The sequence below is a fragment of the Gymnogyps californianus genome, chromosome 8 (assembly GCF_018139145.2).
Source record: "Gymnogyps californianus isolate 813 chromosome 8, ASM1813914v2, whole genome shotgun sequence".
Taxonomy (NCBI): domain Eukaryota; kingdom Metazoa; phylum Chordata; class Aves; order Accipitriformes; family Cathartidae; genus Gymnogyps; species Gymnogyps californianus.
The window spans coordinates 14,418,278-14,562,456 of NC_059478.1; the positions used below are offsets into that span (position 1 = coordinate 14,418,278).

At 37.0% G+C, this 144,179-nt stretch overlaps 1 protein-coding gene across 5 annotated transcripts; it reads left to right on the top strand.

Moving 5' to 3' along the window:
- Positions 1–38,972: 38,972 nt before the first annotated feature.
- On the top strand, positions 38,973–105,432 carry OLFM3 (olfactomedin 3). Of its 5 annotated transcripts, XM_050900660.1 has the most exons (7): positions 81,004–81,142; positions 82,836–82,854; positions 85,853–85,988; positions 88,501–88,656; positions 92,570–92,789; positions 102,262–102,368; positions 104,094–105,432. In XM_050900660.1, the coding sequence occupies exons 1-7, from the start codon at positions 81,004–81,006 to the stop codon at positions 104,769–104,771; spliced, it is 1,455 nt and encodes a 484-aa protein (XP_050756617.1). In that variant the 3' UTR covers positions 104,772–105,432. The 5 variants fall into 5 exon arrangements, with proteins under 5 accessions (XP_050756618.1, XP_050756617.1, XP_050756613.1 ...); XM_050900661.1 differs by lacking the exons at positions 81,004–81,142; positions 82,836–82,854 and adding an exon at positions 38,973–39,071 and having other exon boundaries at positions 85,842–85,988; XM_050900656.1 differs by lacking the exon at positions 82,836–82,854 and having other exon boundaries at positions 81,004–81,173.
- The last annotated feature ends 38,747 nt before the right edge of the window (positions 105,433–144,179 follow it).

Here is a 144,179-nt window from a genome sequence, read left to right on the forward strand (position 1 = left end):
TTAAAAATGCTGATGTCTGCAAAAGTAATTTCTACATTTAGTTCTTCCATCAGTGCTGCAGATATTTTATTAACTTGGGGAAATATCTTCAGAAAATCTCCACAACTAACCACATAAATGGTATATACATGAAATCATGAACCTCACCTATGGCTACACGCTACTTTTCCAAACAGGAGACTCCTGAATGATGGACAATGTGAGAAAGAGCGATCGATAAGAATTGTGTGTGTCACTGAAGGAAGAAAAAAAAAACCAAACAACCAAAAAAACCCAAATTAGGATAGGTGAAAGGTCATTAGCTTAGTATGGACCTAATCAAGAACTGAGGTGGGGGCAGGGGATTTGCTAAACAGAATTTTCTTTCATGAATTTTTAATTGAGAGTTCTCCACAGTAGCCTTTCCTGTCAGTTACACAGGGAGTGAAGAGGTCCAAGATAAATTCCTAGCAAGCAGGCTCGCTGGCTCTCTCATGCACCAGAATCACCCAGGAGGTGGTGAAGACATCACCTTTGCAGTCTAACATCAATTTCTGAGGACAGCACTGATCATAATGTACCAGATACCATTATTATGCCACACAACCATCTGACTCCAAAGAGTAATACCCCATTCCCTAGAATTTTCATTCAACTCTGTGCTGGTTTTGGCTGGGATAGAGTTAATTTTCTTCACAGTAGCTAGTACAGGGTTATGTTTTGGATTTATGCTGGAAACAGTGTTGATAATACAGGGATGTTTTCGCTATTGCTGAGCAGCACTTACACAGAGTCAAGGCCTTTTCTGCTTCTCACCCCACCCCACCAGCGAGGAGGCTGGGGATGCACAAGAAGCTGGGAGGGGACACAGCCAGGACAGCTGACCAAAGGGATATTCCATACCATAGGACGTCCTCCTCAGCATATAAAGCTGGGGGAAGAAGAAGGAAGGGGGGGGGATGTTCAGAGCGATGGCGTTTGTCTTCCCAAGTCACCGTTACGCGTGATGGAGCCCTGCTTTCCTGGAGATGGCTGAACACCTGCCTGCCGCTGGGAAGTGGTGAATGAATTCCTTGTTTTGCTTTGCTTGCACACGCCGCTTTTGCTTTACCTATTCAACTGTCTGTATCTCAACCCAGAAGTTTTCTCACTTTTACCCTTCCAGTTCTCTTCCCCATCCCACCGGAGGGGAGCAAGCAAGTGGCTGTGTGGTGCTTAGTTGCCAGCTGGGGTTAAATCACGACAAACTCTCAGGCAAATTTCTAGTGAGAATAACAAAATCAGCTTTGCTTTTCTAGGATTCCAACTTCAGTCCAACTAGAAGTCTAAATAAGCACTTCACTGACATAAAATAAAATGCTTCGTAAAACATAACAAAATCCAGCACAGTTTACTATGATTGGCCCTCTCCGATTCATATAACTTGAATATTTGCAATTAAAGAGGCTCATTTACAAAAATGATTTTAAAATGCATCACTGACTCCAGTGACGGTGTCACAATATTCTAAAATAAACAAAAAACAATACACACATATATGAACACATGACTAGATATAACACAACATAATACAGTAGGAAATATACTAGTCAGAAATACTGTATCATAAGCTGATACATTTAGCCTTGTCACTCTGTTATCACCATAAATTACTTGCTACTTCAAGGCATTTAACAATCCATATTCCTTATTGACACCATCATTCCTCTAAAAGGAATAAAGCTGTGATTGTAAAAGGTGCTTCAAGTGAGATCACTGACTCCAGTAACATGAGTGAACCCTCAGGAAGCAGGAAAAATAAGGTACATATCTTTCATATTTTGACATATTTCACCTTTTGCTAAAATGCTCTTTCTCCTGGAGACCACACAAATTTGGGGAAATTTATAATCAGACTAAAATATAGAAATTCACAATCAGAACGTAACGACAATGCTTGTTTGTGTTTGCAACAAAATGAGTTAGTTCCATACCTTGACATATTGGCCCCAGGAAAGAAAGAATACTATTCAGCCTGATTGTCAGACTTGCCTGCAATAAAGCTCACTGTCAGGTAAGCAATGAGCTCACAGGGACATGTGTTCCCTCCCTGTCTTCCAGCAGGATTATCTGAGGTCATGTTAATTGGACAAGCAGAAAGTTCTAAATATCTACATGCATCTCCATGACTGTAACCAGGGGTGACTGAAAACTAACTGATTTTAACTGGCAAGTGGCTACCAAGTGTTCTGGTTTTTTTTTCTAAAAAAAGAAACTGAGAGCACATGAAGGAAAATTTTCCTTTGTGATTTCAGGGTATTTGTAGGATTCAAGAATTTGTGGGCTAGGTAAAGTAATAGGGAATTTGTTGCCTCTCTATAGTTTTGTCTTTTTTAGCTTTTGGTTGGTAATATTGAGGTATTCATTCCCTTTTTTTAGGCTAAAATAAGCATTATTTTAAAAAACAACAACACACAACAACAACAAAAAAGAACCAAGACATTTGCGAAAGCTGCTATTCAAAGGACAGTGATATAAACCACAGCATGAGATAGCCCAGCTGAGAAACACAAAATGACCAATAATTATGGGGGCAGATAAGAAAACTAAAAACTAGGAGGAAAAAATAATGCTACAAGGATTAGTCGTAGGAAGTACTGAGATGAAGAACTAAAAATGTATTTGTTGTGCTTAGACACAAAATTTGTGTCTGAAGGTGGTATCAAAACTGTGTTTGCTCTAGATCTCATTTAGCAATTGTCAAGCAAAAGGAATATAAAATGATCTCATTTTAAAATGTGACAGAGTTGAGGACACTCCAGGGTTTAAAGAAGCTTTCAGCTGGATACAGATGAACAAGTCTAAGCAGATAAAAAATACTCCTACTCCTTTGCAGAACAGCCCCTTCCCCATGTCTTTACCATACCTTTCTATGTAAATATCTTTACAATGTGCTTTAGGAGAGGTTGTAATTAAAACAAACCAAGCAGAATCAAAACAGTTACAATCTTGCCAGCGTACAACACAATTAAGTAAGTGATGAGCATAAGGCTAGTAATTTGTATTTATTAAATAAGAGCACTGCATGGGAGATACACTGAAACAAGCAGTAAGAGAAATAACAATATTGTTTCAGAGTATTAAAATATTCAGTTAGAGGTGATGTTCTGAGACGTCCGCATTAGAAATATACAGAGGTCAAACAAGCACCTGGAGCTGAATTTTATCTCTGTATCCATAAATATGTACTTGTTTATGGACAGAAACGTATGTTTCATGGGAAGCCCTTTTTGTATGCCTCCAGGCAGGGCTTTTGCTAGCTATGGTACATATACTAGAGCAGTTTCTATTATTATTCATCTAGGGTGTAAAGTAGCTGTTTGTTCTGTAAAGAAATAGGAGGCTGATTCAGATGCCAACAGACCAGCCCATGGTGAAATCATAGTGCCTTAGATGCTCAGAAAGCCATACACCAGCAAGTTAAAGCCCCCATATAGTCCAAAACTTCAGTAGTGTAAGGCACAAAGTAGTACAAGCCCACAGAAAGTAAAAATGAAACACTTCATACTTTAATGAGATCATGAAAGGTAGGAAATATGCAGGAAGAGAAGACGAAATGGCTATTCTTGTCTTATGACCTAATGAACAAGAAGGTCCAGAATTCAAATTACAATGAGAAGTCAGCAGCACCCAGTGATTCTCAAGGCCTGAGTTTTCTCTTTTGCCCCCCCCAGTCAGCTCATCTGAACAGCCTCTGCTTGACAGGGGGTAGAAAGGAGGGGAAATATTTTTTTCCTTCAGGAGTGAAGCTCTTTCTGTGCTTGAACCCAGGGAATCCATGTAGGCCTCCCATGAGGTGTCCCCCTAATTATTACAGAAAATTCTTTGGCAATCTCTGCTCTTCCCAGACACTGACACGAACTCAGTATGTATCATTTTTGAAAGAACAAGTACCTAAAAATTTTACATTAGAAAAGCTTAGATTGTGGGAAAATAAAAATTTTCTCACGGACTACATTTGCTAGCTATGAAAACAAATGAAGAAAAAGATGCTACAATGCTGTAGCAAGAGCAGAGGCCTGTTGCACCCATAAAGTAGAAATATATTAAGCAGGGTACAATTAATATTTGCCTTTCTTGAATTCAGGCATAGGTATTCTAAATTAATATAAACATACAAAATGCTTATACACGATGACAGTGTAACACAGCTACGTGTGATACATAACAACAAAAGGGGCAAGGAATACAGAAACACCAACAGCGTGAGAGGAAAAATAGGGAAGAATGGCTTTACCCACAATGGTTCCATCTTCCCTCGGCAAAGAGCTCTATAGCCTGATCATCTCATCCTCAGTGACTAAGACCAAGGACCATATCCATCAGCACTAACTGCACAGCTCTGTGGTACTACCACTAATTCAGGATAAGCTTGTTAATAAGAATTCACTGCTTTGAAGTGGTGATAATGATTAATAATGTTGAAGAACTAACCACTGGCAATATGTATTGTTACTAAACGTCAGTCTTGTATAGTTCTGTTTTGAAGCTTCAAACAGGCCTGATTTATCAGATTCTAAATACTCTCATTGCTGCAATCTCTCACTCTTATTCTCTAACTTGCATATACTTATCTGCTCAGCTGCAAGTGAATGTAAGAAAAACATTGCTGCAAAATAAACTGTGAAAATATTGAAGTTGCAGGCTTGGAAACAAATTTTTATCTCATCAAAGTTTACAAGTCTGCATTTCTAGAATTTAGAAGGAAAATACTGATGTTTTTTTACCAACAGTTCTGTCAAGTCTCAAGCTGTCAGTAAGAGACCTTTACAGAGTTCTGATCTTCTACCTACAATATTGGCATCAACTGAATCTATAATAGAGTGCAGCAGTGTCTCTTCTGTTTTGGGACTCCACGCAACAGCCCAGAGCCACAGTACCTTGCATCCCACTAGGGTCTGTGCTCAGAGGGGCTTTGCCGGAAAGCACACCCCTTTCCCATCAAACCACCTTATCTCCTTCCTCGGGCATTTCTCTATCACACTCTAGGGCACCTCCATCTCCCTTCACACCTCCCCAAAAAATGCAGAGTCTAAAGCACTGGATTCACAATATTCAAGCATCTGTGCTGTTATTCCCCACAGGTATTGCCTTACGGCTTGGCATAAAGTGGAAATTTTACATAATAGTCCATCTTATTTCAGGAAAGTATCAATAACATTGTGGGAACAGATTTTTTTTTTTTACCAGACAGGTCCAAGGAATTTTAAAAGAGGAAAAAGATCATTAAGGATGTAAGTGTGTTAATTTAATCTCTAAAGGTCAGGTTAAGCCTGCAGGATATAGGATATCTACTGTCCTACACCAGCTTACTTTGCTGCTGAACTTCTAATAGAGCATTTACCATGACGGAAAAGGAGAATGTATGTGCAACTGTGGCAACATAGAGGATTTTCCTTGGAGAATGAAGTTAGACCCCAGACTTGTTCTGTGCTACACCATCAGTACACACTTGCTGTAAAACTCTGGAAACAATTAGCAACTATTGCCCCTCCTCACTGTGACCCTCACCTCTCCAGTTCACGAGCACATTCCTTCAATGTACAGCAGGCATAATCCTTTCTACAGCAATCACTCAATTTACTACAGTGGTAGCAAAAAAAAGAAAGGGCAAGCTGACTTATTACTCCTGTCTTGGGCTACATGGTATGGCTATTTGTGGCTCAGACACAGTGTTCTGACAAGTGTGGCCTCTTGATACCTCCAGTATAGTGAAGGAAGAACATATGAAGTAGTCAAGAGTTCAAGGACATATAGCTTTAAAAAGTTTGCATATTGTTTATGCCATTTCCTGTGCAGCTTGTATTTGATTGTGATACTACTTACCCTTCTGTGCAAATGATATTTTAATGACGTTATGAATAGTAAGAGTCATTAGAAGCAGAGAGAATAAATTAATAAAACAGATGAATGAAAAAGCAAAGGCAAGCGAGAATTTCAGTGGAGAAAATCAGATGCTTACTGATGCTTTTCGCTTCTAGGTGCAGGGAGTTGCTACATCACTTGATTCATTTTTAAATGGCCCTCAAAACACTGAAGAAAAAAATGCAGAAAAGCTTTACACTGGAAGTGTAGTGGACTAGTTGAACAGATGACATTTATTTCTTGCACCTGCTCTTCCCTAAAATGTCTCTTGCATGTAATGTACCCAATCAATGCTGTTTACAGAATGCTATTGTTTTATTTTTGATAAATCTGCAAAGAAATTCTGTTTAATCCTAATGCCAATATGGAGTTCAGCAGTTTCTGCATTCCATATTCCTTTAGAATTAGGTTTTCCATTTGAAGCAGAGGAAAAACTGCTAAAGAGAATGCATGTTTCCTGCTTTTAGAGGTAGTCCTCCCCATGCAAGGCAGCAGCAATAAAAGAACAAAACCCAAAATCAAACAGGTATAATGAACTGTGGTTCCAATTAGAATTGTATCAGAGTGGCATTGAGAGAGAGTGAGATAGCACTGAGAGCCCAAGGATATAGGAGGTCAGCTTATACATAATTAATTTGTTAATCTTCCATGGCATTTCATTGAAATGTGTTATTTTCTCAAATACATCCAGAAGGATGACAAGCTGTCTTTTCAAGTGGTTTTATGTGCATGTGCTCTGCATTCCATATTTCAATAATAAATATAATAGGATGACGACATTTTAACCACTTTTTAACATCTCTCCTAGCATTCTGGGATTTGTTTACTTTGCCATATGCTATTTAGTGGCACATTTATGATCAATCAGAATGTTTAATCACAAGAATCTAAAAATATCAAATGGCATTTTTTTTCTTCACAAAGAAATCACACGAAACTGACTCTTCAGAAGTAATTCAGTGTGATCCTTTATGTTTGATGTTATAGATATTTTCAGTGTTTGGGGTTTAATTCAAAGTTCAGGGGTAAGAATGCAAGCCTTTTGATTCATTTAACAGATCTGCATTTTTTTGTTTTACTAATTATAAACTAAAATTTGTTCAAGGTGTGCCTTAAAATGTAGGTTTAGATAATTCCTTAGTATAGTGGAGTGTTAAAACTGTTTTGTGTATCGAATACCGTAAGGGAATCATTACTTATAGTGAGAGAGAGTTTATGAGGAACACTTCAATAAATGCGTGGACTCCTGGACTGCTTTGATATTTGTGTGACAATTTGCTGCCTTCTATTTCCCAAACACTCTCTGAGACAATAATAATTATCAACATGCTTTAAAAAAAAAAAAAAAAAAAATCTTTGAGGAAGAGCTATATTATAAAGTGGTTTCATTGAGGTTGCAAATGGTAAAACACATATTGAACTGAAATGATACTCCAGCTCAGAAGGCTCTTGGTCTGCATGTGGTATCAAAAGAAAAATCTTCCTACAAATACAAGGAGCAAAGCCAGTGCCTCACTGAATACTGTGAACAATATTCATAGGAAGAACTTGATGCTGACCTTGAACACATAAAAATATCCAGCGCTCTATGTCAGTGCTGAGTAGTGGGATGATGATGACCTACATTAACATTTGATTACCTTTTGGCACTGTTTTTAAGCTGAGCCAAGGCAACATTCAGTCATTACTAATTTCTTTATTGTGCCTGTTTAAAATAGAGCCATCCAGGTGAAAATCAAAGGAAGAAGAAATGAAATAAACAACAAAATGTACTTAAATTTAGATTGAAGAGATATGTTAAATATTCATCGTGGAGTATTTATTTACGATAATAGCACATTTTTCTATTCTCAGCTGCTGTGACCTTTTGTTATGCAAAATGTGAAGTTACATAAGGTTTTTATTAAAATCCTTACCAAGTAGCTATTTTCAATACTCCCTATAGCTAATACTAGAAGGTGGAGATAGTACAAATTATTTCAAAAACATATATATATATATATATATAAAAAAAAGTTTCAGGATCACTTAGTAAATTACCTCCTTCTAAGGCATAACATTTTGGATTCGAAGCATCTTTAACTGGTTTAGTAAGTTACCAAATGACTTCATACCTAGCACGGCAATTGCATTACTGCCAGACTGTCAGGAAAGTGAAGAGCTTCAGGAAGCCAGAAGTCAATGTCCTCAGAAGCATACAGGTACTTAAGCAAAAGGGGGAGTCTAGCAGGCATAATCTGGCCATTGTCATACTCTGAGCCTAATGGTTTCCTCAGCCTTCACTCCAATGTCAACAGCAGAAAACTGATCTGGAGACTTTTCCTCCTTCCTCACTGAGCTTGCCATCAAATACTCATATCATTCTAGACTCAGAAAACAAAGAGGAGACTCAAGGAGCAAACTAAATAATAGTCACTAGGGGAAGTATATCCACCAGACAAAATCCTAACCTAAAACCCCAAAATACTCAACATTTGGCTCAACAGCCAATTATTAGCTCCCCTGTTCTTTCAGTATAGCTTGAGCCCCTTCGGTGTTGAAACCATTTTTGTCCTGCTACATTTAGGCCTGCTTATTTAGAAGATATATAGCTTCAATGCAAGAGAATGAACTTCAACTATAAACGATACTTTACAAGCTTTTTAAAGCCTGTATACAGAAGAAAAAGGAACAAATGCTTCCAGTGAGAAACTATGTTTTGCAAATAGAAGATACAGTTTAAAATAAATGTTACTACATCCATAAATACGTAAGGAATTACAATATTAAAGCTTTATAAAGCTTCTGTGATTGATGAAGAAAACTACTACTACACTACTATAAACACATAAACATAATTGGAAGGGAATTTTTCTTTTTTATCTAAAATTAATTTCCTAAGAAAATGGAATGTATTTAGAGTGGAAACAGAGGAAATGTAAAACTACCTTTGAGTACCAAAGATTTTCAGTCTTTGTTAATGAAAGAGGAAAGAAGGCAGGAGACAAGAAGAGACAGGGGAGAGAAGAGGAAAAGAATGGTTTTATGGTATAAGTAGTAAACTTTTAGACACAGTAATTTAAACTGATAGCTGTTGAATTTAAATATAGGCAGACACATTGCTTGGAGCCCTGTGATCAGCTTCCAAATGATATGGTAGAATGCTAGGGTGAAATGGATATCAAAAACAATGCTCGAAGAGAGAAAAATCAATTTCCCTATAAGGACAGACCTATTACTTAGAAAACTTTCTTTAAAAGCCCTAGAAAGAATAAAACAGTAGTTCTTAAATTGCTGGATAATAAAAATCAACGTTTCAGTACATAGAATACAGCACTTTACAAAATGTATCTCGAAGCTCACTCTTTGTTTTAGTCTAGTCTTGAAATTTGTAACCAAGCTGTTCCTTTTCTCATTTCATGGCTACAAAAATATTTAATTTGTGAGCCATAGTTTACGTTATTGTAAGGGTGCTAAGAAGCTTTTTCAGTTGGCCTTTCCTACTGGTGATACCACATGAAAAGTAAATTTCAACAGTCCCCTAATTAGACTTGAAGTAGGTTGTGGAAGATTAAACAACTCTAATAAAGCAGTTTGACCTCTTATCGGACTGAAGACTATTTCTTCCAAATAGATTTTAGAGAAAATGACCTTGTCTTTACCAGGTATTCCCTTCTCTCAAATTTACCACAGCTGCTGTGCTTGTTCAGCAATGTCAGCAGGGCTGAACCAGAGGTAAAAATGGTAGGCAATGGAAAGGGAAAAAGATTGAGTATACTAGATAGTTCTCAACTGCTCACACAACTACAGTACATAAGTTGTAGGAGACTTTTCTCTTCTATGAACAATGAGAAGTTTCTAGCATAAATGAAATGTCTCTGATTCTTCTTGAGCATTCCAACTGACAACCAATCAAAGAGTAGTAAAATTAGCTTCTAGAAATAATTTCTTTGGAACCATATGAGAAAGTAAGAGTGGCTAAATGTATCTATTTCAGCACAACTTTAAATGCCGTACTATTCATCCCAAGCTCATTCAACTCCTTCATTCCTCAACAAAGTTGAGGGATAAGAGTACATACATCTTCAAAATACCATGGGGCCTTCAAATACTGAGTGGTTAAAATGACATCCTCATAATAAAGGCTGGGAAACAGTGGCAATATAGAACTTCCAAATCTGGGCAAAAGCTGTCAGGAAGCCATAGTCAGAGCTGTCAAAATGAAGGGATGTGCCAAGTATCTGCTTACCCTGGGTCTGAACTGGCATATTGTGCCCTATTTGGAGCAGCACACTTTAAGATATATCTCGGATCCAAAATAAAATGCAAAAATCTTCACTGGGTAAGTTGGATGATGACACAATCTTTAGGAAAACTGTAAATAACAAAGACACGGGTTAATCAACATGAAATCACCTGCATCACAAACAAAAGATCCTACATCTAGAAATCACAGAATAAATGCCAGGTGATGAGAGAAACTACTTATTCTGGAAAGCAGTGATTTTGAAAAGAATTTGGGGTTCATGATGAATAATCAGCTGTATAAACCATCATGCCCTGTGCCAAATGGACTAACACAGTTCTAGTATCAGCAAAAAATAGACTCTCATGTAGGACTATGCAAGTCTTATTCCTCTACTACAAGCAGCAGGAGCATTTATGGACATCAAGAGAAGTCTATGTGAGAGAAAAGAGGTGTGGAGATGAGAATTTATCATATTGCTTCTGTCTCTAAAAAGGGCCAGTCCAAAAGTGCACTTTCCCATAATCTGATTTTCTTTTATTTTATAGACAGTAACAGAAGAGTATGTAGAAAGATCTGTATTCAGAGTTGGTTCTAGTCCAATTAACAATAAATCGATACTGTAAAGCAAAGTATAGTCTTGCTGTATGTAAAACCCTACCGTATGTTCTTCAAAAAGGCACACAAGGGAAGGAATACAATTGCTTCATCAAGCAGAAAGATTCAAAAGCTTAACAACTAGCTAATAGCAATTATTCCTGTATTTTCAAATACAAAGTCAAATCCAAAACTTAGCCTTTCATCTCCTTCATAAACTCTACTTTCTATGAATTCCAACCATCCTTTAGTAAAATACAAAACTTGAAAGCTCTGGATTAATGTCAGTACCACGACACTCCAATTTGCTAGAAAAGCAGAAAATTTATAAATGATAACAAGGCGCCACAGAATGTTGGCACTAGTTCGCTAGGGAGGCAAAACTAGTTCTTCTAGGAAGGCAAAACAGGACGCCCTGTTCCTGCTTTCATTAACATCCTTCAGGAGCTCCATTTGCATGCTAGTTGCCACCTTCAGAGTCAAAGGTATTTGGGTTTCCTCTCCACATCAGATTAACAATTTTTCCTCATTGTCCTACACACAGTAAAACATGAGTACATCTAGCAGCTTTTTAATTAATTTACTGTATTTTGAGATACCTACAAGGCTCATTTAGTATCCACATTCTCTTCTTGTAGCACACTACGGTTACAATCTTTGATCTGTACTACAGTACTGGAGCTGTTATAGGGAGTTGGTTCAGAGCATGCAGCATAAGTATCCTTTGAGTCTTTTTAAACTGGTCCTCAAACTGTGCCTACGTCTACAATTCTGGGCACTGGAATTGACGCTCCCTTCAAACACACTCATTTCCAGTCCTGTGTTCCTATCAAGTACAAAGAAAAGACTGAATACAATAAAAACAGTGATGTATGATTTTATCCCATCTATCTTCTATTGTTTTATCCATGTTACATCTATGACTTTATTTCTTCCTTTCAAAGTTCAAAAATTATTTTAATAATTGTACATGATGATGGGAGAAAAGTAGGCATTTGAAGCAATTTACACCCCAGAAAGTTTTCCCAGTTGAGATGATCAGTAGTCAGTATTTAAATTATAGAAGAAATGTATTGCATAGACAAACTAATTAAACAATCAACACAGAATTAAGTTCACAATGAAATAATGAGAAACATAGAAGTAAAAAAATCAAAACAAGAGGAACAGAACCGCATTTAACAAAAGGAACATTCTTAGTATTTATCCAATGATTTTTCAAGCTCAGAGACAACTGTTCTGCCATGTATATTGTCATTCAGAAGTCTGGTATATCAGAGGCCAAATGAGAAGGAAGACACTGAAGCACGGACACCACAGTCAGTTGCTGTGACTGGAAACTGCCAGAGACAGAACCTTGGAAATACTTGGACAAAGCAAATGAGGCAGGGAGATACAGCAGGGGCATGGACTGAGAAATGCAGGGATGATTGACAGACTTTATACACTATAGTGTATATATAGGAATTGCCTAGGGTGACCTCAGTATTCCTGAACCCCACAACATTGTTCGTATAGGCAAATAAGCTGCATAGTGGTATGCATCTTGTGGAGGTCACTGTAAAGCATGTAGTGCCCTAGTCTTGTATAAGCTGGGAATGGACCTTCTTCTCCCTAACAGCTGAATTGCCCCAGAGCTAGTACAGAGAACGCTCCTCAAGCAAACAGCCCTGGCCTCAGGCCTGGCTTTGTATCTATACAAGCTGCCATTGTAAATGACTCAACAAGGATCCAGGGAGATGGTGGCATGGGAAACCAGAGCAGATAGGAAACCTGGAGCTGAAGAAAAACTAGAGCTCAAGCACTAGCAAGTGGAAGAAATGTGGTTAGCCAACAAGATTGAGCCGAGGAACGGACACAACTTAGGCAGCAGTCAAGGAAAGAGAATAAATCTACAGGATGACTATAATTCTGGAACAATGGATTACACCTGTGGATAGAGCTCATATGTGAGAATGTGCAAGTCACTTAAAACAGACTGTCACATGGCTAATAATTGCATACTTTGTATATTCTGGGTATCTAAATGCCCTGTCTTGAGATCTGCAGAAGTGCTGAATTCCCACAGCTGCAATTGAAATTAATGGAAGTTCTGCTTTAAGCATACTAAGCGATCATATAAGAAGAAGTCTGAAAAATAAGACTCTAGACATTCAAATTAGGCACCTACAGTGAGTGCAATTTTTTTTTACTTTCAAATTTCTGTATTCTCTCTTCATATTTCTACAAAAATGAGGTTAACAGTGCTACCCCACCCTGCAAGCACATTGCGGAAATGTATGTATTTTTTAAAGCACTCATATTTTAGTTATGAACATCATTTAGAAGCTCATAAATAAATTACTAATAAAAAAATACCATGTTTAAGTAGTATGCATGTATGTATTTGGGGGAAAAAGAGATGCCAGAAATATTAGAGAATATATTACATAGATGCTTAGTGAGTACTGTCCATCTTGCACCTTGAACAAGGAATGCGCTCTGCAGCTGGGTAAAGGAGCATAATGGGCAGGTATATCATAAAATCATATAGTTCAGGTTATTCCACTTTTGTTAAGTTGGTCAGGTAGCAATACTGACATTTCCCAACTTCTGAATACTAAATAATTGCAGACTTAGTCTTCTTTTAATGTAATTTCTGGGGTGTGTCTGCACAAATCATTCATATTACACAGTGATATTACTTCTTCCTCATGATAAACACCAGCAGTCACTCCAGGAAAGGACCTCTTCACATCCATCTCTGATACACAGAGATATACCTCTCCAAAGCACTTCTAATCTCCATCATTTCCCATGATACGTTACAATTTTTAAAAATAATGTATTTAAGGAGACACTGCCAACAGAAATGATGATTCAGAATACTGAATAACAAGAAACGCAAAACTTTCCTGGAAGAGAAAATCAGACACACTGCTATGCATGATACCATACTTCTGGAGGGGCTGAGAATCTTTTTTTAATGTATTAAAAATTCATTAGGAATAAAAATCTAATGAATTATGCATTTCTGAATGGGTCATAACAGGCAATGAATCAAATGCCTTATTGCTTTTCATGTCTTTAATTGTTATGAATTAGTGGGGTTAGATATCCAGTTAGAAAGATAGAACCTGTTTTGCATCAACGAACTGTCTGCAGAGAAAAAAATATACAAAGGACTTTATTTCATTTTACAAGCCACCCTAAACAGAACAAACTGAAAAAAACAACCCACTACACATGTTTATCACATGAAGATATTAAGGCAATTTCCCACAGGAGAAATTTTCTACCACCATCTACCCCCACACACAACTCTATGCAAACATCCCTTTGGTGGTATAAGCCTGCACAAAAGCAGAATTGAGACGCAAAAAAAAGTGCAGCAGACATATATATATTGATATGGCATTGGTTCTTCCATGTAAGACTGAATTAACACAGCTTTAAAGAAGTCTTAAAGACTCTACCACACGGTGTATCAGAAATGTCAAAGATTGTACCAGCTGTACCAATGTCAAACTGTACCAACTACTAAAAAGAAAGTTAACTCTGTCCAAGCCGAAACCAGGACAAATACCAATGATAGAAGTAAATGGAAGCAGGGTAATTTTTGTTAGCAGGTAGAATTTTAGAAATGACTGCATGATCAGTAGTCAGTATCAGGAATATTAGTATATAGTAGTATTAGTACTAGTAGCAGCAGTAGTATCAGTAGCACAGTATTAGTATATAGTAGCAGACAATCTCAGTCAGATCAGTAGTATTTTCATCATGGGTGGATTTCAACTTGAACTACCACATGGCAACCAAGCTAAAGAACTGTATTGCACTCAGATTCTGCAACATAATATTTGTAGAGTAAATAGTTTTCAGCACTTGCTCACATCTACTTAAATCAATGTGCAGGCTGCTATTTGCTTCTTGGCACCCTTCAATTGACCTCTTAGGCATAATTGTGATCACTCTAATCAACAAACATAAAAAACACTTTCAACACCTTAATGTGCATTTGCAGACGTTAGGCAGAGAGCTTGGCTAGCAAGCACACAGTATGGTTCTTTAGGAACAAAGTCTTAATGTTGAAACACAGAAATTATGAATCAGTTTTAAATTTAAAAAGTGAATACTAAATGATAAAAAAACTACCAGAAATAACACAGTTTAAATAACTTCATTATTTAAACCCTTTCTCTAATTGCATTCAGCGTAGCAATCGTACATTGGGAACTGAATTTCTTCTGCAAGATCGATTCAGAACAACTGAATATTTGACTAGAAAAAAATCACGACTTTAGTCAGGAATTATTTGCATTGTATACGAGATGCATTTTCATCAGAACTAAATAAAAGTTCATGAGTCAAAAGTAGAAGTGTACTTAACACTACTAGAAAAAATAGACATTAATTCATATGAGATCTCAGCATTTAATGGTGTATTTGGTCAATGGATAATTAGGGAAGGGGGGGGACAGCTGCACTGCCTAATTTTACACACTTAAATTAGGTACACAGTTTAGCAGGCTAGCCTCCAAAGTTTTATATATATATATTTATACAATACAAAAAGGCTCCCACAGAGGACTATACAAAAAAAATCCGATCGGCACAAATTGTTATTCCTTATGCTGATTTCCACAAGTTTGCCTTTAATACAGGCCAACTTCTGATTACCCACTATAGAGGCTCTAAATCATCCATGCAGATGTCTGGATTCCTTAAAGTGATGTTACACCATATTGTTCACTAAAGTCCTGTGCAGGTTCCTCTTTCCATCAGTAGGGGTTTTTTTGATCTATCAGCTGCTGCATAGCTCGTCTGCTTGAAGTCTGACTAGAAACTGATATTGTCTTCACAGCTGTGAGCATGTTCATGAACAGAAAGCAGATAATAGTGCTATGAGGTCTACTATGTGAGCTACTCTTAGGTAGAAAATGAACAGAATTAATAACAATTAACCCTCAGAGGTATGTATAGCTAAAAATCAACTATAGTGGCAGATTAGGTATCTTTTATAGCTAGATGGTTTAATGTGCTGCAAGATACTGATGTCTAAGTTTTGACCAAGGGAACACACTTTGAATATATATGTCGGATGATGTGAATACCTTTTTCTCACCCTTGGCAAAAATAAAAATATTGCTGTTGTGGGAGGATTCTTACAAGGACTCATAAAATATAAAGTTTTCATTACAGAGGGCAATCAAAGATTTCTTCTCTGTGGTTTCCTTCTTCTGATGTCATGAATGTCAAGCATTTCAGAGTCATTATGAGAACCAACAATATCCTGTAGAAAAGGCACATGTTGATCACACCACCTCCCTCACTCAGTGCCTCTTGATCCTTTCAGAGATACCTTTCAATTACTTTTCTCTCTCTCTCTCTCTCTTTGTTGTTGTTGTTGTTAGGAGAAGCATTGTGACTGTTGCTGGAATAATTAACTGTTAAGGGAAGAGGACCTGAACTCAAAAGCCATTCTTTCAGTTGAAAAAGAGGCAGCTGGTACACGGTAACTAGGTAACTAAAAATGCATGAACATTAATTTCAATACTTCCACAATTTTGGGTAACATAAAACATATTGCTTTAAAGCAAACTGTCACTGTAATCTCTTCCTTATTTCAACCTAAAAACGTTACTACCTGAATCACTTCTGTTTAGTCATTATTTTTACATTCTCATTGTATGCGTACTTATGATATGCTTCAGATATAACATTTCCTTGCAAACAGAACAACTGTGTAATTTTTTTTCATAAAAGTATACTGAAATCACTTTTAAGCTTCTCAAAAAATTATCTTAGAGCTGTCTTATATCTGGACCTCCAAATAAAATTGGTCTTACACTTTGGGGAATAATTTTAATGATGATAAGCTTCTTTAATTTTTCCAGTATGTTCCTTGGGAACCTTTTTTTTTCTGCACAAGAAAAGAGATGGGGATGAAGGGAGCAAGATGATTATATTTAAATAATCGTTTGTATAAAATACTGTTAATGTTTACAGAAGTATGACAAAGGGGATTTTCTGAATAATGAAGTTACTCAATTAAAAATAAGTTAATGTGCTGAATTAGCGGGTATTGGGAAAAGACTGAAACAGTTACCTGGCAATTGATCAAGGAGCCTTGTCTTATAGAACAATACTAGCATAAAAACAGCTCATAAATCTGAAAGGCTGATTACTAAAACTGTTGTGGGAGCTTTATTTTTTAGAAGAATATTGAATTAATGAGAAGTAATACAAAGGGGGAGTTTAATTATTCTGAATAGAATAATTTTCTACCCTAGCCTCTCAGGACAGGTATGATTATGTAGGTCACATATCTAAAATGACTTTTATGCATATTTCATCAAAAGCCACATCTTTTCATGAAGGATAGTAAGCAATAAGCCCTCTTCAGATACTACTCTCTATATAATGCCTTAAATGAAAGCTATTTCCTTTGTGGTTATGGAGCTGTTAAGATGAGCAGTCAATAAATACAAAACCAGGAGTATCTTATTTTTAGGTTATTGTTTTCACATAATAATAAGTTGTTTTCTTTCTCACTCTCTCCAAACCCCCACCATCATTTTGAATGTATAGCAATTAGACATTGGCAAGGATTCCTAGTCTGCTTGTACTTCTGGAGGGTTACTATCAAATGGATGAGAATACTAGATAAGCATTTTTTATGTTCATCCAAACAATGAGATTTTGATTATGAGTTTATTTGTAAGATTTTCAATGAAATTTTACAAATGCAAATGAAACTAAAGAACATCAATAATGAAATTATGGATCAAAAGATATTGAATTTTCTTAGTTGGTACCCACTTCTGCTGTTTTCAGACAGGAAACATTTTTACATCCCATTTTAGTGTTTTTCTGCTTTAACTTTTAACTGGATTATGGATTTTTTTTTTCATTGTAATAAAACATTCCTCACCAGATTTACAAATGTAAATGCTTTCAGTGAAATATGTGCATAGTCTTTTAATCATTGTTGTCACCTTTTCTTAGCTGCAAGACTGAGATTTAGTGTATTCCACATACTTACAAGAAATGGTGGAAATGTTTGGTCCATTAAGTATCAGAAAGACTAATTACAATTTAAATGATCATTTTCTGCTTAATTTTAAAAAGCTAACGTGCATAGTGCAGGATCAGAGGGTTTATCAGGTATTGTCATACATAATACTAAAACTTGGATCTCTCAGCTCAGTAATTGAATGTGTATAAAGTCCTAGTTTATCCAACATACTCGACTGGTGAACCAAACTGTACTTCATAGCATGTCTTCAGAACTGAAGGTCTATGTATTGACTTACTATACTACCATGTCCACTTACAGTACTAAATAATTGCTTCTAATATTTAAGTTTAGGAGAAATAAATACCTGGATATTCCCGTACTCCTGCTTTCATATACACTCAAGCCTAGATATAAATAACAATAAAGATAAAACTGTGTTCTTGTTAAATTATGAAGACACAATTTTTATCACATTTTGGTATACGTCTTGGCTGTGGTACTTTTGTGTCTGAAATGTTTGATGGAGCTTCTGAAGTACTCTTCAAGCTTCTAATAATATCAAAATTAATTCCATGGCTATTTCTATAGCTGAGCTATTTTAATCTTCAATGAGCACTAGTTTAAAGAAAGGGTAGTTGGGCTTACATTGTTAACCAGACATGAGGAAAGAAGGACAACATGCAAGGGATATGGTTTAGCTAAACAAAAACATTATTAATTCATGAGGGAACTACTCAGCATTGCCTCATACAGCACAGATTATGGTTTGTTAATTGATTGTTTCCCTTGGTTAGAGAATTGTCGTCAGTCCCTTTACCCACTGCTGAGACTGCATAGCCCTCCCCTTGCAAATTTTTACCCAATTCCTTCCTCAGTGTACTGACTCTACTTATCTTCTTTAATGCCATTGCGCTCTTGTGGCTTATTAAGGCTCCACATCCCTTTTGACCAAACTGTGTCAGCTATCTGTTACCTGATGAACTATGGCATTCTGAACTATCTTCTCACCAGACAAGATAGTGCTTTGGTTGGTGTGAAGTTGCCAACCTGCACTAAACTGGACATGAGAGGAAAATCTTCCCATTCCCCAGAGAGGCTAACACACTTGAAGCTGACAAAAAAGGAGGAAGGGTGGAAGCTACACTCTTACTGTGGGACAGATCTCAAGCTAGAGTGTGTACAGGTTTTGTACACACTCCATCTTGTGCGCAGAAACTTACTGCCTATATCATCAATGTTATTCTGCTTCCCCACACTACCAAATCCTGCCAACTCAGAGAAAAAAAGATGGAGAAAATGTTCTTTATCTACCCCTTACATCAATGACCTTTATATTCTTCTTCCTACAGCTGCATGCTAAAATCTTCGTATGTCTGGAAGTGTAAGAGCCCCTAGGACTGGTTCCCAAGCGAGAGGTGACGTCTTCCAAAGCACACTGGCATCCTCCCACAGGAATACACGGGGCAAGAATAGGCAGGGTCTACTGTTGGGTCCAATACAACCAAGTGACATTGGATTCATCACTTCTCCTGACCCATTTTTTCCCATAGGAATTCATATTACTTAGCAGAACCCATACTAGCATAGCCCTGCAGTGATTCATATACAACACAGTTGAAACAGGTAAGAAATATGAACTGCTTCAGAGCTGCCAGTGATTCATGAGCTAAAGCTTGGCTCCCCTAGGGCTATTAAACATCTACAAGAGAGTGAAAAACTATATGGATTTTCACACATCTGCTAACACAAAGACCCTAATGCTATATACTTAAGCTTTTGGATACCTTTTGTGCTGAACTTTCCATTTTGCTTGTGATGTTTCTTTTTGCTTAGTTTTCATATGCTGTCTGTATTTAGGGTATTTAATCTGGCACTGAAATTACTCGAGTCTGCACAAGACCATATGCCACACTTAGAAAGCAGAGCAAATACAAATAAGGAGCTTTCATTTAATCCCTTATTTAATTTGCAATGATCTAGACTACTGTGATCTGAAGGAGTACCATACCAACACCAACATATAAAATCAGAAAAAGAGTGCAGGGAGCACACCTGCTACATCAGCTAGATTGTGCCTGACCTCATCCACATATAAATTGTGACTGGACACGATATGGGTAGCTTATCACAGGGCTCATAGGAAATTAACATTTTTCCAGCAGTTATTCCTCTGAAATGAATAGAGGAAACAAAATGATACCCAGGATCTGTGCACCCCACTGTTTTTAACTAGCAAAAACTATCCCCGAGTTCTTATAAACAGTTAGACTCAGTCTCAGTATTCCCAAAATATCAGCTTGGTAGCTGTTATTCTGAGCCTAGGAGAGAAACCAGAAGACAAAACTGCACTAGCTCTTATATACACAATTAAAAATGGAGAGGTAAAATCATCAGCTTGGCACCACAGGTAAAAAGTAAGACTTGAGTAAACTTTGCATTGCCCAAGTAGACATGGGTAAATTCCAGCTAGTTGTACTTATTCTTTGCTACACCTAACTGAGGTTCCATCCAGTTTAGCTCATACATATTTTCTGATGCTACTTTATGATAGCAATACAGTGGGTGTGCTTTCATGCAGAGCAACTGCTTCTTCAAGACATCTTCTCAAACAGCATTTGTACTGTAAAAGACAGTCTTTGTTCAATTCTGACTATGACTTAGATTCTGAGACATAACAGGGACAACAAAAACATCAACACTGGAATATTTTCCAGTATAAGGGATACTTAATCATCATCTGAGCAATTAAACTAACTTTTAAGATCATCGTTGATTATGCAAGGGAAAAAAAAAGCAACAACCATATCCTAAGGGGTTGTTTTCTTCTGCCTGAAAGTTAAGTGACACTAAACATTTCTAAGTCTCTGTGTTACTTACACAATATATAGAGCTCTCTTAGCCATTTATGCGTGTTATGTATGTCATTTACACTGAATGACAGTGACTTAAATGTCAGCAATTGGTGTATGCATACAAGCAAACCAAGACTCTTGAGAACCACTTACTATAAATTAATGACAGCTAACTATCAAAAGGTTCCTAATTTTCAAGTCAGCTCACCATCTGTAATTATTAAATACCTTATCTGTAAAAAAGAACTATGTCTATGCAACAGGGTTATATCACAATACAACAAGTCCTTGCTGATTAAGAGTTGATTAGAAATATTATAAATACAATGCTATGGGAGTATTTTTGCATTTTCAGTTTTAGTTAGTTGAAACTCAAAATGTATAACATAATTCAAAATAATACAAATTTAGTAAAGCATGTGTTCTTAGGATGTGCTTAAGGTTAAGGCTTTTTAGCCTAAGCAGGTAATGAGACGTTAAGAAAATTTTAAGTGTTTTGGATTTGTTTTGTTTTCTGTATTGTTTTGTCACTCAACATTTTTGTTTTAGTCACTTTCCCTCTTTTTATACCTCTGTTCACAGTCCCTCCCTTTCTCTTACCTTCATTCCCCTTCCATGGCTACATATATAATTAATAAATATCTGCAGTGTAAACATTTTCTAAGCCACCACTCCAAACTTTAAAAAAAAAAAAAAATCTATAACTGACCAGGTCAGAAAACATCAGGACCAATAGGAAAGATTTCCTTCTAAGTGATGTTCTCTTAATTACCAAACAAACACCATTTTCATCACAAAGATTGAAAACTGTTTACCAAAACCATGAAAACTGTCCATTTAGTCTTCTCTGTGTATACATAAGTTCTATACATACAAAAATAAATTAATATAAACAGTTTAATATGCAACTTTTCAACCAACCTAACTGTATATTATTCTGAAGACTACAGTTTGAAGCTCTGAAATACAAATAGCAAAATTTTAGATAAGTACTTCTAATATGTTCCTTTACTAGCTTGGATAGCTATGCCATTCTTTACAAGTCTTTGTTGTCTCATGCAAAGCTTCTTGAGAAAGCACCTACAGCTTATATCTGATTTTTGTCTTATATGAGTACCTTTGATCCTGCTTTGATCTTCTTGTTTCAGTAGTCTCACAGAATGAGAGACTCAAGTCACATTAAAATCCATACCATGTTTTTAAAAGCTATCATTTAATACTTTGGAAAAAGCGAGACTGTTTAAAAAATTTCAGCAAGAGTTCTGCAGAGCTTTGATTGAAAGAGGCAGTTTTTAATTTTTAGAGTAATGTCAATATATTTCAAAGAATTAATTTTCTAAATCTATTTAGGCAAAACTTTTTCTCAGTTTAGAAGGCTGAATAATAAAATCAAGAGCTTCTAGTTAAGTGTTTTCAAACAATCAAAATATGCAGAATGCCTGTTAATTTCATTTAGGTGAAGACAATTCATTGTCAAATTACATTTTGAACATAGCTAACCACATTCTTATAGAATCTAACGGAGTAAGGGAACAATGTCCATATGCTGGCCCAGTCATGCTGCTGTTTCAAAGGTAATGTTACTCTTCTATCTGAAGCGTAATTCAAAAGTGTTTGAACAAATGATAGCTACAGGTCTATAAGGTAATATAATTTAGTACTAAATTCTAATACATTTTGTCACAGACCTACATAGTATACATACAGGCATCTATCTATTTGAAAACTGATAAATCCAGATACTTTTCCAAGCATTTGTACATAGAAACTGAATTATTTAACAAGGAACCATCAAAACTGATGTCATCAACTCCAATTGAAGATTTTCCTATCTGGAGACAGCATAACAAAAGATTAAGAAACCTTCTCTTTCAAAGTATGCTCACCTTGTCCAAGGAATTCTCAATATCAGATGTGTAAGAGATTCCTTCGGCCCATAACTGGTTCAGAAGTAAAGATATGCTGATCACCTAGCTAGCAAGTCAAACAGAACAGTAAAATATAAGATCTTTTCTCTGAGGGCAGTGCTAAGGTAGGTCTGTCCTCTGTACCTCCACTAATACTTTTTTCCCCAAAGCCAGTATGAAATTAATTTCTTTGACACGTCTATCCCTCTCTTAAATTTGGATGAAATTAGCCAACATCTAATTTCAAAAAAATAAGGGGAAGATGAAGGAGGGAGCAAAAAATGTGATTGCTTTTTTTCCCCTGTAGGAAACAGGATCAAAACAAACATGCCAGTTAACCAAAAGACTTTCCAATATAGTTCATCTCTTGTCAGTCTGCTACTGTCAAAGCAGTTCTCCAAAAAGCATCACTTTTTTTTTCCTGGACAATTATTTTCAAGTATTTAACGTTTTGTTGAACTTAAGCCTCATACCTTAGCAACGGAAGTCCTATATGTGTTCCTTGGCAGATGGAAACAGCATCTTCTCAACTAATGATTCAGAGTTTTATCTTAACCTCTGTCAGAAGTTTGTCTGGAGCCATTGTATGCCTTCTCTGTGATTTCCAGCATCCAGTTATTAAATTAAGCCAATAGATGCCCACAGCAAATATTTTAATACAGTAAGGACTTCAGTAACTTTCCAAATAACTAATTCACATACAGAATTTGCAAGCCATTATAGATTTATAAGATTTTATCATTCTCTTCCTGGTTAATCTTGCAGTTCTGCCCAATCAGAAATTTTCCTTCTTTTGCACACTATGCCTAACTGCATTAAAGTATGAAATGTCTATGCACAAAAAGTGACTATAATAATTTGAACAGTTTTGACCATTTCTATAAGGTAAACAGAATTTCCACTGCAGTGGATTTATATGCAAAATATTCAGTACTATGGCCCTAGACAGTGCCAATAACCTATAATTTGATTGTAAGCACCTCAGCACATCTGAGTGACAGCTATAATGGAAGCAAATTGAAAGCTTACAGCAGTCCAAAGCGTTGGTTTTCTTGGCTGAATGAATTAGCCAAAACTAATGTTTAAAGTCTGTTTGTGAAAAGACTTTAAGACTTCCTAGTCTACAGGCAATTGTTTTTCTTTCTTCAAATTATTCTTCTAATGTTACATTAGTATTTTGAGCTGTGGTTTTACATTAGCATTTATTTTGTAACAAGCTCAAACATGAGAAAGCAAACGTTTGCCTTTAAACACAAATAAAAGAAAAATAGAAGTTATTATGTGAATAAAGCTTTCCTTTCTCTCCAGTCTTCTTTAATGAGTTAAGAAACTAATACACTTGTAGAAAGACAGGAACACCAATTTGTGCATTGTATTACCTAAATCCTGCCAAATATATCAGAACAGTTTGTTCTTGACTTTCACAGAAGATTCACCTGAACTCACACTCCATATTAACTGCAGAAATCAATTAGTTGGGAAAAAAAACATTATATCCTATATTACAGGAGTTAAATTCTCAAAGGATAGGTGTAGAAGGGAAGCCTCCACAATATGGAACACAGAATGGAAACACAGTGTGATTCCTTTATGACTGTGCTGGTTTTACTAGAGGATGGCAAGAGAGTAGAGGCCCTACTATAAGAGTCTGGCAGTAACATCAGGCTCTCTTTGGATTCAGGCTGAAGACTTCAATTATAACTAGCACATCCAGCAAGGTATTAAAAAAGAGGATGGCAGAAGCCTTGACACTGAGCTTTTGAATGTGTCTATCACCTAGGCTTAAAAGGTGAATTGTAGAATGCTCCCATTCCTGATGTGTGGTTCATCATGTGTGGGTTTGTTTGGTTTTTTCTCCTCTTGGGACTAAAAGAATTGAAATTCTGTATTTCTATTTCCAAATCATTTAATAAACAATTAGCAATGCTTCCTTAACAGTGTGGGGAATATGAAGTCATCAGAAATGACATTCTAGGGCTGCAAAACAAAGTAACACCAGAAGCAAAGTTAGCCCTTGTAAAATTTTCAGACTACTAGCCTAAGTGCTCATTTATTACACCATTCTATCTGACCTACTTAGCCACTGTGACTTACAGTACTCTTTCTGCTGTGAGAAATGCTTTCCACCTCCACTGTGACTTACAGTTCTTTTTCTGCTGTGAAAAATGCTTTCCACCTCCACTGTGACTTACAGTTCTTTTTCTGCTGTGAAAAATGCTTTCCACCTCCACATGCACCCTCCCGGTCATCTGCCTGGAATGTTTCAAATATTCGTTCAGGTCAGATCAAAGATCTGCTTCACAGATCAGCTATGAAGCTCTAGGACATCTACCTTTATAAATCCTCCAGCCAGTTTCAGGATGGAGCTTAATTGTCTTGCAAAAGGGTCACATGCAATACTGGGGCCAGGATTCAATGACCTTTCCACTCCCACATTCCTCTTGTCACTGAAAATTTGTCATTATCTATGTTATTAATTATTGATCTTTAAATACTCGCTTTGAAAAATTTTGATCAGACTTCAGCTGTTTAACATAACTTCAGGAACACTATACACTCTGGCTTGGGTGTCTTCTCCAGGAAATTAGAATATAAGTCATTTCCAACAGGTTTGGAGCCAAACAAAGGATCACACCAAAAGCACTAGCCAAGAGCAGTATCTAATTCTAGGCTTAGCTCTAGATATTAACCAGTAAAAAAATAGTATTTAATGCATGTATATTCAATGTGTGCACAGATGGACATCACCAGTTCTGTACGACATCCCAAGAGCCTTAACTGTAGTAAGACACACTCACAAGGCATCGCTGTTGATTTCAAAACCTAGCTGAAGGTTATACACATCCCTTTGAGAAGTTCTAGTCTTTTCTCCATTACAAAAGTGTAAGGTGTAGAATAGTCCCATGTCATACTGACTCTACCAAACTGGCAAATATTTTAATAAGGCAACAAATAAAGCTTCAGAATAAAATAATAATAATAATAATAAAATAAAACCTCACAATATTTGTATTGGTTGATAGCAGTGTTCACAAAAATATGGCTGAAGAAATTCTCCTGCTGTTTATTTAAATGGCCCGTACATCTGCTAGAGCCAACCTAAGCATTAGATTGCCTGCTAGATAAGGAAGGCTGTGAATCAATGAGCAAATTACTTGAGCCACTGCACTGCCAAATTGAAAACAAGAGTGACCAAGTGAGAAAGTACATTATAGTTGCAAATACCTTCTGCATCCATACTTAACATAAAGAATCTGCAAGATGCAGGTGACTGCCAACACAAAGATGCAGGCAGTTCACGACAAAAATGGTTGTCTCTACTAAAAGCAAAACAAAACAAAAACCGAAAAAAAACCCCAAACTCTATTTCTTTTTTGTAATACTGAGAGCAAATTCCAAAACAAAGCAATATTATATCATTATTTGAACTGCAGTAGTGCTTAGGATCCTGCCATGGTTCTAAGTGGTATAAGGTACTACAGTGTTATCCCACTTTTTGAATCAGTGAACTCCAAACTCAGCATGTTTATCTTTTAGAGTTGGTTGAAATATAGGGAAAAATCATATGCATTTTAAAATGCATATTCAAATTATTTAGCTTTTTTCTTTTTTTTTTTTTTTTTTTACAGTAATAATTTCCATTTTACAAACATGTTTTACTCAGAGTTCGGAGGGTACTTTTTGATTTTGTTAGGGTTAAAAATGTCACTTAACAGAATTTTTAAATAAATTCTTTAAAATATGTCACCACTTGACTGAAATGAACAATCTAAATTACCAATACAAGAAACAAAATGTACCACAATCTAGCAAGCCACATTAACAACATAAAACATTAAAAATATTCTGCTGACACACAAAGTAATTAATTCACTGAAAGCTTTCATTAGAATGTTTTAAGATGGAAAATATTATTTTAATATTTTAAAAAAAATAATCCTAACTCAAGAAAAGGAGTAATTTTGACAAATTTCAATCAATAGTAGCTGTTTCTCTCAAGTTCAACATACATATTTCTCAAAACGTTTATAAAGAATTTTAAATACAGCGTACATTGTTACTTGTACTCACACAGTCAAATTAGCCTCAAATTGGGGGTTTTTTATATAACATTCCTTCCAAGGTGTCCTGGTTTCAGCTGGGACAGAGTTAACTCTCTTCTTAGTAGCTGGTACAGTGCTGTGTTTTGGATTTAGTGCGAGAATACTGTTGATAACACGCTGATGTTTTAGTTGTTGCTAAGTAGCGCTTATCTTCAGCCAAGGACTTTTCAGTTTCCCATGCTCTGCCAGCAAGCAGGTGTGCAAGAAGCTGGGAGGGAGCAGAGCCGGGGCAGCTGACCTGAACTAGCCCAAGGGGTATTCCATACCATGGAACATCATGCCCAGTATGTAAACAGGGGGGAGTTGGCCAGGAGGGGCAGATCTCAGCTCTGGCATCAGTCAGCGGGTGGTGAGCAATTGCATTGTGCATCACTTGTCTTCTCTTTTTTTTTTTTTTTGTTGTATTCTTTGTCACTACAATTATTATTATTCTTAGTTAGTAGTGTATTTTTATTTTTACTTTAGTTATTAAACTGTTCTTATCTCAACCCATGAGTTTTACTTTTTTCCTTTCCTCCTCCCCACCTCACTGGGAGTGGGGAGGGGGAAGCAGCTGCGTGTTGCTTAGTTGCTGACTGGGGTTAAACCACGACACAAGGTCAGTATTTAAAAGCATGGTATGGTATAATAGCTGGTTTTTTAATCATTACAGAGAAGAACTATTTCAGCTATTCTTCATCTTTTCACACAGAACTTTATCTGAGAAGTATTATTAAAATGACAAACTTCACAGGAAAATTAAGGAATTAAAAGGAAGTGCCTAATAATACAAATTCCATGAAAGCTATTCATTAAACACCTCAAAAAATTTTCAGGAATATCAATAATATCAATTGTACCTGTTTGCTGAAACATAGTTTTGAATGAAATGTTTTGCATAAATTTTGATCTATTCAGAATGAAAAATGTCAAAAAGATCAATTCTCCATGAAATAGAAATTCAGAAAGTTTCAACTTGTTCTCATGTAAATGTCAATATTTATCACATAGTGATAGCAGCAATGCAGTAACACACAGATTTTCATAGTGCTCTCAATTGCCTTTTCTTCACTATGAGGTCACTGGCAGATCAAAAATTCATGGATTACAAAAATATCATTATGTCTCCCATTTTAAAGTTGCATTTTCAGTACCAATTTCAAATACTGAAGTAGGATACAGTGTGAGAGGATATTAAATTTATATACACATACACAACCACAAAGTTATAAAATCAGCTTATATCCTGTTCATCAGGACTTCGCCATCATTGTCCACATACTTCTTCATGAATATTGCAAGAAGAAACCATGCCTCAAAACAAGAATAAGAGAGTCATTTTGGGGTCATATTTTCTCCTGCAACATCAATCTTCTATTTCCATACTACAGCAAAAAAGTTTAGAGATGAAGAGCAAGCGAACACAAAGTAGGTGCAAAATTCAAAATGTAATGTAAGTAAAATAAAGCTCTTCAGTAAATCATTCACCTGCCACCTTTCTTGTCTAACATATTAAATTAGATTTAAGGGACATGTTACTCTTTACAGGTATTTAATGTTTAGAATGGGGATCTTATAGTCTATTACCTTACACAATTCCTCCTACATTTTGACAGAGACTCTTATAGTAGTAGGCTTATATTTATCATCAAGCTCCTTAATCTTCTGGAGAAAGCCAGTTGTCAATATAAAGACAAAGCAAGCTAAACGTAAGTAGGAACTTAGTATGAGACAGACAAGTGTAGAAGAGTCTAGGACTAATATAAATCAAGATGTAAACAAATACCTTTTTGTCTGAGACCAGAAAATCATTTAAAAAATGGGGGGAAAAAAGATAATTGAAACTTGCTTTTATGTTTAAAGAAAAGAAAGTATTGTGAAATTGAAGTTTACGTGGACTATTTTTTCGTAAGGTTCCGCAAACAACATAGAACTAAGCGTGTCTAAGAGTTTGAAAAAAAAAAAAAAACAAATTAAATGAAGACCCTATTTTTCCAAAGATCTACAAACATATTTCATTTGATGCATAATAAATGCCACCACTTCACACTGACGGAAAAACAGACAGACAACATTCCTACCAACTTCAGTGAATTTTATCCATGTTTATAACTATGCATATAAATCTCTCCAGGATCAGGAACTTAGGCTGCTGCAGAAAGTGCTTAAATTGCAATGAACAATTTTTTCAGCAAATTACTGAACAAAATTAGCATTTTCCTATATTGCCAATTATCTGTAACTAGATAATAAGATCTATTCATTGGGAAATTTTCAGTTTTCTGAACAAATTTTAGCTGTAAGATTTCTTGTGAGGTACACCGTACTTTGTATTACTTAGTAATATACTCTAATAAATTAATAGTAGCCGGTGTGGTTTTTTAGATCACATGGTAATGATCCTTTTTTGGTAGATGATGCAATATTTCATCAACCTTTCTTAAATAAATGTAAGATAGAAAGATACCAATTTCTCTTCATATTTACACAAATATCATCAATAGGCCTTAAAATTCAGTTTCTACAAACTCACACAAACAGAAGAAATGCTGCTTGAATAGTTAGAAAGGAATAAAAAGAAACACAGATAAGATAAAAGTGGATGTAGAAAATAATGGCAAATTCCGTTCTTACAATATGTTCAGCTCTAGATAAAGTGCAAATTTCCAATATTCAGCAACAATCAAAAGTCTATCACATTTTTCACCCATGTTCACCTTAAAAGCCCTGGACAAAATTCTGCATAGCTGAAAAATTCAGATAGCATTCTAGATTTTGTCTTCAGTACCCCATTATTCCTGCTTCTGCAAGTCTGATAAGAACACTACGATGTGTTCTTACCATCCTTGCAATCTCCTGTGTAGATTGGAAAATCAAGGGTTTTTTCTACCCGACATGGCAATTTGTCTTACACAGTTATCATATGCCTTCATTGCTTATATTCAGGGGTTTGATAATATAGCATCTAACACCACACTTGATCTGATATTATACAAAAAACTGGCCAAATTCATAGGACATGAGTATTGCTATTGAAAAGTCACACATAAATATTTGCTTGGTCATAGCTTGCCTTTTTTTTTTTTTTTTTTTGCATGACCTTTCATGACCTAATCCCCAGGCCCTGATCCTGGTAGCACTCAGATATGCATGTGTGGAAATCTTAAATCTGTGCTTTAATGTTTTAAACACCAGAGTCCTGAACGGCACTCTACTGGTTTTAAATGTTTTACTTCTTCCAACATAGTTGTGTTCTAGGAAGAAAGCGATTTAATTCCACAATTAATTCCTACCTGCTGTGACAGTGCCCCCTCAGGGTAAAGATGATTTTTTACATTAACACACTGAAAGCTTCCACTATGATTGTCCTTAAAGACAGTGACAAATTAATTACTTTGCTAGTCAATATGGCATGGCAGCTTAAAGATTTGAGCAGATACCCAGCCAGTTAACATGCATGCTGCCATCTGCTGAATATGACAGCAAGGGATTTGTACTGCTCCCTCTGAAAGAAAAGCTGTGTAAAGCCTTCCAAGAAATATGTTACCAAACCCCTCATTCATAGCTTATTTCACGAGTCAAATAAAAACTGTCCAGGTTCTGTAAGAGAATTGGTAGTATCTTACATTTCTTCGATCCACAGGTTTAAAATGAAAGAGAAGACTATCTCAGAGAATTCATTAAAGCTTTGGTTTTGAGCCCACTGCTTAACAGCTAGAGCTAGGGTATATTCAAAATGATCATGAGATTTATGTGAACACTCATGCAGTACAGATATGAGCAAGACAGTTCATAGTTTACGTACCTCACTGTCAAGACTCAGTGTTACCCTGACTTAAAGAGCTCTCCTCTGGCTTGAGATAAAAAAAGTGGCAATAACGTATAAGCTGAAATTCCTGCAAAACTATGGTCAGGGGCCAGCACAGAGGAGTGACTTTTTTTTTTTTTTTTTTTTAATTAATTATAAGAAAGCTTCATACCATTCTTACAAAGACTACAGCTATCTTCTGAAAAAAAGCGGAGGCATACCAAAACTCTATACATTTTTTTCTTTTTGATTTTCAATAAAACTGCATCAAATTAGAAAACTGAGTAATTAGTACACTACTGTTCCTGTAAATAAAAATATACATCGAACTGGTCTAAAACTATATATACACATAAGAATATATACATATATATACACATAAAACCATATAATATACAACATATCGGTCCAAAAATATATACTGATGGGAAATACACCACCTATTTTCTCTCAGATACGTTGAGTGATAAGATAGGTAGCTCCAAGTCCTGCACACAGCAGAAGAGGCAAGCCACTTGTGCAGATCACCACTGTTCACATTGATACAGGATCATAGGATAATTCAGGCTGGAAGAGACCTCAGGTGGTCTCCAGTCCAAACTGCTGCTCAAAGCAGGGTCAGCTGTGAAGTCAGAGTTCGTTACTCAGAGTTTTATTCAATCTGGTCTAGAAAACCTCCAAGGATACAGACTGTACTACCTTGCTGGGCAACCTGTTGGGCTGCTTGACTATCCTAATGGCGAAAAAGGGTTTTCTTATGTCTTGAAACATGTGGTATTTATAGCTTTTACGCTTCCTGAATATCAGATACTGTAGATATGATTCACTTTTCAGATATAGTAGTTGTAAACGAGGGATAGCTGTCCAAAAGACCAACAAAATTACTTGAATGTAAACCACAGTATGAGTGAAAACAAGACCTTTTGCTTCAAAGAGTAGTTTTATTATGATTATTTATTATGGATGATTTAATCCAGTTATTCCCTCTAGAATTTACAAATGGGCTGATATCCTACAGAAAATCGAAGAAAAGCTTTATAAATTTTCTTCTCTGAAGAAGAGATACTGTGTTTACTTTGACCAAATATCACAGCCAAAGCTATGAATGAGTGGAATTGGAATGAATGGAATCATTTAATCTGTCCCTCTGTTGCTGCTGTGCAACAGGATAGGAGTAAAATCAAAACAAAACCAGAGCCAACTCTCAAGCATTTGGGGTAACGCTGGGCAAATAGAATATCCTAAGAAAGGGATAATGTGTCCCACATGCAAGTTATAGTCTCCTAAATTTGATATTGCAACGAGAAAACAGAAAACAAATGACACGGTACATTGCGGAATGCAGAATTTGAAGACCTGTTAAGTCTACCCAAGACAACTCTTAGTGAGCACGCCTATACTGCCTCGAGACTTGGATGGAGCTATTTTGGAAGTCTCTTCACTCATGATAGTCAGTGCATAACCTGGATAATCTCCTCACAGATTAAGAAGAGCAGATACCATTTGATAATTGTCAAGAGATACACCAACTTACTTTTTAGAAAGACCTACTTTAGAACCTAACAAACATTGTATGAAGTAAACTGAAACACCTTTTTTAAATATTTCTCTTCCTAACATTTGCCTTTTAAAAAACTGTCTCCCTACTTAAACTGATCTCAGAGAGAATACTGACACATACCTTTCACAGCTACAATCCTACATCAGTATTCAAAATCTAATCCTACAGAAGCACCAGGGGAATGCCAGTAAGCATCAGCTTAGACGATTACTTTTTTTCAGATCAGTTATATTCTAGCATCCAGCTGGAATTAAAATATCAAATATGTGTCTACTAACAAAAAATTATCATAACAGTGCCTGAGTTTATGTCATCAGCTATAACAAGCATCCTTCTTCGCTATATGGGACAGAACCACAAATATTGCAATAGTACCACAAATAGCACCATACTATTAGGTTCTTTTAAAAACTGAAACTGATTAAAAATCAAAGCAATGAACTACTGTATTACAGAAAACACCCACCTCTTAAGCTCATTTGTCTTTGTGGCAAGTTCTTACACAAACCTTTCTTTCTCCATTCCAGCAGAAATTTCTGCACAGAAGACAGACGTGAGATACTAGATACACTGATTCTTCATTTGGGGAAAAATATCAGGTATGAAGGTAATATTCACAACCTTAAAATAGAGCAGAACATAGAATCCATCAGGATGTTTGCACCATGATTTATAATCATGACCTAATCTTTCTTCTAAGTACTTGTGCCCTTAAGTGATTATGACAAAGACTGGTATTGCAATTGAACTTTTAGTAGCAATTCCTTGTTATTATTTTTATTATTTTGAGAGCCAATCCTGTGGGATGCTGAGCCCCAGGAACCGCTCAATGATCAAGAGTTGTGGATACTTGGGTCCTTTCAATTCCCACAAACATCATGTTGTTACACAGAAATATTGCAAGCAGCCTCTTTACTATGACACTCTGCTCAATAAATATGCATATATATGCTATGAGACACAAACTAGTTTTGCTTGCATATAAACGTTTAGAGAATTAAAATTACTATCAAAATAAATTCATAAATGTGTCATCATACAGCATACTGCTCTGTCTTTGTTACTTTTGCAGTATGTATTTGCAAAGTACATTACGTTCTAAATTAGAAGAAATATTTAATATTAAAATATTCTACAGATTCCTAAGACTTAGCTGGGGAATTGATTTTCTGATCATCAGCTACTTAGCTTAACTTCAACTGTGACTTGACAGGCTGCAAATTATCTATTTTAAGAGGTAATATTCAATTTTCAATTATGCCAACTGAATATTTTACTGTTTTAAAATTATATTATTCTTATTCATATTGAGTAATCATACCTTTATTTTCAAAATCTGTCAGCCAAATCACATTTCTATTAAACAACTGACTAGTTTTTACTAGCTGCACTAGAATTCTGAAATAAAACATATTTCAAACTTAGTTCTCCAAGTGTCACTTATTCTATGCGATCGTGCAATTTTAAGAACATCAGAGAGTTCACCAAGAATACATTTACTCTCCTTGTGATCTTTTAAAAGAGAATCTTAATCCTTAAGTTTTATGATATTTAAAACTATAAAAGTCACACATAACCAATAATACACTTCAAGGCCACTCTGATGGGATATGCTGTATTGTACTTGTCCATATTAGAAGGGGAAAATATCAGAAAGCTTGCGAGCAGAGTTCCATAATCTTCTACGAAAAGCATTTTTGGTAGACAAGCATTCTTCATACATGCTGTCACTTTCATGAAGAATGACATTCCTACACTTCAAACTGATGAAATCTTTAATTACATGTTTTCATTTCTATTTATATAGTAATTTATATTTAAATATAACTGAGTTGTAACTCTGAAAAGACTATAGCCATATGGTGCTCTAAAGTAAAGATGATGTTAACTCCTAAAAGGCCAGAAAGAGAAAGAGGGTTTATTTTACTAGTTTGGTTTTGATGCACAAAGTCCTGAATAAAAAAAAGCATAAATGATATCTGAAAGAAAAACAAGGCAAACTGAATCACTTTATAGAAATATTTACAAATATTGATATTCATATTAGCTTTAAAACAATTTACATTTCCACAGAGTTAAGTTTTGTTGTATTTCATATGAACTCTAAATACCTGGAAATACTTTACTAGGTCAGTTTCTTCACCAGTTAAAATTAAGGTCAAACTTAAACTTCAACAAAAGTAAATTCTAAATACGGATCAGTTTTAGAGAAAGAGTTGGAGATCTGAAAGAGGTGCTTAACTCACTGGTTCTCTATTAAACCTGTCCACTTCATCCAGTACCTAAATATTTCTGTACATCTGTCATGTGCAACTTTATATACTTCATAGAAGCCAGTAACAATTATGCTGACTCACAGCTAATTACATCTACAGTACACTTCACGCTGTCATTGACAGTAAGCTCATTGAAAATAACATTAGTATTGCAGTTCTTCAGAAACTCAAATTTTAACTATTTTCAGTACACTCTGATAAGACATGTATACAAAGGAAGGTAATTTTCACAGAAAAGTTCCTAAAAAAACCTCTGAGTAACAAAAAAATCTTTTAAAAGATTCACTTTATGAGAGCAGGGAGTAGGAAAAACATCAACTGCTAGATTTATTTTCAATAATTATTTAGTCACCTTTCACTTTTGATAACATACAGAAAAACAAAATACATTTTTCAGGTATTAGTAAGATTTCAAAAAATACTCAGTGTTGACCTAATTGTACAATTGTATTTAGTAAATTAATCATCACTAGGACAGTTACACTGACAAAACATGCTTCTAAAATCTCATTTCAATATTGTAACTAATATAGCAATGTGGATTAGGAAGTAAGGTTTAGTATTGACAGATTCCAAAAAAGATGACTCTCCTTATGTGACTGATAACTATAAAGTATATTTCAATCAGATGGCAAAACCTATCCAAATATAAGCAAATTTCATAATTTACAGTAGTCCTGAATTTTGTCCCGTATCTGTGATATCTCTATATTTAACTTCTACATACTCTTCACTGGCTAAATTAAATAAATTAGTATTTTACTGATTTTTCTATTCACTTGATTTAACAACACTTCAAGCAATCTGTTTCTCTCACGTTCCTTACAAATGTAATCAAATATAACATCTATCATAAAAGTTTATCTTCTGTATCATTGACAGCTTAATTTTGTTTTTATCTTTTTCTCTCTTTAGTCTCATTGAAACATCAAAATCTCTTCTCTAATGAAAGACACATTTATGCTCTCCAAGGACATTTCAGCTCCATTAAAGTCAACAAGGGTCAGTATTCAACCCCTCTTCCTAATTCCCTAAACCTTTCACTCTTATAATAAATATGGAGAATGCCTAAAATTCCAGATCTGGACCACCTTCCTAACTTGGAGGAAAATTCAACACCCATGAAACGTTCAGTGTAAGCATAAGACTGATTTCATGAAAAATTTTCTTGTATAGAAAAAATATTTGATAGCACTGCAATTAAAAATACAGTTTTCAGATGCGACCTGCTATAAATAAAGAGTGTCTTTCTACAGATGCATATCTATGTTGTCTTTTATCATAACTCCCATCAGTACTTTCAAGCTGTCAAACTCAGACTGCAGAACTTGGAACTTATTTATATATAATTCAGTACCTACATCCAATTTATCAACTTCTGTTTCCAGTGTACCCAAGTGAACAAGTATCTGTCTTGTTCCAACTGCTAGCAATACGTCTTGCAATACAGTGTGAAAAAGAAGTTGTTACAACTTTAGCCACACACTGAGAATATCCTTCACTATCTAGACAAGCTGTATTCAGCGTGCCTCCATTTTGCTAATACTCTGTCATTGATGCCCACAGGAAAGCTTTTGATATCTCTTTTCTTCTCTCTCATGACCAAGTATTTTACCCTGACTGCAGACATCTCCATACATGAGTTCAAGAAATGTAACTCACATAGAATTTCATAAGTTTTAAGGATGATTAAAAGCTGCATTAGAGAGAAATCTTCAGAATCAGGTATTCCCTTGCCACTTTGGGGCATACAGCAGAAGTAAAAACTTCTCATATGGACTTGAATTTTGTTTAATTTCTTTTTTTCCAGACACGTTTTAACAAACCAATTGCTGGGTTAGTACCAAACTTAGTACCAAACTCAGGTACTAATTGCTTGTGATTCTCACCACTCTTCAGACAGTCTTTTCTGACAAAAAATGACTTGGCAGGTTGCTAGAGGGTAGAGGAGTAAGTCTATTGCATATTTTCTTTTTCTTCTCAATAGATTGTTGAAATCAAGCAGAATAGAATTGGGTCACTTTATGCTATCCTTTCAAAACACATTTTGGTACCTTTTCATATATCAAACAAATTATTAGTTTGTAACACGTAAAAGGATCTGAGGAGTTCAGGAGATCTGAAGTCTCACTTTTTTCAGGGGCCTGGGGAACCATTTGTTTTATTTTTAACTTGTATTCTTCAATATTTTACTGATTTCTAAGACAGATATTCCAAGCAGCATCAGGAAGCAGACAAACATACCACATCACTGAAGCTCTTCAAAAAGTTTGCATTCTATGATTAATTTAATAGTTCATATATTTTGCCAATTTTATCTATGATAGAGTGAAAAAAGGAAAGGGAGAAAAGTGTGGGGAAAATAAAGGTAGGGAAAATAAGAGAACTAGTCACTGAGGTACTCTAGAAAAGATTTAAATACCTTCATACCTGCCTTTGTGACTTTAGAATCTATGTTCTTTTTTCATAAAAAATTGTTTCTTTTGAAAACACCATTCACTTTGTCCTCTGGAGAACCTCAGATTTTCCATGCTTTGGTAACGTTACTTTACTTATTATTGAACCCGTATTTATAGATGCAGCTGCTCCTTTTTTTTTTAATCATTATTTCATAGAAAATAGACCTTTTACATCTTTTCTACAGAAAAAAAATTAACTAAACTAGACTCCTTTCTCTATCTTTTTATATTTTCTTTGTAGATGGAAATTCAATAGAGTCTGTATCAGAGGGGATCCTCTTTCCATTTTAGACCCTGGAACGTCAATGAAAGCTCATTCATAAATTCTATAATTTCCTTTTCTTGTCATAAGGAACTACACTTTGTAGATCTACCTTCCACAGAAATGAAAGACTGTATCTTTGTAAAAGATACTGCTGATCAAAAGGGGGCTTCTCTAAGTCATCTTAGCATAAAACATAAATTTCGATTCACTCTCAAAAAACAATCTGGTTATTTTAGTCCTAGAAGAAATTCAGAACTCAAACATATATTAAAACACTACAGGAAAAATTGGCATTTTTTATCTGGGAACATTATGCAAAGGATATGCAATGCTTTCAGATAGCATGGGGGCAGTACAGTTTTTGCTCCATTTGTCTTTCAGTGGTGGTCTTAACTCTTGAAGACACAAGACACCAATCTTGTCAACTTGGAGAGAGTAAGTTCAAAAAGCGTGCCCTGTCCATACTCATCCTAATAGACACTCAACCAAAACACCCTCCCCCAAGCTTGGATTTTTGCTTTAGTTTTTTATACTGAAGTTTTGCTTCTTTAAGGATATTTTTATGCTTTTTTCTTCTTTGTTAAGATTACATAGCACTTAAAAATCCACAACAGCGTTGGCCTTTCTGTGCTAGTTGCTGAAAAAATACACAGCATAGGCCCCAGAGAATCTAATCAAGACCAAAAAAAAAAAAGCCAACTGTAAAGCTAATACATTTTTACAATGTAAAGCTGAAAAACTCATTTATCATAATCTTAGTTATAATCTTATAACTAAGGTTACCCTGACTATAGATCTTGAGCTTGAGTCTTGTAGAGGAAAATAATTGAAACTTTAACATACTTTGCCTGTGCTAACAGGATGGTGCTGTTATAAGTGTGATTTACATTTGGGCCATATTCAGCTGTGCTGAACATGCAACCCTGAGGAAGCCAAATCACATCCTTGCCTATACTTCCTCCGCTGTAGCTGTGGAAGAGTGACCATGAGCTGCTGCATAGGCACACAGGAGCCCGTTCAGAGCCTTGGCTGGCAAACCAGCACTGCCTGACTACAAATACGCTGGTTGAAGTAGAGAAAAGGAAACTCCTGATTGCGTGCTACAACATGTCCTTAGGAGGGATCCCAAAGGACTCCTCAACCAATGACCTCCACCAACCTTCACCTATACGGGCCTTCCCACCACAGCTCACTGGCCAAAGCAAGGAGGTACGACGGTCCCTTGCTGGTCCATGGTCCAGCTGGAAGCGGAGCGGTAACTTTCCCCTCATCAGGGCTCAGCCAAGCCCTGACTTAACTTTCTAAGTGGGAGAGCGAAAGGGCGGTATCCCCCAGACGAAACTCCTCTCTCCGCTGTGGCACCCGCAGCTCCCCACAACAGCCTGCCCTTGCCCCTTTCCCACCGCCATGGTGCCAGGTGCTCCTTTCAGGACAGCCGCACCTACCCTGCTACTGCTGCAGCCAACGGGAGAGCGGTGCCTGGCTGCACGCTGCCCTCTACGGAGAAAAGAGCCTCCGCCAGCCACCGCCGGAGGGGAATAACGCAAAGCTTGGGTGAAGGGGCACGGAGAGCCGCCCCGTGAGACGGCACACCCCGCGCTCTAGCAGCCCGGGCCGCGCCTCTCCTCAGCCTGCGGCTGCTGGTGCCCCCTCAGCAGCTCAGCCCGTCACCGCATCCCCGGCCGCTCCCCGCTAACGGTCCGCCGCTCCCCGCTAACGGTCCGCAGCTCCCTCACGGCGGCGGTGATGTCACATCCGCCGCCCGCTCCCCGCGCCCGTCCAGCCGCGCTCGCGCCGCTGTCTCCCGGGCCCAAACTTTTGCGGTGGGCTGGCCGGGGGCGGAGGGGAGGGGCGGGGGTGGGACGGGGCAGCGGAGCCGCTCCGGCAGCACGGGCAGCGCCGTCCTCGCCCGCCCTCCCCGCGCCGAGGCTGCCCGCGGAATGAGCGTCCCCCGGGCGGCTGCCGCTGCCGCCTCCACTCGGGCTCCGGCGGGCGGGCAGAAAGCGCGGCTGCCGGCGCGGTCGCTGCAGCGGGAGCGGAGTGAATGACCGAGAGGAGCGGCGCGGAGAGGCAGCCCCGGGATCAGGATGCGGGCGCCCACCAGCATCCTCAACCTCCTGCTGCTGTCCTTGCTGGCCGGCCTCGATCCGTCCAAGGTAGGAGCCGGCCGGGCGCCGCGCCCCGGGCGCCCCCGCGGACGGCAAGTTCGCCCGGCCCCGCAGCGGCGGAGCAAGGCGGGCGGTACCGGCCCGCACACGGCGTACGCGGTAGCGGGCGATGCGGCTCTGCCGGGCCGGCTGGATGGCTCCGGGGAGAGGCGGGTGGCGTGTCCTTGGTTGTCCGATCGGCCAGGCGGGGGAGTTCGTGGCGGAAACGGCTGTCCCCGGTCCCGGGATTACCGGCTTCACGGTGCGAGGCGGGGAAGCGCGGGTGCAAGCGGTCAGAGGGGCTAGGGGCGCGGGCACGCTGCAGCGGGGCCCACGGCACCGGCGCGCAGAGCACGCGCAGCCCCGCACCCCCAATCTCCCCCCGACCCCCCGGCACCACCCCACGCGGAAGCTGCATCCGCTGCCTAGAGAAGAGGGGGGCAGCGGGAGCGTCGGGAGGGCTGGGGCAGGGCAGTGCGGGGCTCACCCGCTGCTCGAGGCCGGTAGCTGTCCAGCTGAAATGAACAGCGATTTATCCGACTCGAGGCAAAGAGGTATTTACAGCGCTCGGTGACTGCACCGCTTCTGGGGAAGCAGCTAGGCACTGGAAGCAGGGATCGACAGCCTCCGACTGGAAATAAATTTGTTTAGAGTGGAACCGGAGGCGTCACGTGAAGACACTGATTTTAGTACTATAGCCACGCTCCAGGCTGCTGCAGAGTTTCATTATTTCCAAATGTGTTCAGGTCACCAAGAGATCACATCTGATATTGAAATAATGATAAAAGTAAACAATGTTTTAGCCATGCAGCCTGGCTTGTGAAGGTGATTTTAGATTAAATCATTAAAAATACCAGAATTGCACTATACCACTTAAGAGCAATAATGACTGAAACCCCTTAGGCCTGCAGATGTCCGTAGTGCTGCATCTTACAGATGTACAACTTGTCTCATTTGTCTTTTTGTGGCATGCAATCTTGTAACTGTGAGCATTATAAAAAAAAGTAACGAGAGAGAAAACATTCTTATAGCATTGCAGTCCATTACCAGCAGTAGTCCATACCGTGTTGCCACAATTTATATTGTATGTTGGTGAATGTCATTTTAGTGATACCGTTCAGATACCAGACAACCGTATGAGGCAATGTTCAGCTCTTCTGGCAGGTTTTTTCCTTTAAAATAAAGGCATTAATCACATAAATTAATCACATACAAGTATGTGCTGAATTTCCAACGATATGGAAGGGATGTTCCTCTTTAAAAAATATAAAGACAGAAATTAAAAAGCAATTCAGTGGAAATCTGATTTACGGCTGCAGTATTCTGACTGCTTTTTAATCAGTAAGGTACAGTGACAACTTAAAAAAGTAGGAGGTGATATAGGATTAATAACATTAGCTAAATAATTAATTATATCAATGTTATTAAATAGGAACTATTTGAAAGTATCAGCTCTAGCTATGTCTGTAAAGAGACTCATCAGGCAACGCACAGGAGCTCCACATCTGCGTGAATAGCAGCACATGGTCACATTATAATTACAGGCTTCCACACACTCAGTTTTCTTTATTTTTCTATCTTCTGTTACACTTAGTGAGATGTATTAAAGTTAAGAGACTTAAAGAGACTGCGTGAAAGCAGGAAAAGCAAAATTTGTATCACTGTCTATCCACAGAAGAGTAAAAGCCCTAATGAAGCAGGCGAGCTTCAGCTGGCAGAATTATTCTTTTAGTTCAGGTGTCAGAGATATGCCCCAAAATAACAGTGGGAAGAAATGCTCCATCTTATGGGGCTGTCACCATCCAGCAGTGAAAAGCAGGATGAGCCACTGGAATGAAATGGCATAAATTAACTTCTGAAACTTTCCTTCTAGCCCTGTGCAGAGGGCATAAAAATGGCCTTTCATTCATCACTCTCTGTGACATTTTCAGGGATATTAAAATGTTCATTGCAGGCTCTTCTAACTTTGTGAAGGGGTCATGAGCCAGAAGAGATCAAAAGTCCTTAAGATTATGTAAAAATAAGAGCCCTTGATCAAAGTCTGGTGTTTATCAGAGCTAAATTGGGTTTTCAGAAATAGAAACACAAGATCAAGTGGTTACTCAGATCCTTGGTTAAGATGCTACACAACATTAAGCATAAAAAAGATGCCACATGGCAGATAATAATTTAGTTTTGTTGACTATGAACAATAGATTTCATATTTCTGTGAAAAATGGTATATGTAAAAATGTTTACAGGTTTTTTTAGCAAATAAGTACAAGTTGTGACTGAAATCTCACTTCAGAAATGGAAGTAGTGCTCAGTTATTTATCTTGCTTTATGCTAAATTGAAATAGAACAATAATTTTCTGCCCTGCAGGTTGGGAAGCAAATATATCATATGAAATTAATTGTAGGAAACAAGGGGACGTTAAATTCTTTCTTTTCCAAAAAGAATTGTGCAATATGCTCATGACTAGATGGACAACTTTTTACAAGCCCTTGACTCTCACAAACTATTCAGCTTATGAAAATAAATCACATCAGACATTTCAAATTATACACAATACATTCCTATTCATGTCCTATGTAATTAATATCCAAGTAATAACTTATTTTACTGATCAACTACTTTAAAACAATGCCTGGAAAAAAAAAAAAAACAACTTTGATTTAGTACCAGGCCATCACTGACTCAAGACTGCTGTCCCCAGGCACTCTTATTATGATAGGGCTTTTATGCTAAACTTAGTACGTTATTTACTGATAGTAAAGTGTTTAAGTATCGCCATCTTATGGTAAAATATGTAACAAAAAGTATATATAGTTTATTCTTAAATCTCTGGAACATTAAGGTTTTATTTCAACCACAGTAATTTATTGCCCATGCTTCTGTATTTCTTTTTTTTTTTTCTGCTAAACATGATATGGAATATTGACCAGCTCTGTGAAATTCTTCTTTAACAAATGGAAGACAGCTCACTATTGATTAATTTTAAACACTCTTAGTGCTAATTACAGAATATCAATTTTAAGACATTTATTAAATGTTATATCTGTTAATTTGATTCTATTTTTTCTCTGTATTTACATGGAAAAATACAAGAAAATATAATTATTCATGATTATATATTTCAGTAAAGTTTTATTTCCAGCAGGGTGGCTAGATATTCAGCAGGAAGCCAGCTATAGGGAAAGGGCTTGGAATATAAAATCTTTCCTTTCTCCTACACTTAAGTGCAGTATCTTGAAAGAAGGAATTATTAAATATTAGGAAATTTCTAAGAGTTACTGCTAGATGGCATCTCTGTGCTGCTTTTCTACAAGCCTGGAGTTTTCTGTAATGACCTTCATAGTATGTAAAGTGGACTTCTTTTATAAGGGTTGCTTCTGCTGGCCATCATTTGATAATCACAGTAGTATAACCAAGTAAGCATTTTATAGTGATGTAATGCTGCTCCACATAGAAATCAAGCTCAGCAGGTTTCAAAGTCTAGATGGCATTTTTTAAGTTCAGTTTTGAAAATTTAAATAGATCTGGAAAATATGTTCATTTTTCAATGGTAGTTAATGAACTTTATGCCTTTAACTTTTATAATGGCTGTATGTCCTACATCTGTTGGATTTCAATTATTTGAATTTTGCAAAAAAATGTTTTGGAAGACGACTGCCAAGTACAATCCCAAACAGAAGCTAAGTATAATATCATTAAGGATAGTTACAGAAAGCAACTGTTATCTGTATTCATTGCTTTAGATGATAGGATGTTTGAGAATATTAACATTAAAAAATAAAAGCAAAATTGAAACCAGTCATCTATTTTTGAATGCTTAATTAAACTTTGCATTTTGATCTTTGGAATGGGTGTGTTTTAAAAATCTACAATTTTCATACATAATCAGACTACACAACTAGCCACTAAAATCTTTCTTTTTCCCAGATCTCAAGAACTTGTCAGTAGGAAGAGTGCACTGCTTTAATGCTGCTTGCAATACAAACTAATTCATCCCTATTGTGAGATTTTATAACAAGAATACTATGTACAAACAAGGGTTACCACAATACACTATTTTTATTGGATATACGTCTCAGTGCTACAATACACTGCAAAATCAAATGGAAATTTCATTAGCTACTTAGAAATTAATTTACCCTGTTTCCTACAGTATTAGTAGTTAGTCAATATGAAAATCATATATAATTATTTAGCCTGCATGATTTAAGAATGCTCTAAATCATTAACTGCTGAATGTGGTCAACTCTTACTTGGTGTCTGCTCTCCCATTTCTGAGCAACATGATTCAATAGCCACTGAAGAACATCCTATTGCTATCGATAGATCCTGGGCCCTCTCCCAGGTGTCATTCCAGTTATGTTACTCTCACGCTAGTAACTTCAGTCAATGGGTAAAGACCAAAGGCTACTGTTAACACCACTGGTTCTTCCTGCAATGGTCAATACAATGCCTTCTAACCTTTCAGTCCCGGAAAAAAAAAGATGCTTCATCTATTTCCTATTCATCCACACTCAATGACACACATCCACCATATGTTATATAAAATCACAGAAAGGTATTCACTACATCATTTTAAGTAACATATATGAAAATATTAGAAGAGACTATGCAAAAACACACGAGTGACATCTGCGTGACTGCTAACTCTTCTGGTGTTATCAGACATCCCATGGTCTTTAAGGGTTTTTTAAAACTGTTGATGCTATGTGAAGAGTCCTTTTTTCCCCTCTAGCTAAAACCAGATTCCTCTGTTGTTCACTACTACTATGACTGCTACTTCCTCAAATGCACTCATACACTGATTATATACATTATATATAATCTCAAAAGAAAATTTATGTATGTATATGTATACACAGGCATGTGTATACATATACATAAGTAATTCTTTTCTCACAGGAAACATTTATTTTCCCATTAGATGCATACTGCCTTCAGGTAACTGGGCTTCCACCTTTCTTCTATATTTGGTCAAGTCGTAAGCAATAAAGGAGGAACAATTCACAAAATATGCAAAGAAGAAAAAGCTGAAGCAGAGAAGGTGACTGTCAGGAACAGGAAATGCAGTATAACAGCTATTAAAAGAACATCCAGCTATAGCTCTAAAAATGGTGTTTCTAGTTGGCTACAGATTTAACAGTTATAAATTTCAAGTTCAAATCTATGAAGTTCATAAGGGGCCTATTAAGAAATGAACAGGGAGTCCTCAGAGAGGGTCCAGTCTATTTTGGGCACTGAAATCCCCTTTGTCAATGCTGTAGTATGACAAAAATGCTTCAGGGCATCACTTAGGCATTCTTACCGGATCTTCACTGAACGCCAGGTAAAATTCAAAAGCCTTGTGTAAATCTTTGTAGCAGTAGTCTGGGAGGAGTCCTCTCAAAGACCATCTCTCACAACAGCAGCAATCTATCCTACTGCTTCACTCCACAAGGCAGTGGATTTCTTGTCTAAGATGAAACCTAGAGAAAGTGAGGCTTTGTGTGCCTGGGTTTGAATACAGAATTCTTTTCATGAGGGAGCATTCAGGAACGAGGGGAAAACTTCACTTATAGAAATGAACTGAAAATTTCAGAAATTCTTGCATTTAAGCCTAAGTGGGATAAAAACAGAAAGAAAGAACATACCTCAGAATTCCAGACCAGATCTACTATTCACATGTTTTTAAACCAAGATGTGTGACACAAGCATATATTTCTATACACCTTAATCATTCCACTTAAGAACCTAGCCAGCAGAATTCTTAGTCCTCCGAGCCAGTAAAAAACAGAAATACAGTAATAGTACATATTACTCTTAAAAATACTTTGAATGGTCTACAGAAAAAACATTCAGGAGCTAAACATTTTCATGTACTTCAAGAATTCTGAAAGAAGATCAAAGAGCTTAAATTGTACTCGTTTAATATAAGGATACAGTGCGCACTACTTCCCACATGGTCAGCTAATAAGTGTGCACTTGGTGCACCTGCAGAACAGAACAATTTACTGTTCACCTGATCTGACCCCATTTTTCAAAAAGGAGTTCTTTCACAAAAAAAAAAAAACACCAAACAAAAAAAACCACCAAACCCAAAACAAACAGTTCCAAATCTGTCCCCCTTCAGTATTTTTACTTGCTTCTTTTTTTCTAAGAGGAAATTATCTTAATGCATTCACAGGGAGGTCTCTTAAGAACTCTCAAAGTACACAGCATCAATCTCCATGTACTTCGTCCTGGCATTGATGATGTTTTTGTTGAGTTTGCTAAAAAGGAAAAACAGGCGATAAATATCTTAACCATTCTTTTATTCAGTCAGCTGGGACATTTTCCTAACACTAGAAAGAAACTCATTTTCCAGAGGACACAATTCCTCTTACTTCAGTACTAAGTTATCTTTACCACCAATTCAGAAAGTTGATTCTTTTGTTTATCATATTTGCACTGGAACACGTTGAATATTAACCAGAAATGACAGTGCATGTTATCCAAGAAGTAAGAATATAAGTGAAACAGAAGTGTAAAGGTGGCTGTTTTGTAGTGAAAGCTGCATAGAACTCTGATTTAGAAATGGACAAAAAGTTGCAACTTTAACAGTTCTGATTATGGCACATTATTATCTAGCTATCTGAAGGACACCCATCCACCACTGATAGCCACTTGATACCTTTCACTGTCTGAAATAAAGGAGTTACTCTCATTTCAATATGCAGGAATTGAACATGAGTACCAGTTAAGGGAGCATTTGTCTCTGTTCATGAATTTAAGATTCATATTGCAATGTTTGGGTGATGGTGAAGCCCAAGCAAAGACAATTCTGAGATTATTTCTTAATGTTGTGCACAGCACAGTGTCAAGAAACGTATGTGAAAAAAAAGGAGACTGATCTTGTGCATAACCTCTTCTGTCACAGCATTACTTCCAAGAATCAGTGACACTTCACTGTAAGCATGGGCTGCAGCTTCAGATTTTGTCATTAGTGACTCCAGTCTTAAAGGCAACTGAACTTCTATCACAGCAGCATAATTTATCAGAACACTTGAAACTATTTTAAAAAACATTACTATTTTTATTGTCATTGTTTTATTCCTGTCATTAAAGGTTTTTAAAGTCTAGACTTGGTTTTGTTTGGAATTGGAGAATCCATATTTCTGTCTGAAAGAGACACCAAGACATTAGAATGCAAAATAACAAGGCCCCCTATATGGATTATCTTATCTCCATTATTAAGACCATTCATTGGGAATAGTACTAAAAGATTTTTTAATAAATAGGGAAATAACCTGTGTATCAGACAAAGAAAGTTAGTACCATTTGTCTAGCTAGCTCTGTGTTGACTGAAACTAAATGATCTCTAGTCTTCATCTTTACTGGCCAGCTTCTAGAAATAGTTCCCTAATACTACCTTTTCTGACAATATGACTGATTCATATGAATGAACTAAATACACCACAAAATGTGCATGCTTAGGGAAGGAAACACAGAGCAGAAAATGTTGGTGATACAAGGAGTTAATATTGAGGAGGTAACTGTATTAATGGATACAGGAGTATACACAATAATTTGCTTACTTAAAAGTTTCATGGTGGTATCACACATAGCATATACTTTTTTTCATACTATCCTATGCCCTCTTCAACTTCATGACAGAGGTTCACTTATCAGAAAAGCAAAAGAAACAACCAGGCATATTTTTCATAAGTCAGTAAACAATCATAAATTGGAACTTGAGTTATAGCCAAAAGTAGGTTGAATAGGAAATACCAGGCCTATGGATATGGAATTTTGTAAACTCTTACCCAGCTGCTTCTGTATCTATGTCTTTTCACAAGAAAGAAAAACATATTATGTAATTATTCACAAAATATGCACTCCTATTTATTTAAAACTATTTTCCTCCTGAGAAATTAAAGTAATTTTAATATTCTGACCGCCTCTGAGCCTTTCTCAGACTTTTAAAACACTTAAATAACTAACCTAAAGCAGCCCCAGATAACACAAATGTAATTTTTTCATCCTGCATTCCCCTCAAGAACAAAGTCATCTGTCTGCTGCACTGCCTTCTAACCAAACAAATCCTTGTAACTGTGAATGCTTTAATATTTCTATTTATTATTTCACTGAAAAGGATACATCAGTCAGCACAACAGCAGTTTAAGCAAATTCTGAAAGCAAGTGGCCCTCTTCACTCCTATAGTTTTGGGAAATGGTGTTTACATCCTCCTGAAGCTGTAAAGTAACCTATAAGGGGGGAGCCAAAACAACTGGAAAAGACTCACTCCGTTCAGAGAACTGCAGCTTCATGAACTCTCTTATTAAGTACCAGTCACAACACTGTGAATAATATTATTCTTAAATTATTGGCGCATGTTATTAAAAACCAGAGTTTTATAGAGATTTTCATGGACCACCTTTTTTAGAACCACTCCTTTAGGAAAATACTTTAAAATGTGTTTCAGTTTATCCCTTTCAAGGGGATAACTAAGCACTTAAATAATTTTCCATATATGAAAATGTAGATGTTATTTGAGTTTGGACTTGAGTTTTAAAATTGGATTTACAGAAATATGAACTTCAGTACATTTAGAATATATTAATACCTGTGATGAAGGCAAATATTATTGATCTGAGGTCTCATTATAAACACAAACCTGTCACACACTTGCTTACTCATATTAAACAGGGTTGTTCAGTCTCAGCCTCCCTACTGCAATTATTTTTTTTCCTATTCATTTTGTATAATCTCTTACATATTATTCTAACAATTCTACCTTCTTATAATAAGATTCTGTGCATTTTCAATATACGGTATTGAGACTTTTCCAAGAAAATACATAGAAAACAGTGTAGTTGTAACACTGAGCTACTGTACTGAGAAACTACATAGAATAGATGATGGTATGAAAAATTTAGATACAGATGTAGATATATGCACTCTCAGTTCTCAAAGCAAGTGTGTGACAGCTTTGAATTTATAATGAGATCTCAGATCAATATTATTTGCTGTCATCACAGGTATTTCTGGGCACTTGCATGAGGTGCATGTCAGGCAGAGTAGCAAATGAGCATGTTACAACAAATATGCCTTTTCTGAAGCATAAAGTAGGGAACTTTGAATATTTAGTAACTAATTCATATCTGCAGAAATCAACTACCAATTATGTCTGGTATCTTATTACAAGAAAGTCAGATAAGCTCAGACATCACAAAAGTCCACAACTATATTAAATAAGAAAAACCACAGATATTAAGTAATATTCAGATTATTCCATCAATAAAATCATTGCAGAAATGAATGACAAAATACTGGTTAATGAAGTCAGAATTTCTAAGTTCTTAAGTTTTCTTGGAGAGCTGTGAACTCCTAAATTATTTATAATATGCCCTGCACATTTTTTACTCAGACTGACAATGAATTGAAAGCTTTTTGGAAATACCTTATTCAGAGAAAAGGTTTCTGAAAAGCAAATTTAAGCCTGAAAGTTACTTCTGTCACCTCAACTTAGCCAAGGAATTATTTTAAAATATATGTTTCAAAGAAAGTTGAAAATTGTGGTTGTTTGCTTCAAGGTAAAATTACATTTCCTATGGGATCAGCACCATTCAACAGATTATTTTCTTTTGAGTTAGCCTTTCTAATACACTCAGTGATTTACTTTTTAAATCGGTAGCTATTTTTCAGATACACAAAAAGCCGTGTTCAAGGTGTCAGTTACAACATTATATTCACTTTATTCAGCCTGGACATAATTTCTATTCTGATAACTGATTTATCTTGAACAGTACTTACTTAACATGCTTTCAGGAATTAATTTACTAAGAGGAGTAAAGGGCTGGGCAGACTTCCCCTGCTATCGGTCTCAGTGCATTCCCAGGATCTGTTCTATGGCTCTGGCTCCCCAATCAGGATGTCTTCATGACAACACTACAGTAAAATCTGCCAAAATCAGAACCTTGAATAACTCTTTTGGAGGTTACCCCAGATTATTTTCCTAGATCTAACTTTTGCTGAAATGTTACAAAATTTATTATTAATTGTGATGATCTGAGACAGAAAATTGTTGTTTTGGAGAGACAAGAGGCTTTTTACAAAGAAATGCTCATGAAAGAACAACATCACAAATTCTTTTTAGAAAAGCTAACTATTAGCCTATGGATTGTGGTTCTTTGTAAGGCTGTGATTTTATTATCAAAAAATGCAATGACAAAAGCCTTTTCTCTGGAAAAGGCTAAATGTTTACTTAAGGAAAATAAGATCTCTATCTCATTTTACATTATCCACTCTATGCTACCAATCAGTCTTTTTCATAATCTCTCATTTCCAGGGACAAGTTATCTTTATTATTTCTAATGTTTATTTCCTGCTCATTTATGAAACATGTTTAATTCACTATATCTATTTTTATTGATTTAAAGATATAGCTTCTATTTTAAATATTCATTTCATATAAAATTATTTCTATTGTGGGTGTGAAGTATTAAGGACTAAGGGCGGAGGAAGTGGCTGGTTTATTTTGGTTTTATTACCTTTCTGTAAATTAAACCTTGAGCATTTGTATCAGTCTTTTCAGTCAGAAGTCCATTATGGGAAACATTTATTTTAGAAGTGCAGCATCCTCCATTATGTCCACTGCATTTGCTTTGGTGTAAAACACTGCTGGACAGTAAATCATACTCACCATAGCAGCAATGTTCTGTCCTTTGTTTCAAGCAGCAAAATACAACTTCAGCCTGAGGACATAAATGCTTGTTCTGCTCCTCTTTCTGAATGAAAAAGAGGATGCATTTGAAGAAAATTTTGAATGGAAATGTTGACTGAATCAGTGTTCTCAGAATGTCCCATTTATTTAGACTGTGGTGGTTATTTTTTTTAAATACTAAGTACTCCCTTCTCTAAGGTGGTCTTTCTCACCTCAAGGACTCAAGAATGAAATTCTTGAGAATGAAATTCTGTATTGGCTGAAACACACAATCATCACTAATAAGTATTTCATGAAGCGATAACTTTGCTTTTGTGAGTGCCACCAGGGACTAGATTGTGGATTTTTGGAGTGGGCAGAGAAGTACAATTTCTCCTCCCAAAATGCCTGTATTTGTACTGCAGTCAGTGGTAGCTTTCCCCCTCTTCCTCCTCCTGCTCTGAGCTACCAGCTCCAGAGAGCTGCACATGAGGAAGAACACAAATGGTACTCATCTGCTTTTCCAACTCCTTCAACATCATCTGTGTGTGGAGGGTTGTACAGGCAGATCTATTCCTCTACTTGTCGGACTAGACAATGAAATTATCCCTGATGGATATGATGGACAAGCAGAAAGAAGGTATGTGTTGGCTTAATTTGTGTTTCCTCTGGCCTAAATGAGAAATGAAGAGACACTCTTCTTCTCTGGAGATTTCAAAACACTCTCCGAAGACAGAATGACATGGCCTCCCTGATGTCTCTTATAAGGCCACTGTACAAGACGCCACGAGGCAATACTGAGAGCCTTGAATTTTAAATTCTTTGAGAAAATGAAAGAAAAGGGATTTTGATGCAATACTGGCAGTAGCTGTAGTATTCAAATTTGCCAGTTCTAGATTTGTCAAGTAAGAAAGCTACACTAATGGCTAAGGTTTATCGCTGTTGTTCATACAAAAGAAAAATTCACTCAGATGCTACTGGCATTCATATTACATTCACCGGTGTCTGTCAGGAATAGAATAAATTGCTCTTGCTTATAGCTCTCTCCCATTTAGAAATGCCACAGAAATTAAATAAGGTTAAGACTGTTTAGGTCATTGAGTCCATCTCCGTACAAGGGACATGACCAGTTCATGATGGTTCCACAAATCACTTTCTAAACAGACGGTAATAGTGATGGTAGTTATTGAAAAAAATTCCTGATAAGCCCTAACTGCCTAGTTCTTCTGTTAAATAGAAACAAGGTTGCAATTTTTGCTCCTTTGGAATTTTCCCGAACCGCGTGCAATTAGATATTGTCCAACGCTTACTTTCCCCTTCTCATTAGTATTCTTGGACATACGCTATTTGTATTTTGTGATTTTCCTGTTTTAATAGCCTCTAACGCTTAAGAATGACTGATGTTATCATTTCCCTTTCTAATTATTCTGGACCTCTACCTCCAGAAACTAATCTCTTAGGCAAATTTTTTCATGTTAAAATATCACTCTTTTCTTATCCATTATCATAAATTTCAATTACAGTTCTAAAGACTTACTGTATCATGTCATCATTAGTTTCCCAAACATTTGCAGTTTTTAAGAAACTAGTAAAAGTGATCTCTTTCTTTTCTAATATTTTTGCTTCCTCTGCAGAAAATATGCTATTATTAGCTAATTTCACACCAAAGTCCTTAGGCTTCTCCTTTCTTCTCCTTCCAAAATGCTAGTTGTTGTTCTGTACCCACACAGTCCTTGTTTGCAATCTTGGAATGCTTTCTGATTAGCCATGTTCCTGACAGATCCCCTTATCTGCTAGGCATTTGGTTTTGCCATATTCAGCTGTCTTTAGAGGATGGCTTCTTTTTCCAGGAACCTTTTTGATATTTTTCAGTTGTGAGAGATTCTTAAGAGTTTTGCTAAGTTTTGACAGATTTCTCCAGTCCCCTTTATATCACTTCATATGCTGAATTTTGTTATTTCTATTATTATTTTTAATAATAATTGAAACCAATTCCTCTGAGCTGCAAATAAGTGCATTTCAAGCCAAAGGCACTGTCAACCTAAGGAAAACATCCCAAGATTACAAGAATTCACATGATTATGGTTCATACACCATATAGGTTTGATTTTACTTAAAAGTCCATAACAGACAGATCTAGTAACTTGTTCATTGGACTGGAAAGACTTTCAGCTATCCTTCCAAGGGCATATATCCAAATTCTGGAACAGTTACTCCAATTAGTATCAGTTTAACTAAAATGCTTCATGACAGGCATGGGGGGGGCAGGGAGGAGGGAGGAAGAAAAAAAAAAAACACCACTGCCTAAAGGTACCCTTTTTTATATATTGGTTGTTTTGGGGAGGCCATTTTTTAACACAAGTCTGCTCGAACAAAGCATTGACTGTAGCAGGAGGAACTAATGATCAGCTACCTACCACCATCAATTTAAACACAAGCTTAAGAAATACCTTAAATAAGCTACTTGGTTATTTTAAATTAAAAAAAAAATCCAGTCAGACAATTCACATTTGGAGATCAGGCATATTACTTCAGAGTCTCTAGTTTTTCTGCTGAACTCTTCTTTGAATTCAGAGCATTTTAAATTGGCAACATCCTGTTAGAGACATCTTTATGCCAAACAGAGCACATCTTCCCCATTTCCAGTCAATAAGGCTTTGCACTTCTGTTTTCATTAGGACCAGTGTGCTCAGACCTACAATCATTGATGCCTGGGGAATTCTTGCCTGACAAAATGACAAGGCTGATCCCACAGTATGAGTGAGTACCATGGTGTCTATTCATTACAAGACTCTACTTGAAGATTAATGTCCTTGAAGAGTAACTGGCTGAAAGACCAAAGATAACACCGGAAGTAATGGAACCTTCAGAATAAACTCTTAAATGCCTAACTGTGGATACAGGCTATGCCATTGCTGACTTTTAAAAGTGACCTCTAAATCCAGTTCAAAGCTACATGCTAGACCACCTGCACTGTTTACCTTGAGGCATGCCAGATGAAAACCTTTCCAGCAAACCATTGTATAGTCACGTAACCAGTTGCAGTATGGACATTCCCATAACCAGGCAGCTTAGGTGTGGCACAGAGGGAGCCATACAGGCTTAAGAACAACTGCATATATATATATATATATGTATTGCTGGCCTGTACTCTTTTTTTCATTGAGAGGCAAGCGCATCATCATTTTCCCTGGGCCTTTCTTCTCACTAATTTTTTGTACCACTGATTCTGAAGTGAGAACCAGCATGATAGGTTTAGTTTCTGGTACGTTTCCCTTACAAAATCTGTTTTCAAGTGAATCACCTCTTGGTGACAAAGACTGCCTCTAGACTGAGCAGTAGATACATGGTAGGGTCCATCTGGAGGCTTAAGTGGTTCATTGTCCAGTTAGGGTCAGTGAGCACTGGGACTTCTTTGCAGCTCTCCTTCTTGCGTCTGTCTCCCACCAAAACCAAGGTATGGGGGAACCTGGTTAGATACCCATAACTAGCCTTATGTGGGCTTATAGCCAAAGTCTGTACCCAGAGCTAATAGCTTGCAAGCACTCTCAAGAGCCCAAACTTAGAAAATCAGAATTGAGCAGATAAATGCATCCAAATACTTTTTTTGCTACTTCAGTTGTCGTCACATGGCACAAAAATTGTTTCTTCTGAATTGTGTTGTTTGGAACAATGCCTATATTATAAATGCTGAATGCATGAGATATTGTCCTTATAGGATAAAATACAAAATCAATCTCAAATGAACAGACTGTGATACAGTGATAGCTTGTGATGGGAAGAAGGATGGCAGTAACAAGGACTTAGCAGAATGTGCTAAATAGTGGGCACATTGTGAAAAATGTACTAGGTACTCTGAAAAGTGGAAAGAATAGGATAGGAAGGGAAGATAACAGGAAACCCAAATGATACAATGTGAGATTAAAATAAATAATTCTACTGGGAACACCCTGGAAACACTGAAAATGGAAATATCTGAAAAAACATGGTAATATCTTGAGGACTATTTTGTCTTTCATAAAGGTACTGACCAATTAATAACAGAGCATATTAAAAATAAGACTAACAGTACCAAAGTAGATTGGGACTCGGATATATTTCATTAAAAAATACGCTGCTGTTTGCCTAAAGAAAGCCCTATGGCTATACCTCCCTCTGCCTTCCACCAAGGACAAAATCAAGAGATCTCCAAAGAAAAAGTAATGGCCACAGCAGCAAAGCTAGGTTCATTTCTCAGTTGCAACTTCAATCAGTTGTGAGTTAGAATGTTACCATACCTAGGTCAGCAGGCCTATGCCCAGCAAAGATTATCTCTTACTGGACAAGCACATCAGTGCAAGATGCCTGTGAAGAAAATGAGGATGAAAAAGATCAAATGATTCAATATTTTTCTTTCCTAACACACTGTCCTCGGTAGATAGGAAAGAAAACAGAAATAAAATCTTCCACAAATAGTCATTCCAATTTTTAAACAAACGTAGCTTAAAAATTGTTTGTACTTCTTTTCTAGCAAGCAAAATTGATGACAGAGCAGAATGTTAGATGAATATTGTAATATATTTGTGAATATGAGTTTATAATTTGTACTTGCATTTGTACAGGATAAAAAATTTTGCCTACTCGTTTAAGAAATACCAATATATTTTATGGTTTATCAGTCCAAAGTAGCTCAAATTTTAGCATTCAGGTTTGTGAATTATTCATAAAATAGCTACACCAGGAACTATTTATAGAAATGTTGCTGAAAATAGTAGTCTGTCTGTAGACTAATTCTAGTAAAAGAGGAAGCTAATTTTGTTAAATTGTTTAGATCAAATTATCTGCTTAGCCTTATTATTGAGTATACAGTGCAGTCTATTTTTAACTATGCAATGGGGCTCTCAGCACTTCCCGGAAGAGTGTGATACAGCCTAATGCATTCCACTGCTGCAATTTTTTTTCCCAGTTCTTCATACTCAGATTCAGTCCCTACTGTTGTTTATAACAAAACCACCCAAAGTTAAGTAATGCTTACAAAGCAGTATCTGTTTTACTGATCACTGGGGAGGAGAAATACATGCTCCTGTTGTACTTTCTAAAAAGTAATTCCATACAATTATGAAAAATTAGATAAAACAGGCAAGGGATCTCAGACACATTGTATAGACCCAAGGATAAAAAGGGAAAGAAAGGGATCAGTCACTGAAGCCTTACAAAAGAATATTAAGTACTATTCAATGGCAGGGAAGAGTAAAAGACTAGGAGATGATTGATTTTCCTTCAACATATGCCTGAGAAATGTGTCAGACAGCAAACAAAGCAAGGAATAAGCTACTATATATTTGAAACAGAATCCTACACAATGTGATTTATAGCTGCTCCCAGGTTTTATCACTCTTTAGCTAGCCATCAGTCTCAAGTAGTTTGCAACAAAGAAGAAAAGCTCTTTCCTACTAGTTTTATAGTTTCTTGCAACATCATTTACGAGATTTTGACGTCATTTATTCATATCTTTAAATAATGAGCACAATTACGTACATGCATTTTAAAGGATAAGGCAGACAATTACATGCTTGGATTTTAAAATAATTTTCGGTTTTATTTTCTTATTTTTCCTGCTATATTCATATAGATCTTTGCAAGATGGGTCTATATAGATAGATAGATGGATGTGCATGAATAAAAGTCATCTTATTAGTTGTCATCATAAATGAAAATAACAATACTATTCTAAGGTAAAATCACATTTTCTATGCCGCTACCAAGACAGGAAATAGCATTTCTAACTCTTAGTACTCTCCCACATTGTACTAAGACTTAAGCAAATATTATCAGGATATTCCACCACGATTTAAAAAAAAACTAATATCATCCATACTTATACTCTCACTTTGTTCATTTTCAAGACCATTTTTGGTATTAGATTTTCAATAGCGTAGATATACATACAATTTTAAAGTTGCAAGCTTAAGTATTGTCAGAAATTCATGTTCTTAAATTCAGACAAGTATTTACACTAGAATTACTTGTCCTGTCAGGATTCAAAAATAAGCACATATGACTAATCTGACCAGTCAAAATTATCCATATAAACTGGAATGCCAGATGCTTTCAGAGACAGATTTGTAACAAAACTTCAAGGCAAGGTTTTAGGTGGGTCAATACTACAGCTTTTGCCAAAGACACTTGAGGACGTCAGTCTAGTATCAGTGACTTTGTGGTTAGACAACGAGACCATATGATATTTTCTGCAAACAGTCCACCCAGCTCCAACAGCTGTCTTTCTGACAGGTAACAGATACAGTATCCAATGAGTCCAGAAGGTGCTTTCCAGAACTTCATGAGACCTAACAGCCTTTTAGTAATATAAAAAACATTACTAAAACTTCTCAAGGTAATGTCCATGTTTTCTTGTCTATCCAGGAAACAAATAATGTTCAAATGGCCTACTATGAATATATAATTATGAATAGATCCAGTGTACGGATTTGCTTTGAACCCTGCTATTCAAGTAAATCTTTCATTGTGTTCCTGGGAACTGCTAAGCCATCCTCTTCTGTTTCTGTCCAGATTTTTTCCTTTTGAGGAAAACATACAGTAGGCAGAAGAAACAACAGATAACTTCCATATGAGAAAGAGTAAACAGAGTAAACAAGATGACTGTTGTTATGGGGTTCACAAGGGATTTGTTTAGCACAATCTCAAGGCAATAAATTTCCTTATTCTATAGCTAGAACAGGAATGTGTTAAGTTAGTCTGAGGTACAATTAAAAAGCATTAGGACACCTAGGCCAATGTTTCTGCTCAGGGATCAATGTAGTTACAAACAATATCTGCACTGCAGCATGAAAACAGAGGCAAAGACTAAGGATTGACTTATGAACAAAGAACATCAGAGAGACATCTGATCCTAAAAGGTCTGTCTTACAGAACTGGCTTACAGTTTTTATTTATTCATGCTGCAGAGTTATAAAAACATTTTATCAGAAAAACACAATCACACTGCATTCCAAATCAAGTCCTTGGGGAAAAGAATGATCTTATTTTCCTATTTCAATACTCTCTTTCTTTTACTGCCTGGGAAAAAAAAAATAAAAACACCTTTTTGAAGGTTTCTTCAAGTTTGAATTTCTTACATATTTTTGCTCTGCCATTTCCAAAGATTCATGAAAGGTAAAAAGAAACTTCTGAAGGTAAGAACTGTAAAAGCCCATATATGAGCTGCAGGAAAGCAAGAATGGGAATTAAAGTTAATTCCTTCATTAATACCAGACAAAGAGATTGTACTTTAAGGGGAGGAGCCATCCACAGCAGATCAATGCAGGCAGCATACTGCTTGCATGATTCTGTGGACTCCAGATATTTCAAAAGAACAAAACAGAATTATACTAAGGATGCCAGAACTTGTAACCCTTCTGATAAAAGCCCTTTTGCTTTGGCCATTCAGGTTGTATACGGTGCACGAGGATAGCATAAAGTTACCTTATCTCTGGTCTCTACTTCTAACTGAGAGATGCTGCAGCCCCCTGAGCACTGTCAGAAGTCAGACAGGCAGAGTTATATCAGTTGAAGATCTGACCCTAACTAAATTCTTTGTCATAATTTTGTGGTGTTATTGAGTCCCAGAGTAATCCTGCCATCCCCAAGCCAGTAATTACTGGCTATGCCTGGGACTGACACCCACACACCACTGAAAAGCTAGGGAGATGAGACAGAATCCGGCCACCATTACTTAACATCCTTGCCCCCATTTTCCTCCTTCCCTCCTCCTCAATAAAGGAATCCTAAGCTGAAATAACAAGATATTTTTTAGAGTAATTTCTGTCACCAGAGGTTCTCAGAGAGGTCAGACTGAGTCAGGAGCTGGACCCATTCTAGCGCTAAAGAGAAGTCTAACTGCTTTATGTACAGTGGAATTCTTAATTGCCTTTTCTCCTCTGCTTGAAAGATTTTTAACAAAGTCATGCTGCTATTTACTCCCTGTTCATCATTAGCTAAATAAAACTGCTGCATAAATATTTTATTCTGGTAAGACCTTAATATTCAAATAAATCGACGTACTCCAACAAACACGTCCATTATTGCAGGTTGCTCTCAGTTGACCAGGCATGCATAAAGTATTTTTTCTCCCCAGACAATAAACAGAATTATTATGCTTTGGAAAGGATAGATCACCCTGAGTGTTTTCATTCTATTTATCTGGTGAACCAATGAGCAAAAGCAATGTCCAGAGAACAAAATTCTGACATCCCTTAAACTGGTGTAAACAAGGTATTATTCTGAAGACAGTCACTTCAGGTTTACTCCTAGATATCAAAAGACACAATGGGGCTCAGTACTTTTCAAGAAGACAGCTAAACTTGCATAATACACTGACATTTAAATACTCAGAGTCACCACTAACAACCACCTTAAGGTAAGCTCAGAGTTGCATTTCATACACAGGAAGGCCTATGGAGCTAAACATCGTTTATACTCGGTAGGATTTTGCTCATCATTTTTCTATTAGTTATCACGCAAATGCTGTTTCATTATTTGCTAACACCAGGACTGGAAATCTACAAAACACAGATATGGTAGTTTTGAATTCATGTCTTTTTTTTCAGCTCAATTTTCAGAGACTATTTCGAGAATAGTGCAATAGCAGAGTGTGAAAAACAGAATGGTATCTTTTGTTTCTGTACACAGTGACAGACAACACAATATCTTTTACCATGCACACTTGCAACCAAGTAATTATGTTTGGTGAACAGACAATATGGAGCAAAATCCTTAATCCTTAACCTGTGTAACTGAATAAGAATTTAGAGATTTACCTCTACATAACAATTGCTTCACATTATTAATATATGATTACTTTTACTGCGTTTAATGGCGAGATAATGTTGTCACCTAGTGTTTAGTATTTATTGTACATAATCTAGAAACAAAGTGCACTTATGTGATGATGTCTCACACATGCACATATGTTCTCCATACATTGTGAAGTAGCATATAGACATGCCACTGAGAGTCATACAGAAGGTATATTTATATCATATATAGGATATCCTTTTTATACCAAATCTACAGCTTAGGAGCTAGATTTCATCACAAGTGTATTCAACTACAATCAACAGACATTACATTCAGTTCTACCTCTATTGCAGTCACTCCAGGGTTTTAGGAATTTAACTGTAGTTTCATATCCATGACAAGAACACATACTGTTCATATCATGTGGGAGGTAACAGGATTTTAGAACTCCTCTTTTTTGCTGGGCTGGACTGACCATCTTAAAATACTATGACATCCTTAAAGTCTCTGTCTAAATTAAAATCATTATTATTACCAAAGAGAAATTAAGGAGCAATTTGAAAGACAATGAAATGGAAAAGAATTCAGTCAGACTTGTTCCGGACTTAAATACTTAACATCTTTCTGTGAACTAAAATTTGGTTGAACAAAGAACCTGAGCTTGGATAACCTACAATTAACCCATATGAAGCAGTTTTGTGGAGTCCCTCTGAGGAGCTCCTATAGCACTTGGGAGATGGCTGATTAACTGTGCTGCTGGGACAAGCTTCCACCTCCGTGGAGTTTCCACACCATGCCTATCAGGAAACCCTCACTGTAAAATTAGTCTACTCTTTACTGACTGAACCTGAAAAGATGAAAGTGCAGTAGAATTATTTGCCAAGTGACACATATTGATCCCTTGTCCTTGATGAAAATTGTGTTCCAAACCCTTCAAGCTTTTCTAGTGTGTAGAGTACAACTCATTTCCAGATGATCTAAAACCATTCTTCCTGTCTTTATAAGATTAAGCCTCTGGAAACTATGTAGGTTGTCTACCTCCAAATTATGCCCGGGGGATACAATTCTTAATGAGCATTAGATGTTACTATTACACAAACAGCACAAAGAAAGAATTGTTTCCCCCTTTCCTCCAAAAGATGTTAATTATTGCTATTAATATAAGAAAGTATTTACTATTCTTGTCACACTGGCTCATCTGCAGTGGCAGATTATCTTGGGAAGAGAAGAGGCAGGCCTATATCCATTTTTGTATTCCCCCCTGCCCTGAAATTCTGTATAGCTCTCTGTGGGAAGAACAAAAGAACAGGACTCATTCTTCCTTATTTTCCTCAGCAGTCACACAGCTGATTTCACAATATAATGCTGAGTTCGTAATGCTTCCAGTGTTTACCAAAATAAGGGAGAGAATGCTGTTTGTGTGTTTGACTTCAGATTATGGGAGATTTCAGGAATGTATACTCCTGTATCAACTGGAGGAGGGAGGGAATGGTCCAGAGCTCAGCTTGGTTTTTAACGTTTCTTGCTCTTTCCATTCTTATTCCATCCCTGTTTACTAAAGAAATAATGTAGAAAAAATATTTGTAAAGGGACACAGGAGGGACCCTTCCTTTGTTCACTCTGACACTTCCTTGGCATTTATTTTATCTCAGTTTGGCAAAATTACGTTGCAGCTGTCTGGAAGTGTTGTTTAGTCTGTTATGAACTCTGCATGAAGTATTTCTAGATTTGATTTTGTTGAGCCTCCTCTGTTTTAGTAAGTTATTTCTAATTCATATGAGTTACATGAACCTGAGCGCTCCATTAACGTTCATTATGCCATCTCTGCAATTCATAGTCTGAGCTCACATACAAACACAAAGAAAAGATATACATGAACCAGTGTCTTAAGAAAGATTAAAAAATCTATCAAACGAACTACGGATTTAAGGAGAAGCTGAGGCACAGCTAGCTTATCTATGCTAAGATACTACAGTTGTTCTGTTTGACTATTTTTAGTGGACCAAAGCCTAGTCGATAGCTTCTGACTTTTGTGTCTTGGTTTCTTGTCAGCTGTATCAAAAGAGCTTGCTTTCTGTTCACTCTGCTGCTCTCTAAGAACATAGCTCATTTTAATGGTATTTTGGGGGATTTTCGTCCGCTTTACACTCATATGAAAAGAGGAAAAGTCTCTCAGGTACTTCAGAAACTTTTCTCCTTCCCAGTTCACTCCCTCCACCCAGAAACCAACCTTGCACTCCCTACCTTCATCAGAACTATCACAGAATCATAGAAAATAAACTATAGACAGAAGCTCAAAAAGATATTTAATCTATTCCTCCAAAACTGAACGATTTAACATACTTGTATCATACACTCTCAGCCCTGCATCATCCTAGAAATACAGTTGAAATTAATTACCTTTGAGTGCTTTATGCTGAAGATGACATAAGACCTTTTTCTTAAATGGGAAATGAACAAATTTGTCTCAAACTAACAAAGACTTCAGGCCATGCAGCTCTTCCCTTTTGCTCTAAAGTCTTCAAAATCACTTACTGAATTTATCATCTAAGCACTACAGAGTTCTCACTCATAACTTGTAACTACGCATTGGGCTATCTGATGGAATATGCAGGTGGGACTGAGCACATCTAAAATACTGTGATATGGAAAAGAAAGGAAAAAAGTGATCAAGTCAGTGCTGTGAAAAGTATTGCAAATTATGTGTGGCCTGTAGTTCAAGAATGTTATTCTGAACATAACTGGCATGCCTTATGTTTCCTGTAGGCTTTAAGTAACTTACAGTTCATTAATTTCTTTGTTAGTGTTGCCTCTATTAAAAAAGATGACAGTTTATACCGTATTTTTTAAAAGACATAGTACAAAGCAGTGACTTTCCCTCTGCTTCCCAGAAAAGCTTCTTAGAGTACTTATATTTCAACTAATAGGACGTTACTTGTATTAAAACAACCTCAGCCATTCTCACTGATGCATCCTCACTCCTACAGCACTGTGCAAGGTCTTCGTCAGAAGGTGTGGGTGTTGCTGTGTCCTCTGGAAGTGTTCTTCTCTTTCGCACAGGACAGGACCCATTTGCCTGGAAAGATTTACCTCAGTGCTTCTATTTCAGAAACCCACTAAAACACAATTAAATATCTTTGAAGTCAATGATATTTGATCATGTAATGTTGCAAGTACCAATGTACTACTAGATGGAAATGATGACACATTTTTAGAAATTCATATTATATTTTACAAAACTCTTTAAAAAGCTGCAGTACAGTTTCCTCAATTCCAAGTGTTCTTTTCAATTCCTGTGAGTAACCAGTAATTTATATATTACTTCAAGAGCAGAAGCAGAACCCATATTTGCATTCTTGTGCATATTCCTTTAATTACAGGATATCCATTAATCTGTATCATGAGCAGGAAAAAATAAGTACTGAAATAACAATCAGTGGTTCCATAAAGTGAAATAAGAGGTTTTCTTTCATAATTTTATTGATTAAATAGTCAACTTGTAGCAGGAAATTCTCTCCAGTTGTTGATTGGAATGAAAGATGTTTCACTGGGTACTAGTCATAGGAATTTTTATTCATATGTACATTCCTTTGTGTTTCAGTAAAACTAAATCAGACATGGATAGTGTGATTAATTCATCCATAGAATAAAAACCATCAAAAAGCACCACTGTATACATGATTTTTTTAGTGATATGTGCACACTCCTTTACCATCGATAAGGAACTCAGAAGAAAAAGTAACACACCGGTCCTTTTCCTTTAAAACTGTATCTCAGTACTAGAGCCTGGCATTTCTGCTGCAATTTCATAAAGATTACAGGTTTGCTTTTCAGGAACCGCTGACATGTATCCACTAAAAGACCAGAGGAGAAGTGCTAACACGATCATAAATCACTTGCAGTACTGCAGTCTTGGTGTTGCCAGAACCTGCTCATCATAACATAAATCAGAGCTGACTGAAGCCTATGATGCCAACAAGTGATTATCTCAGAGGTCCAGGAAGAGAGTGAGCAAGAGAGTCATATAACCCAGAGATCTCTTCATGCTGAGACATCCTTTCTCAGCCAGTGCAGGATAGCTAGAGAGTCCCAAAGCATCCTAACAGAAACCAGAAAGCATCTGTTTCTTGAATTATGTCAGCCTTAGTTCTTACTCTTCTGTTTCATTCTCCCTGAGAAAGAGCTCAATTTTCAGCTACAGTAGTTTTCTTTTGGTAGATTGTTAGCATATTACCTAGTAGTAACACCATACTAGACTGAGGAAAAATCTTATTAAAAAGGGTCACTATAGAATAAGGAATAAAGATTACCTCACTCAGCTTTCCACAATAATGTTCCAGACTGACTGTTGTAAGCCCAAACACCCACTGCCTCTCTTGTTTCTTTCCTTTGACTGCCCCTAGTCTAAAAGAGACAGAAATATCCATTAAGTCTCAGGTTATTCTGTTACTGCATACATTTCCTTCTGTTTTAATCTGTTATTTTTATTTGTATAATTCTATTTTCCTTCTTCTTCCCTACTTTATCATCTAATCTTGTAAGTATTAGACTATGTACTATTTTTGCTTTTTTCCTCTTTTACAATAGATTGCAGACAACTGTTTCCCAACCCAGAAGGCTTAAATTACAGTATGAATATAGATTGTGAATTGCCTTAGATTCTTCATAATTACTAAAGACTGACTTTGTGCAGTAACATAACTGTCTGTAACAAAATGCTGGAAGGCTTTTATCCTAATGGTTACATTCATAATGCATAAAACAGTATACCATGTTAGAGCTATATTGCAGTTCATATGCCTTTGACATAAGTAACAGCTCTAAGCAATATGGAATTTGTCATCTGTCCTTCAACATCTGATAAACCACAAAGCACCATCTTCAGGGGTGCTTTTCTTTTCCAAGATACTGATATTCCCAACTGTCAGCCCTTTCAGTTTCTATTTCATTTTTAAAGGATGTGTATAGTCATCTCAGCCATGCTATTTTCTCCAGATTGTCTCAGGGATGGGCAATATATTTGATTATCTTCTCTACAGGTATCTAATATATAAAATTTGAAATTTTTCACATATAGACTGTAGGGCTAGTTTTCTCTCTTTTTCTATTTGGTAAGTTCCTGGAGAATTGTTTTGTCTAATGGAGCAGTACTTGCATTTTGTGCTCTGAAACAATGTTGTTTCCAATTCATTGCATAAGGAGAAATGAGGCATCTTATGAAGTAAGCATTAGAATATGAAGTCAGAAAGCCTGCATTGCTAAGCCAGATTGGTCTTTGGGGAAATTCGATATTTCCAACCCACTAAAAAGCTATTATAATCACGTTCTTTTGACTGCCAAGCAAGCTGCACTAGAGACTCCATTTGCTCCCTCCTTAATGCATCTGACTGCTAATACCTCACTTCTAAGTCAAAGCAAGAGATTTTGCCATTCTTGTTGTGAATCTCTTGCACCTCCTGATTCCCAACCTTCGTTCCCATCCAGGTTTCATTAGATTCTAGCACCCTTGCCAAGTCCAGGACAACGTAAACTTGCAGCAATACAGGAACAATGTCTTCTGAATTAAACACTAATTCCTCCAAGGCCCAAAGTGCAAACAGGAAGAGTAAAAACAATAAATGGCGTATATATCTAGATAGTATTTGTAACTTTTATACATTCAACCCTAGCTTCCCAGCTTTATCTCTAGAGCACAATGCAACTGAGGTAAAAGCTGAAGTTTCTCATCTTCTATGTAAACCAGTCTTTTCCTGTCTCCTCCACTCTGATGTGATCTCTTGCTCTGATGTGTTCGGGGTAGAACTGTCTATGATCCCACATTTCAGGCTTGAGAGAAGTACTCCGTTCAAGGCTGCAGGAGTCAGACATACTTTCTTCTATATTCATGATCAAGCCATTGTTATTTTAAACCACTTGAAGCAGTTTGCCTGGGCCTTATCTTTACCTCCATTTAATTTCCTGTATGTTTCAAGTTAACGACGCGCATTGAGAAAGGATAGCATCACACAAATGAGCTCATTTATATATGATATCTCATTACATTTTGAAATAAATATTTACAAATCCAATATATTCGGTCTGTCTCTGGGACTGCTGATCAGCTCAAGGGATTTATAGCCATGACATTTCCCATACATCTGGGAATTCATAGCAGGAATGAAAGTCATCAAGGAACACAGTTTAGAATACTACTTTGTGTTTTGCTATCTGTTCTAAACATACTGCACAGTCCAAAATTTATTTATAGGCAATTAATCATACCCTCAAGGAACTACTAGGAAAGTCCATACTAGGAAGGCTTGGACCTTAGCAAATCTAAGTCTACAGTCTGATACCTCAGTTTCTTAATACAGGTACCCTCAAGCTACAACTCCTAGGAAAGTATTTGACCCTGCAAGGAAAGATGGAAAATCTGGAGCCAGATTACGGAGTTCTTCTGAAAAGAAATCCATGTCTGGCAATCTGATTCCAAAATCAATTTCTGAAATCAGAACGCAAACTGTAGCACAGAAAACTAATACATGTTAAGGGGGTATTCTACATCCATGTATGTACGTAAGCCATATAAAATTTTTAGGAAGAGGTCATATCATTTATTAAACCAACTAACAGAGTTAGAGAAAATGGTTTGCTAAGGGAAAAATTTGGCAATTTATATTGCTTAAGAAACCACAACCATGAGTTCTGAAGAATCAAAAACCACACGAGAACTGCAAACAGCTTCTTCTGTACAGCTCAGACACGTATCTTAACAATAAATAAACATGAAAGACTGCCAGCAGCAAAACATGCGGTTACATTTCAGGATAAAACAAGGTTGCTTGAGAGTCCCCAGTTAAGTGTGGTTTTGTAGTCTGCTTTCCCAGGCTCTAGATCATTCCCATAGGCTGTTTTGCTTTTAGAGTATGGCTATATCCAGTACCCTGTTAAACAACAAAGTAAGTATGTTTCAAGTCTCTATCAATTTTTCAAAAGAATTAAAGTGTCTAAGCTGGTATTTATTCTAAACCCTTTGAAATGAGAATTTGTTGTTCAGCCCAAAATATCCATTCATGTTACTAATAAACCATTGAATTTATGTGAAGTGACTTGATTGACAAGCTTTCTGTGGATCAAAAAGTCATCTGTAACCTAGGGACTTGTCTCTTTCACATATTAACAATTGATTAAAAGGAAGCATTCCAAAATGTTTCTTTTTGTATCAAAGTCATTTAACAAAATCTCCAGTGATAAGTTTAATATTTTAAATTCTTCGGTATATTTTTAATTCCTCATACTACAGATGAAAAAAATGTGCGTGTCACTAACTTTATCTACTGAGTTTCCCTTTAACTCATGAAATAACTCATCTGCATCCTTAGTACACTGAACAATGAATCAAAAAGCTCACAGTCCAGAGCAGAGCTTAACAACGTGAGCAAAGGTAACCTATCCAAACCAAAAGAATTGTGATATACCTCTTCTGCAAATCATGCAAGTCACACTTTGCCTTTAAATTGCTTTTGATTACTTGACTATAATGAGCAAAAACCATTTGCAAAGTGACTGTCATTTAATTAAGTTACTCCAGAGCTAAAATGTAGCACTTTATTTTAAAACTCCACTTAAATTCTTCCAGGAAAACGTGGTATAAATTCAAGCTGGGTTTTGTTGAAGTGCCCTTCAGGAAATGGCTTGTATTATCTGTAAAACATGCACGTGGTAGCAAAAGAGGTCCCAATGGAGATAATTTAGAAAAGTATTATTAACAGTCTTCAGCCTCAAGTGGTCATCCTTTGCATCAGATTTAAGATCTGCAGAAGTCTGTTTCCTAAACAGTCTAAAATAGGCGGGAAGCTGCAACAAGCTAATTATTGGTTTATTAGGTTTTATTTCTATTGACAAAGCCAACATCTTTAAAATTATCTGTTACTGTGTATCCACTAGGCAAGTTTTCTTGTTATTACTGACTGCACACTGCTAAAGTCATGCATTAATATTTCTACTTTCCTTGCTCCTTTGACCCTTTCCTTCTCCTTTGACTGCAAGAAAGCTTATGAGAAATAAGAACACAGGCAGCAAGCGTTTCCCTGCAGCAACCATATTTTCAAGCTAGAGAATGTATTTTCACCTTTTTTTTTTTCCCGCATTATATGTTACATTAAAGAAAAAAACCACCTAATTCTTGCAAATAGCCCTATGGCATCCCGTCTGGCCATAAAAAAAGACAAATATTTTCCCTAAGCACTGGCTGAGGTGGATTCCATCTGGAATTACTCTTCTCCTTATTTGTGACAGATTGACTATGTATTATATTCATAAGAAGACAAATAAACAATAATTTGCTAGTCCATCAAAAGCAAAAAGTCAATAAAAAAGAAGTATATGTGAAATGCAGTTTCTTCAGCTTCCCACTTTTGACCTCTGCAATATTTTCTTGAGCATCTTCCTATTTCTGTCAAACCATCTCTTTTTATATAGATTTTAAATAATTTTATTCTAGTTATAAATTTAAAACTGATTACCAAGGCTAACAATGATGGACCTTAGTGCTTTCTTATTGCTATTTAATTGCCTTAACACCACCAGTGCTTTGACAAACTGGCTGAGATGTATCCATTTTTTTCCAGTTTCATGTTAATAGTTTTTACTTTTATGGTTTAATGTCTCAGTGCTTTTTAAAAGCAGGAGATCTGAACCGTGGCTAGGAACACACTAATGCAAGACAAAAACTCAGAACAGAATTTTTGCTTGGTCAGGACAGACGGCTGTAAAATACAGAAAAGAACTGTATAGTCGTAATTATTTCTGCATTACACCTCTTAAGCAGCAGAATGGCAAGTCCCACCCCTTAACAGGAAAAGCACCTTGCCTGCAAGTTGCAGGTAATTTTATTAGGCTTCAGATAATGAAAGGAAAGCTATGATAATTTTATTAGATTTCAAATACTAAATATTTTAAGCCCACCAGCAATCATCAACCTCCTTATATTTAGAAGTGCCTGAAAAGAATACGTATTTCATTGTGTTCTTGAATCATTTCTCTATGGGATATTTTAGAAGTACTGAGTGATTCAAATATGATTCAAAAAATATAACTCTAATATGCTTTACTCAGCTCAGGATAAAAGGTAGGAAATAAAATTCCAGATACGGTATAGTCAGATCTTTGAAAAAGATAGTTCAGTTCTGATGCACTATCTCCAGTGTTCTCAAACTGGATTAAGATTTTGAGAGAAAAGTAGCCAGATTTTTTCACATAGATTTTGCTGAAAATATTAAATACTTCATAGTTTTCTCCTCCCAAGCTACATTTGAAAATGTAAGCTCTACTTATTTACAGCATTTCCTACCTCTCTCTTGCTATCAAGATGCTGAAAAAAACAGTTTCACTCCTCTAAGCAATGTCACATACAGCACACATCGCATCTCTGATGTTTTTATTAACAAGGGCATACTAGGTTTCCAGGTGAAAATTGAAGTGTTTCTGCTCACTATGAAGACCAAAATTATGATGCTTTGTTTGTTTATGAAAGACATTATTATGACTCATGATACTAAATGATGGTTCACAGAAATCATAGAGCAAAACACTTTCCCATGATTAAAGAAGTTCACCTTTAGCTCCAGCAATAATGACGACACAATTTCAACAGCTTTTCTCTGTTGACAACCAAAGTATCAATATTCTCAGTTACTTTCAGTGTATGAAGGACTGATATATGAATGGTCTAGGTGCAAGAGGACTATATTTGTATGTATCGGGGTCTTGAATACTATACTCTATACTATGTTATATGACTGATGGGTTTGTTTTTTCTTTTAAGTTACAGAAAGGTGCATACCAGATAGTCTGGAACTTAAGCTTTCATGAAATCCAGATAAGCATTTCAGGTGAACTGCATAATTAGCTGTAGTTTAGTCATCTCAGTTTTAAGATACAGTGATATCACAGAAATGAATTAAAACTTTTCCTCTGCAGACATTCAGGTTTCAACAGACCTGAAGAATATAGTGATTTTGCTTTCAAAATGCTGTGTATTGTTTCATATTGGGGGGGTGTCTTACCCTCATGACCTTTACAGTAATTTGGACTGAAATTTCCTTTTCTTGTTTTGTGATCCTTGAGAGGAGTTTGTGCATGTTTTTTAAATGATCTTTTTGGATTGAAAACACTTTTCAGGAGCTCCAGCACAAGTTGTGTGTCCAAAGTTATTTTTTGCCCTTGTGCAAATAGTTCCTTCGCTTTCTGCATCACTGTTAGCCAAGCTGCAGAAACAAATTACACGATTTAGTAGAAATCTTTTATTAAATTTCTCTGTCATTTGCCAATGAGTAAGTTAAATCTCCCTGTAAAATGAATATCAAATCTCAAAAGTTATGTAAATGCCTTCATTAACCAAAATCTTGGCCTTTTTTTGTTATTTAGATCTAAAAGCTAATGTAAAACTTCACCAGCTTTGCCTATGAATTTTATTCTTCACAATCCCATTGCTAAGCAGTCCTTTAAAGACTCACTGACTTTGCGATTCTTAATTGGTGAATTCCCCCTAATTCAAGCTAGAAAGAAAAATGCCTGCATTGAACTTCTTGTGGACAGAAACAGTTTTCTCTGGAAATGAAATCTTTGCTTCTAAGCTATTCATTGATGCCCGCTCCTCACACATTTCATGTTTTTCTCCTGTGAGATAATAGTCATCTCTACAGTTTTTAATTTTGATATTGTAAACAGAGGATTATGACTGCACACGGGGATTAAGTGCTGGAGATGATAAAAAATAGCCTTAGAGTTAAACTGCTGAAAAGACATTTTAAAAATATAGGTTACAGCCTGTATGGAGAGTGTCAGTAAACAGAAGGTTTCTGATGTGGTGTCGCCTGAGTCTTCATCACTAATACTCCTCTGTTGTCAGCTCACTAAACCCTGCAAAACTGCAAAATTCCGGTCATCTCTTAAATTGGGAACAACCTTGTTTCCTTTGGTCATAAAATGCGAATGTAAAAGAATGAGTGTAATGTGACATGATGGGTACCATTATTTTTTTAGAATACTTTGCATTTGGAAGCTGAAATGTGTGTCTTTTGTGTGGGATAAGTCATTGATCAGTCTGATGTCAGAACTGTTTACCGTGCTGTAAAAGCTTTGTTCTCTTTCACTGCCATAGCCTGTAGTATCAGACATTCCACTGCATGACTGCAAAGCAACACAAAGCCCAACCATTTTCCACCGTCTCCTCAACTGCTGCAATCATGTTCTGTAATAACTGAAAAATCACTCATTATTAGTCCGAGACCACAGCTTTCTAAGTCAGAGAATAGGATTCAGTACCTGTTTTAGAGACACATGAAAAATGAGGTAAAGGACAACACATTACAAGGTGAAGAATCACAAGCATTGAAATGATTAACCTTTAAGTACCACCATGCAAGCCACATAGTTACATTATGAACATAGTTGTTTAGACTATCTCTCCGTTTTTTATTTTCCACAAGTTTGAAGAAATATTCTACATTCATCTCAGTTGGCTCACAATTTTCTGTGCCTAGTTTTACCAGAAATTGTAATGTACACCACTCTCTTCTAATCAAAAGAACATGACCTCTCCTAATAGTTGCTAACTATTGCATATATGGGTTTTTCTGAGCATTGTGCTAATACTAAAACTCTGCAAAGTGGTACATCAGTCACACCTAAGTCAAACTGCTGGTAGAAATGGAAGGCAAGTCAGAATACAAATTACTTCTTTCAACACAATGTGGATATCTGTGGTTGTCCAACACACTTGCTGAGCCTGGGATCCTGGAAAATCATAAGCTGCATGAACTACAGTAGTCTTACTTGTCCCAAAAAAGAGGCAACTTCCACTACTAAGAATATTAATCAGTTCAGGATTTTGTTAATTCTCAAGGAAGGATATCAACCCTCACACAGCAAGCAGTATATATACCTGAGGTGACAGAATGACCATGCTGAGAATGGGTACACTAGCATAACTGCCACAGTCCCATGCATAAATACTAAATTTATAAAAAGATGCTTTGGATTGTCTGTCTTCTAGGTATCTTTCTTTTGTTATATTCAAGTGACAAGTTACGAGCAAAGAGGCAGCAATCCCTAATACCTCACCACTAAGCATGTCTCAGTACTTACAGCTCCATTTTTTTTCCCCTCTCTCTTCCTCCCTGCAGCTTTCTTTTCCTTTCTCCTACTGGTTTTACAAAGTTATTGTAAACTTTTCATGTTCAAACTAGCTTTTACAATCTTGCTTCTCACCCATATGCAGAAATCTCAATCATCCATATAAAAACTTGCAAAACTGGCATTTTGTCATTTCAGGAAAATGGTAGCCAAGACTAAACCACATTTTATTTAGTTTTTTATTTATTTGTACAAGCCAGTGTTACCGCATGAGAGGTAAGAGCACTGATCTTCACAACACCTGGGATGCATTTGTGGTTTTTTCATATTTACATTTGCTTTCATTCGCTGCCGTGCATTACAGAAGTGCATTTCTCACAGTACTATCTTCAGACAGCAGCACCAATTTAATAAATTTCTCCTTTCGCTCACTAGGGGCTGGGAACAGAACCTTGGACCTTCAAATCTGACACCCAAATTCCTCATCCATGCAAAGCTTCGATTGCTCTTAGCATTTCGGCCCTCAGCAGCCCTGCAGAGGGCAGCACCCATCCCTCACGAGGATGGACCTAGCTCAGCCATCCAGAGCATTACGTGCCTGGTTTGATAATTTCAGTAAGAAAAAAAAAAACAGGGTAAAGGGCAAGATTCATAAAAATGAGCAATTGAATCCTTTAAAGTGAAATATGTTTTAAAACTTTTATTTCTGTTCTATAAAATATAAATAGGAAATTAAAAAGGCAGCTAGAAAAATAGTACGTCAGAATTTCAATGAGGTCTATGAGATACTCTGTGTTATTTTTCTGCAAGTAATACAATTTTGATTCATTTCCAAATAAATATCTTTAGTTCTTCTCAGCATTATTCAAATCAGAAACTTTTGGGATTGTTACAGCCTTACAAAATAACAAGTGTTTGCTTTCTATACCCTTATTTAAACATAAAAGTATTTCATAGCGTCTTTGATCTCAGATCATGCTTTGTGGCATATACATGAACTATTTTACTGGCTACTGAAATGCAGCCATCTCTGAGGTGAAACACAGCACCTGTTTAATTGTATTCAAAGCACTATATGGCATTGAGAACAGATTACAGTATCCAACTGAAACTGCAGGAAGCATTTTGCTAGACAGAACATAGCTAACTCTACTGGAATTTGGCCATAGCGTTCAGATTAACACCTCTGTCTTGCAGGAAAGATCACCCGTGGAATTTTCTCAATATTCACTTATACTACTTGTATGCTTTCATCTCTGTTTAAAAGTAAACTAGTCCTTCCAGAATGGCATCAAGAAACAGTATACATTAAAAATAGATTCACTTAAAATGAGACACATTCACAAAATCTTATTTTTTGAGGATTTTGCAGGAAACACATGCAGTGCTTTCTGAACAGCCGCATAATTTTCTTTCTTGGTCTTTCTGCCTACTGAAAGACATCTTCATATCTCAGAAGGGAAACGTTGTCAATGCCACTGTTGTTAGAAAATCCTAACAGGAAGATGCTACAGCCTTTAAATGCCATTATCAGTGCCATGCTGGTTAAACCTATAAATTTTGGTTAGTATCTACATGTACTGTAGCCTGTAGGGTGCCAGACCACTGGAAGTAAGCACTAGTTTAGACTTCTGAAGAATTTTCCCTATTTCATCCTTATAGAGGATATAACAGGGATGTGTTAGCAGAGGGAATCAGTATGACATGACAGTTTGACATGAGACTTGGCAAAAGAATGTATGAAACATGGTGGGATGAAGGGCAAGTCAGTAGGATAACCCTCCCCATTTCACTTTTTCATTAGTCAGTTTATAGAGTCTTGACAACTATCTGCATCAGGAAATAAAAGGAGGATAAAGCCAAGTGTTTCTGTAATGCAAAGCTGTTAAAGAACATACAAAGACCTGTTTGTCAGAATACAGCAGAAAACAAACAACAGTAGATGGTTCCTTTGCTCTCAGTTGCAAAGACAGCACTTAGCCAAATGTGAATACTATCATGCTACTAAATAAAAGGCGGATGAGCTGCTCTCTGGACCCCGAGCACAGCTCCTTTCCACACACCAAAACTACTCTCTTTCCTTCCTGAAATGCTGCATCTATGTCCAAGCCATCTAACTCTGAATCATGCCCAGGCATAAAAGGAAAAGGTAATCAGGGTATGCGTTAACAAACAGAATGGTTTGCTATGGGCCAGTGTCCAACCCCATGCCCCAACCCTGTCGTATTTATAAGTACAGACATAGCCCATTAGTCTTTTACCAAAGCCACAATTCCCTTTTTACAGGGAATTTTATTTTACAAACCTTTTCTACTTTCTTCATTTCTGTCTTTTTCTCACTCACAAAGATTCAAGGAGATTTTAAAAAGGCACTGAACAAATTTACCTGTGGCTATTACATGTGACAGTCCACGGGCAACCTCCAGTTCAGGGGTCTGTAACCACTGACCACCTAAAGCTGTAAGCATACATTAACCAGAGGAAGGTTCAGTTATACTGGCCATTTTCACAGAGTCTAAATGGACTTCCATTCTAAGTATCTTATGTCTCTGTTTTCTGACATCTAGCTGCAGTCAGAGCCAGCTGAAACCACTTGTTTTATTGAATTACAATAGTATTCACTGATTTTCATAGCTCAAACTCTACTCCAGGATTACATATGATCTAATTTCATGGTGAATTTCAGCTTCTAGACATCTTAGAACAAGTTTCTTTTTAAATTTACCCTCAATGAAAGTTAGCTCACCTGCCTCACCTGCCCTCAACAGAATAATACGTATTTTCAGGATGGAAAAAAGACAAAATTACACATGGTTAAAAACCTTAAGCATGAGGATTACTCCAGGAGGAATTATGCATAAATCCTGATATCCAATCCCTACAGTTTTCAGAAGAACATCAAAACTGCAGCACTGTGCGATGCCCAACCAATTCCAGACCCAGGACCATCCAACATTGCACCCTGCCTATGGATGTTCACAGCAAGAGGAGGGATCCCAGGATCCTCCAAAAGCACACAGATTCCCAGCTTCTATTGAAGGGAAAAGGACTCTGCACAATCTTTAGTCATTCTCTACTAAACTGATATCTCTTTATATTTTAGAAAATAAGCTTTTTGAGTAAGCATGAATAACCTTGATCACCCAGGGAAATAGAGGACAGAACAGAAAAGGGTGATTTCACTAAACTCTTTTTCTCCCGTTAGATCCATCATCATATCACACATTTGAGGGAAAAGCGTATGAGGTTTTACTGAGTATCTGATATAAATGTTATTGAAAATTAAAATGGCAGGAAATCAACTGAAGAAGTTTTTGTTTTCATTTCTGTTAGTCCTTCCCTGCCCATTTTCCCCCCCCCAGCTGTTTCAATTGACTGCAAACTTTCCTAAAGCACACTGCCTAGCCTGCTTCTAGTTTCAGGCAATTCTCATCATGAACTTAGCCCACTGTAGACACACCACTTTGTTACTCTGTACACTTGGGAATTGCTAACAGCAGAACACAAGAGAAAAGGTTGGAAAAAAACATGAAAGTGCTCACTAAGAACTATGTCTTCCTTCATTCAAAGGAAGCTCCCTGAAGCCTGAAAAATGAACAAGCAGATAGCTAAGACCACTTCAGAAAGAATGTCACCTCAACAGCATTGATATAGAAGAATGTAATGGACAACAGACTTTAAAAATTCCTTGCTCAATACTTTTACTATCAGTGGAGATGCCTGACTGAAGAATGTCACTGTGTATGCACAGAGAGCTGGTGAAAGGATATTCTCTAGAAAGGGCACATACCTCTCAATGTGCTCTTACAAAGAACCTGGAGATTACTACTCACAAGTAACACTGCAAAGCCAGAGGTTTTTGTTGAACAAAAACATATATTTAGATGAAGAAGCTTATGTTTTCTCAGTGTTACTAAATTCAGAGAATTGGAATTGAACTGAAAGGGCAAAGGTACTTTCTCTGTCCACCTGCAGCTCTATGAATTTTAATTGCTATTCAAATTCCGAGAACTTTGGTTTATACATGCATTAACCTTATGTAAATAAATAATAATGCTCAGGAACATGACTAATGTACTGACATACATTTTTAAAATCAATGTACTACTGAGTCACCACTACAATATATCACTACACTATATGAAGTAAAAGAACTCTATACACTATGGAGCAACACTAGAACATGGGAAGCTTTGACTCTTATGCATGAGTTTACTTTCTAAACCTAACCTGTCAAAGTATAAACTTACTGAGATTTAAGATTCCTGACTTTGCTCTGCTTCAAAGGAAGCTATTTTAAGACAGCTGAGCCATGAGAATGCAATCACTTGGATCTCTATCTGCATAAAATGCAAGGTTTTAGGCAAAGCCTTTATGGCATTTACCCATGAACGCGATTTTAAATTGTAAGAAATATTTGGGAATGAGATAACTTTTTTTTTAACATACATTAAATAAGCTGACATCAGGGTTACGTGCCTGCCGCTGAACTTCACCATTTCCTCTTTCTTACAATCACTGTTTCTCTTCCTCCAGCCAGGAGGCAATTAGACATTTTTCATGCATTTATGTGTATGTGTTCACATATTGCTGACTCTCAGGACATTTGCTTTGTTGATATTCCTAATACTGACATTAATTACTTTTTACAGTACAGAGATTATCATACCTCAGTTGTGATAATGTGACATCAGGCTGTATTCTCATTTACATTAGACTTTATTTAATCCATATCAAAATGTAACAGGATCTCAAAGTGAAAGTAAATATCAGACTAGAAGAGCCTCCAACTTCTTATATAATAACAATAAATAAGGGCATTCATACAATACCTTAAGAATGCCTTTAATAGCCCTAATAATTTATAATATAATAATTTAATATTACAGAACTGGTATACAGTAACTCTGTTAACAACACTGAAATTGTTACAGATTCACATACTTTTACGTAAGATCAAAATATGGCATCTGTAGTTATTTCGTATAAATATTTTAGCTTTTACTGAGTTTAGAAGTTAGCTATGAAAAGAAGAAGTTATCATACCAGTAGAAATTTCAGGGTAGTAAAGAATAATGTTCAGATTTTAGAACTGCTGTTGCTTTCTAGCTCTTGTTGAGAAAACTACTGCATAGCAGTTTCTCATAGACTAGAAATGTGAAATTGCACCTTTTTAAAAAAACAAAAGCGAAACACAGAGCTGAAATGAAACACAGATCATAAGGTTTTGTTTCTACTTCCTAACGAGATGAGAATAACTCTTCAGTTATTCTGTAGTTTCTGGTAAGATCTTTGTATATGTGATTTCAGACGTGTTTCTCACAAAAAAATTTTCTACTGTTTTCTTGCCATTTTTTAATTTACCCAAATATTTATGGCAAAATACGGCTAAAATTATTTTCAAGTTTTAGTTCCTTACCAGAAAGGTTTTTTTGACATTTCTGCAGTTCTGATAAGAACACAAATAAAATATAGTTCCAGTGAGTATTTCCACTGTTCAGGAAAGAAACCTTTTCAGAGACTGTCTCTGTTCCCACATATGTCTTCTCTCGCAATACTACTCTGAAGCAACTATTTGACAAATGGGTGCATGAAATGAGGAATATTAGATACATAGAATATCAACCATTACACTGAACAAGTAATAGTCCCTGTCTAGGGGAAAGGTGTAGCCTATGTAAACAAACCCAAGTTTAACATTAAATTCTCAGCAGTATAGGACACAGCTGCCACATACTTACAGTCCTAGAAGAATGGGTTTGCAGCTTTCCAGTGTAAGCTACACTACTGTTAGTCCCTGGGGTAGGGCTGCATTAGAAGACTCACATATACCTCTACAACCTGCCATCATCCCCGCCCTGCAGCACAAACGTGCTTTAAAGCCCTTGTGCAGTTCTAGGGGATCTAACTTCAGCACCATGGGGATACCAACCAGATACCAACTATATGGTAATTTTAAATTATATAACCAGCCAAGAGTACTAGAGGATTATCTCCTGCTATGTTCTTTAAAGATGTATCTAGCAGTGATACTGTGAATCACACATCAGCAGGTTTTCTCTTTAGCAGGTAAACTAGTTGGAAGAAAATGAAGTGCTAAACTATGTTAATGAATACTCTATCACAAGAATCAAGCAGCACGTTATCTGTTAGGAATAATCATAATAACCAAACAAACAGCGTTCTTTGCAGGAGTTGGCAATACACTGGATTAAGGATAATCAGCAGTAATTATTCATCTGGACTTCAGAAAAGCCTTTTATTGTCTTTTGAACATACTTTGTCCAAGGGTAAAACGGTCAGGAGGGGACCGATTATGTTCTTTTGTGGAACAGAAAGTGTTTAAGAGAAGAAAACCGGAAGTATTAACAGCTACAGCTCAATGTGGTAAAAAAAAAAATTTAAAAAATCTATCATTACTTTAAGGAAATGTCTTGGAACTGGGGGAATTACTGTGCTTATTAAACTTCTGAAAGAAGACAGGAACAAAAAAGGTGATAAAACTGGTGAATTACAATCTTTTTTATGTTAGTCTAGAGAGGATGCTGAGGTATTTCAGAAGAACCCAATAAAACTAGAAAATTATGCAACACTGCCAAATGTTACCTTATCCATATTGGAAGTAATCGATGGAGTTAGTCGGGAAATTGATAAATTGCCAATGAAGTACAACAGTTCAGCAAAAAGCCTGACTCTTGCTGTCATTCTGGACAGTTCAATATGCACATCTGTTCAGTGGACAACTTTGAGCCTATCTCCACAGAAACACGAACTCTGTTTCAAAGACTCAAACACCTCCACTCGCTATGCTCTTCATCATGTTGAGGTGATGTGTGACTGACCTCTCAGTCTCAAGACACCATATGAAGGGTGTCTTGCCACACGGACTCTGTCTTCAAAGACATATACATAATGGTCACCATCACACAATCCAAGCTTTTATGAAAATTATCTTCTGAAATACAGAAAATATGCTGAGTAAAACAGCTGCCATTACAGAACTGTGAAATGCAGGGGTGCTTCTGGATCCAGGCAGCACATCCCCATACCACCGCAAGCCCATACCAGCCTGAAACGTGGCACATACCAGCCATCTTCACACTCTGGTTTTCACAGTAAGGAAACCCAGCTGCCTGGCTGGAGCCAGTGTATTGCATCAGTTGCTTATCCCAGACAAGCAGGAGGCCAAGGCCCTAGAACACACCCCAGAGGATAAGCACAGACACCACTACAAAAGTTGATTTATGAAACCTAATGCTGCTATTGACTCCTTTGGAGTCAACAGAACAACAGAAAGTAGAGTCACCACTGCCTCTCAAAAGTTACCAACAGTGTTAGGAGATTTAACAAAACTGAGCTGTTTCATGGGCTTGATTACCATATTTGCAGTATCCAAATGCATTGATAAGGGGTTTTTTCTATTAAGTAGCTGAAAGCAATTCTGGTTGTTGGAAGCAGATGAAGGTTATAATTTAAAAAAAAAGTTTTTCAATGGAAAATTGCAGATTTGGATTGAACACAGCATTTCTCAAATTTGCAATCTAATCATGACTTCTAGTAAGTATGTTTTTCACACAAGACATAATTAAACTGTGGAACTCCATGCCAGTGGATGTTGTGCCTCCAAAAAGTACAGATGAGTTAAAAATTTACTTGAGAAATTCATGGAAGAAAGCATCACGAAAGACTGTTGAACACAGAGTTACAACCTCTGACCCAGTAAGTACCACAGTTTGCTGGAAGGTTACACCAAGAAAAGTATTACTATGTTTGTTCTCTTCTTACACTCCTCTTCTAAGCATCCACTGCTGGCCATTGCTACAGAAAGGAGCTAAATGGATCAAGGAGACTGATCCAGTGCAGCATTTTTTTACTGGGATACTTCTTTTGGAACTAAGCAAAAAAAATCATGTTTTCTTATTCAGACATCAGCGCCATCAACTATCAGTTCATATGTTGAAAGCAATCCGACTTGTCTGGAGAAAATGGCCCTTGTGTGTTATTTTGTCCTAGGAGTTTTGGTATCAATTAGACAAAGTATGTGAAATAAGTCAAAATGCAAGCAAGCAAGTGTGTGCATTCAACATGCTACAGATAAATAAAACTACAACATGTTTAGTATTTAATTGATTATCATTTTCATATTTAGGTCTTTTTTAACGCAATGTCTATTGTCATGGTGTAACCCCAGCCAGCAACTAAGCACCACGCAGCCGCTCACTCACTCCCCCCACCCAGTGGGATTGGGGAGAGAATAAAAAAAAATTAAAAAAATTAAAAAACCCTCATGGGTTGAGATAAAGACAGTTTAATAGGACAGAAAGAAAGGAAAATAATGATAATAATAATAAAATTACAATAATAATACTAAAAGAATTAGAATATACAAAACAAGTGATGCACAAGGCAATTGCTCACCACTTGCCGACCGATGCCCAGTTAGTTCCTGAGCAGTGATCCACCCCTCCCAGCCCGCTCCCCCCCGTTTATATACTGGGCATGACGCCATATGGTATGGAATATCCCTTTGGCCAGTTTGGGTCAGCTGTCCTGGCTGTGTCCCCTCCCAGCTTCTTGTGCCCCTCCAGCCTTCTTGCTGGTTGGGCAAGAGAAGCTGAAAAATCCTTGACTTAGTATAAACGCTACTTAGCAACGCCTAAGAACATCAGCGTGTTATCAACATTATTTTCCTACTAAATCCAAAACACTTCACTATACCAGCTACTAGGAAGAAAATTAACTCTATCCCAGCTGAAACCAGGACATCTATATATACAGAGAAACCAGCAAAAAGCTTATTTTTCTGTGCAGAAGCTGCATATAAGCAAACTCACATTCTTTCACTGTTTTCAAATGCATCTCTTCAGTGAATTAGGTTTTTTGAGTATTTGAAACATTTCACAGCTCACCTATAAATCCCAGAAAACATTTAATACTTGGATACACAGAATTTCTCTCTATATTCTATTGCTGGAAGACTCCTTATAAGATTATCTAATAGCTCTCAATGTGTTTTTCAATTTCTTTTTAAAAATTTTTTCCATGTGTCTTCATTAAACTGAAGAGATTTATTGCAATAATTCTGAATGAATGTTGGAAGAGAAAAGTCTAGCCTGACTTTGGCGTACGAGCTCTGAGAATCTGAAAAACTGTTTGCAGGGGTTTAGTAACTTTAATAAATGCATTCATGATCACACACTCCTATAAAAATACATCCCTTCAGTTTCACTACAGGTTTCCTTCATACAAACCACCAAAATTCCTTAAGAAAAATATAGTCTTTTGGAAGCAAATTCAGAAACAAAGAAAGTCCATAACTGCCTCTGGGAAAAATACAGTAGTGTATCTCTCTGCAAACTTTTACGCAAGTTCTTTCTAAAATAATTGCTGTTAGAAATCCTTGCTCAGCATTTCTTCTTTTTAAAATAATTCTAAAAACGTAAAACTATCCCAACGGCACAATGATTTCTACAGTTCTTTTTTCTGGTGGTTTTTTTTTTTCCCCTACACTTGCTAAATTTATGAAAAAGATAAATTGCTACTGAACCTGGAGATCATTCTACAGCACTAGAGAACAGTAGATTTAACAGCAGATTAGAGCCAAAAGAAGCCTCAAAATGCCACATGAGCAACCCACAATTTGTCTTCTGTTCCCATCCAAACGGCAATGAAGACATACTGGGTCTGCCAGCCCTGGATGTAATGCAATGACTCTCAGTATAAAAACTTGTAAACTAACAAGAACACTGAGAAATGTGAATCTTCACTGCTTCAATGTTCTTTTATGAACAACAAATATCTTAATAACAATCTGTGCAAATTATCAAGTCACTGATGTTTGTAATTTACGTGAGATCAACAAATCAAGGAAGGTTCAGAAAGGTTTCTGGTGTTTTCATGGGCAGGCTGACAGTTCTCCCCCTTCCCCATCCACTTGGACAAGTATAGTATTATATTTAGAAACAGACCTAAGCATATTTCTACCAAAGCAGTGATGGGGAGTGGGGGGTTATTTGTGTTTGGGCTTTTGCATTTCAGACAGGAACACATACCACTCTGCAAGGACTGAACTAATTAAAGTGCTAATTGACTCTCTAGCACCTATAAAGAGGTAATTCACCCATGCCATCTCCCACTGGAAACTGCAATGATAATTAGCATAGAAAGGACTGTTTATTTAGTGGTCAGCATAAGATAGTCATAAGTATTTGTTAGTAAGAGCAGAAAGACAGAGGGCAAATAAGGATATGAGTGTTTTTAATGGATGATTAAATCTGGGTAGCTTGATCTCCTTTCATGCTGTGGATGTTGTTGTGCTGCAGTCACGCCTCTCACTGCCAGCCTGCGCTGGGATGATAATCAGTCACTATGAAAACTCATTAGCTCCACAGCAATGAGTCCTCCACTGCTGAAGCTTGGTGCTGTTCTTAGTACCATGGCAATGATCTCTAACTGGATGTCCCAAACTCTCCCATCTCTGGTAGGACTAAATACCACCAGAATAACCACTTCAGATACTCTAGTAAGTAGCTGTGATGTGTTGCAAGCCATCTTAATGCTGAAGTAGTATTTAAGTGCCAGCAAAAGCTTTAGTTTGTTGCCTCTTTGTAAATCTCTTTTTAAGCTACTAATCTTCCTATCATCACTTAATGCATGCTTCTCTTTGGGCATCATAAAACTGCACATTGGTGAGCATGTTGTGGTCTTATTATGAAAGGAAAGGTTTTAAAATAGCACCTTTAAATATTTAAGAACAAATGCCTTCATCTTGAGCGTGAAATGCTAAAAATAGTACAGCAATGCCATTTCATTTGTCTAGACTTTTTTTCCTATGTTTACTGTTCCAGAAAAATGTATTGCATTATTAAGAAAAAAAGTCTGGCAGTAGGTTTCTTTTTGTCTCAATAATATTATATATTAGCTATTCAGTATAATATGCAAGGAGTCTTATTCTTTCCTATTTTTCTTTATCGGAGTACAGTTAAGCAAACAAATAGCTGTTAGAAACAAAATAAAATTGGTACTAGAAGGCTGGGTACCAGATTTTTAGAAAGGCTGATATGGGAATAATACAAGTGACAGAAATATCACTTTGTATCGTTGATGCTCATATACAGCAGCCTCTGTTAATGAAGACCTACAGAAAAGCTGTGATTAACTACTCATGAGAAGCCTAAAAATTAAAGTAATACTTTAATTGGACAAGAGGGAACACTATACTGGTATTCATAAATTAAACTAGAACATCATTTTCCTAAATGTTTAGTAAAACACTCTTTTCCGTGTATCTTTGTGTCACTGCAATCAGATGTTTACAGAATAGTATGTTATGTAAAATGTAAATTTAACTATTTGTACAGTAGTTCACTATGCTCAGAACTTAGTTTTTTAGTTGTAACTAAAAATGATGCATTTACTAATCAACATTTAATTGAATATATGCATGCAGGAAAAACATTACTGCAGAAAATCACTGCATTTAGACTTTAAATATTACTACTTTAAAAATAATTAAATGATGTTGTAAGAAAGAATTCTGTTGTGTTTTAGAGCAGCAAGAAGAGGAGAAGACAAGGAAAAGTTCTATTTTATTTTCCTTAAATGTAACTTGTGCTCATTGAACTACAGTATATATTTGCTAGTTCTTGTGGCAATATGATATTACAAGTAATAAAGTTCCCTATCACATTTAAATCCAAGTTTAAAGTTGCAACTGAGTAACTACAAGATGCACACTAGTTATAATAACACACACATATATTTATACACACACACGTGTTTATATATATTAACATGTTCAAATTCCAAGTAGTGTAAACTGTCACGCTTCCCTTGGCTACAACAGAGCACTGCTGTTATAAATGCCTCCTAAGCATTATTTCAATAGTGCTCTTTGCACTCATTGAGTTGGAGTTATATGCATATTTTGTGTTTCAAGATGGGTAGCAGGAGTGCCAGTAAAGCTGGGGAGACAATCATAAAAACCTGATTATCTGACCTTGGCAGCACCTGCCACTTAAAAAAAAAAAAAAAAATGAACTTCAATCACATGCAGTTCTTTTTGCATAAAACCAAGCACCGCAATCTGCTATCTTTCTCTAAACCGTAGATGTTGGCTGAGAGACTTTATGCCCCAGGTTCTCAGTAATACTGAGGTCATCACTGACTGGTTTTTAATTGCCATCAAGAGTTATCCACTGGCAGCTTGTCCAGTGAACAGTGCAGCACATGCACTTTTCCAGAAGTTCTCTCATAGCATATACACAGCTCATAAATTGTGTATATTGTACCAGGAAAAAAAGAACAAAACCTCCCAATTTCCTCCCTTCAGCAGGCAGAATTGTACAAGGAGATGGGGTTGGGGAGAGGGTCTCCTCTTTTGAGCTCTGTTCCAGTCTTAGGATTAAAATTGCAAGACAAACTGAAAAATATTGTTTATATTTAAGCAACCATATTAAGTATACATACTGCCATTTGCCCTGTCATTAGTAACAATGGAGGTAACTATAACAGTTTTATCAGAATATATAAAAGCGCAAGTGAAACAATAAATCTTTTGGAGGTAAGTGAAGTAAGTCTGTAGCATAGCAGCCTGCCAAGGCAATGGTTAATATCGGTCTTTGTAGAGACTCCTCTGTTTCCACCAGATTTTCAAGAACTAGCATAATTTATTATTGTTGCTGTTCTCCACTTGTTATTTCTTTTCTTGTTTGTTTACTAAGGCCTGTCAGCAGTAAGCCTGCATTTGAAGAGTAGATTCAGTAGCTTCTGTAAGGTTTTGATGCCTTCTAGCTCTTTCCTGCACAGCACAGCAGTTTCTGCTTGAGGTAGGGATTAAATGTCAAAGTAAAAAAATAACAGAGAAAAAAAAAGCAAAGTGCACCTACACACACATGCTCTTTTTTCTCTGTGATCACTCATATTACCCATCCTAATTAATGAAGGAACCCTAATGGCCCAAATACAGGGAACCACAGAGTACCGCAAAGAACTGTAGCCTAAATTGTAGGAGTGTGATGTGAGCACTTATTTATGCATGGGCAGCCAATAACCATGCACTTGTATTGGGCCTGACAGTCTCTCACTGTGAAAAATATTTTCCCAAATAGCAGTTAGTTTTTTAAATCAAGCTGTATGTTAGATGCTGTAAGAAAATATCTACTAAGTTAATCAATAAAGTTTTTTTTTCCTTAGATAAAGCCGAGAGAGACACTCATGACATCACTAGAATATATAAGTACCTTTGATAACACAGCCTGGATTATAATGGCTTTACTATAGTTTGTGCATGATCCTGGTATCTCATATATTCCCCACCGTAGAAAACTGACTTGAATGCAGTAGAACCAGTTGCTACCAATCTAAACGTAGCAAGTATAAGGCTCAAATATCACAATTTTTCATAAACTCGTATTAAGTATTTCCGTCCTAAAGGAATTATAATCACAAGCTCTAGATTCCTGAACACGTACCTGAACGTCAACAAAAATTTGGTTTCCTGGCTCTTGCATGACAACACTGTCGGGGCATGAGTTCTACAGAGAATCATGGAAACTACTGGAGTGAATAGAGCTTACACTTCACAAGGGTTACCAGCCTTGATAGGCTTCATTTGTTCAAGCTTACAATTTTAGTAGCTGCTCAAAATCAATTTATATTGTCTCTGCAGATGTAATTTTGTTTAGTTTTTATTGTTCTCCGTGTCTTAAACTAGATTCCCTTTGCCCTAAAAACTAAGGTGAAGAGAACACCATAGAAGCAGTGTAATGTAGCACTGAACTCTGGATACGCCTTTCTAGCAAACCCTAAGGCAAGTTCAGCTGTCCTCTTTTTACAGTCATCTACATTATGACACTTTGTTTTTCCTTGCAAAACAGGGGAACAATACAATTCTGATTTTTCAATTAACTCTGCAGTAGAAGAGGTCACTGCTATCTTCAATGACTTCTTCAGAAGAGTCATTGTTGTGAAAAGTCTGTGCTCTTTTCTAACCTGTCTACAGAGATATTACACCTCTTCTGAGGTGAGGAACTCTGCAACTTATTCTGCACTAAGCTGCCAGTAAAGCATCAATATCAAAGCTTGCCAGTTTAAAAAAAATCACTCTTTGTGCTGACACTGAGTACAATTTTATAATATAACTAGTAATTGATTCCAACTGTGTCCAGACCAAAATTACTTCAATGGCATCCATTAGCATCTGTACTATGAAATTCCGTAGTCAATATTATACATTATTCTTTCCTAATAATATAATATTAACTTTAAATTACAGTTTAAAAGTAAAAAAAAAACTTCTTGTGTCTATTAGTTTTAATTCTATCACCTGAATCTTTTCAATCATCTAATTATATCGCTTTCTCTCATTCTTATGCTGTGTACTTCTATACATCCCACTAAATAGATACCTAGTCTCACAAGGTATCACACAAACTTTAAATGTAGTGCAGTGTTAGCCTGCTTTGCAAACAAACACGATTTTTTGCTTTTCTTTCTCAGTCGTGGTTGCTGTAAAAAAAGACTTAGGAATTCCTTAGGTTAGGAATTTCCAGAACTACTCTGTCCCAGCGAAGGACATGCAATGTCTTAATTGCACTGTGCCACACTTGCCATGACCCCCATTCACCTAAACTAACCAGACACTTTTCAGTACTACCCTGCAGCAAGCCTCTCTTCCCTTTGGTCTATGTGCAGTAGAAGTCAATGGAGAACAGTTTTCTGTGTGCTGCATCTTTAAGAGCAAACCTGCTAACCCACATCCCGAACTGCTTCTGAGCCAATTCCCAATGTGTGACTCATACACTGTGCTCTCTCTATTGGGGTTTTATATTTGTTCTTTTCTGTCTTTGTTGTTTCCATTAGTCTAAAGTAAAAGTCATTCAGGCTGAAAGGGTATGTTTGTTCTCTGCTGATGAAAAACTGTAACATCCCTTTGCAAAGAATTAAATCAACTAGTTTGTGCTGAATCACAAGCAGAAAACTGTTCTCATCCACCCTGGAAGCAATGTGTGCTGGACAGTTCTAGAGAACTATTACAAAGGTGCAAGATACGACAAAACTGTGTGAAACCACCAATCTAATTAGTTAAGAGAGTAGTAAGTGTTGACCAGGAGGTACCTCATTGCAAACATATACTGCAAAAATAAACAAAAGTATTCTGAGATAGTAGTTTTTCAAACAACAAAAAAAATCCGTTCAGTTCCCTTTATTTTTATTATTTTGTTGTTACAGACTCAGATTAGCCCCAAGGAAGGGTGGCAAGTTTATAGTTCAGCCCAGGATCCTGATGGCCGTTGCATTTGCACTGTTGTTGCACCTGAACAAAACCTATGTTCAAGAGATGCCAAAAGCAGGCAACTCAGACAACTGCTAGAGAAGGTAAGTCTTCCCAACAAATTTCTCCTTTTGATCACTAAACTTCCCACAGAAATCCACTCCTTTCCCTCTAAGTTTAATACCTAATGGAGTACTGAAGAGTTATCTAATAAAAATATTTCTTCAGGGTATATCCCCTACCTGTGTTCTCACCACTGATCATTATTTGTCTATTTTTCTTATATCACACCTTTCCCAGCCCAAGCCACTTATCTAGCAAACTGAAGTTGTACCTTCTCTCTTGTTCACTTCTCTCAAAATTCTTCCTTACACAAAGACAGGACTGATTTTTCTGTGTAAAAACAGTTACAAATCCCACCTCAAACTAGCTAGTTGCTGTGGGATTTAAACTACAGCTTCTGCTTCAATCATATGAGACTCTTGAAGGTCATTCCTTGTCTCTCATCAACAACTAACGAGATATAGACATGACAGCAACTGCAAAGCAGACTGTACAGAAGAGAAACAGTTCTAATTTTGTTTCATTTGTTCTTTCCTCAAATAATACTGTTTATTCATTCTCTGGTGGTGCAGATTTTCCCCAAACAACCCAGTTCTTATTTCCAGTATTAACCACTATTGCATATATAGTAAAACCAGTGAAGTGTTATTTTGCATCAACAATGGAAAAAATGTTGCAACCATGAAAACACAAACTATTGGTCTGCATTCCCTGTATAAGTAACCAAGGTTATAGTTACTGTATCACAGCTAGCGGTACAGACCCTGAGGCCTGAGAGAGTGTTTGAACAGCAGCAGAAAGCAACATAAAATGTAGACTTAAAAATACATTTTTTTAGCCTACAATTTTCAGTATTTTTCTAGCTATAGAAAAATCACTCCAGTGCTAATATAGTGCCAGATCCCCGCAGATTTTCCCTCCCTAAACCTCCATGAACTTCAGCATGGATTTAGTTTCAGGTTGTGACAGAGCCCATAGCATGAGATGCAGGGAGAGGACATTGATGAACCAGCACACAGAGGAAGAGCTACCTCCCCTCATGTTGTCTGTTTACTGAACAGAGGAAGGCTTCAGTCCCCAGAGTCTTTGCTCTAACATATTTCCCAAACACTAAAATATTAATATTTAAAAAAAAAAAAAATCTTACTTTCTTTTGGGGTGGAGGCTGGAGGGATGTTAAGATCTCAATGTAGTTTTTGAGCTGCCACAGAAAAGAACCTAAATCATCAGTCTCTAAAAGCTATTTTCTTATCATTAGAACTGTGGTAATTATGGGCATGTAATGGCACGTTATTACTTCTCTAAGTCCATGCACAGTCATTTAATTAGAGCCTCTATGTGAATGCATCTTCTGCCAAATGGAAACACCCAAAGTTCTTCCAAGATCTGAAGGACTTTACCTGCTTTCAACAATTGGAAAGCAAAGAAAAAAGAAACATTACTTTTTTTCATTAAAAATACTTTCTAAGAACTGCTAATGGCAACTGTGCAATAACTAATGTATATTATTTTTAAGAGTATTTCCTGAATCCACACATTCTGTGGGTCACAATATATTAGTTTCAAACATTGCATATTCTTGCAAACACCAGGAATACTGTCTGGTTTGTCTTTTATTAGGAAGGTAGAATTTTTTTTTTTTCTTTTTGCTTGAGCCAAAAGTTCAATATGGTGCCTAATACATTTACAGCAGTCTACTTTTTTCATGTTTTGGGAAAACAAAACACTTATTGAAATAAAATAAATGCACTTGCAAAATGTGGCATTTTTATGACTGGCAAAAGCATTACTTTTATAACAGATACTTTTAAAAATATATATCATTTACTCTAGATGACAGTTATTCTTGCCTCATTCTGGTAAAAATGCTTGCCATAGCTACACAAAGTCAGTTGCTCTGCAAAAGTTACCTGAACATTCACCACTACTCATCTGTAAAAAAATGTGGTTTTCTACCAATGAGACAATTGGATAAAATTTCTAATTTTGTATCTACTTACAAAATCATGAGCAAACACCTATTTGATGATGGGCACACCCCAGCTTATCTCTGGATAGTCTCATGAATTCCTTATATTGAATTATTAGATAAATGCCTACTAGCAATAAAAATCATGCTCCTCATATTAACCAAAATCTCCAAATCTCAGTCCTGTCCCTCCCAAAGCGCTTGGGAGGAAACACGTGCTGTATAGCACGTCCTGAAGAACAGTCCGCATCTACTACAAGTGTCAAAGTAGACTCCACTGCCTAACAGCCTTTTTCGAGCCCATTGATAATGGTGCTGAAAAGACCTCTCTCTCTTTACCTCAAAGCAGCTAGTCCAAATCATTTATGGCTTCAAGGTCTTGCTGCTAATAGTCCTCTGTTAGCCCTCTTCCCCAATTTTTGTACTGTCATGCAGTTACGGAATTTAAAACTATACTGTGGTATAAATGACTCACAACTAAAGCATTGACATAAGCACATTTTATTGCCTGACATTTAACTACCTAACCAGGAAAGTAAGTAAAGCAACAAAAAGTGCATTTAGAGAGTGTTCTTCTTTAACAGGTTCAGAATATGTCCCAATCTATTGAAGTTTTAAATCTGCGGACTCAGAGGGATTTCCAGTATGTTTTAAAAATGGAAACACAAATGAAAGGGCTGAAGGCCAAGTTTCGGCAAATTGAAGATGATCGGAAGACATTAATGACAAAGCATTTTCAAGTAGGTTTTATTTTAACAATAACTTTGAAAGCCTGCTGGAAGCAGTGTACTAAGCAGCAATGCATGGACTGCTAAGACCTCAGCTTGAAATGCTCATACAAGAGCAACATTAAAAAGAAAAGCAAAATAAATCTTCCTTTATGATGATAATCTTTTGCTCTGTTCAATTTAATTGTAATAGGGAGTAACTATTAATTATTAAGTCATTAGAGAAATATCATTATAAACAGATACTTGTTTTTTCTGTACCAATGTGCATGTCATACTGAGAAACTGATATTCATTCAAGCTCCAGTGATAAATGGGGAGATCCAATGGAATTAATAGCAAACAACTAAAGAGTTCTGCACTTTTACTGTTGCCTGACATTTACTGCAGCTGAAGGGAAGAAAGCCTATAATAAATCAGGTTATTGTAATTTTTATCCAGTACAATTAAGATCTAATTTCATGTCTGAAGGTTTGCTATTTTGAATTTGGGATGGGGAGGAGGGCAATCATTCCCAGTCACATTTGTGTGATTAAAAAAAGACTTCCAAGGAATTTTAATGACAACAAAAAACACAAGCCAATCTTTTTGTGAGGAAGGAGGGTTGCAGAGATTACAAAATAGCATTGTGTATTCTGAAAAAGCTATCTGAAGTACTCTTAAGGAAAAAATGTTACAAGAGCATATTTAAGTTCTTTAAATATCAAGTCTGATAAATTGGTATTTCAAGACTGCAAGACAGCAAAATAGGATCTAGAAAATGCATTTTGAGGATTACATTATGTTAACCAAATATATATTTTTAAAGTGTTTACAAAAGTTCACATAAGATGGACTTAATTTTCTAATTAGTGCTAAAGTTAGATACCTGAACAATTACATAGCTAAGGGGTCTCATTTATTTTCCAGAGACAATGAATATCCAATGGGTCTTAATAATATCAGGAATTAAGTACACTAATGGTCTGACTACCATACTTTATTCTTTATGTCATCATTCTTAGTTTAGATTAGAGTTTAAGCACATACTTCCAGTTATTTTCAGGTAGTAAGAAACGTCCCCACCTTTTTTCCCTTTCATCACTCATTGCTACAATAACAACACATTTGTATAATGCCATCATATATTCTGTATTCTCATTATAGTTTTCCTTGGGAACAAAATATCAAAATTTGAATGTCTGATACACGATGTCAAAGGTAGCAGATTTCTGCAGTACTCTAACCTTTTAAATATTCGATATTTGTATTGGCCAGTCATTTAACTTCTGTTTGACAGTTTGCCAGGAGTATAAAACAGATTTCCAGCCAATCAAGTTATAGAGTAATTTAAAAGGTCAACATAACACAATAAGCTGCTGGCTTTCTGAAATTTGATCTACTAAAATTCCAGTGCTTTATCTTTCCTAAGACAAAGAAACTCATTCTGGATATAGCATAAGCCCTCCTATCAGCAGGCACAAAGTGCCAGAATATGTCTACCACCTATCCGTGTTGCTATACAAATTAGTTCTTGTACCACTCATCATAGCAACAACCTAGGAGTGTCAGCAGAAACCAATAAAATTATTTTCTTTATCATGAAAATACCAAAACCATCTGAATATCATTTACTGAAGTGAGATATTCTAACGCTGTGGTTCCATGTTGATGAGAACCAAAGAGTACAAATTTGATCCAGATCACACTTGAGCATATGGTCATACTTCCGTCAAATCAGCATTTATGCCAGGCAGGAGATACCTGATCACCACAAAAAGTTACAGCAGTTTGCTCAAATGATATCTCATCTGGCATAAATCCTATCAGGAATATGTTACCTTCACTAATTCTCTTAAACATGTTATATCTCTCCGAGTTTTTAAAAGCTTTGCATTTTTTTTTCCAATCACGCTTTACCCATGATATTTGGCAGTTCACTGCCCCACAGAACCAAAGCCTAAGTTCATAATTTCAAAATGAAGTAACAAAAACTTTGGCTTCTGGAATTCTGCTTTCTATGTCACAAAGCCTACTCTCCTTGTCATCAAGGAAAAAATAACTATTAATTTTGACAGGCATAAAGTAGGCTCAAGTTAAGTTTTTAATAAAAACAGTCAAATAAAAATAGTTTTAACTGTAGACAAAAAGACTCTCACTTCTTTCAGCCCGTTTCAGTAATTCTGCTACTATAATGTAATTGGAAGACCCCTTGAGAATAGAACCAATAGAACTCCTAATACTCTCAAATCCATTTATAATGACATATCTGCTTATGATTTAAAATGCAATTTTCTAGCTATTAAGATGACCTGTGTGCAAAATATGCTTCCTAACAACACACCTAAGTCTTTATTTTGAGTAAATAATAATTCAAATATGAAAGCAATTGTTAAAACAATGTGGATATATTAGCTAGGTGATGAAGAGATACTGCAGAACTCTCAAGCTGTCTTAGAACATGTTTGAGAGGCAAAAATTCAGAGGTAGATCTTCAAGCAGCTCAAATGCTGACCCTCCCTATCAGCTTCTTTCACATCTCCTTAGCAAAAATGCATTTGGCATCATCACATCATTTATTTTGGAAATGTCCTACCCTGTTTATTGCATCCTTTAATACAATGTATGTGCGTGTCTTCGCACACCTCAGTGACTACACTAACCTCTAACCACATTTGCTTCTGCACCTCTTTCTTGTGCTTGGGCTTCCATTTAGTTCTCTTCTGCTTTCCCTTTTAACCTGCTCACTACTCCAGTTATTCTTCAGGACTTGATTTTTTAACCCCTTCAATAGCCTCTCCCTGTGTGTCCTCATCTGTTCCCGATCTCTATTACCACCTAATGCTAGTACCTAACAAATCTTTATTTCTATCCTTTGCCTTGTTTTGTCCAGGCTTGCATCTCCTCATGTCTCTCTGGCATTTGCTCATGGAACTCCTGCTGTTTCCTCAAATTATAAAAAAATATGCAAATCTTTATATACAGATGATACATCAGGGACAAACCTGTCTGCTTTTCAATAAAGCAAAACCTTTTGACTGCAAGGATTCTTTGAGGTTTTCTACAGAATAACCACCAAACAAAAAACAACCTCAAACAATTAGTTTAAACTTAATAAAGCCCCTATGATTAGTGCATTTAAAAGAATAATTAAGAAATGAAAGATGAGCAGCCAATATAGGTTACAAACTGAGATAAATTCTTTTAGTATGAGACTCAGCAAAAGTTTGAGAAAGGGGCAATCCGAGATTCTGAAGTGAAGCCTTATTTTATTTAATCAATGTTTAAGAATAGGATTGGCAATGCAACAACAACTGCACATGGCAAAAAAACAATTTGTGATAGTCCAGAAGAGAGATCAACTGAGGAATTTCAAAGACACCTAGTAATGTAGCAGGATGACAAATACAAAGTGCAGATAAGAACCATGGATTTTTTAATTCAGAAGAAAGAGGTATATATCACTGTGGCCGGAACAGAACTAAACAGTGTTCAACAGCCATTGAGAAAAAAATGAAGTCAGTATTTCTAAGGAGTGAAATAGAAATTAACAGCTCACCAACTATGACAGCACTGTAAAACAGGTATGACCTCCTTGAACGTCACTGTATGTTCAGGCCTAATCACCTTCTCTCAAGACAGACACTTAGCGGGGGTTTATATTCTCTGGATGGAAAGTCAGACCTTCAACAGGTTTTGTTCAGATCACTTGAAGGTAATTGTGTACTTTCAGGAGAAAAACTATTCTCATGCATTTACTACTGCTTACTACCATTAAGTCTGAGGTTTCTAAGACTTTCACAATATACTAATAATAGATCTGTAACTAAAATTAATAATCATTTTCAAGTCATTTTAATAATCAGGCTTAAATATTACGTTAAAGGGAATTAGGGGATTGAACTCCTTTAAACTGCTCTAACACACATTTGATTGCCTTTAATAGGAGTTGAAAGAAAAGATGGATGAGCTCCTGCCACTGATCCCAGTTCTGGAACAATACAAAACTGATGCCAAATTAATCACCCAGTTCAAGGAGGAAATTAGGAATCTGTCTACTGTCCTCACTGGGATTCAGGAAGAAATTGGTGCTTATGACTATGAGGAACTACACCAGCGCGTACTCAGTTTAGAGACCAGGCTTCGAGACTGCATGAAAAAGCTCAGTAAGTTAACAATTTCATGGCAAATTTGGTCCCTCGGCTGTATATTTGTAGTTGTCTCTCTATAGTAAGATGAAGTTTTCTTTTTTCTTGTTTGATGAAAGACTGCATTATGTTCTGATCTGTGCTACCCTAATAAAAGTCAAGAGTAACTCAACCTAAGGTCAGTCATATCATTCTAAGTTTGCACCAGTGTATCTTAGATAATGATCTGCCCTACTGTATACAGAAGGAATTAAGATGGAAAATTATAACAGACAGCAACTTTAAAATCTAAGAGATTTACAACTGGTTGGAGAGCTACAAATATTCTTTCAAAAAAGCTCAGACAGGCATTGCTACTTGGGTTATCTTTGGGATGTCAGTGTGAAAAAAAATTTAGTGGGAAGTAAACTGGAATCAGTTTCAAGATGTCCATATCATAACCCTATCATCTTGCTATGACACCTGAGAGGCCCCTCTGACTGTACTGTCTTTAGACCTGTAATATTAGCATTAAGAGATGTGCCATTCCCCAATTTGCAATACAACATAATTAAGCATTACACCTAATTTAAAGGAACAAAGCATGATTTTTGTAGGAAGCACAGCAACAATCCATTGTGAGCACTGCACTAGATTTACATCAGGCAGCCTCCATCTTGGTTGCTCACATGCTGGCTTTAGTTAGAAAAAGTCAAACATTGAGCATCTCTGAAAATGAGCACTAGCTCAGTATCAGCTACAAAAACTAAAAGCCTGAAGTATCATTATCAAGTGTCAGCCTTAACTTCTATTACCCAAAGAGGCATAATTAGTACCTACCACCTGCTTTACAATCACAATGCAGTCTCCCCCCTCCCCAACCTATCCATGCATTCTGAGACTCCGGAATGGATCACTGTTGCAATCTGGATTGCTACAGTCAACAATCCAGCCCCTCTATGAGAAATAAACGCTTTGTAAGTTAACACTGAACATGAATAAACTAGAAATTCCAAGGTTCAGTTGTGTATCATCGGTATCTCAGTTATCAAGTGTGGGATGTTTACTTTTAAATGCTACACATGGCATGAAATATGTTATTAACTTGATAAGCAGTGCCTCTATTTTTGTGAGGCAATGGAATGAGAAAAATCTAGGTTAGGTTAGCCTGTTAAATTATTTATTTTCAATTTCTTTATTTTACACTAGAAATAACACAGTGATGATGGGCTAAAATACATGAAAGACTTCTTCAAACAGAAATTTCTTATGATCCTATTTTCCCCTCAGTACACACACATAATAGCACATTACTGCATTGACAGGAGGCAGTCAGGAGAAAATGGCTGCATTGCAAAACCACAGCAAGCAAGAAAATTCATACAAATAGACAGTATTTTCTGATAGTGAGTGTTCCAGTAAGTTTATTAGACACCAAAAGATCATGAACGTATCTTTAATGAGTATCTTGTTTTTCTTTGCTTTTATGGCATATTCTTGTAACATTGATTAGTGAAGTGACTACAGTATAAGATACATTTTATACATCAGAATGACTAGGTGTATTCACAGGGGTTATTTCCCTATTTTTCATCCACATTTCCCCTCCTGTCTATCCTGAATTCCTGCAACACATTCTATTTCTCTTGATGTACTGATGTAAAAAAAACCCTATTAAAATCATGTATATTAACAAGAGAGAGAAAATTTTTGTATGAAAGAGTTTATTAAGCACATCCATTATTAAAAGGGGTTTGGCCTTCTCAAGCTCTAATACAGATTTATTCATCCTTATTGGCGCTATTCCCTGGTCTTAGATGCTTAAATGACTTTTACACTAGCCTACTAATGGACTGGCTGTACTTCTGGCCTACCCCTGTGTGCCTTTTAAAGTAAAAGCAGCTTCAGTTAGGCTTGCTGTGAGTAACTCCTGAAAGCTGGTACTGTGTGTTCAGATCGGCAAGCGTAAAGGAAAAACAGCTTTCATGCCTATACCTTCTCCCCAGCCACATTCGCCACGCTGGAGATGATCCAGCTGTGACTCTCCGTGCCAATCCGATGGCCAGAAGCCTATGGCTGCAGAAGGCAGACTGGCCCCAATGTGCCACAGGATCTGGCTTGAATCTTCACAGATTTTGTTGCATTTCACAGTGTAATTATCTAACCAGCGTGTGTAATAGCCATTTTCCGTTCTTCTCCCTAGCAGGTGTTTTTCAGCAATATAATGCATTATTTATATCGTCCTGGCCGCTTAAAAGGGATCTTCCATCTGCACTGGCAACACTTTAAATACTCGTTAACATACAGTAAGCAGTTGTCTTACTTTCACTGAGGTTTAATGATGACCACAGCAGTTGTGACGACTGAAACTTGCTCCTTCTCTTTGGAATAAGAAAATTCAGGCTGAAGCTGCTGAGAAATTTGTCCACAAAACTTTAAAAGGGTGCATGCAATTAAACATGTAGGAATAGAGTGCATATGATTGCACACACCACAAAAATTCACATACACTTATGCACGTACAGGTCCTTTGCTGGCATGTGCATGTATAAAAGAATGCAGTTTGCGCAGTATGCTTGGGACCCTCTTATTCTTGTCATAATGTGTTTACAAAATTGGAAAAAATTGTATGGGTAGCATTCACAGAAGCCAACACTCTGCCAAATGTTGCTTATGAAATATGAAAAAATAATTAGAGTAGATACACATTGGATTCATTTGTAGCTACACCTGATTATAATGTAGAATCTAAACAATATTTTACAGTAACATTTTTTGGTTAGAAATTCAAAAGTAGAATATTCTATGTATCCAAAGAAATGGTGTTACATCAGTGGCAGAAGAGGTATTAATGCAGGCGTGAGATTACTTTATTGATTACAGTGGTACTTGTACTTCCAAAGCATCCTTCCCTTTGGGATTTGAAGAACTTTACAAATATCATTTAGTGCAAAACTGTGCAATAGAGATATATATTGTTATCCCCATTTTGTAGATGAAAGAACAAGCAGCCCAGGAGAATAAATGACTTTCCCAAAGATTACATGGCAAGTCATTGCACACATACAGAAGAATCCAGAGGCTCCCTCTCAGCAAGCTCTAATAACTAGACTATAGTGCTTCCTGGATTTGTATTATGCAGGACAACAGACATACACCCATTAAGTAAGAACTAATTCTTCATTCCCTCACATTACAATGTTATGACAAATTTGTCCATAAGCAGAAAAGTGCAAGTAGTAAAACACTTGGAAGTCATTTGTGCAACCACTGAAAAAAATACTCACTTCATTTTCCCCTATTTATTATCTACAATAAATAGAATAATGATGCTTACGAACACTTCAAGAGAATGTTTTGATTTTATTTCCCTTGAAAGTCCTTCTATAAATCATACACTCACTTGGTATATATAGCAGCTACCAATACTCATTTGCATCACAGAGACTGGGACTATCAACTACCTATTCCTAGCTATCTTCAAAACAGCTCCTCTCCAATTGGTCTGTCGCAACCTTCTCCTGGTATTTGCTCTCTTTGGACCAGCTTTCCAGATGCGTTCTGCCCCACAGACTTTCCCAGCCTACAGGGGTAGTACATCTACTTTCTTTTTTAATGGTCACTTCGTGCTCAACTTCTTCCTTAATATAAATAAATACAGGAAATCACAGACAGACTTACTGGAGTCCACAGTACAAAACTGTTACAAGAGATTAATCAAGCCATAAACACCCAGTTTGTGCACGGTATGATGTTCCTTGTAGAGTTCAATTTAGGATGGATAAACACTCAGATGTTTGATTTTCCAATTACTACAATCAGTTATAGTTGGGATTTTCTAATGTAGGCAGTTGCTTCTTTCAAAGTCAAGGGAAAGAGACTGAGTGCTTCTAAAAATCCCACTCTTTTTCTGTGTAACCCCATTTGAACCTCTTAGTGGTGGAAAAAATGCCTAGAAATATCACTTTTTTTCTTTTTTCTTAATGTTCCTGAACTTCCTGATGTTTGCTAGTACGGAGAGGTATTTGACCTACCTTCTCACTAGCATCTGGTCCTTCTCCTGTCAGGGAATTAAAGAGCAGAGGTTTGCTATAAACCAAAACTTTTCAACCAGTAAAAAAACCTTTCCTGTGAGTTATTGCCACATCCTCATACATTCCCTTCTGCAGAAAAAAAAAAAAAGGAGGTTTTGGCCATGTTAAAAAAAAAAAATGCATAGGCCAGTTTTAATTCTCAGTCACCTCACTGCTATGGAAAATTCATAGCCCAGAAGCGTTTCCCATTTCACATGACATTTGTCTATGTTCTATTTCCCTACATACAAAATGAGCTAAAGAAAAGTCTCAACTGGAAACTAACTGGAATTTTTTTAATTTCAGACTCCCAGACTTGCCATGCTACAAAAGTGTTAAGTAAATGATCCTGCCTTTCAGTATATTAGTATTACCATTCCCTAGCAAGAAACCTCAGCATGCAAGATCAATTTTAATATAGCCACACGAACAATTATAAGGTTCATTCTGCAGCTAAGAATATAGGCTGGGATTAGATCAACATGTTTTACACTTAAATAGACAAGAAGAAGCTGTTTCCAATTCTGGTGGAGGAGTGAGGAAAATTTCTTGCACTGAATGCAAAGTTGGAAGTGCTTACAACCACACAGAAAACTCCCCTTGCTTTGTCAGTGAACTGTTAAACATTATATTGAGCTTTAGTCTTGAAAGAGTTGTCATTCATTTAACTTCTGTATCAACTGCAAGATCAGGCTTGGGCAAGCTATAAGGGAATTCTCTTTATAAAGTCAGTATCACTAATCATTTCAGTGCTAAACAGATTGATAACCTGCATATTGTAGTAACATATCATCAAAATGCTGTGATATTCATCTGGAATAAATCATTTAATTGTATTAGTAAAGTCAATAATACTTCAGCACAGATAGCACACTTGCTACTTTATAACGAACAAAACATAAATGATCCCTATTCTGCCAATTTTTATAGGTCTGCTGTAATGAATGGGTAGACACATCTGAAGGTAGGGCTCCAAAAGACAGACCTGGAGAAAATGATACCTTTCTCTTGAAGAATGAGAAATTAGTTTTACTGTTTTCTTAATTGCATTCACTTGATTCTCTTAACTTCCGATCAAATATTGGAAGCAACACTGCATTAGAGGACTGTCTAAAGGTTTGACAGAATAAAGTGTGAACTGAATTTCAGAGGGATTTCAATGAGAAGAGGAGGACAATTTGGCCTCAATTACTTTTTCCTAGTCTCACATTTCCCTGCATCATCAGTCAGCAATAGGTTCACTGTATTTACAAGACCAGTATTTAGCAAGCCAGTTGATTTGTGGAATACTTGGGAAAATTTACTTCTACAAAAGTTACTTCTGCAGCCTTAAACAGTTCAAAACAGCATGAGCTGATTTATCAAGTTGACCATTCGGCCAACACTTGCTGTGGGGCCTTGTCCTGTTCTTTCAAGCAGTTCTTTCTGAACTGAGAGGACTTACTGATAAGGTGTTCCAGTCCACATGTGTCTGGAAGCAATGGTTTGAGTTCTGACTACTCAAAGAAAAGAGAGATGATACCCATGTACTTGGCCTTGAACATTTTTCAGATTAACAGAAGAGTGAGATTCTGAAACAATCTGCAGTTGGAGTAAGAGTAGGCAAGTGCAGACAATATTTCCCCATTTTTCAAATCATGTTAATAATTTCATAAAGACTATCTGCAATAGCAGGGTACTAGACTTACATGACTAGAATTTTGGCAGAGACTTCTGCCCCAGCTATAAGGAGGCTGTGATGACAAGACAGAGGTGGGCACTGACAGCTCTGCTGCTTCCTTCTTACTGCTGTCGTGGTTTAACCCCAGTCAGCAACTCAGCACCACGCAGCCGCTTCCCCCTTCCCCCTCCCAGTGGGGTGAGGAGGAGGAAAGGAAAAAAAAAAAGTAAAACTCATGGGTTGAGATAAGAACAGTTTAATAACTACAGTAAAATATTAAAATATAATACTAACAATAGTAATAACGAAATATAATAGTAATAGTAATGAAAAGGAATATAATAAAAAAAAGGAGGGGGAAAAAAGAAAAAAAACAGCGATGCACAATGCAATTGCTCACCACCCGCTGACCGATGCCCAGTTAGTTCCCGAGCTGCAGTCCGCGCCTCCCGGGTCAACTCCCCCCAGTTTATATATGGGGCATGATGTTCCATGGTATGGAATACCCCTTTGGCTAGTTCAGGTCAGCTGCCCCGGCTCTGCTCCCTCCCAGCTTCTTGCACACCTGCTTGCTGGCAGAGCATGGGAAACTGAAAAGTCCTTGGCTTAAGATAAGCGCTACTTAGCAACAACTAAAACATCAGAGTGTTATCAACATTATTCTCACACTAAATCCAAAACACAGCACTGTACCAGCTACTAAGAAGAGAGTTAACTCTGTCCCAGCCGAAACCAGGACACTGCCCATGCTGTCAGCAAGTAGGCCAACAGACCTCAGGTACTGTTGAGGTTTACACAGCAGAAACCTGCTGATGGGATATGAATTATCACTACAATGGGAATGGCTTACCATATGTGAAAAAAATACTTGTAGTATTACTCCTTAGTTTTAAATACCAGTTCCATCAAGTTATATCCCAAATAGGCAGATTTATGGGTTCTGTTTAATGAACAGGGAAGAGAAAAGATGGGACATACTGTAGGGCAGGAGAAAAAAAAAAAATCCTCATTGCCTCTTACAAAATGCTCTGTTTTGTCATGCTGAAAAGAGCAGCTTTGTCGCTTTTTCAGTCAGCTGCCCCTCAGCTATATAGCAACTCTCCTAACAGTCTTCCTTTCTCGATCACTACATGCTATCTGGGAACAAAAATTTAATCACATAAACATACCCTGACTCAAACTGCTGATCATTTAGTGGCTGAAGTACAATGTCATCTCTTTTTTCACATTGAATAGTATCTCAATACATTTTGAAAGATCATTCTCTAAAAGCATCTGACTCCCATCAGAGGGGAAAGCGGCTCAGTTCATATAATTTGAACCAAATTAAGCCTGAAGAGGTGTATTAATTATTAACGACTTGTAATTAACAGGCAATCGGTGAACTATACATTCAGGATCAATACAAGTAATACAACAGACGAACCACAGTACTAGACACTTAAGAAACATTAATAAACCTACAAATTTCTGAACACCCTTCTCTAGCTAGAACCAAAAAGCTCTAGTCACACATGGCGCACCACGCGCACAAACACCCTTGGAGTTACATGCGCACAGCCCCCACAACAGCTGGCATGGCCTACAAGCACACCCCCTACTTTTACACCTCTGCTGCTGGAGATGTGGGGCCTCGAGCTTGATGTGTGCCCATGCTGCTCCCCACAATCCACTAACACACACGCTGGTGAGAAAGCCTGTGAGTTCACACGCACCTGCCCTGGCCACGGGACCCAGCTCGCTGCCCCCGTACTCTGACTTCACTCGCTGAGCGCTGGCTGCTCATGGTACCTGGCGGGGTGGCTGCTCTGCCTGGCCTCCGTAGAAGTCATCGTGCCAGCAGACAGTTCTGCAAATTCAGCTCACACTGTGCACGCTCCCATGCCTACCCCAACACATGGTGTTACCCAGGCTGCGTGCAAAAGGTGGGCTCTGTGAGCACCCCCACATCTCTGCCATGGGCTCTTCTTTAAGTTTTGTCCATTCAGAAGTGAAATTTCACAGCTTATTTTTGATTCCACATTTAGCTTCCTGGACATTTTTTTAAATAGAAGAAACAGTGTTTCAGAATACCAAATTCTTTGCTTATGTTTTCCTACTAATTTGAATACCGTGTTTTAAAGGCATCAATTAGTATACCCTTTAACTCATACGTTCACTGTATTTTAATTATCTTAAAAACTACAAATTCAGGAGTAATTACTTTTTTCCTGATTTCTTTCTACTCATTATTAGTTTTCTGATAATTTTATTCCAAATTAAACCCCTCTGAAGGTTTGAGTTTAACTCATGCCCATTTCTGAGACTATTTACTAACATACCACCTAAAAATAAAAGCCTTCACCTTGACAGGATATAGTCCTCCTGTAGAAAAACAGCACTCAGCACACAATACTAGCAGCCTATCTACAAAAAATTCCAGAATAAAAAATTACATACTATGGATAACCAACTGTAGAAAACCCATAAGATTCTTTAAAATGGGAAATTCCAAAATATCTTGAAAAATTGTAAGATACATAGATTGAGATATGTAAATAATAATGCCTTTGAATTGACCCAGAAACTAGACACAGCGTACCCTGCTCATTGAGGTCTCAGCATGTACTCAGTTGTCTTCACTTCCATTACACCCCACTTCCCTGGCTGTGAACAAAATCCCCGCGAGCAGCCCGAGTTGTCACCACAGCATTAACCCCCTTCTAATTGACTGAAACAGGCTTGCACAATACATTCCTTGCCAGCTACATAAAGTAGAAAATCAAGGCTTGATGTGACCTTCTCTTTTGAACTGAATAAATTCACTCTCAACACCAGATACAATTTGTTTTCCACATTTCCTAGACAGATAGGGTTATACAATATAGCACAACCATGTATCACAGAGAAGCACTTATTTTTAAATTAAAAAAATAAATGAAATGCGTCACTTCTTTTTACATTCTTATGGAACATCTTTTCTTCAAAAACATGCTATTTCACCTAATCACCTACACACCACTGTGTGATATTAAGCCTCTTGGTAAACATATGAATTCCACCAGGGGCTTGTTGCTAATAGGTATGTTGTTAATGTCCCCTAAAATATAGATTTTTGGGTTGTTGGGGGGGTCAGCATCCAAGATCATATTGACTCGCATTATTTCCTCCCAGACAGTCTAATATGAGACAGCCTAATGGATTAGAAGCCAACCAATACAGCCAGGGTTACTGAGTAATTCTCATATTTGCTTTCTTAACTTCAGGCCCCTAGTACTGGAACAGCTACGTGTGTGTAACCACAGGGCAGACACAGGCATTTGTGTACAGCTATACATTTTGTGTACAAGCTCATTTTTTCCTGTCTGCCTTTAACTTCGTTGCCCTGGTCAATGGAAAACTGAAACATCCATCAATCCTAGCCTTGCACTGAACTTTCTGAAGGCAGAAGTAAGGGGGGTTTGTGTCTTCTTTTCATTTATTATTAAATATTATTCACTTCAGCTCAGAACATATTTTACTAGGTTGTATTTTTCTTTATGCCCAGAAAATGTAACTGTGCTTTAAAATATATAAAAACAAAAATATACACAAATAAATCATTTCTATATTTTTACATATTTATATTAGTGCTTGATATGGAAAAGTTCATACAGTGAAGATGACAATCCATCTTCAACATAAGCCTGAATCCCCTGGAGGCACTATTTAGTTTAGAGCAATTGGTCCTGTGCTCTGACTGATGTCAAGGAGAGTTGTGTAATTATTTGCATTAATGCATTTGTTTTTCTAATTTCAGCATGTGGCAAATTGATGAAAATTACAGGCCCCATTACAGTCAAGATATCCGGAACCCGATTTGGAGCCTGGATGACAGATCCATTAGCATCAGAGAAAAATAACCGAGTATGTTAAGGCACTGAATATCTTTGTGTCCTTCTGGAGTTTTACTTGCTTTATTTTAATCCTTAAAAAGATATTTTCCCCCTAGGAGCTTACACTCACAAGCATGTTTGCTCTACTTCCATCATTTTCACTGTTAAACATCTTCAGAGAAAAAGCAACAGTGTTTGTGCAAAAATATCCAAAGACAAAAGTTAGCTAAGCACCTTTGTGCCATTTCCTTCAACTGTTTCAGGAATGACATACACCTATCTGAACCAACTACACAATTTTTTTCTTCCTATCATATTTAATTGAGCTTGGGTCTTTAAGAACCCAAGTAATATAGCACAAACATCAACACTTCCACCCAAGAGCATAACCCATAATGCAGCGCAGTCAAAATTTGCAGGATTAGGCCCCAAATAAGCTGTATTCAGACCATTTCCCGCCTCAGATCCAAGTTATGTTATTGTTTGGATCTGCAATAGGATCTCAAATTGGCCACAGCTTTGAGGAGGTGCCCTCTCTATCAAAGGGCTTTTGAAGTCAAAACACTAGGTTTCATTTGTATGAGACCCACAAGGTTAATTTTTTGAATATAGAAAAAAACAAAGGCAATAGAAAAGGCAAAAAACAAATGGTAATAACTAAAGATTTGCGTGCAGCTCTCCCCTGCCCGCTGTGTCCATGCAGGTTTACTACTGACCCCAGGAATCTCAGTTACCTTTAGGAGAGCAGCAAACTCTGCTCAGCCCTATCTTGTCCTGAGGAAGTTTCTTCTGCTGCCTCAGAGCACCAGTGGCTGCTCCAGAACTATCCCCATGAGCCCTCGCCTCCACCAGCACCTGCCGTCCGCTGTGGCCCCCTCCCTGCACACCCTGCAGCCCTGCAACTCCCCAGACAGCCTCCACATTCCCCCCACTGCCACCCTCTTAAAGCAACACAAAGACTACCTGTGTGCATGCAAATTGGAACAAACCATATCCCTCACAGCATCCCAACTGATAGGAAGATGGGGAGCTGAACTGGCTTTTATACAAATGTTTTGTTAATGCCACTTTTGAAATCGGCACAAAAAATATCTCCAGAAATTATTCTTTTAGTTAGTCAGGATTTGATTTGTCCTCTGACAAACTAAAAGGAGAAAACGCAAAAGGCATGAAGGAAAAAATGGGAGAATGGAAGTTGGCATACAGAACATTAAAAAAAATTATTGATTTTTTTTTCTTTTGTTTAAGGGAAAAAAATGGTTCCTAAACTTTACCAGTTTCATTGCTATTGTATTTGGTTTCTTTACTAATACACTATTTTGCGCCTATTACAGGTTCAGCTGAAGAAAATTCAACTGAATTTATTCCTAAGCATAAATCGAAGCTTAGCTCACATGTCATTTCCCATCTCTCACTATGATTATTAGTCTCTGGGAATATATTTAAGCAAGCCCCCTATAGCAGAGACCCAAACATTGAATAATCCAAAATTAAATTTATCTGAAAATGCAGACACTGTAGTTGGTAACAGTCTTCTTGAGAGTTCACCTCTATAGGTAAGTTTTGATTCAGAAATTCAAGAGTTCCTCATGCTTTTGTAACAGGAACGTGGACAATATTGTACTTTGATAGCCTGGCTGCACACCTAAAATGTTTTTTCCTTCTTTTTCTGCAATGTATCCATCATGCCATATCATGATCATGTACCACAGATTGTGTTCCAGGTGTTTACTCCCAATCTTTGTTTTCTTTCCAGGTCTGGTACATGGACAGTTACACTAACAATAAAATTGTCCGTGAATATAAATCAATTGCAGACTTTGTCAGTGGGGCTGAATCAAGGACATACAACCTTCCATTCAAATGGGCAGGAACCAACCATGTTGTCTACAATGGCTCCCTCTATTTCAACAAGTATCAGAGCAACATCATCATCAAATACAGCTTTGACACTGGGCGGGTGCTTGCACAGCGTAGCCTTGAGTATGCTGGCTTTCACAATGTCTACCCTTACACCTGGGGTGGCTTTTCTGATATTGACCTGATGGCAGATGAAATTGGGCTATGGGCTGTGTATGCCACCAACCAGAATGCAGGCAACATTGTCATCAGCCAGCTAAACCAGGATACATTGGAGGTGCTGAAGAGCTGGAGCACAGGCTACCCAAAGAGAAGTGCTGGAGAATCCTTCATGATCTGTGGCACCTTGTATGTTACTAACTCTCATTTAACAGGAGCCAAGGTCTACTATTCCTATTCCACGAAAACCTCCACTTATGAGTATACAGACATTCCTTTCCATAATCAGTATTTTCATATATCCATGCTTGACTACAATGCAAGAGATAGAGCTCTCTATGCCTGGAATAACGGACATCAAGTCCTGTTTAACGTCACCCTTTTCCACGTCATTAAAACTGAAGATGACACATAATTTTCTTTCCCTTTCCTTTCCCTCACCTCCCTCCCTCAAAGCAGTGTCATTTGTGATAAACTCCAAAAGCATCCATCTTTCTTAGTTCCTTTTAATTTACATTTCTTTTTTCATTAAGAAAAAAGCAACATTTTCTACCATATAATGCATTTCAAATACAGCTGAGCCTGTCAAAAATGACCTGTTGGAAATAAAAGCATCTTAACTCATGATTCTACAAGGTCTGTCAAGACCTTGTCTTGAAAAGCACTAAAGAGGATTTAAGTGGCTAAAGACAGTTTTTAAAGATTATGATCTGCCTTATTTTAGAGTCAGAGACTAATGGTGGCTTAAATGCATGAATGTCTTTTTTTACCTCATTTTTGTTCTTAATCTATTGCTCAACTTCAGGAAATATTTTGGTAGTGTCAGACACATATTGCACATTGTACTTTTTTTATTTATTCCAAAAGAAAGATTTAGGAATTTAATTTACTTGGACATGGAGTATGATTCATTTTGCCATCACCCAATTTCAGATGTGGTGCTGTACAGTATGTTTTTAAATCTCTTGCAAACATTTTATCAACAGTATGTATTTCTACCATTGTAACCACCATTGTGCAATTGTATCTCTTCACTTATGTGAAAGTAAACTAAGTACTATTTTTTATAAAATATATTGAAGCTTAATTGCAGTTCTGGCTATGGGTCAATTGAAAGTGGTAAAAATCTGAGAAAAGGTTGTTATTTCTGAGAAAGACAAATAGCTTCTCAGGTGCATGATCCCTATTCTCAGCTTTGCTTGGTAGACCCCTTCTTATTCACCATTGGTGCTTACTGGCAGATTTGCAACTTTGAAGCCTCATACAAGTCCCAGCTTTACAATCGTTTGCCCTGCCCAATTTTTATCTCATGGTGCTGGCTTCTCTCTCTCAAACTCTTTTTCTCCTACTGTCTTTCCTTCCACCATTTTATTTCCCTTGTTTATGCTCACTCCCTGATCTGGGCTTTACAAGAGAGAATCTGAAAGTGGGCTGCTGCCCATGCCTCCAGCCCGAGTGTGAGAGTGCATCCCATATTTGCGCTGTTCTGGGGCAGTGAGGAGCAATGTTAGAAGTCAAGTTGCTTTCCTTAATCTGCCTGTCTTCTTACTCATAATAGAAGAACATTTATCTGTCGACAAAGCTCTTCTCTGGGATGACAGTAATCAGGGAGAAAATACACAGGAAAAGGTTCAAAGCCTAAACGATCAGTGTGGCACCTGGTAGCCACCACATTGCTTGCCCTTGCTACAAAACAGCTACAACACTGAGGCCAACGTCTTGCAAAGAGGTCTGGGTTTTGCTAGCAGTAGTATTGTTACTTATGGTCAAAACTGATGCCTTTAAGAAACAAATATTTCTGAAAGCTATGTGGCTTGCTATACTATCTCATTAGAAATGGGGGGGGGGCATATTTTATTGAGAAAAAGGAATGAGGTGCTATTTATCTATTTTGGCATAAATGGAAAGAAACTAACATTAAGAACTAGTATAAGACTTTTTATTAAGCTGGGCTATCACGTAATGCAAAAAGACAGGTATCTGAAAAATTGTGTGAAAGCTGTGTTCCTCAATCTGAGATTCTCTTCTTTATACCCTTTGAAATTGGGTTCATAGAAAAGCAAGAACATTTATGAAAATGTTCGTATTTAAGAACAAGAAAAAAAATTAAATGCACTGACGTTTTGCCGGATCTATTTTGAAGACATTCGATTTGCTGATTCTTCCAACATACCAGCTGAGACCACCTTAAGCCTCATGAATGTTTTCATTATTATAAATGTATATGTCTATATACATTTACAAGTCTGCTTTACAATATAAGCCCACGTGAAGCTGAACAACAAATTGCCTTATTTTTCATACTGGTTGCAAAACAGAAAACTACTAATCGGGTTTCAAGAACTGATAAAGAGGGAAAAAACCCAACAAACTACATTACAACATGACCAGAGAAAAGTTACTCTCCTGCTTCCATTTCCCGCCTCCTGCCTAGCTGAAATGATAGCTGTTATCCCTTACAATCAGTTACACAGGATTTGGAGATGCTGAGTTAGCTAAACAAATTAAATCACTTCACTTCTGTAACCAGCTTTCCTGTATTGACAATGAAACCTCCTCTGTGACACCTGAAAGTGTATAAGACTACTCCTTAAAAAAGGTATTTTATGTCATATAGGAATGTTTTATGAAAATGAAGTATGTTCAGATTTTTATCAAAAGCCCTAAAACAAACCCTAACCTTTCCCCCAGAGTAACTTCAACAAAAATGAACTTCTTCACAAATACAGCGTTCTTAAAAACATTAGTCATTAGATTGAGAAAATAAACCTTTCTATTGTATCATCATAAAGTAGACTAATAGTCACGACACGAGGATCACTTCATCTGAAAAAAAATGGTTACTACCGTATTTCTTTTTAAGAGTTTCATACCATGTAATTAGCATGCATACATTAGTACAAGTTGATAACAGTTCTCACAGTAAGATTAATCTCACCTGATTTCAATGCCATTTAGTCAGCCATTTAAAGCGTAACAGACTCCTATTAGTCAAAGGAAAGAAAGAGACACTACTACAGGGCGCTAGAGATGGGTGGATAAGAGGGGTAGGAAAGGCACCTTTGAAGGGTTATTTGTCTTAGTGATGAAGCTACTGTGCTAAAGCATAGAAGTCATACCTAGATAAATCCTGCCCTTCTAAATTAGTAACAATAGGTTGGATTCCAAAACCTTTAAACATGAAACAACAGCTTGCACAGCGTCAATACAACAAAACCTGGTGAGACATTATCAAGTAGCACTGCTTCCCACTAAGGAGCATTCATTTTTCTGTGAATCAGTGTTGATCACCTGTCTTTTCCAAATGGGAAATTCCAAAGTCATATTCCCAAAAGGCTGAAAACACCATGCCTCAATATAAGCAAACTGAAGGCAAACAAGCTTTGCCTTCATAACTGAGCAGCACAAGCAGAAAAATCTTCATAATATAGCAGCAACCTACACACGTCAGCAAGTAAAGTTTTATTCTTCTAGTTGAAGCATAGGCTGTTTGTTATGAGGAAGTACTCATAACTGAAGCTGCACCTTCAATGTATTAACTGTGCTTGCCCTCACTACTGGAGGTACTACTGTATCTCGGTGCCTATACTATAGGGGAAATAAACCATCTCTCCTTAAACATGAAAAAATTAATTGTAGAGTCTATTTTAATATCTTAGTGACCTCCTGCTTCAAGGGATAAACATGTAAAAGGACCACGTCATTCCTGCACCCAAACCAGAATTCTTAAATTTCACAAAGCTGTGCTGCCAGCAGAGAGGGATGCACACAACCACAAATCTAGCACAGGAACACAAGTCTGCCAATCCACCAGGCATGCCTCTCCTGAGGGAGTCTAAGGAAACGGGAACGATGCACACCGCAAAGCCCACAGCTTTCTCCCTGGAACGGGCTAACCATTCCCCAACAAAACAGGTGGAACAAACCTCCCCAGGGAAAGCTTCCTGAACACTAATAATCTTTTATAGTCCCTTCTGGCAATTTTTTCTGCTGAGTAACTACCAAGTCTATTGTTATGCACATAGGCTGTTCAGCCTGCCCTATCTGTCACAGCGTGCTAAGCAGACCACTGGGAGAGTGACTCTGTGGAGCCTACTTGGCACTGCAGTCACTCCTAGCAAAAGATGGTATTCAATTTGAAAAATTAAAAGAAAATAGTTGAATGAGACAGTGATACAATGTTTTAATCACAGATTGCTTATATCTAAGAATATTCATTTCCAGACAAGCTCAGGGGTGCTAGCTGTCACTCAGCTCAGCAGGCTGGATTCACAGCAAAGGAAGACAGGATCTTTGTTTCAAACCACAGCCCGAATAAATCTGTTACCTGGTAATTTGTCATAATAAACAATTGCTCAGAAAACACTAGAGTAGAGATGAACAAACCATTCACAGCAAATTATTCATCCGGTAAATTGTATCTTTTTCCAGTTCAAGAATTGCCAGGGAACAGTCTTGAGTCATACTGATCTTTATGCTAGTCAAAATGGTTTTGTAAATCATTTGGATGTGCATGTATCTTCCTATAAATCATCCAAGCATTCCCTGCTGTGAATCTTACTCTACATCCCTGGCATTCTAGAAGCAATGCTGAGCATTTGGGCATCTTTTCCACATGAGGCTAGGCTGATGAGCGCTGCAGCTGCAGAGCTTTAGGACAGAGCTGCATCTCAGCCTGTTGTGCTGACAAGCTCCCCACTGCACTAATTCTGAGGAGACAGACTCCTGCTCCATGACACTCTGTAACAACTACATCCCACCAGAAGCTCACACTCAAAAGGACTCAAGCATGCAAAGACTAACTTCCACAGATTATAGAGCCAAGTCCTGAAACTCACTTCCCCACCAAGAATAGAGACCATCTTATTGCCAAAACAAAAAAGCAAAGCCCATTTTCTAAGCTGAGCTTTCCTCAGTAATTCTCCCACACATGACCATATACATGCACATCAACATGCAAGCAAATAAATTAACTATAAACTAATCCTAGAATTATAGAGTAATAAGGTTATTTGTCCCACAGAAAACAGACCATTTAGCTTATGGCTAAATGATCTGCATAATTGATATGATATGGATCATTATTACTGGGGTTTCTACATTCAGTTACTGGGAAACTGAGAAGACACAGAGTTACCCAGCACCAAGTTGTGGAGACTATACGAAAAGGAATGTTTTCCGCGGTATGGCTTTTGCTGGGCTCTAGAAAACAGACGTACTACATTGATGGAATAGCTATGACCACAGATTCACAACACTGAGGTGCGCAGCGGTTTTCTCCAAACTGCAAACAGATCATCCACCTGACTATTCTGGTATTATGATTAATTACCACTCTTATAATCTGTGAACTCCTGTAGACTTTCAGTTGCTGTCAATCAGTGCATTTAGTAAGCATTTCAAGACAACTTCTAGCCTTCCACATCTCTCTTTTTCCTCAGAGGCCTCTCACAGAAGTAACACACATTGTGTCAGACAAGCTGCAAAGGTGATGAACACACGGGGGACATCCTTTCCGCAGCTCTCGTTCAAGTCAGCAGGGATTATTCATAAGTGTAGAGATTGGCCCCAGATATCAAAACTCTGTATTTCCTCTGAAACCACCACATGGAGGAAATCCTCACTCTTAAAATACAAATCATGTTTATTGATTTTATATCAACAGGAGTTGCACAAGCTTCTCATAAAAGTGTTCAGCCTCTTAAAGACTAAGGATATTTGTCTCCATCTCTGAAATGGAGGCAGGGAAGAAAATTCACATTTTCTTTAGAATCAGAAATTTCTGCTAAACTCATGCAGCTCGCCAGCTGAGCATCAGCAGCAGAGCCTGTGGAGTTTTCCTGTATCTACTGCTTCAGAACACTCAATTAAAATAATTACATCACAGAAACATTTCAGCAGTCCAAGTGAAACAAAGGTTCTTCAGGATTTTGTTTCAAAATGGCAGTTTTAAACACAGCCCACTGTAAATGCAGATAATATTTAGATCAGCTGCATTCTGCTGCCGCCTTTGAGTCCACTGTACAGAAGTCCCATTTTCCCTGAAAACTGTTCACTGATAGACCATAGCAGCCCAGAGAAGTATATGAAGACTTATGAAAATGACAGCTAACAGGTCAGATTTGGCATCTCAAAACACAATCCATTTTACTGTGCTCTTTGTACAGAAGCTTGAATTCATATTTACACTGTTCTTATGGTGAACATGAACAGTAAGAATCCACAGGGTCAGAAATACTCGTTTTATTACTGCATCCTGCAGTGACACAGTGCAGTGCTCATATTGCTTCATGCTGCGGGCTCCGCACCCTGAGCGGATATTCCCAACATTTGCTCCCGGCAGAAAACACAGTCGAAACCTCCTCAGACAACCTACATCGAAGCCAGCAGCAACTCTCCACAGCCAGCTGCATCTTTCTGAAGCTAATGAAATCTCTCTCACCAACAGTTTTTCTGAGCTTTACACCAGCTCAGTATTTTAAGCCCTATCCGTCTCGCAGCAGAAATATGTTCCTAACACGGTACCCCTAAAGGTAAGCCAAAGACTCTTCCGGCTCTGGTAATCAGAACATGCTGGAGCACACACACTTGCAGCTCTCCATTGAAAGAGTCTGAATGAGCTCATGAGGGCCTCCAACATTGCTGCAACTGCTTATTTATAGACGGGTCAAGTATCTTCAAGCATTGTTACACTCAAAGGTCCTACTGACATGTACAATTATCTGGGGCTTTATATGCTTTGCACCATTTAAGATTATTTTTATTCTTCGTTCAAATGAACTCACAATACTAAAACTGCACTTACAGTGTCATTTATAAATTGATTAAAGTGATTGCAGTATACTTTACTCCATACTAGGTTTGATTCCATGTCCTTTTTCTTTTAAACATAAATGGTTTGGAGCCCTTTAAGATGAAAACATTTACTGTTAACATGAGACACTGAAGCACCAAAGAAGCCACTAATTTTAGACTTACGTAAAATAGTACTTTCCCAGTATTCACTACTCCTGTCTGGTCCCTGTGGAGAGAATAGCTTATTTTAGGTTTCTAGTGAGTGTTACTATCCCAGCCAGTGCATCAGGAGGTGGAGGAGCACCCAGAACAGATGAGCATCCAGAACAGGGTACTGGGCAACTATCTGCAGCCAGAAAGAATGGAGTACTTGCATGTTGGTAACCAATGGATGCTGCTCCCTTCTGCAGATGCACAGGCCTGAGTCCAAACTGGGCTGCTTAAGTAGGTGCAGTCAACCTGCAGCCATTCATTCCCAGTCTAAGGCAATGTGATCTGTACATAGACAAGAACACTTCTAACTCCAAAGACCTGTTAGCTTTGAGCCTCACTGCTTTGAGTTTCTGTGAGAATAAGGAAAATGGATTTTTGTGTAAATAGGTGTCAACTGCTATACACACTTTATGTAAAGTTATACATTAAGTTAGTTTGAAAGGTGACCACATGAAAAACATTTGGAGAGGAAAATACCTATACAGCAAAGTTGTTGTTTTAAAGTAATCTGAAAGAAAAGTACCATATTGTATTACTGAATTGTGTTACTCCTTTGATTTTCTTAAGCTTCCTGAAGTCATTCCCTTAGTTTCCCTCACACAGTATCAGCCACATGTACAAACCACTCCAGATTATTTTTCTTTGCATTTTCTCTTGTTTGTTCTAATCTTCTTGATCTTCACCTCAACCTGCCCCAACTCTTCTCATCTTGCAGTGTGAATTTTAATGAAGGGCTCTTCAGACAGAACTCAAACTGCACAGAAGATTTATAGCACAGCAACCTTCATCTGGAGAAGGCCTAAATTTATTTTCCCAGTTACGTAAAATTTAGCTCTAGTGTGCCCATAAAACTGCCTACAAGCAGTACTGATTGTATATCATGGGTCGCTCTACAGACATAATTTAAAACAGGTTCAAGATAACTTGCTTCCCTTTTATTTATTTATTTTTAAGGAAATATTTTGTTTCATATCTGCAATGATGAGAAATTAAATTAGAATCATCTTTGTCCAGAGCAGGTTTAGACATCCATTTCTCCCTTCTGGATCACACCCTCAAGGTGGTCAGCAACACTTCCATCTCCAAGAAATCAGGCATCACAGTAATTGAGTGTGCATCCTGGCAAAGGCCCTTATGCCTTTTGAGTTAAGCTCCAAGTCTGTGTCACACCATGCAGACAGGCCATTTATTTAGGCTTCCCTCATCTGGGCAAACTGGGCTTACTGTCACCTTGAAGGACATCACAGATTAGTGGTTACTCAGGACCGTCACTGTCAGTGTAGCACTTCGAGAGACAAGTGCCTTTTGGAGCAAAGTACACAGGAAAACTGCTTTAACTCATTACTACAGCTCTAACAGTAGCTCATTCCTGGAAAAAGGGCACACACCACCTGACATTTCTGTAGCAGCCACCTCCTCAGGACTGCAAGGCAATTTACAGACACTAATTAACACAGCTTCCCACTCCATCAAGAAAGAAAGGAAATTTTTACGGATCTCATTCTTCAGGCTGAGCAGTTTGGACAGAGAACAGCTCAGCTTAAGCCTAACAGGGTTTCTTTGGCTCACCAGGAGTTGATGTTAGATTTCCAATATCTCAAGTCCGTGTATCATTCATTAGCTCTCCTGCAGAAGCAAATATCTGTGGCCAAAAGTTCAGTTCCCACACTCTTACAGCAATTTTTTTAATGGCTTTTCCTATTTTGTTTTCAACCTAGCAAGGAGGCCTTTGTCCATTGGCAAGGTGTTAATTTTAACTCAAGAGTTTCAGTCTCAGTGGCATGTATTGTAGAGGTGGCTGGTTAATTCATAGTCATGGCATGCCTGTCATGGATAACTGCCTCCAATGATTTCTGATGAAACAATGTCACTTCTATAAGGAGTTACTTTGTTTCCCTTCATGGAGAAGGAATCCAAAGGGTGCTGTATGGGACTACTTTTATGCTGCCTGTATTTTGCATACTTGCAAAGGTCTGTCTTTCCTAGAGACTGACTTACAGTAAATCCAATACTGCTAGACTTTACTAGCTTCCCTTGGTCATGAAGAGGATTAGCCACAGTGCTGAGCATTTTATCCAACCCGAGATGCTCCCACAGCAGGGCAGCGTAAGGGATGGGGTATAAGCTCGTGCACAGCCCTTAGCAGAGCTTTGCACTGACCCACAGCGCTGCACATAAGCATTCAGAAAGAACAGTGGATACCTAACTAAACATATTTTAGGCTCTTACATCTCTGGACTAGCTCTCTGCACTTCAGAGCACAAACCTCATCAGAGTACATACAAAAGCAGTTCTGTTCACCAGGCCAAATCAGGGACGAAAACATGACAATTTTTATATGCTTTTACACGGATTCGAGAGCTGAAGTAGGACTTGGGAGGCCTACACAGGCCTCATCCTGGCCCTATGCCCAGGAATGAATTTCACTCTGAAAGACTAAACTGCACTCTTATAGCAAATGTTAATACGCTGTTATTGTAATAGTATGGCAATGTCATGATACAGAACAGAAAAATGACACCATAGATAGCAGAGCCCCTGATCTGAAAGACAATAAACACTGTAAAATGTAACATATTAAAATAAATAAAATGATCCCAATGGACTGCTTCACAATACATCCTCTAGCTTAATAGCACTCAGTTACAGTTATTCAATAGAATATCCTAAATAAATACCAACTCAGTTGATTTTATTAGTATTTCCTGAATGTCAATATGCATGACACATGCCTAGATAATTATGGAATTGGATATTTATGTACCATATGAAAATGGATATTTATGTCATTCGACTGGCTCACAAAAAATCCAGAAAGTCCTATATTTATGAGCATGGAACACTGCTTATTTGCCATATTAAAACACAGTAAGAAAACATATGGAAAAAGAAATATTTTATACCACAGTGTAAGATGATACTTATATTAAAGTTTTAAATTAGAAATCTATATATACAGTGCATCAAATACATCTGGATGAAAGAGCTACATAAATTTCAGTTTTATGTTTTCTTTTCCAAGTTGCACTTAGAAAAAGCACAGAACTGATTTTACAGATAATATAGACATAGATGCAGAAGTAAATAGAGATACATGACTGTACCTGAATTCTACATGGTATTTACAACCATGCCTGGACAGAATATAGCATCTCTAGGCAATCGCTTACACACTGACTGAAGCAATAACATCCAGAAAAAAAATCCAACAACATGCAACATAAGAAAACTACCCCCTTGTTAGTCGGACTCCCTGAAATGGAGATATTTCTTCTATCTGGAACAAAGTTTGTCATGCCATGCAGGAGCTGCAGCCTGCCAGAGATAGTGGGACAGCCATGGATCCCAGTGTCCAGGCAGCTACCACTGTGCAGTGCAAACAGCAATATATTCATCCTATAGAAACTGTAAAGCTCTCAGCAGATGGTCCTGAGAAATCATAATGCTCCTCCTTTGCCCACCTGAATAATCAAAGGAATCTTTTTAATAAAATCAAGCAAACTGTACAGTGTAACAAGCTTTGTAAGAAAACAATCTTAGTGTCAACAGCTTCTGTCTGACAGAATAAGCCCTGTTTGCCAAAGTTTCATGCCACTGCCTAGCTAGTCCACTTGGTGGCACAGACTCACAGAGAGGGCATTATTTTCCATGTTTGCCACCTGGCCTCCCAGGAATTAGGTGAGGCAGATGGGAGAGATTTATTTCAGAAATTTTGATAAATGAGCAGACAGCTACAGCAGCCCTAGAAAAGCTAATCAGGCTTTTTTACAACTTTTTTCTAATTTGTATTCTTTTGGGATACCTTAACTCATCTGCTACTAAACAGGGATTCCTCTGGCCTGCCAAATAACTCATTTAAATTAGCATACATTTACATACATTGACATACAAATTGGCCCCACTGTCATGTTTGGATATGGTCTTGTCTGAATCCACCTATCAATATTATCAGCTGAATTATCATTCACTGACACTACTGGGCCCACTCCTGTAAAGTTTCTGAGCCCTTTCACAAGGTGTTTCGCTAAGTTACAGACAAGGCTTTAGCATTTCAAGTAATTAGATATCACTAGATACCAGTTTAGTAAATGCTCTATTTTCCATTCCCATCTTACATAAGCAGTACTGTCCATTAATTTTAAAAGGGGCATTAAGGAACAACTTCTAAAGGGAAAACATTTTAATATCAGTAAGAGCTGTAAAAGAACTGACTAAGGAGATTTCTGTACCCAACAATGTTGGTTATGTGTGAACTGTCATAAGTTACACCTCAGTTTTGCTTCAGTCAATCCCAAGCTATCGGACTCAACAAGGAGCTGATACTGGAGTCAATTTTGGAGAAGTGTAATGGTCTGTGAAATAAGAAAGGTCAGATTAGGTGATGCATTATTCATTATAGCCTTAAACTCTGACTGTGTGAATCTCTGACATATTTAGATCTAAAGCATTTATCAGTGCTTGTGGGTCCATTCTTCCATTCAGATTTATAAAGACTGAATAAACACATAGCAATGCTTCAAGAAACATAAAATGGTCAACACCAAAACATTGTCCCATTGATTCGCACTTTCCTGCGCTTATTGAATTACTGATCTAGAAAGTCACATGTATTTATGAAAGTTGTTATGAATAACCCTTCATGACTTTGTGCTTTTCAAAAGCAGATAATATTAAACAATGGTTACTTTGGGCTGTCTTTTGGTAATACCTGTAAGATACCAGCATTTAATCAATTTTTAACGATTTGTCCTTAACACAAAAATCATTAACTTTGGGGTTTTATTGGATAAGTAATTTACTTGGAAAAATTGTAGAGTGATTTGTGTATTGTCAATGACTGTTACAGACTTGGCATGAATCAAGACTGCAATCATAAGTTTCTACAAAGAGTATAGTTTTACATTTCATTTTCAGTAGTAGTAAATCCAGTTAAAGAGCTTCCCATGTTTCTCTCCCTATCTTTGTTTCCACCTCTCTGCTGCAACTCACAGCCTGTTTGAGCTGATACAACTGTGTGTGGGGTATGCTGTAAAATTGATAAATGGAATAATCTAGGGTTAAGTAGTTAAAAAAAAAAGGGGGGGATATAGACAACTAGATAGATATTGCCACATAGACTGGGAAAAATAGCCAAAAGTGTCTCATGAGGTAGAAAAATGCAGTACTCATTGACTTGAATTAGAAATGAAGTTAAACAGAAAAGAAAGATGGAACATGGTTACAAAATTGGATATTGAATTGTAACAAAATACAGACCCTTCCAGACCTCTGTCTTGACTGCAGTAAAGTTAACATTGCACATGGAATATAAATGTTAAAGCAAGAAATACAAAAGCACCAACTATGAACAGCAGGATGCAGCAAACTGACTTTCCTATTTTTGGAGAAATTTAAGATGAAGTTTAAAAACTGCCTTGGTTGAAACAAAAGCATGTTACAATAGCTACATAGAAGATCATGGTGAGCTACCGATGGATTTGGCTGAGTAAACATCTTTGGGTAAGGAGCGAAGCATTAGAGGGATTGTCTGAATTCCACCTGTCCCCCACACTGGTGATTCTCCTGGCTGGCTCTGCCCTGCTGAGATGCCTATCCAACAGGAAAAAACAACCTCAGGCATACTAAGGGGATTCAGTCTGTCTTCGTACAGCTTAAAGAAACCCAAACAGTTTGGAAAAATACAAGTCAGATAATCTTGACAGATATTAGCCACCAGATAACCTGACCTTTACTTCTACGTATTTACAAGTCAAGAACTGGCTGTTTATTCACTTCAGTGAATACTGTGGTGTACATATAGATGATGTTTGTAAATAACAGCCATCTTTCCTAACCGCCACCTTTTATTTTACAAACATACAAGAGTGAGTTAGAGGCCTCCATATTTCCATTTAATTTTATTATCAGAGAGAAGCCCAATTATTGTCATTGTATTTTTTTGCTTTTCATCCTTGAAGATGCAATAGTAGTCCTATGAGAATATTTTGTCTACTCAGCTTCCAAGTCGGTATATTAAAACGCCATGGACAGAAATATTTCTAAGAGAACATACGAAGACACCAGCCTCACCTTTCTGAGGTATCTGAGTTCTCTTCTTCCTAAAATAGCTATCATTCCTTCAGGAAGTATTTTCTTGATTAATTGATCCAGGCCCATCCATCTAACTTCAGCAGAAAAAGCTAAAATAAATACCTTCCAAACTCTTTTACAAAATTACATGGAATGCAATTTAGCAGATAACCATGAATTTACACAAAACATCTATACAAAAAGTCACTTTATTAGACAACTTTCTGGCTCAGTAAACCACCTTCAAGAATCTCCAAACCTGTACTAAGTAACCAATTGTTGCTGTTTCACTGACTCAGCTGACAGACATAGGTTTTACTGCACTCATGTTCTAAAAATTCTTCCATTCTTTCAATTTTACAGAACCCATCCATCAGTATGACTTACAAGAGTACTGTCTGAGATGCTATCCTAGCATTCAGCTACAATTTCCAGAGGTACTAAATAGGTTTTCTCAGGCTAATAATTCATTACAGAAGCTGAAGCTGCTAGACCTTATCAGTTGTGTTGTTCACAACCATTGAGGCTTTTTTGGGGGAAAAGATGGTGCACCAGCTTCACAGCTACCTTGTGGTAGCATAAACCTATGTAACTATTCAGTTTTACAGCTACGTTCCTATCTGCATTGTCACACCAGGGTGCAGCAGCTGTATCAAATCTGTCACTCATGGAAAGTGGAAGACATTCTCAGGATCACTGCTGATAACAAATACACATCATATGGAGGAGGCTCAGACTGTATGAGGATGAGTGCTCAGTAGTTGATGGCTATTTCATCGTTCTTTATCATTGACCAGTTGTGGATAATTTAATTCTATTTTACTAGGACTATACAAAGCATAAATTCAAAGACTGTATTAAATGCAGTCAATAACAAGAGAGAGAACAGACACTTCAAAGTCTTAAAAGAAATAAGCCCGCATTTTATCTTCATGAGTTTAGTATGCAGCTTCTATAAAGGTCTAGGTTTAAATACAATAATACTTTGATGGGACTAGCCTTCTCTGCTTGAGAGCTGGATCTCTATTTTGTACACTTTAAAGTATCTAAATGCTAATAAAAATATCTTTGGGAAAGAAAATTCCCACTAGAACTTGCATATTAAGTTAAGCCTTTCTACTGAGAATATTATTAAATCCCACTAAATCCTATTTCCATTCAGTCATCAGCAGCTCTGTGCATAAATAGATAGAAAGAATGCTATGAGGAATCATGTTTGTGAAAGAATTATCAGCTATCACTCTTGGCTCATTCGTTAGCAACAAAATAACGATGATTCTTAAAAAATTAGTTTTAATCTCCCTAAATCAAGAGGTTACTGCCAATACTATTTTAAATCACATAAGTACCGTTAAGAACTTTAGCAAGATCAAACCATGAGAAAAACTCCTGGAGATGAGCACATTTCTTACTGTAACTTGCTATGTTAGTAGCATAATGGTCAGGAATACAGAATGAGGGATTACATCAGATTTGTCCCAAAATACTCTGAACATTAGTGGAGAATGAAAGATGTCAATAAACATATAGAAAGATGTATGAGAAGAACTTGTTGGGTTTTTGTTTTTCGTTTGTTTGGGGTTTTTTGTTGTTAGATTGTGTGAACTTATCCAACAGGGAGAGAGATTTCTTCTGAAACACTTTTTTGAAAGGAGAAGAAAGCAAATGTAAGATGTAAAATATTTCAATAGCTTTAAAACAAATCCAGGTCAAACATGAAGACACTTTCACCCCAAATATTCTTGCACACAGAGATTTAACTTGTAGAATAATATGATACTTCCGAATAATATCTTGCTTCTGAACTACTAGTGCAAAGCCAACATATTTCACTTCATGTAAGTAAGGGAGAGAGGTCTGTTTTGCCATTACAAATGAAAGAGAGTTCTTAACCTTATGAAGAATGTCATTCATCCAGCAATTGCATTGGTTGGCAGAAATTAGATGCAACACAAACAAGATATTGGGAATTGCACAGGAACTGGTAGACACATGTTGATAAGTGGCAGGGAGCTATCTTTCCAACTGCAAAAGTCACTGACCTAAGTGTCCACAGGGATTCTTCCATCAAGGTAAGTGGAAGAGTCCATTTCTGGACTACCAGCAACAAACTGTTGGCATTCATTCTTACAACCCATTTGTCAGCACTTTCTTCCAGGAGGTCTTAGCCCATTCATATCACTCGCATGCCGCTTCAGGGACCAGACACGGATTAACTCACCCTCTGTCCCCGCTCCTCAACAATCGAAGTTGGTGATGGCTCACACTAAGAGAAAGTTAAGTCCTGGAGAGTGCCTTTAAGGCACATGGGTGCCTTAAAATTATCTTCCTATAGGACCTGCCTCTGAGCCTACACAACCTACTTTAATACTTCAACCTTAATTTCTATTTCCATAGCTTCCCTCAAAGGCCAAAGGGAAGAGTGTGCCTAATCCTGGTATACTTCTCTGTCTTTAGCCAGCCAAACCTGTCCTCGCTCAGGATAGATCCTGAACCAGGAAAATATTCCCTGTTGGCTGTAGAAGAAAGAGAACAGATCGAGACTTACTCATCACCTCTCAGAATCAGAGGGGGCAGACTCAATATTCAGATGTCATTACATTCATATATATTTTGAAATATTGCATTTGTTTCAACTAAGATTTGAGATCTTTAATATACTTTCATGAAAATTGCCCATCAGAATGCCAGAAAATTCTCAGAGAAAGTTAATTTACCTCACCTAGAGCAATTTTTTCTGATTTAGCCATTTTCCAGTCTGATATGAGCTTCAGAACTTGTGCTGCTAACTGCATGCTACACACACTAACGACTTCAGGGGTTCTGGAAAGAAAATATTGGGTTTGGTGCTACTCTTTTTTCTCTCTAAGGATATTTGCTCACCTCAGTGGCCTTAAAAAATATTCAATTCAGTACCAATACTGAAAGAGCATTTTGTTTCCAATAATGCATTGATGGTGGCTGCACAAGAAGTCTACCTTTGCTGCATGAATAAAGACAAACATTTGGAGCCAAACATATTGTTCACAGAGACTGCAAGTTAAAAAATCTCTGTGGATGTACGTATAACAACTCTAGTGTAAGTCTTCAGCTTTCTGAGGAATTTCCTTATGGCACTTTCTATGTTGACTTTCCCATAGTTAAAAGTTCCAATATTTTGTATTTTTTAATGTACCTTTGCAGTTGCATTTTGATAGCCGGCTTTAACAGCCTTTCCCTACACGCTATAGCAACTTCAAATGCTCTGTCTTTATACATGGCTATATTTAGGTTCAGACAAACCTTCCCAGTTTCTTAACATTTGCTAGCAACAAATATTTTCAATTAATGTTTGGCAGATTTTTAGTTTGTTTTTAAGACTGTATTGATAAGACAGAAATGGTGGATTTTTGTGCTTTTATGGAATTCAGATTACATATGACTGGAAATTACAATGAAAGAGAGCACATCATACCACATAGGAACACCGTGTACAGTAATAAATTAGGTTATTCAAGTAGCATAAAAGCATCAGACCTGAATTTAAACCTAAATTATTTGTTTAGCTTAGAAAACATAATTCAATAATATGTGCTGTTGGAGCTAAAACACTGAAGGAAATGGAGCTTTAGTCTCTAAAATACTAAATGAGAAATGAAAGACATGTGCCAAGTGTGTGTGATTTCAAGAGCAGCCCTCTCCTTCCCGAGTTTGTCTTATACTGTTCTAGATGGACCTGCTTTTAGACCATTTCCTTCAATAGTTTCCAAATTCATAAGACTACTGAAAAACAAAAGTACAGCAGCTGATAAGATGATTAGGTGATAAGATACAGCAAACTGTACAGTTTGCAGGCTATTTCAAAGCAAATCAATGAAGACTAGGATGCAGCAAAGAACAGAATTTGCTTTTGCCAAGTCCAATGTACGCTGTACTTCCTAGCCCCACACCCAGTTCATAATGAAACAAAAATTTTCATTGCCCTCAACAGGAAAACTGCAGAAAATTCTGATTACTGTACATCATACGTGTTGCAAAATAGCACCACAAACACCTTCAATTTAGACCTGAAGGGACCCCGTGTTGGCTGTGGATAAGTTATTTTCTTGCCATACCGAACAGCCAGAAGTAACACAACATATGATCAATGATGTGGGGAATCACTACCTGAACAGAACACCCATGGAGATGTATTACAGTTAAAAACTACCAACATTTAATGCCCACCATCTTTTTCTGAATTAAAGCAATTGTCTCCATCCTTCTACCTATTCTAGTTTCTGCCAGGAAGTAATGCAGAATCTTACAACTATCAGATAAATGTTGGTTATGTAGGATAAATAAGTCTTAGCACTTATTCAAGCCTTTTTCAAGTATTGGAGAAGCAGAGAAATATGTCTGATAGCTACAGGAAGCATCATAGTCTAGCTAGAAACATGAGAACCTGAAGTTCCATACCTTGAACAGCATTGATCATAGGGATAAAGATTAAATGTGCACTGTAATGTCAATTACATTCATAAAATGAGAAGTCCAATGAAGGTTAATACTGAAGTCTATTCATTCACTTCAGTGCACTGTGAAATCATCAGCTGCGATTACTTTATGCATACCATTAATATAGCTAATTTACTCTACAAGGTGTCTGGTTAAATGCAATTACTTTATCAAAATATATAGCTAAACTGTAATTGACAGTATTTCTGACTGTGACTACAGCAAATCTAGATTTTTTTCACCAGTACTTAGGCTCAGATAAATGTTTATAATCCTCCCCTCCTAAAGCTGTGACATTTTTCTATTCTGACCTTTATAAAGCATTTATGACAGATAGACATTGCATTGACATTACAACTATACATACATTTAAACTGTCACAGCATGAAGAAAAAAAATGTATTAAGAGTAGTCAGAAAAAACTGCCACCTACTGTATTTATTCTCTTCCCTTCTTGCTTTCTTTTTCCCTTCTTTGAACTAGAAGAGTCAGTAGCTGTACACACTTAAAATACCTGGCTTTCTTTAGAAGATTACATGCAAATTATTTTGAAAAGTCAAAGTGTCACAATCATTTTTCATCTACGGAAAAACAAAAGGGAAATTTACAATATCCATATGAGTAGACAGAGAGACAAGCTGTATTCTTTACTTTTCCCTCCATGATATACTAAATATGATTGAAAAATAAGTGTTATATCTGGTGATAGACAATAAAATTATTGTATTGATCAAATTGCAAGGAGGAATATTTAGCAGTGTTTACTTTGATTCCTTTTAATCTAGCTAGTAGTTACAGTGTTGTGTGTCAAACAAAAAACAGAATAAATCCAGACTCAATCAATGTTTTCTCTGACAAAATCCATTTCTAATTAACCAGATTTTCCTGCACTCTAGACTGCCAGCACTAATTTGTTTTTTTGCAACTGCATAGTGTCTTTCCTGCATTTCTGTGCTTTGATAGAGTGCACGACAGAGACTTAGGCAAGTTTAAAATTCACTTCTGCAAAATAATGAAGAGGAGGATGAGTATCTGCCTTAGCTGTGGAACAAGGAGTGCTTTGCAATCATGTCCTCATACAGCAATCTGAAGATATCAGGCAGGTTACCCTCTGTTCTCTCTTTCTTCATGACCTCTAGTCTACTCTGAGTCCGGTTGTTTTTCCCTAACCCATGGTTAGCCTCTCCAGGGCAAGTTTCCTTATACGCAGGGAGAAGTAGTATACACGTATGCTAAACATTACAGCATGGAATTCCCATGTCATTGTAGAGAAGAAAGGAATAAGAGGATTAAAGAGGAGAAGATAAATGCTGCCTTCACTTCAATTCCCATTTATACACAGAACCTGAGGGCTCTAAAAGGCAAAACAGATCACAAATTAATGAAGAACAGCCATCCACATACACGTGCCATGCCATACCTCCTACCAGAGACACTGCCTCTTGCTCCTCCTGTCCCAAGAAGACAGTGGACGATACACAGCTTTGTATCATTATCTCTTCACTTATATTTCAGTAGATAATAAAGACTCTAAAAGACTCTTTGTTCCCTACTTTCCTACAGCTAAACATTGATTTACAGTCACTAGAGTAGGTCTGTCAGTCTCTGTGCACATCTCTGGTTCTACATGATAAAGGCACTTCTTGTAGATGGTGAAAGGTTTTGTTATGCCTCATCAAATGGTGCAAAGATGTTGGAAGTCTCTGTGAAACACAGCACGTTGTTAAGCATGGATTAAAAATAAATGCGGCAAACTTCAAAAATGCCCACCTGTTTTCTGGGAATTGAAAGTATATTTACATTTCATAGCTGTACAGCATGTGTACGCTTACTAACTTTTGGGATATACTACACAGATCATCTTTCGTCTACAGAAACAGACCTGTAAAAATAGTTACAGTTTATTGTAATTATATATCTCTTACAGAAGTTTTCTTGCAGCAGATGGGAATTATTAAAGTTATATCCCATAATAAGTCAATGGAAATGCTTCCCCTGAGTGGACTGTGGCAAAAACATTCCACTGTTAGTTTTCTAATAAAATAAGTAACATCTGATGTTCCAATTCCTTAACTGAGAAAGGAGAATAGACTTCATTCTTACTGACAATTTACCTATTACATTTCATAGATTTGTATTTCAAATTCACTTACTAAACGATGACATCTCAAATGTAAATTGCAAATGTGTTTTTTGTTTATACATATACTTATTAAGATATAGATTGAAATTAATATCCAGGTTTTCCAAAGTAATTAATTGAGCATTACAGAAGCTCAATACTCATCCAATTCATGTTTGAAAGATAACAGAAAAGCAGTCCATGCAAAATTAACAGAAGTTTGAATTCTGTTCCCTCCTCACCAACATTTAGAAGAAAAGGAAGAGATTGAAATATTGTTTGGATAAATAGTCTTGACTGATATCTATTGTCTATTTTCACAGGCATCTGAAGTGTTTTGAAATTCGGAGCCATTAAGAATAATACCTGTAAGTCTGTTGACAGACTCAAAAGCCAGATATTTTATAAAAGATCCTTCTGCATATAGTTGTATCACGTCAAGTCCTCGAGGACTTCTGCTTTTTCCTTTCTGGCAGCACTGTACATACATGTTGCAATATCTGCATATTAGTTAAAGCATAATTTCAAAAGAAGCATGCCTTTTGTTATGCAACTGCAGCAGACCATGGGTTTTTCCTATTAGACTATAAACTTTTTGTTCAGATGTATGCTCAAGCTACAGCATTATGAGAGTGGCTAACAGATACACTGGCCAAAACCTACAGCACCCACAAAAGCAGAGATGCTTGGAGAGAAGTATTCCATGTGAAATCTCTTAAATCCCTCACTCTGTCTGCATAGGAATCAGAGGGTTTTTTTCAGTTGGCAAACCTTATTTCTGGAACTCAAATACTGTATATTAGAAATATTTTTCCACAAAGAAAAAAGTCACAGTGACATATGACTTCATAAAATAATTGTCAGATACGTACAGAAACAATACAGAACTGACTCCTTAAGCTGGCATGGTTACCCTGCAAAGGAATCAGATCCATAATAAACAGCTATATAAAAAGCACTGCTTTGGTACCTCTGGAAAAGCACCTCTGTTGCTGCACATACCTGCACATACTCATGCTATTTTTCTAATTGTTCAAATCTAAGAGCATGCAAAGCAGTATCATTAATATTCTTACAATACATGTAAGAATTTTTGTAGAGGAAAAGTACCATATGTAAATACTCACTTTTGACTGACACTGAGATGCAACATTATAACAATTTTGGAACTATTTTGAATGTTCTCTGGCTATCGTCCCATGGCTGAACACAAGAGTGGGAGCAGAGATGTGATAAAGTTTTTGATTTTACTATTCACTTAATTATTGAATCTAGCATTTATCCTAATGCCTGTTTAGGAGGTATTGACTCCCTTATTGGTGAAAGAATAAATTGCACTTCATTAGGAGCTAAACCTCAAATAGCACATCAAACAAGGCTTTTGATTGTTGAAAGTTTCAAATCTGACTTCTGGAAACTGCATCCAGTGTTACATCTAATTTTGGTGATGGGGGCTGAACTCCATGGAACACATTACATCAAATGCTTAATTGGTGGGAATTAGCACAGGTCTATAGATGTCAAAGGAGCAGTGTCATGATAGTGTCACTTTACCTCCCCCAAGTTCCTGAGCCTTTAATTCACAGTATGTAATCAAATGCAAAAAAAAGTTGCTAAATATCTGCTTCCAAAATGCAAATTCTAATAAAAAAATACTACCCACTGAACACACTATGACTTTCTAAAGTTTATGTGAGTGCAAAAATTGGCCTACTATTCATTTTTCATTAGAATATTTTCAACTTAAGACAGAAACATTCACATTTCTATAGCAATCCTTTCAATTTCATCCCTCAGTAGATGAAAAGACCACATTCAAGTATTCAGCTGGTTCACCAACTATACAACAGTTCAGTCTGTACAGAATAACTATTAAGGATTCCGGTTCTTTTAACCATGCCAAAGTAGCTTACAAGCCTTCAAGAATATCTAACAAATAATAATTCAACAGGTGAATACAAGGGTCCAAGGAAAGTGCTAAGCTATTTTATAGGAATAACATAGCTATTTAAAGAAACAAAACAGCCTGATGGTTTCATTAATTTAAACAGTGCATTAGTTTTTCCATAGGAAAAAAAATCCATTAGCATTAAGAATGTAAAGAATGTCTTTAAGGGTGAGAGACATCTGCAGCCACACTGTTAGCAAACAGCTGAAACCTCCAGTTAGGGCTTTCTCAGTTTTTCCCTTTTGTGCCTCAAATACGCATATATATGCCAACAGTAATTATTTCAGCAACATACAGAGTCTCCTGTGTGCCTGATATAACACAAAACACCCATCTCATTCTTAGTCAATATTTATTCATTTCCTCTCAGTTTGCATAGCTGAATGAAATGTTATTTCCAAGCATAACGAGAATTGTTCCAAACCTCCAGACAAACACGTTGCCTTAAGTACAAAGTAAAGGAGAATCTTTAACAAGGTATTTCAGAGACACCTCATCTCCAGTGGATTGCCCATGAAACTACTCTGCTTCTTAAATCTGCTCATTTACCACATATGCAGGCGTCATATATTTCATTGCTCCTGTTCTTTGTTCATCACACAGGTATTGAGCTTTAAGAGGCCAAATGATTCTGAGCTTGTAAGGGCAGTCCCATTGATTAGACCACAAGCATACAAGCATAGGCTCCCTCAGGATGCAGGAGTGTAGAGAAGCACAGTTGTACTTCTCTACAACTCCGTTCACTTTTCTGAGTCAGGCAAATCATAGGCTGACAATGAGTTAGAAAAGAATTAGAACAGTAAATCCAAGGTCCAAACCAAAGACAGGGATATAATCAATGTTGCGGCATATATTGTTTCTTGGGCTAGCGACATACATTAAAAAAGTGTGTTTAGAGCAAATAAAAACTCTAAAATTTGGTATGTTCATATACAGAATATTAGAGATCATGTGCAACATTCCATTAAAATCTGTCCTACTACTGATATCCCATAGACAGACTCGATACAATTGATTTACAAGTAAAATTTTTGAACTTAATGTTTTCAAATACCTACTGACGCCAGTCTCCATTGACATTTCCTTGTAGACAAGTTTTAAATTAATAAAACTAGTATTATCGGCAAACGGTACTACCAAGATATCTTAGCAATGTCTGAAGTGAATTGGACATGTACTTCCCATTCTTGTTAATACTAGCAAATCATGCATTGTGCTAAAAAAAACTTTTGTATAGCACTTCTTAACTGTATCAAACATTATTGCTGAAAAATCTTCCTACATACGTAAGGCACCTATATCTGATTTCTTGCCTTTAGGTCACACATAATGGGGAGTGCAAAAATATTCCTGACCCTAGACTCCATGCGTACAAATGAATTCAAAGAGGTAAAACCACTAAACATTGCCAAATCCGAATGCAGCTTGATAGCACCTCATTGAAGTAAAACAATTTTAGCTAGTTCTGCGTAGACCCATTCCACCTCTTTAACCACCTAACCAAAATGATTAACCTAGAAATGTGGTGACCCTAAACTGTGTACGTATATAAACTCATCTAATTCCTCAGGATAACAACTTCAGGGAGCTCTAATCCTAAACTTTGGTGCTGCAGTCACCTGCCTAGGGATAGGTGGGCTTAACTGATCTCCCATCTGCATCAGAACAAGATTCAGGGCACATGTGTATATTCAGTCAAGATGTCTGCTGGTGTCCATGTTTTGTGGCTAGCCTCCTTGAAAGGAATTGTGGAATTATTTAAAGCACCAAGAAACTGTGATGGTAAGAACTGTTCACATTCAACTCAGGACACTGTATATTTTGCTACTCATTAAAATAATACAATTATCAAAGAATAAAGGGAAAATTTACCCATAACATTCAGCTAAGGAAAAGACATAAGTATACATATAATATGTCATAATATAATTTGTATTATTCCTACAAAATAATGTATATATAGGAACTATTCAACAGTTGCCTGACATTCTCGATCAATTACTAAGAGCCACCAAACTTTCCTCCAGTGCTTTCCATTTACCTGGTCCCAGCACCAGTTTGGGCACACAGCACCCACACCTATTGTGCCTGAGGAACAAAACATTTCTAATGAAGAGATGGCCATTTAGATGCCTCAGATCTAGCCCCTATCTTCATTATGAAATGCTTCTTCTGTTCTGCTTTCATTTCTGTTTTGTTAGGCACCAGGCATTTATACTGCACCTCTAGAAGGAACCATCAATTTACTTAAGTCCCTATCTACAGCCCCTTTAGATGCCAAAAGTAACAGTCCCTGAACCAGCAAACACAGCAGCTGTGTACCTGTGTTAGTTGCATAGCTGTACCATTTATTCCTCTAGCAGCTCAGGTACTGAATGCAGTGTCATGGGGAATCAGTAGCTTTTCTGGATAACCTAATATAGCCATCAGCTAATTTAACAGTTCCTTGACAGTCTTCTAGCCAGCGCTGGACAAGTCCCTGCCACTGGCCTTACTATTTAGCCAGAATGGATTTGAAAATTAAAGGAAGTTTCCTTCCATGCTCCATTTTGAAGTTTCCATTTGTTTAGTAGATTTTCTGTACGGTTAAAGAGCAAAATTCAGCTGGAATTAATGTTATCTTCTCAATGCCAAGTCAACTTTTATTTTGCCTAGAGCCACAAACTAAAGACTTGCTAAATTCTTTACTATTATTGATAGCACTACAGATCCAAAAAAAGATTGGTGTACTGTTGGGAAGTGTAAGGCTCTCTTCTGATGAAACTATTTCTGATTAAATAGTATGAAAAATCTTGGAAAAAACAAAGAAATTGTCTGAAATACATGCAATATATTGCAATAAGTTTGAGTATAAAGTGCTATTTTCAGTCTACTATGAAAATACAGGATAGCGATGACAGTTGTTCTGCAAAAAAAAGAATGAGGTTATTCTTGACCTCCAGCTGAAAGCAAAATTAAAACTCTTCTGCTGTGAAAAAAAAAAATCAACTGTAGTAATATGCATGTTGGTACATGTCACATACAAGTAGATGCGTTGGACATAAATACATGAACTAAATCTTACAAGCTCTGGAAATTCATCACATAGGCTATAATGCTGTAACTGATTTACAGCATGCCATTCAAGAAAGATGAGAAACAACTGGACAAAGGCCAGAGCAGATCATCAGGTCATCTGAAATCTAGAAAATATGACCTCCACTTGAAAGAGTCAGGTTTCTTTACTGTATGGGAGAAAAAAATTGAGGATTCACATGGTAATAGGTGATTATAAGAGACTGCTGTGAAGAAAACAGAAGTAAACTGTACTCCATGTTCATTGTGGGCAGGACAAGTAGCAAGCTTAAATTGCAGGAGGAGATTTAAGTTACGTAAAATATTCTCACTAAATAGATAAAGCTGCTCAAACTACTGTCTCAACCCTAATCTATTTTTCTGTTAGTTGAATATATTTAATACGTGGTCAACCCTTACATATTGTGAAGTGTATGAGTTGTTAAAAGAAAAAAAAATACCAGGCATAAAAAAGGTGCCTAGTTCACTAAAGACAGCAGCAAAAAATCCCATCAACTTTTGCAGGTTCAGGATCTTGTCCCATAAGAAGATGCAATGCTGATATGGCTTTATTTGCATTTTCTTTCCTAGTTGGGTATGTGTAAAGAGAGACAGATCAGGAAATATTGTACTAAGTGCACAATCTCCACAGCAGAAATTAATGTTACTAGCAGTAGCTGCAGAACTGATTTATTTTTTTCAGCCAGTGGTACATCAAAAGGGATTCTGTAGTGCTTAGAACAAATGGGATTAATTTTTTCCTAAAATTAGAACCACAGCTGTATTTTGAAACACGTAAAAGGCAATTACTATGCTGTTTAATAGATCTCATGTTGATTGTGCTACCATTTTCAGACATCTTTGTTTCTTGATACTAAAAAAAAATCAGAACATTCAAGAAACATCAAGTGTTAAATTGACAATTTATGTTTTTTAAGGCCAATAACCATGTGCTGGTGGTATGGTTTTTTTTTCCTTTATGGTTCATCTTGCATAAAATCCAATCTTATTCAGTTTTCTTAAGTGCCCAAAAAGCAATATCCTGGTAAGAACATTGTTGAAAACAGTAATTGAGTGAATCAGCTATGAATCCTAGCCCTGTGCTCATCTAGCAAATACATGGCATTACAGAATAATTGTCTTCACTTTGCAGTTATACCAAGAGCAATATTTTACAGATAAAGGCAAAAATACAGGGTGAAAAACCACCTTTATTTTTCAGCATTACTTGAACAAGAGCTCAAACCATGCTCTGCGAGCTTTTAACAATTTTGCCCCCAATTTTATATATTTTCTATCAGGCAATTTCAAATCAAATCAGGCTGAAAGTTTGTACCTGGGATATCAGTTCAAAACTGATGGGATTTTTGTTACAAAAAGTTTTCAATTACCTGTCTTTCTGAATTTATAAGGAGAAAAAACTCCTCCATTTTGGGAGCAGATTTAGATGCACATTGCCAACTATAGTACCGTGAGCTGAATTTTTTTTTTATTTTGAAAGTACAAAGAATTTTTAGATAATAAATTGACTAACCTTAGGGTGGAAGGCTTTCAAAAAACCAGTAACAAAGAATATTTAAATATGAACATTAGCAATTTAGTATAGAATACTTCATAGCTAAATATTTGATCAAGCACTCAAAAAAATTAGCAACATGCTGAAACCTTGTGACTGCATAATGAGTGAAGCACTGGTTTCCATTTATACCTATTTTATTTTATACCAGTAAAACCAAGACAAAATTGGATTCTGACTCATCCATTCCTCCTTAAAGTTCATAAGGCAATGGTGTTGTGGTGGCTGCCAAGACAGTGACCTGTTCTGAAGGGTGGGCTGCATGGAGATGATATCCAAGAGTGCCTGCAGGTCTACTGCCCTGCGGCAGCTGGCAACAGATAATTGTTTCCATTACATTTTCTAACTGATCAGGTTATCTGACTCTTCTCACCCTCTCTGACAACATGTGCTCATCTATATCAATCGCTGTGAGAAGTGACATTGTGTTGCAAATTGGCGCTGTATTGAGGCTACCTAGCCATAACTCTACATAGACTTTATATACACTGAACTTACTCTGCAAGTATAACATTCAGAGTGATCAGCAGATTCTAGAGTTCAAATATATGCACAAGCCTCTGCAACATTGGGGTCACAGTTTTAAGCTTGCCTCTCCACCCCAATTATCATGTTCTTAGACCACCTTTATGTTATGCTGTTCTATACTGGTACTTTACTGGTGAGCAAGTGATGAGTCTATACTATGTATGAGGATTACAAAGAGCACTTTTGAATGCTTAAACAGCATAAGAGAATGATGCTTGCAGATATTATGTAAGCATAACAAACATCTCAGGTTTTCATTTAGATCTTCTGGATAGTTTGTTAATTACTGCTGAGAACTAGCCCTTATCAAATTTCAGGGCAACATATGCTTCTGTCTGCTTATATATAACAAAGTCTCTATAAGTACATTTTCACACCTACTTGCCATTGCTTGCAATTGAAGGTTAGATTTTAAAATTCTCCTGGGGATTTTGTGCCCTCTGCCACCACTCTTCACCTGTAAAATGGGAACAGAATAATTTCCATTTCCACCCTTTTGTAAAACTTAAACTCTTTCTGCCTGTCTGAAATGATGTGAATTTACAGAGTTACTGGACAGGCCTCTTCATTTTGAGAGTATAAATACTGCATCTTCAACATTTCTTCAGGAAGCATCACCTCTGCCATTGATTTCAGTATGTTGACTATCAACTGTATGCTGATTACACTTGTTACAACATTTTGGCAAAGACAGTAACAAAGTTTATCATTTAGAGGAGATACCCCTCTGAAAAAAGATTTTAGTGAATATGCTAAAATGCATCTAACCATTCTCTTTAATTCAGGCAATAAAGAAAAAATTTTTATACAACACTAAGCATGTCATTAGGTCTTCAGTGTATTTTGCCTGCTTCTTTAATCAATCAGTTATAAAGACACAGGGCCAATCTATTCAATTTATTTAAACTTGAGATCCTTTTGATTCAAAGAGATTTGATTTTCTATAGTTATATATCATTCATCCAGTTTATATGTAGTCTATATTCTATCTTTTTACTGATGTGCCATTTTGTTACTGTGTGTTAGAAATAATTAATGCTGCAATAATGTTATGGCAACACACACGTACTTGACACTAATGGATTTGTTTTCATTGCTTTTGGATATCTCTCTACATGATATGACAGATTTAGTCTGAATTCAGTTGAAGAATAAAAGTCAGTTCTACTACCAAGAACACAATTCATCTATTTCTAATGAGGTGTTTAATCCAAATATATTTTATATGATAGCTGAGGAAAGTACTACTGAATATAATGCAAGCACAGGGTCAAACAACGGGCCAGAAAACATCCTTGCTTTTCATCCTGAAATGTTTATGAAGTAACTGTTTCAGACCATGAAAAGACACCCTTAACTTGTAATCCTGACCATGGGACTTTAAAATAGCATTTAGATAAACCATAAATTAAATGATGCCACAAATAAACTGAAGTACCTGCCAGGATGTATTGCACATCCAAACAATTTTGAACCTAAAGATTAAAAGTTGCTGTAAGAACTTCAGAACTGCAGAAGCAACATGGATAAATTCCAACATGTTAGAGCTGTGCTTGTTCTCTTAGGAAAATGTTTTGTAAATTAGTATTATACTGGCACTACGTTCTGCACTCAAAATTTTGCAAGTTCTCCACTTTTTTCTTTCTCTGGATGCCCTGCACAAGTGCAGGGAATGAAGTTAAATAGAAACAGCAATTTCTCTAGTCATACTTTTAGCAACTGTACTGTTGCACGATACATGTCTCTCTGGAGCATTGCAAGTAAAGGAAGGGACAAATCAAGAGTGATCAAAGAGACCACATTCTGGCCCTCAGTATTTAAAAGATAAGTCTGAAATATTGGCTTCATTAGATTCAATGGCCCAATTTTCAGTGGAGACCCAGACAGAATACACCTGAGACTGTAATTGCTTGCTGGATAGTTAATTGTCCATGAATATTGTAGGCATGGAAATGGATGGAAAGGCAGGTGCAACTTGTCATGAATAACAGCACTCTAATGTTGATAAAAATACTTGTTTACAAGCAAATTAAGGAAGTTGACAAAACACTTTCACACAATGTCAGCAGAAATATGTAAATAACTGGTTTCTAATGTGACATTCAGCACCCTTCAGAATGATATAGAGATTAGAAAATTTTCAAATATGCTAAAGGAAGTGTGGTGCTGGCAAAAATAGAAACCACTTGGTATGAAAATTCTGCAAGATGTTTTTAGCTACAATATTTTAAAATCAGATTGAAATAGGGATTGCGGATATGATCAAATATCCTGTCTGTTGGCTTTTTCTCCTTTCACCCCTTCTCTTGCTGGAACAGAGAATCACCCAGCAAACCATGTGCTATATGCTATAGCCCATCCAAAATTAACAGGACTATAATCATGACTCAGCCAGCTCTCCTCTGTTACTAAATCTTCTCTTACTCAAGTGTATTTGGAAATCTCACCTGCTGAAGTCACAGGTACAGCTAAAGTCGTACTTTACTACAGATAAAATATATCTAAGGGATAAGACATGTCAGTCCATGATTAGGTTAGAAAGCGATTAGTGACTTCATCCACCTCTACCTGTGGATGCCCAAAGTGGGATACCTTAAAAGAAATATTGATAGGCAGAGTTCATTCAAAGACCTTTCCAAAACTCATAGCGTATTGAAAAATCAAAGAAGTCTTGGCTTGAGGATATAGACAAAACCAGAAAATATAAATGAACTGTCATTTGCATAGCAAAGGAAAATGATTCAGTGGACAGTTTCATTCCCTCTCTGATGCTTGTAAGTGCGCACACAACCTGAACAATTCAGGCCAGAGTTTCATTCCCTCTCTGATGCTTATAAAGACACACACACAGAATCTGAACTGTAAAACCGAAAACTAGGTTGGCCCCAGCTGTATTTTACAGTAAGGATAACCATGGTAATATATCCATTTTCCAACTCTTCAACATATGCCATTCATGCATAGACCTTGCAGTATTTTGTTTTGAAAAATGGAAGTGAAAGAAAAATATTTGAGGGTGACTTCATATTTTATTTTTATAAGGAATTTTACAGTTTGAGACAGATTCATTATGACCAAGCCCAAAGGATTCAAATTATTGTATTTTTAAAAAGGTTTTGCCCAGAGGTCAGAAAAAGTGGATTATTTTGACCCACTAACAAAAAGCCTTTCAGGGACACACTAAACATACTTATTCTCTGATGTAAATTAGAGCAGCTTCAAAGCTACTCTAAATTCCACTTTGTCTACAAAAGCCAGTGAAATTATGCCTGCCAGAGGCTGCTGCAATACAGTATACTCTGAGGATGAAGAACAGAGCAGACAGCTAACGGGCTGCCTTTTTTCTGCATAGGGATTTATCTTACCAGTAGGCAACCTTAGCTGCCCAATTAGAACAATTTCTAGGCTCTCGTTTTTAATACATTGAATATATGTAATTTAGTAGTCCTGTACATGCAAATTTGTTTTTGAACAACAGCGTGATAAAAGGCTATATGGTGAGTGTTTTCTTACACTGATCTATAGAACACAGGTTGTTTAAAAGATGCCAGATCACAGTGAAAAGGAATCACTTCACCCCAGTCTCAACTGCACTAACTTCTTTATGAAAACTCTGTCTAGCATTTGTGGCTATGTGCAGTAGTCCATAGTTCATTTCAGACTCCTGAAGACACACTGTAATAAGCCAGAAGAAATGTTTCAAAAACTTTCCTGGGTGCAAAAGCACCTGTACAGAGATTGCCACAAACATTTGGTTACACAGGTTTGGACCACTTCTACAGTGTTTCATAGCAACACCAGAAATTAAGATTTATCTCAATAATCCTTTGTAGAGGATTAGATAACCTTTTGTAGAGACTGCAGTCTATGCTTCCAGGTTATCCCAGCTCCACAAATACAAAAGTAGTGACTGAGCAATGAATAGAGTACAGCTTTTAGGGATTCTGCCTGGCTGAATTCCCACAGTAGGGATTAGCTATCAAAGTTATGAAGAAGGCTCTAGGAGCTTCATCTTTCTCAGTTTCTGATAGGACTCAATATAGCCCCAAGGAAGCTGGCAGGGGTAAGCCTGCAAAAGGGATGAACTGTGAGCAGTTATCAGACCTATCGCTCAGGATCGTTCTTTCTTAATTCACATGGGAAATATTCTTTTTCACAAACAGTCCACTTAACTTCACCACATCTACCAGAAAAGTTAGCATTGTAGTATTTTTAATCACGCTCTATGGGGAAAAAGTTTGAGTTCGTAAAACTGTGCCGTGCTTGATTATTTCTACAGAGGAATGTTGATCTTTTCAAAATGCAGTCTTTGAAGTGTCCAAACAGCACTTGCTGTAAAATATGCACAAGTGCTGCTTGCCACATCTCAGATGCATAATCCTAAATGAAAATACAAAATACCAAGCACAAAGTGGCAGGCCGAATCCTGAGACTAGTCTATCCCAGCAACCAGAAAACTGAAGCTACAGGCTTGTGAACATTCATTTTGGACCAGATTCTGATTAATTTACTCAAGTTGAGCAGTATCTTATTCATCAAATGATTGTGTTGAAATGGAATTATTTGTACAGTTCAAGCCAAGTCTGCTGTATTTTAACACATAGTACGTATCCCCATGTACTTTGTTACTGCATCTGTGCTATATATTGCTGCTAGGAACAGATGAAAAATATTTTTGGCCAGGCTTTTTTGCCATTAAAGTAAATACAATTTATGATATCATTAGGTTTTGATGCCATATCTTGACAAGAAGCCTAACTGTTGAGGAAAGGCTATGTTGCAGCTGCTACTACTGGATATGACTGTCCACATGTATTTCCTGCTGGCAAATTAAATCCTTCTAAGTTGTCAGAGGACAAAAGTTATTGCCATTGTTTTGACAGATTCCTGAATTTATAAGCTCCAGATGTCGCAAAACCCTTGTTGCTTATTTTCAAACTACATTTGGTGGCAGAATAGAGACTACTGTCCATCTTTACCACAGATTTTTCACTAGGAAGGAAGGGAGTAAGCCTAGTAGGTGTCTTTGCCTTCAGAACAATGGCATGAGCTAAACTCAGTGCACTGCTGGTACATAGTGTGAAACATCATGTGTTGTGCTAGTCAGGAAAATAGAGTTGCCGTCACACTCTCACTTCCCCCTGCTTCCTAGGATCACATTTTCTCCTATATGCTGTTTGACTTTCATTTCTCTACCTTTTTCTCCTGGTGATTATCTCCTGATACTTTTAACTTCCTCTTGCAATAACAATGAAGAAATAACGTAGTAGCCTTGGGGAAGACAATGCAGAGTGGCAATCAGAGAAAGCAAGATGCTTAACTACCACATAACTCACTCAGTTTTATCTACGTTGTTCTATTACTTTGTGTTATGTATAGCTTCCCACGATGCAAAGTAATGGAGAAAGCATGCACATAATTACTTTCAATGGATTATATTTACATGACTTCTAAAATAATAAATTAGGAAAGATTTTTGTGAAGGTCACCTTGTTAATGCAGCAACACAGAATATGACAGGACCAGCTGCCACCCCTTATTAATATCGAGTGGAACCACAGCTAATGAAATTCACAGTTCTTGGATGGAGGTCTCACCCAGCAAACGGTCATATTTCTATGCACAGCATGTTTCTGCCAATAGCACAGACTCACACCTCACCATGTATCAACACAAGCCTCTAAGGACTAGATTTGGGGAAAAGAACAGAAATTACAAGTGAATCTTCAAAAAGGCTTGTTTTAAAAAACTGTCTCTAAGAATTGTGATGGGAATTACTGTGTGCTGGCATTTTATTTTTCATAGGATAAGCATTAAGAAGTATCCATGAAAACACAGATTTAATTTGGAAAACTTGGCCCAAGTTGTGGGTAAGCAGAACCTAAAAAAGGGAGCTACTTTAAGAATCTGAACTTCAAATGTTAATGAAAATCTCAGAAACCAAAAGCTTTTAAAAACATACCGTTGCTTTCAGGAACCAGCACTTGGAAAAATTTCCTCTGAATTGTTTTTACAACATATTTCTTAGTTGATTTATTTGGGGAAAATAGTTCATTTTTTCTGAAGTCTTCAAAAATAACAACAGCTTAAGCTGCTCTGCAAAAAGCACCAAGTCAGGAAGCTGACTTGTATCCTGGACTATCTTAGAATTTAACACTCATTATAAAAATAAATTTATAAAAAAATAAAACCAAAAAAACGTTCATGTAAAAGGCTCAGTGGAATTTTTTGCTTTTAGGTAGATTAACTGACAATGCATACAACTGTATGCTAATAAGAATTATATCAGAGGAGATTATTTCATGTTGAATACTGTCTATGGCAGTCTTAAAAACATTTTCAGGGAGATAATTTAAAGAGATGTTATTCAAAATATTATATTGATGCATTGCTGAGACAGAAATTTTAATCCATACAACTCAGGGAACGTCCTAACCCAAGTCAGGTTCCCATAGCAACTGCAATTACACTACCTTCACATATGTATTATTGCCTTTTCTTACAAGATAACAGAACAGATAGTTTGGCAGTCTAAAGCTCTACTGGGACATTGCTTTTACTACATTTGTAACTCTGATCTACAGTGTGCTACTATACTCTGAACTTTTAAAGTTATTTTTGTACTCTAGTCTGAGTTAGGTTTTATCTTGAAAGTCAGTAAGCCTGATTCTGACCTCACTAATACCAGTATAAATTGAGACTGAAACAGTAAAACCACGGCACTGGTTTGTTACATACAGTTTTTGTGAGAAAAAGCTGTTGCTACCTGGTGATGGACAAAAACTTTTTTTTTTTTTTAAATACCTATTATTTCAAGAGTTGCTATTCTGGAAATGTTAAATTCCTCAGAATCAAAGATGACAAGGAAAAAAGTATATTTCTGTTTCTAGATATCTGTTAGTAATGGAAATTCTTAATAATAGAGCGAGCCAAACATTATAGGAAAGAAAATATTTGACTTTAAGCCCTCCAAAAAAACTGTACTCTGCATATTACCAATTACCATAGAAACCTCAATTAAATACACTGGGATTGCTCATTTTTTTCAAATTTATTCTGAAATAATACATTTTCTTCTGAATTTAAGAATGAGTGGAATAAATCCTCACACAATTCCACCATATCCCCTTTAAATTTGGTTAGACAATGTAACCCTGAGCTAATAGTTTGGCTCAGGACAAAGAACAGTTGCAACTGCTGAAATCTTTTTCAACAAAAACAAACAAAAAAGAGAGATTAAGAAGAGAGATTAGGATCCACCTAACATCCCAACAAATAGTATTTAAGCAATTTAAGCACAGCTATTATGCTAGAGTTCATATTCTGCCTTTCTGAGTTAAAAAACAATATTTTAGCACACTGAAATACACTGGGGGTCAGAACTTTAAAGACATGTAAAGGTATACAGCTCCCACTGAAACAAGGACATGTCAGAAATCTGAATGTCTGATAAACTGGGTTTATTGACTGTGAGCATGCTCAGTGGTTCTCATATACTGTCTAGAGACCGTATCAGAAGGATGCTTGGTACAACAAAACTGAACTTTTTTTCCTATTATTCAGATACTTATGTGGAAAAAGACCAAGTATTTTGGACAATAGCAAGCTAGTAGAACTTTGACTATTATATCTACAAATTGAAAACTTTGGCTAAGAGGAATTGAAACGTTGGGCATTCCTAGAGTTTGCGGAACAAATAATTTCCACTTTCTTGTCAGAGAGGCAGAGACTATCCATCTCCAAATCCATAGAAGATATTTACAATGGAAAGCTATGCTAGGAAGCATGTCTTCAATGACCCACCTTAAAATAAAACAAACTCTAAATAGGGCACGATGATGACAATGGTCTAAAGAGCAGATTATTGGATGACCATTGTTCTTTACCCAAAAGCTAAAAGTCAGAATTAAATTTAAGCTGACCTATATACTTGTCATGGTTTAACCCCAGCCAGTAACTAAGCACCACACAGCCACTCCCTCACTCCTCCCCCCCACCCCCCGCAGTGAGATGGGGAGGAGAATCGGGGGGAAAAAAAAAAGCAAAACTCGTGGGTTGAGATAAGAACAGTTTAATAACTAAAATTAAAAAAAAAAAAGTAATAACAATAATAATAAAAATACAATAACAAATAGTAATTGTAATGAAAAGGAATATAACAAAAAGAGAGAGAGAAATAAAACCCAAGAAAAGACAAGTGATGCACAATGCAATTGCTCACCACCCACTGACCGATGCCTGAGCAGCGATCCGCCCCTCCCGGTTTATATACTGAGCATGACGTTCCATGGTATGGAATACCCCTTTGGCTAGTTCGGGTCAGCTGTCCTGGCTCTGCTCCCTCCCAGCTTCTTGCGCACCTGCTTGCTGGCACAGCATGGGAAACTGAAAAAATCCTTGACTTAGGGTAAACGCTACTTAGCAACAACTAAAACATCAGAGTGTTATCAACATTATTCTCACACTAAATCCAAAACACAGCACTGTACCAGCTACCGGGAAGAAAATTAACTCTATCCCAGCTGAAACCAGGACACTTCAGATCCCATATCTGTAAATGAAAAAAAAATTATAATGAATTATCTTACTAGGGTACTGTATATGTGAGCTCACCAGTGTTTACAGCTTTAAGGGAGGCTGGCTCAGAGCGCTGAGCAATTCATGTTCTGCAGACTGCACTGTGGGCCAGCACTCCTCTCACGTGTACTGCAGTGCTGTTCAGACAACCTTGCCTTTCTGTATTAGGCACTTGGATAACATCCTCAGGGTATCAGTCTTTACTCTGCAGAGGTCTTTTCCAAACCTTGGCTAACCTCCATTGTGATAAAACACTCCCAAAGCAAAGCAGGTAGGATACAGTTTCAGGTGGGTTTTGTGTTGGTGGTTGGTTTGGTATTTTTTAAATAGTATGAAAAATGTTGAGGTCTAATCAGTTCTCTATCTTTTTAAGGAAAAGAGTAAAAAAATATCAGGCTATCACTAAGCCTTATGAAATAGTCTGCCGTCTCGCACTTTCCCAGATATTTGCTGATGACAGAAATACCCACTCTCCCTTTCTCAGTTCCTCTTTTTGCGCATATGCCAAATGCTGGCATACAGGCTGCCCAAAGGGAATAGTATATCATCTCTGGAAAGTTGTTAACATAAGGCTGAGCATGTAACATGCTATTATTATGACAGCTTGCTCTAAAACAGAAGAGACAAGCAGAAGGGGCGAAAAGTGCACAGCTCTTGTTTCTACCACATGTCTACTGTTCATTCCTAAATATGACGCTTACTATGATCTAGAATGCAGACAACTGACAAAGCACAGAGCACTTCAGCAATTTAGTTTGCTGTAGTGGTTTTGCCCATTTTTATCACTGACAATTAGCAGCAATCTTCTGCACAGGCTTCTGAATGATTAACTTCAGTCAAAATACACATCACAAATTTCTTGCGTGACACAAGAACCTCTCAAGCTCTTCCCCTCCTCTGAACTGTGGGATCATTTGGATACAACTTGCAGAGATTTCCTGTATTGCAAGAAACAGTAAGCTACAGCAAGAATCTATTCACTTTATGTTGCTTGAAGTGGCCAATCTGGATCAAACACAATTAGCAAACTTTGCCATGTCATTTAGTTAGGTTATTTCTCCTTAATTCTTCTGCTTCATTATATTCCCACCTCATAGAATTAGCCTGGAAATATTTGGAAACACATGACTTTCATAAATTTTTTAAATAAAATATTAATGAATTATTGTTTCCATTAGCTTCTTGAGTATTTTCCCCAGAGTACCCACTGCAGCCTTGAAATACTCAAGAACTCTTCCGCTCTCATGTTGCCAGTTCCTATCACAGCTATTCTCTACTCCTTTCTCAACACTACAGCAATCTCATTAGTCTCTGGTATTCCCTGCCCTCTTTCTTTAACAGGCCCCAAAGAGATGTTCATTTTTAATTTCCTTTCTACCTCTTGCATAATTAAACCGGAGAACTCACGTCTTCCATTCCGTGATTCCATGAAACCACGAAAGGTAAAAGCGCAGTGTGTCTCTCCTACCGATACTCACATTTATCTTCTACCTTTTGGTATTTATAGCGTTTTTAAAACTGGGTTGATACATACATTTGACCTGGTTGGGTCAATCTGCCATTTCTCTACCATTTGCTAATTTGCCAAAAACCAACATTGGTTTGTACCTTTTACAATTAACTTCAATGCAAGGATTTCCCTGGTTTGGGATAGAGTGCCTAGTCAGAAGAGCAGAGCTAGTCTTAAAGATAGGGCAGCCAGAAAGCCCCTTGTGCTCTCATAAGGACACCTGGCTTAGGTGTGAGAGAAGGCCAGGTCCTTTCCCCACAGGAATCCAGGCGGGTCGTGGAGATGGCTGTCCCTTTGCAGGTCCCTACCCCTCATGCTAGCATTTCTTTTGTGATCACTGTCTTTCTCTCTTTTGTGTCCTTAGCACAAATGTTTCTGTCTTGTTCAGAAAGAAAATCAAGAACAATAGCTAGATCTGAATATATTTTACTTAATGAGAGTCTTCCGGTTAGCTCACACATAAATCACACCAGTTCCAAAAAAGATATTTCAGACATTGCAAAAAGGTTGAGTTTGTTATACTACATCTTTGGCTTTTTGTTTTTATTTGTTAATCTAGTAGTAATATAAAGATAGCGATCAAATGGCAGAAGAGCAGCACAGCCAGATGCCAAAAGGGATCTCTTCAAAAAGAACACATCATAATATGGTAATATTATGTGCTTTCTTCTTTTTTTCCCTTTTTTTATCTTATAGATTGCCAATAGACTATAATATTCATAAGTTCTACAGAAAAAAAAAAGAAAAAAAACAACAAGAACTTGGGAAGAGGGCTTGGTGTGATGAAGGAACCACAAGAACAGACTGAGCCAAATACCTACAGATGTTCACATACTACTTCAGCCAATCTGGCTCCTCAATAAAGGATACTTTTTCTTCTTGAATGACATGGGTTGTACTTGTAGCATGTTACCAGCTTTCTCAGGTTTTTTGTTTTTGAATGATCTTCTACTTTGAGAAGTTAAATTTGAGGACATTTTCCTACTCCCTCCTTCCACATTACTCCAGTATTGAAGATGCTGAAATATTTGTGCTGTGTTTTTATGGTATTAATCAATTCTTACTAATAAAGCTTTTTTAATACATGCTTGCACATCTTCATGAAACACTAACTTCTTTCCTTCAAAAAAAAGAGTGATATGATTGCACAGAAAACGCAGGTGAAGCAATTAAATGATTCATCCAGAGCCACATCTGTGCCATCCTTGTCATAAACCGGATGCTAACACCTAGTATCAGAAATTAAATTCACCACCATTGGCTCCAGACTTCAACAGCAAAAGTATTCCCCATATGTGGGTGAAGAACCATATATGCACGTGTGTGTACATGGTTTTTAATATATGCATATGAACTCATGTGTATATAAATATGCAACAGTCAATAAAGGGGAAGTCTTGGCTTATGATCAGAAGGGAAGTTGAGAGACCAAGCATGAGGGCACTATACAGAGAGGGAATAAATAAAGAGTACGCATATATGGATTTCTAACAAGCGCCAGTATGATTGAACATTATATTATGCTTCTGGAAATTTCCATTTGCTTTGTCATTAGCACTGGGTGTACCAATTTTGGCATTAGTATTACATGAGAGTAAGATCTCATATACTTTCAATCATAACTTCAAATTATTAATAGCAAAGACAGCTTTTGCAAAATAATTTTCTTTAATTCACATTTTTTTAATCATACAGATAAATGTACTTCTCTAGAGTTTTTTATTAGTATTTAATTAAGAAAATTCACTAAACAAGCTGATTATTTCTAAGGTAATCTTACCACTGTAAATATTTTATTGAAATGAGAAAATTTTCTATTTCATCAAAATTTTTGCGCTACAGAACATAGCAGAATCTAACAACCAGAACATCTTCACAACCCTGATCTTCCTGCAGGACAGAGCTAGTATGTCCAAACTGGAGGATGACCTATTGCCATCCTCCCCTCAATCCGACAGGCACTATACAGTCATAAAATTCATGTGGACACCCTTTCTACTCCAGTAGATTTCACAAGGCACAAAATATTATGCACCCTGGATATTAATTGCTTCTCTTATTGCCACTCATTTTCATGCTGCCCGCACATACAGAAAAAGTGGAATTCCAGCATCATGGTTTTCTTACGTTACTTCTTGCTACTTCGCAAAATCTTTCATATGAGAAGTGACATGAAATGGAAATGGAGTACAGAGCAAAATAATATGTAATAATTCAACAGTTAAGCTTATTCAGCTGCTTTTTTTGTTGTTGTTGTTGCCTTTTTTAAGGAACCTTTAAAAATTTTGTTTGGCAGGTAAAATAACTGCTCCGACAAACAACGAGCCTGTAGCTATTTCTTGTCTGAGATTCCGGAACCTTCTTAAAGAATTTGATTCCTTAACACCCATTACTTAGTAATTACCTACTCCTGACCTGACATGTAAAGAAAGTGTTCTGAAAAGCTTGTAACAGATTAGTATTTTGTGGCAGAAATGTGACTGAGAACGCCTACAATATAAATCCCTATAGGAACGGTATTGGTACAGATGTGCTGATGGACTTGTGCCCCCTAATATGAAGGAAAGAAACCAAATACTTGATTAGTACATGTTTCAGCAGAGTTTGTTCACTGTTTAACTTGGTTTGAGCCATTTCTAAATGAAATACTGTATGCAAGTAAAACCATGTACTTCTTGCCCTTGTTTTGGCCTTTTAATTACCTTGCACTTCTCAGAAGACAATTTGCACTGTAACAGAAACTGATTTGAAACACTGATGAAGGACTCTGCCTGCCTGCGTAGAAAAAGGGTAATATTGTAACCTTGATATTAGCTTATGGAAAAACAGTTTTGCACTCAAAACTAAGTGCTATGTTTTGTGGAAACCAATATTAAAAAATTAGAGAAATTATGCATACATTTGTTTCTTCTTCCCTTGGAGATTACAAACACCCTGAGGCAGCTCATTTTTAGT

What these genes read in the sequence shown, in the direction of transcription:
- OLFM3 (XM_050900656.1), top strand. Translation starts at nt 81,004, where the DNA reads ATGAGTCCTCCACTGCTGAAGCTTGGTGCTGTTCTTAGTACCATGGCA. An exon ending in CAAGCCATCTTAATGCTGAA is followed by an intron (nt 81,174 to 85,852) that starts GTAGTATTTAAG and finishes GACTCAGATTAG; the next exon opens with CCCCAAGGAAGGGTGGCAAG. An exon ending in AGACTGCATGAAAAAGCTCA is followed by an intron (nt 92,790 to 102,261) that starts GTAAGTTAACAA and finishes TTCTAATTTCAG; the next exon opens with CATGTGGCAAATTGATGAAA.